This window comes from Chlorocebus sabaeus, chromosome 20 (genome assembly GCF_047675955.1).
Source record: "Chlorocebus sabaeus isolate Y175 chromosome 20, mChlSab1.0.hap1, whole genome shotgun sequence".
In the NCBI taxonomy this organism is placed as follows: Eukaryota; Metazoa; Chordata; class Mammalia; order Primates; family Cercopithecidae; genus Chlorocebus; species Chlorocebus sabaeus.
This window is the reverse complement of record NC_132923.1, coordinates 134,392,326-134,507,191: the sequence shown is the minus strand read 5'-3', so window position 1 is coordinate 134,507,191 and position 114,866 is coordinate 134,392,326. Positions and strand designations below refer to the sequence as shown.

General features: G+C 59.2%; 1 protein-coding gene and 1 long non-coding RNA gene across 3 annotated transcripts; both read left to right on the top strand.

The window, feature by feature from the left end:
• Nucleotides 1-4,959: 4,959 nt before the first annotated feature.
• On the top strand, nucleotides 4,960-87,642 carry SKI (SKI proto-oncogene). 2 transcript variants are annotated; one of them, XM_007980929.3, is made up of 7 exons: nucleotides 4,960-5,979; nucleotides 80,841-80,966; nucleotides 81,151-81,266; nucleotides 82,031-82,299; nucleotides 82,488-82,780; nucleotides 84,210-84,440; nucleotides 84,768-87,642. In XM_007980929.3, exons 1-7 carry the CDS (start codon nucleotides 5,011-5,013, stop codon nucleotides 84,954-84,956), a joined length of 2,193 nt encoding a protein of 730 aa, XP_007979120.1. In that variant the 5' UTR covers nucleotides 4,960-5,010; the 3' UTR covers nucleotides 84,957-87,642. The 2 variants fall into 2 exon arrangements, with proteins under 2 accessions (XP_007979120.1, XP_007979121.1); XM_007980930.3 differs by having other exon boundaries at nucleotides 4,961-5,979; nucleotides 82,031-82,293.
• A 6,405-nt stretch (nucleotides 87,643-94,047) lies between these two features.
• LOC140709405 (uncharacterized) lies at nucleotides 94,048-97,717 on the top strand. Its single transcript, XR_012089900.1, has 3 exons — nucleotides 94,048-94,682; nucleotides 95,859-96,520; nucleotides 97,514-97,717. It is a non-coding gene; the product is annotated as an uncharacterized lncRNA (long non-coding RNA).
• Nucleotides 97,718-114,866: the final 17,149 nt, after the last annotated feature.

Below are 114,866 nucleotides of genomic sequence, written 5' to 3'. Positions count from 1 at the left end.
CCATTGCCCTCCAACCTGGGCAACAAGAGCGAAACTTTATCTCAAACAAAAACAAAAACAAAACAAAATTATACTAAGCTGATGTTACTTGGGCAATTTTTATTTTCAGATTTGAAGGTTTCTTTCCCAGTAACTGAGCATGTTTTTGCCAATGGTAGTCTGTGCCTGGCTGCTACCAGGCCTTCCTTCTGGTTCCTAAGGAGGAGACAGTGGATGGCATTAGGGCAGGGCAGGGCAGGGTGGAGCAGAGCTGGTCTGCAATGCACTTCCCCACCAAGGTTTCTGAGTTCCCTCAAAGCTTGGGGGACCTCTTGCTTTGCCAGTGTCTTCCTCTCTCTGGTCCTGGAGTGCTGTCCAACTTATCTCCACACTGCTGGCTCCTTAAGGTGGGGGTCTCAACTCCAAGGCCAGCCTCCCAGGAGGCCTTCCCTGTCTAAAGCCAGCCCCAGTCACTCCGGGCCTTTTGGGGATTTGAAGGATCTCACTCCTGTACTAGCAGGTTTCTTGATTGACTGTTGTCTCTCACACCAGAATGGAACCACACAGGGCACAACCTGGTCTCCTTACCCCGATCCCAGTGTCCACAGTGGTAGGAGCTCATTGAGTAAGTGGACAAACTGATGACCAGCTGTTAGCATGACCAAGCCTGTCAGCGTGGCAGGGGCCAGGGAGCGAGCTGGGAGGTCCCTGCCTTTGCCTGCATGCCGGGGCTCCCCTGGGCAGGCACCACGTCCGTCCCACCCTATTCTGAGCTATGGCTGTGCCTGTAGCTTTGACCCGCTGCCTGTCAGTATGGTGGCCTGAGTGGGCGACTGGCCTGAGCAGCTGCTGGGCGGGGCTGGAGGGTGGAAGGCCAGCGGGTGGGAGACACCCCCCACCCCCTTCCCTGCCAAGCTCAGGGAGAAAAGAGGACCCAGCTGGCTCCCTCTAGGCTGCTCTGACCCTTGGTGGGGTGGTGTGTGTGCCTTCCTCTGGAAGCTCTGACATCTTGGGGGAAGGAAGTCTCAAGAGTCCACACAGGTGGAGGTAGCTTCAGAGACCAGCTGGAGGCCTTCACCTGTCCCCGCACCTTCACTCTACTGCACGCCTCTGGCTGCTTCCCAGGGGTCCACAGTCTGGAGACAGTGTTGGTCCCTGGCCAGGACCCTGCAAAGCCAGAGGCACAGAGGGAAGCAGGGGCTCTGGGTGGGCACTGCCCATGCTAGGGGCTCTGCACAGAGCCCCTCATCCACCAGAGGAGCTGGAGGAATTCTCTGCTTGATTGGAGACACTTCCCAGCAGGCCTGGCTGCAACCACCTTCTTTGAGTTACAATTTGTATGGAATTCAAATCTACATGGAAGGAAGTGACAACCTCAAGTGCAACACTAGCTGTTTTTTTTTTTTTGTCCAAAATGTGGGCCAACGAAACTATCTCCAGGAAAACAAAGAAGTCCCTTTTCTATTTTTTTTTTTTTTTTGAAACAGTCTCACTCCTTCACCCAGGCTGGAGTGCAGTGGCGCCATCTGGGCTCACTGCAAGCTCCGCCTACCGGGTTCAAGCAATTCTCCTGCCTCAGCCTCCTGAGTAGCTGGGATTACAGGCATGCACCACAACGCCTGGCTCTTTTTTGTATATTTAGTAGAGAGGGGGTTTCACCATGTTGGCCAGGCTGGTCTCCAACTCCTGATCTCAAAAAATCCATCCGCCTCGGCCTCCCAAAGTGCTGGGATTACAGGCGTGAGCCACTGCATCTGGCCTAAATATCTTTTTTTTTTTTTAGACGGAGTCTCGCTCTGTTGCTCAGGCTGGAGTGCAGTGGCGCCATCTCGGCTCACTGCAAGCTCTGCCTACCAGGTTCACACCATTCTCCTGCCTCAGCCTCCTGAGTAGCTGGGACTACAGGCGCCAGCCACCACGCCCAGCTAATTTGTTGTATTTTTAGTAGAGACGGGGTTTCACCGTGTTAGCCAGGATGGTCCCCATCTGCTGACCTCGTGATCCGCCCGCCTCGGCCTCCCAAAGTGTTGTGATTACAGGCGTGAGCCACCACGCCTGACCGACAGAGTGTTTTTGTTGTTTTTTTTTTGAGACGGAGTCTTACTCTGTTGCCCAGGCTGGAGTGCAGTGGCGCCATCTCGGCTCACTGCAAGCTCCGCCTCCCGGGCTTACCCCATTCTCCTGCCACAGCCTCCCGAGTAGCTGGGACTACAGGCGCTGCTACCACGCCCTGCTAATTTTTTGTATTTTTAGTAGGGACGGGGTTTCACCATGTTAGCCAGGATGGTCTCAATCTCCTGACCTCCTGATCTGCCTGCCTCGGCCTCCCAAAGTGCTGGGATTACACGGGTAAGCCACAGTGCCCGGCCTTTTTTTTTTTTTTAGAGACAGGGTCTGTCTCAAAAAAAGGGTGTGTCCCTGTCACCCAGGAGGGAGTGCAGTGGCTCAAGCACGGCTCCCTGCAGCCCCAACCTTCTGGGCTCAAGCAATCTTCCCACCTCAGCTTCCCAAGTAGCTGAGACCACAGGTGCAGGCCACCGTGCCCGGCTAATTAAAAAAAATATATATTTCTTTGGTAGACGGGGTCTCACTATATTTACCCAGGTTAGTCTTGAACCCCTGGGCTCAAGCAATGAGCCTGCCTCATCCTCCCAAAGTGGTGGGATTACAGGCGTGAGCCACCCTGCCGGGTTAAATATCCCTTTCAAGGAAATGATCTTCTTACCCAGCTTTCTGATGTGTGAAAGCACAGAGAAGCCTGGCCTCCAATTGTGGGGGCCAACAGAGTCAATGGGAAGAGTCGGGGGACAGCGTGGAGCGTGATGACAAGGAGACAAACCCCAAGGCAGCGGAGAGAGGGAGTATGGAGCTGCCCCGGGGTCACCTGCTGGTGGGTCCTGGCTCCCTCTCCAGACACCTGCCCTGCTGCAGGTCCGGCCAAGACCTGCACAGGGGCGCTGGGCCGGCTCCCCCAGGGTAGGAACTGCGCCCAGGCGTGCTGGTTTGAGGCTGCTTCCAGCCTCCACTGGGGAAGTGAGGGGCAGGAGGTCCCAGCTGAAGGTCACTCACATTGCAGTACCCAGGCCAGCTTCGGCACCCCCGGCCCGTAGGGAATGTCTCTCCGCCTCAGGTGAGCACAGTCCGAGCCCTCACCCCGGCGACCATTGCGTCCCCGCGCCTGCACGCCTCGCTGGACGCTGCCTCCCCTGGAGACCACCTGGCCGACTGTCCAACTTCGGGGCCCCGGGCTTCCCGCTTCCCGCCCTGCCAGGGCTTGGGTCTCTCCCACTGCGTGGCCAGGCGTGGAGGGCCGACCTGGCCCCGAAAGCCGTCTCAGCGCTCCGAGGCCCTGCGGCGAAGGGCAGGGGTCTCGCCGGCCTGCCCGCCGGGACCCGCGGGACCGAAATTCTGATAAGTCACCTGGCCGGGGTGGCTGGCAAACCGGCCGTGTCAGGGGCACCCGACGCCGCCCCTCTCGGGCCCGAAACCCCTGGCCCGCGCATCAGGGACAGTCCGCCCGGGGCCGGCGGGCGGGGCGGGGCTGGCGCTGGCGGGAGCCGCCGACACTCGGCCACCGGGCCACGGGGCAGTGGGGGTCGCTGGGCTGCGCCGCCAGGGTCACGCGGCGCGGTGCCTGTCTCGGCGCGGGGTCCCTGGGCGTGGCCGCTGTCCCCCTCGTGTGTGGTACCCCAGGTCACCGTGTGGCGTCCCGGTAGTGTGTGGGACCCCAGAGGCGTCCGGGGCCTCCCCGCTGTGTGGCGTCCCACCCTGGGAGAACCCCGGCTGCGTGGCGTGGCCCCCCGGCCTCCCCCAGCTGGTTTGCGGTCGTGGCGGGGGCCTGTGGGTTTCTGGGCCCCGGCGGCGGCGAGACGGGCGCCTTCCCAGCCGCGCAGGAAGCGGCCTCGGCCGGAAGGGGGGCCCCGGGCGCCACCGCCGCCTCCGCCTCCGCCTCCGCCCGCGCCGAGCGGCCTTTGACGGGCGGGGCCGAGCGGGGCCGAGCGGAGTCGAGCATGGCCGAGCGGAGCCGAGTCCTGTCCGAGAGGAGCCGAGTCGTGGCAGGGCGGGTCCGAGCGTGGCCGAGTCCTGGGCGAGCGGAGCCGAGCGCGGCCGAGTCCGGGCGGGGAGCGCGCGTTCCTGGAAGAGCCCGACTGGGGAGCGGGTCACATTCTTGGCCAGCGCTCGGGCTGAGGCGGACGCACGGCAACAAACAGCGCGGGGGGCGGGGCCGGCGCGGGGCGGAGCAGGCGGCGCGGGGCGGGGCGGCGCGGCGGCGGCGTGAGCTCAGCGCCGGGCGCTCAGTCCGAGCCGGAGCGAGCCGCCGGGAGGATGTGCGCCGAGCGCCCCGAGCCCCGCGCCGCCGCCGCGCTCTGAGGGCCGCGGGCGAGAGGCGCCTCCGCCGCCCCGGAAGCCGGGCGGGCGGGCCGCGGAGCCGGCGGGCGGGCGGGCCGGGGGCCGGCGGCGGGCGCGACGCGGCCGGCCAGCGCCGCCGGGACGAGCCGGGCGGGCGCCGCGCGGTGGGAGGAGCGGGGCGGCGGCGGCGCGCCGCGCGAGGACGGCCCGGCGGGCCCCGCGCCCGCGCCCCCGCTCCTCCCGGGCCCCTCGGCCTCGGCCGCCGCGGCGATTCGCGCCTCGCGGCGCCGGCACCTGCCCGCGCGCCCCCCGCGAGCCCCGGGCCCGCGAGCGTTGGCGTTGGCGTTGGCGGCGCGCGCCGGGGCATGCCCCGCGCCTAGAGCCCGGGGGGCGCGCGGGGGACGCGCGGGGGGCCCGGGCGGCGGCGGGCGCGGCGCGGGGCGCGTGGATGTGGCGCCGGGCCCGGGCGGCGGCGGGCTCCAGCGGCGGGACCCCTTCGCCCCGCCCGCCTTCCCCTTCGCGCCCCCGGGCGAGGCCGCGGCCGTGATCGGCCGTGAGCCGGCGGCGGGGGGCGGCCGGGGTCGGGGCCGCGGGCGCCGCCGGGGCGCGCGGGGCGGCGGCGGGGGCCGGGGGGGCCCGGGCGCGCGGGAGCGGGAGCGGCCGGGGGAGCCGGAGCGCACCATGGAGGCGGCGGCAGGCGGCCGCGGCTGCTTCCAGCCGCACCCGGGGCTGCAGAAGACGCTGGAGCAGTTCCACCTGAGCTCTATGAGCTCGCTGGGCGGCCCGGCCGCCTTCTCGGCGCGCTGGGCGCAGGAGGCCTACAAGAAGGAGAGCGCCAAGGAGGCGGGCGCGGCCGCGGTGCCGGCGCCGGTGCCCGCAGCCACCGAGCCGCCTCCCGTGCTGCACCTGCCCGCCATCCAGCCGCCGCCACCCGTGCTGCCCGGTCCCTTCTTCATGCCGTCCGATCGCTCCACTGAGCGCTGCGAGACCGTGCTAGAAGGCGAGACCATCTCGTGCTTCGTAGTGGGAGGCGAGAAGCGTCTGTGTCTGCCGCAGATCCTCAACTCGGTGCTGCGCGACTTCTCGCTGCAGCAGATCAACTCGGTGTGCGACGAGCTCCACATCTACTGCTCGCGCTGCACGGCCGACCAGCTGGAGATCCTCAAAGTCATGGGCATCCTGCCCTTCTCGGCGCCCTCGTGCGGGCTCATCACCAAGACGGACGCCGAGCGCCTGTGCAACGCGCTGCTCTACGGCGGCGCCTACCCGCCGCCCTGCAAGAAGGAGCTGGCCGCCAGCCTGGCGCTGGGCCTGGAGCTCAGCGAGCGCAGCGTCCGCGTGTACCACGAGTGCTTCGGCAAGTGTAAGGGGCTGCTGGTGCCGGAGCTCTACAGCAGCCCGAGCGCCGCCTGCATCCAGTGCCTGGACTGCCGCCTCATGTACCCGCCGCACAAGTTCGTGGTGCACTCGCACAAGGCCCTGGAGAACCGGACCTGCCACTGGGGCTTCGACTCGGCCAACTGGCGGGCCTACATCCTGCTGAGCCAGGACTACACGGGCAAGGAGGAGCAGGCGCGCCTCGGTCGCTGCCTGGACGACGTGAAGGAGAAGTTCGACTACGGCAACAAGTACAAGCGGCGGGTGCCCCGGGTGAGTGGCCCCAGGCCTGGGAGCAGGGGTGGATGTGCTTGGGGTGAGGGATCCTTCTGGGCCACAGGCTCTGGTCTCCAAAGGCTGTGGGACCTGTGTTTCTGCCGTGCCCCCTGTCTCAAGTCTTTGCTTTGTTTTAGGGAAATTCAGAGTGTTCCCCTTGGCAGGGCCAGAGGGTTTAGTAGGAAGGCCCTCCTGCCCTTTCCCCCTGGAGGAGCCTGGAGTCGGGGCTGTGGCGGTGGGGTGGGGGCTAGGCCTGGTGTGTGGGGAAGGCCCACAGGCCCATAGCCTTTGCCCAGATAGGATAGGAAGGCACAGGCCTACTATGCTCCCGGGAAAGCGGCCTGCCCCGAGGTCAGGGAAGTTAGCTCCAGTTGGGCCCCAGCCGGATGCCTCAGGCCCAAGTCTTCCTTGGGGTTGGGGTGGAGGTGACTGCCCTCACCCCGAAGGCACCCAGCCTCGAAGACGGAGGGCTGCCTGCCCTTGGGCCCCAGGAGACAGAGCTTGGGCTAGACGAGGCCTGGTTTTGTTACTGGCTCCCGCTCCATGTTTGTTGCCTTGAAGTTTTGGGACAGAGACACAAAATGAAGCCAGGTGTTCAGGCTGTAGCGACAGGGGCCTGAGACTGGGCGGCTCCAGCACTGTGCTGGTTGGTCTCCCTGGGCCTGCCAGGGACCAAATCCCAGAGTGCCCCGTGTGGGGTGAGGGCCACTTGGCACCCGGCTGAGGGCCTGGTCAGCAGGCCCCTGGGCCCACATGCTGGAGTTACTGGCGGCTTGGGATTTGTTTTGGACTCACCCATTTCCTTCTCTCCTTCTGAAACGCAGAGGGGTGCGCCTGGGAAGGAGGCCGCTGGCCTGGCTTTGCAGTTTGCCAGTTGGAGGATCTACGGGATCCGGCATGGGCAGCTCCCAGGCCACAAGGCGCCGAAATTACTCAGTGGGGTCCTCAGGAACTTTCCGTTGCATACCTCCCCAAGTATTTGTAACTTTTCTTTTAAATATCCAGGCTTATTAAATTGCACACACAGAATGCTGCATTGGCTCAGCTATTCTTGGGAGGCCTAATTAATTCAGCTATTGCATCAAACTTTTTTTTCTAAATCTGTGAATAGATGCTCCAGCCCGGTTTTCTCTGGGCGCCCCTCCAGCAGAGTGTCAGATCGTGGGGAGGAGGGGCTGTGGATGGAAGCGAGGGACTGTCGCCTCTGCGCGGAGGGGGCTGCGGAGGGTGCTTGTGCGTGTGCCTGTGTGTGTGTGTGCGTCTGTGTGTGCAGGGGCGCTTCTGACCCTGCCAGGCCAGGGCTCAGGCGGCAGCTGCCTGCAGACCTGTGGGCTGGGGAAGGATGCTTGTGGCAGAGCTGCAGACAGACCTAGCAGGCTGGGACCCTTCATGTCACACGGGGAGTTGGCTGGGGTGGGTCCGATGGCGCTCCCTGTGGGCTGGGGCCTTTCTTTTTGGGGTGGCCGCACCCTTGTCAGTGCCTATGGCTGGGGGAAGCCACGTGTCGCGGGGATTGTTGGTGGGCTCGGCAGGCTGCATAGTGGGTCACCTGTGGCCAAGGCCTGAGCTGCTGGGACACACTCATCACTGTCTCCAGAGCTGACGGCAGAGGATCTCGGGTGAGCAGGGTGTGTCTGCGTTTGTTTTTGTCCGACTGTGGGTCATGTATGTGCTTGCGGTCTTTCTGTCTTCCTGGGCTTTGCTGGGGGGCCATTGGAGTGGCCAGCAGGGCCTCTTCGTCACAGCTGACACAGAGCAGGGCCCAGGCCACCGGCTTCTCCCTCCCGGCGGTTGTGAGCGCCGGGGTCCCTGGGCCGCCATGCAGACGGGCCAGACAAGCTTTCTCCCTGGTCATCTCAGCTGATGGCTCCAAGTTGCCTTTCCCGTTTGAAGTCCTCCCCAGCACAGCTCTGAAATCTCATCTACTGATCAAAAAGGAATTCCCAAGCCATACTGACGACGTTTACGGTGTGAGTGACTGGGTCCTCCAGGCCTGAGTGGCAGCCACAGCCTGGCCCTGGCAGTGGTGGCCTCCGCCTGGCTCCCTGCGTGTTCACCAGCTCCTGTGGGCTTTCCTCTCCTCATGCTCCTGGGGATGGGGCACCCATCCTGCCCGTGTTGCCTCCTGCTCTGTGTTCTTGACGTGGGGTGGCAGCCAGGGACTCTGCCCTCGCTCAGTGCGTGCCCCCTGGGTTCTGTGACTGTGTGGTTGGGAGTTCTGGGCTGCAGGATCCCCTTAAGTCTCCCTAGGACAGCCATGTGCGTGTCTCTGTGCACAGGGGCAACACATGAGAAGGGAGTGTGGTCTCAGGGTGGGCGTGGACCCGCAGTGCCCAGACCCCACTTCTCCTAGAAGGAGTGGCCTGGGAGGCCCCGCCTCCACCCTCGCTGGCTGCCGTTGGCTCCTCCCACCCGTGTCTTGACAGCTTATTCTCAGGATATGTTTTGATTTCTTCACTTCCTTTGTAGCTTATTTTAATATTTTTGATCTGCTGAAGATGAGGGCTGAGGGAACAAAGAGTGTACTGGAACTCTCTTTGCAGGGCTGCAGTTCCCAGCAGGCCTTCAGGCTCTGTGGAGCGGGAGGGAGCTGAATTGCCTTCCGGGTGTTTGTGACCAGGCTAGGGCCGGGTCTCCTGCCTGAGTGGGCTGGGTCAGCGTCACTCTGCTACCCGTGATGGGAGGTGGGAGAGGGCGGTGGTGTTCCTGTCTCCCAAACCAAGTGGGAGGCGGGGCTGCAGCTTTCGCTTTGGAAGCCTCGTGTGAAGGCGGCTGTGCCGGAGTCCCTGGCCTGTCGGCAGTGCAGTGACAGTGTGAGGGGCAGACAGTCTTCCTCCAGATGCTCCCTCATATCACGGGGTTGCAGAGGAGGCCTCCGCTCCTGTCCAGTGGCTGTCGGGCCCAGCCAGCTTCCTGCTGCTGTATCTTGGAAGACTGTGTGGGCTGTGTGGGTGCTTGGCGAGTCCCCTCTTAGGGACCCTGGGGCTGCTATCCTTGACAGGGACCTTGTCTCACCTCCGTACTCGGTTCCATGCTGGCTTTGTGACCTTGGACAAGTTGCTTAACCTCTCTGTCTCGGTGTAAACTGGGGACTGTTTCTTGATCTCGGGCTTTATGTTTTGAGTGGTACAGGTGGGGCACAGATGGGTCATGGTGCTGCTGGGATCACTTAGCCAAGAGACTGGAGCCTTCCCCACTCCCACTGCTCGCTCTTCTTTCTGGTCGGCTCGCCTCCTTCCTCTTGGGTTCTCTGATAGCCGTAGGACTCCATTGGACTACATCTTTTTGTCAGTGTAGACAGCTGTCAGAGACGGAGACAAAATGTGGCAGTTGGAGCTGCCGCTTGGCCTGCTGCCTGGGACGTGGCCCCTTGTCCCGCAGAACATCTTGCTGGGCAGCCAAGCGCTTTCCTTGCAGGCTGATAACGGTGGTGCGGTGTGGTGCCTCCCTTGGGCCATGGCAGGGTCCTGCTCCAAGGGGGCTGGGGGTCCTGCTTCAAGGGGGCCGGGGTCCTGTTCCGGGCCAGGGATTCTGCTCTGAGGGTCCCGTTCCAAGAGGGCTGGGGGGGGCCTGTTCTGGCTGGGGGTTCTGCTCCGAGGGGGCCGGGGGTCCTGTTCCTGGGGTGGTGGGCTGCCTTTGTGAGAGCTGTTGCTCGCCTGCCACGTGCGTTCTGCGCATTCTGGTGACTGGAGAATTTGGGTTGTGTTAGAGTGTTGTCGCTCTGTCCTGCAGATGCATGAGTTCCCAGGAGTCTTGCAGGTCGGCTTGCCCTTGCTCTGTGTGGGCTGGTGTGGGTCTTAGTGGGCTGCGGGCTGAGGGTCACTTGGTTGGGAAGCGCCGTGTGCCGCAGTGGAGGGTCCGGGTCCGAGACAAGGGTTTTCCGATCCCTCATGCTGGGCTTTTGACCCGTGTCACTGCGTGGCTGGCCCTGGCCCCAGGCAGTGTTTCCTGAGGCAGGTGCCCAGCCAGGTGGTCGGGCTTGAGAGCTTTGAGTCTCGAGGTCTGTTCTGGGGATGCCTGTGCTGGGGGAGGCCAGGAAGGGGCTGCTGGGCTGGGCGGGCCTCGGGAGGAGCTGTGGTTTGCTCTTTTAAGCTGAACTGATCACAGGCAGGGACAGCATCAGGAGTTTCTCTCTGGGACACCCCTCACTCAGCGCAGTCGCCGTGTGTGGGTTTCGGGCTATGCCTTCCCAGACACCCTCAGGTCCGGGGATCACTTTGGGGGCCATCTGGCCCTTTGTCCACCGGCATCCTTTGGAAAAAGAGTCTGCTGTGAGTGTTTTTCTCCAGCTTTTTGTGGGGTTCCATGTGGTCTTGGGCCATGCTCTGAGGTCAGGCTCCTGGGCAGGCCCTGGTCCCTGTGCAGAAGGCCAGGATCTGTAGGTTTGGGCTGGTCTGCCCCCCAGGTGAGGGTTCTGGAAAGACAGCCGGCTCCTGGGTCTTCTCAAGGGGCGGGGGCACAGCAGCTTGAGAGCGGTTCTTGACCTCTGCCCACCCCGGCTGGCTGTGCACGGACTGGGGAGGGCATGGGCGGCTGCCCCTGGTAGCTTCTGCAGGGAACAGAACCTAGTGGTCATTTTCCCCGCACGGTCTGTCATCCAACAGTCTGGGACCCCTCTGGGAGCTGGGCTGGGTCCCTCGCCTTCTGGGACAGCAGGGTCACGGGGGGGGGGGGAGTTCCCTCTGTCAGTGTCTTGTTTCTCAGCCGTCCCTGTGGCTGATTTGTGCAATGTCTGGCTGGCTGGCTGAGTCTCCGGGTGAGGGCAGACAGGATATGGTGCGAGGAAGTCTGGGGTAAGTGTGAGCCGAACCCCGCCCTGGAGTCTCGCGGGGTTGTGGGGCCACAGCCCCAGCTTAGGTTAGGCCTTCGCTGCCAGCAGGGCCTCCAGAGAGAAGGCGGCGGTTCCGGGGCCTGGGCCCTGACTGGCAGGAGGTGTCCATGCCGGCGGCCGGACTCTCTGTGGCAATAATGTGTCTCTTTCGAAGGATTGCGAAAGTTGAGGGAGGATTTCTCCACTGGAAGAATTATGCAAGTTTCAACTGAAATGTTTTTAAAAAGTTTCTTTGTTTTGAGTCAAAATACAGAGGGTGAATTATTTCCCTAATATCTGGGAGAGCTGGAAAAGAAGGCCCCGTCCTTACTCTTAAGGGCTCTTCCCCTCCTGAGCAGTGGTCACCAGGCCAGGGTGTCTTGGAGTCGGGGGCTGCCCGGGGACCAGCTGTTTACACCTGGCCTCCAGAGCGGGCGGTAGGGCGGCTGCTTCCTGTCGTGCCCTGGCTGTCACCCTCATGGTCTGGAGCGGGTTTTTTTTTTTTTTTTTTTGAGACAGTCTGTCTCTGTTACCCAGGCTGGAGTGCAGTGGTGCCATCTTGGCTTGCTGCAGCCTCTGTCTCCTGGGTGTAAGTGATTCTCCTGCCCCAGCCTCCCGTGTAGCTGGGATTACAGATGTATGCCACCATGCCCAATTAACTTTTTTGTAGTTTTAGTAGAGATGGGGTTTCACCATGTTGGCCAGGCTGGTCTTGAACTCCTGACCTCAAGTGATCCACCCACCTTGGCCTCCCAAAGTGCTGGGATTACGGGCATGAGCCACCGTGCCTGGCCCCTGGAGTGGGTTCTGCCACGGAAGGCATCCCTGGGGCCTGCAGGGTGGAGGGGTCGCCCCCGCCATCCCACCTGTTCTCTTGAGGCCTGGTTACCCTCTGCAGACCAGGTGCCATGCCGGGTGACCCTCAGGAAGCTCTGGCTCACCCCGGGGGTTGGGGAGCATGGTAAGTGATAGCTCTATAGGTGCTGCTGCTTTGTGAATATGAGAGAGAGTTCCAGAAGGGTCCCGCTTCCCAGAGCCTGCATGCTGGTTTCGCTGTGCGGTACTTGATATTTTTCCAGGCTGCCTTGCTGGGGTGGCCTCGATGGGGGGCCCAGGCAGCCTCCAGCTCTGGGGACATACCGCCACGTGAGCCTGCTTATTTACGAAGATGAAGAACCAGGACTCGAGTGTGAATTTTAAATGAGATTGTGGGGACAATAGTAAAATCCAGACTAGGACCAGATGGACCCAGCACCTGCGTTGGCCATGGCCCGGAGGTGGCGTGGTGGCGCCTGGTGCCTGTGGCCCTCAACTTGTGTCCTGCCTGCCGCCTAGTAGGCCTTCGCTCGAAGCGCTTGTTCCTTTGAGTACTGCTCCTGTCTCTTGTCTGGGGGGAACGGATAAAGGGAGCTTTGAGAGGCGTTTTGGCTTGAGTCTGGGAAACGGCCGAGATTCTCTTTGGTGCTTGGTGTTCATGTCTTCTCTGATTTTACTTTTTTGACTCATAAAGATGGAAGGAGTGCTCTGCCTTGGTGCCCCTGCAGTCGGGGCGTCTAGGCCTGCCTCTTAGGCCAGCACACCCAGCCCTTGTCAGGCCTTCTTGGGCTGCCTCTGCTGGGGGCCTCTTGTCTCACTGGCCATGGGGGTTGTCGTGTGTGTGGTTGTGTTGCCGGCCTCAGGGGCTAGGGTTGGGGGGGCCTGGTCACGTCTGGGTCCCCAGTTTGGTGGCCAGATTCAATAACTCACTGAATGACTCTGGACCTCGCAGGCATTGGCGGTCAGGGTTTATTGGCAGCTCCGTTCTCTGGCTAGAAGGGGGAATGCTGTTTCTTCTTTCACCGTTTCACCTTTGTTTTTTTTTGAGACGGAGTCTCGCTCTGTCGCCCAGGCTGGAGTGCAGTGGCGTGATCTCGGCTCACTGCAACCTCCACCTCCCGTGTTCAAGCAATTCCCCTGACTCAGCCTGCCGAGTAGCTGGGACTACAGGCGTGGACCACTACGCCTGGTTAATTTTTTGTATTTTAGTAGAGATGGGGTTTCACCATGTTGGCCAGAATGGTCTCCATCTCCTGACCTCATGATTCACCCGCCTCAGCCTCCCAAAGTGTTGGGATTACAGGCGTGAACCACTGCGCCGGCCATTGTTCCACCTTTGGAAGAAATTGGTTCACTGTCTTCTGACCTGGGGGCGCTTCTACCCTGGTTCCATGTTGAGGGCTCGGAAGGTGCTGGAATATTACCTTTGACTGGTGAGGCTGAGTGCTGATGCTCCTCCCAGCTCTCAGCCCTGCCTGGACTGACTGTGGCTTCTGCTGGAATGTCGGTGGCTGACTTAGAAACAGCTCCTGTTCTAGGCTTCCTGCAGGCCCCACGGTGCTGCTCATTTCAGAGAAATGCAGCTCAGGCTGGCGGCCTCAGGGTGGGCATGGGTGGCAGGGGACACCGTCACCCAAATCAGAGGATCTGTCTCTGTCCTGAGGGTTCCACCCCAGGACCCAAGACACTAACTGGGCTCTTGTGTGGCCTTTCCCAACCAGACCTGATCCCTGAGCTGCGTGAGGTGATGGTGACTCCACGACAACTCGTGTCCCGTTATGGGGGCACCTGGGGACTGGCTGACCTCACCAGGAAGTGCGTCAGGAGTGGGTGAGGGGCGGTGGGAGGGCAGGGAGCACCCAGCAGGTGTCCAGTGGTGCTGGCGCTGCCTCTGTCTCTCTGTCCATGCCCTGCCTGTATCTGAAGCAGCTTAGGTGCTCCCTGCGGGGCTCCCTGGCTGCTGTGGTTCCTGAAGACTGTGGCTGTGCCGGTGTTTCCTTTGATGTCAGTTTTCTTCTACAGGGGAAACCATATTGCCAGGAGAGCCAGGTGTCTGCTAATTACATTGTGTTCTTCTGCCCAGGAGTAAATTTGTAAGTGATGAGAATAAGAAGCAGCTGTCAGCCTGCAGACCTGCCCTCACCCTGCCCTGGTTGGTGCTGCCTGCTGGGAACTGCTGGTCCAGCTGTTGAGAGGAGGCCGATTGGGTGCACAGTTGTTGCAGAGTCTGATGTAGGCTCTCTGTCCCGAAAGTAACGTGGAAACATTTTTGCTTTTACTATGGAGTATGTGTCTTTGCCCAGAAACAGAGATGCTCTTGCTTTCTTTTTTTGGAAATAAGGCCCATAGGTTGAGTCCTTCTTGCCCTGTTGAGGGAACGTGTCTGTCCTTAGCATGGAGGCCAGTCTGGCTGGGTGCTGAGCTCGTCCTGCAGAACACGCGTAAACACCTCATCCCTAAGAGCCCCGGGAGGCTGGCACCTTCTGTGGGAGGTCTGAGGTTGGCCCATTTGACCCTATCCAGGATGGGTTACTTACGGAGTCGAATGGGCCTCAATAGGCTGATCACCCTCTCGTGGCGGGCGTCTCTCCCGGTGCCCTCCCGCCTGGTGCTGTCAAAGGCTTCTCTGTGTCAGGCATTGGGCTATGGCACCCCCAGGTCCCCGCCTGGTATGGCTGCCCATGGTCCAGGCAATGCCAGGGCAGGCATCCTTGACTCCCTCCCTCACCCTCACGGCTGGCCCTGGAGGTCTGTCTGAGGGGAGTTAGGCTTCACTGTCCATGCTCAGAGAACCTGAGCCTTTCTTGGGAAGCAGTTTGTCCCCGTGCCTCCCTTCAGGCTCCTGTGGCCTGAGGAGCCTCCACATGGCAGTGGATGGCAGCTCCAGCTGCCCGTGGCCCTCTTTTTTTATAGTTTCCCAGACGACTAGGCCAAGCTGGGCCTCTGCGTCCTAGACTCGATATTCCCTGTGCTGCTCTGGAAGGTTGGCGGCCCTTTGTGGACCTACACAGTACCCAGGACAGGCCTGCCATGGCACCGGTTGGGCCTCTGGGCACAGGGTGCTCTGCCTCCCTGGCCCTGACAGGCTCTGACGCCTAAGGATGGGGACCAGGCACTCCCAGCCTTGAGACTTCCCTCTGCAGAGGTGGCACAAGCCTGGGGCCCCAGAGAGAGGGACTCCTGCCTGCCTGGTGAGGGTGAGCGTGGGGTCTGGACTCTGACTCCTGGTCCAGGCGGGAGGAGGAGCACACTGGACAGGGCAGCTGAACCACCCTCTGCGGAGCTGTGGACACTGCATGTGTGGTGCCGAAGGTGTGCACGTCCACCGAGGCCACCTGCGCCACGGCCCGTGTCCTGTGGACTGGTGCTCACCGAGTGAGAGCTTTATACAGAACCTGGGCTGTCAGTGGGTTGGGCCACCCTGGGGAGGGGGGTATTCTGTGTGCTTGCACTGAAGCCTGCCCCAGGCTGCCTTCTGGGTTAGGGACAGCTAGAACCTCCATAGCTGGTGTGACGTCTGTGAGATCTCAGCTGCTTCCTCCCTGGACACCCGTGTGGACCTGGAGGGAGGTGGGGACCCGGCCTGGCACGGTCCCCGGCCACCTGCCTAGTGCTCCGGCTTGTGCCGTTGGCAGGGCCTTCGCTCTACCTCACCTGCTGCCTCCGCATTTCCTGGCTACAACCCTGTTGCCCAAACCATTAAAAAAATTATACTCCCAAGTTGAATGATATGCAAATGTAGTCAATTAAGCGAGGGGATTTTAATTAGCAGTTTAAGTTCATGTGTGAAGTGCCTTGCCTTAATTACTTGACAGTTTTGTTGTAAATTTGCTAAGTTTTTTTTTGCAGAACTATCAAAACTGTGATTTTTGTTAACATTCTTGGATGCAGTGAGTGTCGCCCAGCTTGCCTGACCCTAGTGGGTTTTGTCTTAATTTATAAAGCTCGTTAAACTGTGAAAACAAGGTAAACCCCCTGGGTTGCCTCTGTGTGGCTCTTTGAGTCAAGTCGGGCTCAGTGTCTTCCTTGTCACTGGCTGGGGTGGGGACCTGCCTCTCTCGTGGTCTTGAGCTCCCCTTGGGGGAACGGGTGAACCCTCTTGGCATGTGGGTGTAGCCGATGGCAGCACCTGTGTCTGGGGACACATCCCGGACCTGAATGAAGTCAGGAAGGGTTTCGACCTGGACAGCCCGCATGCCAGGGACCCGCGGGGTGTGCGGTGGCGAGGGCCTGGTCTAGGTGGCGGGCTCCTTGGTGATGCCAGGGACCCGCGGGGTGTGCGGTGGCGAGGGCCTGGTCTAGGTGGCGGGCTCCTTGGTGATGCCAGGGACCCGCGGGGTGTGCGGTGGCGAGGGCCTGGTCCAGGTGGCGGGCTCCCTGGTGATGCTGGCGGCTGGCTGTGGATGGCTGTGCGTGGGTCTTGGGGTTCACAGTTCAGTTTGGGAGAGGGGAGAACCCCTCACTTTGAAGTCTTTCCTGGCCAATGGGAGGCCTCTCAGAGCAGCTTTCACAGCTCCGGGGCTGGGTGAGGCCTGTGTCTAGGCTCATGCCGCCCTCCGGGGTGTCCCGGTGTGTCTGGGCAGTGGTGCAGCTCCTTGCGCTGGGTGTAGGTTTGCTTCAGTTCCCCACTGCTGCTTCAACTGCCTCCTTTGTGGGTCCGTGGAACTTCGGTGCCCCCATCCCTGTTCAGCTCCCTGACTGAGCTCGATGCCTCTGGTGTAGATGGGCTTTTTATTTTCCCATCTAAACATCGTTATTGAAATTGTGATGTCTTTGGTATTTTAATGGGCTGTAGATAAAGGAGGACCTGTTTTCTCTCAGGAGTGCCTGTGGGGTCCCTTGTTCTGGTTTGCTCGGTGAGGTGTGGCCCCAGGTGCTGAGGAAGGTGGCCAGGACCCCACAGGGCAGCCCCCACCACAGGGGCTGCTGTCCTCTGGGTTCTGCTCCACTTTCTGGGACCTTGGCCCAGGAGGCCTCTGGGAGGGTGAAATGGCCGCAGGCCTGGGGAAGGGGCACTGGCGGGAAGCCACAGGCAGAGAAGTCAGGGAGGAGGGAGGCCTGGGTCTGGAGGAACGTGGGAAGGGCAGGCGCCTCCGAGCAGCCTCAAGAAATGTGGGCCAGGCTGGTCTGGCCGCGGGCAGGACTGTGTCTGGGACTCTGAGTTGCCAGAAGCACCTGGCGACAAGCCACATGTTGTCCACAGTGTCGCCCGGCCCCCATGAGGAGGTCCCGTGGGTGGTGGCTGGTGGGGGGCAAGGCTGCGGGACTGGAACCGCTGAGCAGGGGTTCCTGGGGCCAGCAAGGCCCCCAGAAGAAGAAATCAAGTGGATTTTAAGAAGCAGAGCTCTCTTTAGCCCGAAGTAACCATAGAGCATTAACAAGAAAACCTGGGGTTCTTAGAAATGCAGCTCTCTCTGCTCGTTCGGCGGACGGCGGACAGTTGTAGATCCCGGAGAGTAGTGGCGCGGACACGGACTTCACCCTCGGTGGGGGGGGAGAAGCACAGCGTCCTGTCATTCATGAGTCAGGTGAGAGGCGCGAAAAACCACAGCTCTTAGGAAAATCTGTGCTACCCAGTGTGGGGGCCGTCCACAGCCCCTCCAGCACTGCTAGTAGGTGGCTCCGCATTGGCCCCAAGCCTCCTCGGCTGTGCTCAGACCCTGAGATGTCCTGGGCACCCTGGTTGAACTTTGGTGGATAACTGCAGGGTGCACACAGGAGCTGCAGGTGAGGGGTTTGTAGGAGCTCTGTGGCCGCCCTACATCCCTGACCTCTGCCATTTTCTGCCTAAACGTGGACACGTGGAAGAGGGAGCCCAGGATGTTGTGGACCCGGAAGGCGGGACCCTGCGGGCTCCATCCCTTCACTTCAGGGCATGGAGGGCCCAGGGTCCCCTCACACTTGCCTGCAGGGACCAGCAGGGAACGCTTCTCTTTTTACTGTCATTATGAACTTATGGCTTAAATATGTCTGTGGACTTAAGAGTGCCATCCTGTGTGGAAAATTTCTGGCTTTCACTGAAGTAGAGAGATTAGCTCAATGCACCCCGTGTATCGCGTTCACCAGTTATCCATGGCTCACTCATTTTGTTTCATCCAACTTCCCTCTCCTATTTTGAGGGGGAGGGACTGTAATTTTGTTTTGTTTTGTTTTGTTTTTGAGACGGTGTTCTACTCTGTAGCCCAGGCTGCAGTGCCACCAGTGGCACGATCTTGGCTCACTGCAAGCTCCGTCTCCTGGGCTCACTCCATTCTCCTGCCTCAGCCTCCCGAGTAGCTGGGACTACAGGCGCCCACCACCACGCCCGGCTAATTTTTTTGTATTTTTAGTAGAGACAGGGTTTAACCATGTTAGCCAGGATGATCTTGATCTCCTGACCACGTGATCCGCCTGCCTCAGCCTCCCAAAGTGTTGGGATTATAGGCGTGAGCCACCGCGCTCAGCCGGGAGTGTAATTTTTTAAAGCAAATCCCAGGCATCATCTTATTTCATATTTAAGTGTTTCGGTATCCACATCTAAGGAATATGGCATTGTAAACAATGCTAACTATGACCCATTAACTTGCCTAACAAAGCTAAGGGGGATTTCTGGACACCAGCCTATGTTCAGGTCCCTCCTGTCTCAGAAGGGTCCTCCTGCTGCTTTTTGGGACCAAGGGACAACACTGCGTATGATGAGTGGGTCTTCCACGCGGGCCTCTGTGTGTGCATGTGTGGTGCTGTGATGGGCTGTGGGGACAGTCCGAGGGCTGACCTGAGCCTGGCAGAGGCAACATCTTTTTGGGAGGCAGCAGGCCAGGAGAGAGCGGAGCTGGTTGGAGGAGGGCCAGCCTCCCCACCTGGAGACTGTTGGTGACCTTCCTCATGTGGTGCGCCCCTTGGCACGGCCCCCAGCCGCTAGTGGTGAGCCTTTGTAATGTCTGAACACTTCCCGTGCGTGTCTAGTCAGGAGAGTGATCAGAGAAGTGATTGGTGTGTGCTCACCGAAGAAGCCCAGAACAGCGGAGAAGAGTGCAGAGGGTGACCCCTTCTCTCTCTGTTCTTGGCGGGTTGGGGCAGAAGTACAGTGTCCTGTGGTTCACATGTCAGGGGAGAGGCGGGAACGTGCCACAGCTCTGTTGCTGGAAACATGGGAAGCCGGGATACGGCCGACCGTGGCCCCTTCTGACCCCGCTGGGGAGGGGGTGTCCCTGTCCTCACTGTAGTCTCTGCCACATTGACGGAAAGATTTTTCTTTTTTCTCATTTTTGGAGACAAGGTCTTGTTCTGTCATCTGTGCTGGAGAGTGCAGCGGTGTGATCCCAGCTCACTGCAGCTTTGACCTCTTGGACTCAAGTGATTCTCCTGCCTCAGCTTCCTGAGTAGCCAGGACTACAGGTGGGCATCACCGCACCTGGCTGATGTTTTTGTAATTTTAGCGATATGATCTCCGTATGTTGCCCAGATTGGTCTGGAACTCCTGGGCTCAAGTGATCCTCCTGCCTCAGCCTCCCAAAGTGCTGTGCGCCACCGCTCCTGGACTGAAAGATTTCTTAATTGGATTTTTCCATATGTGCACTAAGGTCTGCCTTTTTCCCTGAATGAGGCGTAACAAGTATATCTGTGACTGTGTTTTCTTTGTTTTTTGAAACGGAGTCTCGCTCTGTCCCCCAGGCTGGAGTGCAGTGGCACGATCTTGGCTCACTGTGAGCTACGCCTCCTGGGTTCACGCCATTCTCGTGCCTCAGCCTCCCAAGTAGCTGGGACTACAGGTAACCGCCACCATGCCCGGCTAATTTTTTGTATTTTTAGTAGAGACGGGTTTCACCGTGTTAGCCAGGATGGTCTCGATCTCCTGACCTTGTGATCCACCCACCTCGGCCTCCCAAAGTGCTGGGATTACAGGCGTGAGCCACCGCGTCCAGCCTGTGTTTTCTGTAGGAATATTACTGTGACATTCTTGTAAGAAGTAAGTGAAAAGCACACCAGCACAGTATTCACATAACACAGAAAGGTGTAAAAGACAAATGCAGACGTGGGTGAGGGCAGAGTTCTTGGTTTATCACAAGGGCACGTGAACGCGGTTCCCCGTCTGCCCTGCTCTGCTCAGCACCTTTGGGATATCAGTGCCTTGGGTGCCTGGTGCCTTTTTGGGCCAGCCCTGTGGTATTTTGGAGTATTAGTTGGTATTGAGGGTCTGGAACTTACTTAGTGTCTAGGGCATGGCCCGTGTTTTGGTATTGCAAGAGATGCTTCAGGGCGTGTGTTAACACAGACACATCACACGAGCTTCGTGACCACATGCTGGCTGCACGAGATGTCAGTGTTCTCCAGCTACCGCCTGCTTTATCCCTGCCTTGCCCTCTCATGCTCCTCAGCGGGGGCCACCGTCATCTTGCCCCGCCCGCTCTTTCTGCAGGCTGGCCATTGTGCTCTGTTGCAGAAGCCCGTCAGGGTGCTGGTCTGCACGTGTGCTTTTCGAGTGCCCGTCACTCTGGCCGGCTCACTGTGTCACTGTCACCGTGCAGCTTTGTTCGTCCTGTTCTTGTGCCTTGGGACGAATGGGCAGAGTGCTTGCTGTTGGTTGTTCTGTGGTGCACATGTGGGCCTGGGAGTGAAACAGCTTGGTTGGAGGGCGTCGGTCAGGCCTGCTTGTCTTCCGAAGCATCCCAACCCTCCCTGTCGTCAGTCTTGTTGGCTGTAAACGCATTCTCTGCTGCGTGGGATGCTAGGTGTGTGGTAAGTTTCTTGTGGATGCGGCAGGTCAGTGGGGAGGCACACTGTCTGCTGGGTACCCTGTTATTTACTGATACACGCACACGCAATACACATCTCTATAGATTGCTTTTGTATGTTAGCTCAGCTGGGATGATTCTGTTTGTGCTTAGATCTTTGTCCACATTTCTGATCATTTCCTTAGTAGGCTCTGAGATTCCCCTAAAAGGTGGAGTTGTTTTACCCAAACTTTTCTTTGAATGGTGTGCAGTTTACATGCCCATGCCCACAGAGTTAAGAAACTGCCCATTTTCCTACCTCCTGATGACTTACCTCCGCTCTGTCACCTAGGCTGGAGTGCGGGGCGCCATCTCAGCTCACTGCAAGCTCCGCCTCCCGGGTTCACGCCATTCTCCTGCCTCAGCCTCCCGAGTAGCTGGAACTACAGGTGCCTGCCACCATGCCCGGCTAATTTTGTGTATTTTTAGTAGAGACGGGGTTTCACCGTGTTAGCCAGTGTGGTCTGGATCTCCTGACCTTGTGATCCGCCCGCCTTGGCCTCCCAAAGTGCTGAGATTACAGGCGTGAGCCACCATGCCCGGCCCCTCCTGATGACTTTTAAGATTCTGTCATTTAGGCTGGGTGTGGTGGCTCATGCCTGTAATCCCAGCATTTTGGGAGGCTGAGGTGGGTGGATCACCTGAGGTCAGGATTTCAAGACCAGCCTGGCCAACATGGTAAAACCATGTTTCTATTTAAAAAAATACAAAAATTAGCCAGGTGTGGTGTTGCACACCTGTAGTCCCAGCTACTTGGGAGGCTGAGGCTGGAGAATCACTTGAACCTGGGAGGTGGAGGTTGCAGTGAGCCGAGATAGTGACATTCTACTGCAGCCTGGGTGATAGAGCGAGACTTTGTCTCATAAAACAAAAAACAGGCCGGGCGCGGTGGCTCACGCCTGTAATCCCAGCACTTTGGGTGGCCAGGGCGGGCGGATCACGAGGTCAGGAGATCGAGAGCATCCTGGCTAACACAGTGAAACCCCGTCTCTACTAAAAATGCAAAAATTAGTTGGATGTGGTGGCGCACGCCTGTAATCCCAGTTACTCGGGAGGCTGAGGCAGGAGAATTGCTTGAACCTGGGAGGCAGAGGTTGCAGTGAGCTGAGATCGTGCCACTGCACTCCAGGATGGGCGACAGAGCGAGACTCTGTCTCAAAAAAAAAAAAAAAAATTCTGTCATTTAGAGTGTCTTTGTTAATTTGAAAGGTGAAATATCTCATCGTTTAATTTGTATTTCTTTGCTTTTTGGTCGGTTGGTGGTTATTTCAGTAATTTTTTCTGTAACTTGTCCCTATTACATTTTTTTATTGTGGCAAAATAGACATAATGTTTACCATTATGTGTACCATTCAGCAGTGTTGAACACATGGGGTGACAGTGAAGGAATGGAAAAAGACGTCCCATGCCACTGGTAACCAAAAGAAAACAGGAGTGGCTCCATTTGTATCACACAAAATAGACTTTTTTTTCAGAAACTATTCCTAGAGACGGAAAAGTAGTTACAGAATGATAAACGGGTCGAATCAACTGGAAGATCTAGCAATAATATATATGCACCCAACATCAGAACAGCTAAAACTATAAAGCAAATTCACACTGCTGTTCACCTACCTTCCCAGGCCCAGCCTCTGTCCCCGTGAAACACTCACTCCCGATTCTGCCACCCCCAGGCCCCGGCACCCACCCACCGCTTTCTGTTTCTGTGAGTTTGGTGACTCTAGGGACCTCCTGTGAGAGGAGTCGCACAGGATCTGTCCTTTTGTGACAGCTTATTTCGTTCAGTGCCGTGTCCTCAAGGTGCAGCCATGAGCAGCCTGTGTCACAGTCTCCTTCTTTCTTTTTTTTTTTTTTTTTGAGACGGAGTCTCGCTCTGTCGCCCAGGCTGGAGTGCAGTGGCTGGATCTCAGCTCACTGCAAGCTCCGCCTCCCAGGTTCCCGCCATTCTCCTGCCTCAGCCTCCGGAGTAGCTGGGACTACAGGCGCCCGCCACCTCGCCCGGGTAGTGTTTTGTGTTTTTTTTTTTAGTAGAGACTGGGTTTCACCGTGTTAGCCAGGATGGTCTCGATCTCCTGACCTCATGATCCTCCTGTCTTAGCCTCCCAAAGTGCTGGGATTACAGGCTTGAGCCACCGTGCCCGGCTCCTTCCCTCTTAAGACTGAACCACAGGCTGTTGCTTGGATGTATTTTGTTTACCCGTTTCTCTCGGTGGACACATGGGTGACTTCCACAGTTTAGCTGTCGTGAATGATGCTGCTGCTGTGAGCACGGGTGCACAGTGACCTCTGGAGACCCTGCCTTCAGTTCTGGGTGTAGATTCAGAAGTGGAATTGCTGGATCATTGATCATTCTAGTTTTATTTATTTTTGAGACAGCATCTTGCTCTGTCACCCAGGCTGGAGTGCAGTGGCATGATCTTGGCTCACTGCAGCCTCCACCTCCTGGACTCAAGTGATTCTCCTGTCTAAGCCTCCCAAGTAGCTGGGACTAAAGGCATGTGCCACCCCTCCCGGCTAATTTTTGTATTTTTTGTAGAGACAGGGTTTCACCATGTTGGCCTGGCTAGTCTTGAACTCTTGACCTTATGTGACCTACCCACCTTGGCCTCCTAAAGTGCTGGGATTACAAGCATCAGCCACTGCACCTGGCCCTTTTTTTCCTTCTTTCTTTCTTTTTTTTTTTTTTTGAGATGGCACCTCTCTCTGTTGCCCAGGCTGGAGTGTAGTGGCGCCATCTCGGCTCACTGCAAGCTCCACCTCCTGGGTTTATGCCATTCTCCTGTCTCAGCCTCCCGAATAGCTGGGACTACAGGCGCCTGCCACCACACCTGGCTAATTTTTTTGTATTTTTAGTAGATATGGGGTTTCACCGTGTTAGCCAGGATGTTCTCCATCTCCTGACCTCATGATCCACCCGCCTCGGTCTCCCAAAGTGCTGTGATTATAGGTGTAAGCCACGGCACTTGGCTTTTTTTTTTTTTTTTTTTTTTTTTTTTTTGAGGCAGAGGAGTCTCACTCTGTTGCCCAGGCCGGAGTGCGGTGGCTCTATCTCGGCTCACTGCAGCCTCCGCCTCCTGGGTTCAAGTGATTCTCCTGCCTTAGCCTCCTGAGTAGCTGGGACTATAGGTGTATGCCACCACACCTGGCTAATTTTTGTGTTTTTAGTGGAGACAGTATTTCGCCATGTTGACCAGGCTGGTCTCTGACTCCTGGCCTCCCAAAGTGCTGGGATTACAGGCGTGAGCCACCACATTCAGCCCGGTTCTCTTTTTGAAGAACCGACTGTTTTTCATAGTGGCTGCAGCATTTTCCACTTCCAGCAACAGCATTCAAGCAACACTGTCTTCACATCCTCTCCAGCACTCGTTCTGTTTTTTGACAGCAGCCATCCTAATGGGTGTGAGGTGGCATCTCATTGTGGTTTTGCTTCTCATTTCCCTGATGACTAGTATGTTGAGCATTTTTTCGTGTGCTTATTGGTCCCTCCTGTATCCTCTTTGAGGAATGTCTGAGTCCCTCTTTTTTTGTTTGTTTGTTTTTGTTTTTTTTGAGACGGAGTCTCGCTCTGTCGCCCAGGCTGGAGCGCAGTGGCCAGATCTCAGCTCACTGCAAGCTCTGCCTCCCGGGTTTACGCCATTCTCCTGCCTCAGCCTCCCGAGTAGCTGGGACTATAGGCGCTCGCCACCTCGCCCAGCTAGTTTTTTGTATTTTTTTTAGTAGAGACGGGGTTTCACCATGTTAGCTAGGATGGTCTGGATCTCCTGCCCTTGTGATCCGCCCGTTTCGGCCTCCCAAAGTGCTGGGATTACAGGCTTGAGCCACCGCGACCGGCCTTAGTCCCTCTTTGAGTTGAGTTGTGTGTGGAGGCTTTTGCTCAGTTGTGCTTCTTTCTCTACTCTGGTTAGTGATCCTGTTCCACTTGTTGTAGATTTCTGTCTCCTGTGTCTACCGCATGCACCGTGGTCTGATCCTCCCTCTGTTGCCGGAGGCTGCCTCCGTCCTCTGCTGTGGTGGTCAGGAAGCTGGAGCGTCTCGGCGCCAGATTCATCTTTGTAAGGGGAGACGCTCTGTGAGCCTCAGTGTGTAGCACCGTCTGCAAGTCAGACTCCCCACCCCTCCTTTGTGCGAGCTGGGCGGGGGCTCTGCCGGAACTGGTGGTGCTCATGGAAAGGGCTTCTGTGTGATGCAGACATGACAGTCACCTGCTGGGGCCAAGGGCTGTGAGTGCCGTTGGGGGAGGCAGTCTCAGAGTGAGATGGGGCAGTCAGGCCTGAACGGGGCTGCTGTTCCATGAAGGAGCACCTACTGTGTGCCTGGCCTGTGGCAGCAGCAAAGAGGAACCTGCCGGGGCCTCAGGGACCTCCACCTTGCCCACTGTGGCCAGGCTGCTTCTACTTTCTGGGAGGCCTGTGCAAGAGCCATGGGCACAGGCTGGGCACAGTGGCTCGCGCCTGTAATCCCAGCACTTTGGGAGGCCGAGGCAGGTGGATCACGAGGTCAGGAGTTCACGACCAGCCTGGCCAATATGGTGAAACCCCATCTCTACTAAAAATACAAAAGTTAGCCAGGTGTGGTGGCAGGCACCTGTAGTCCCAGCTACTTGGGAGGCTGCGGCAGGAGAATCACTTGAACCTGGGAGTCAAGAGTTTGCAGTGAGCTGAGATTGTGCCACTGCACTTCAGCCTGGGCAACAGAGCGAGACTCCATCTTAAAAAGAAAAAAGGAACCATGGGCATGTGTGCGCGCAGGTGTGCGTGGGTGTGTGCGCACAGGGGTGCATGGGTGTGTGCAGCCAGAGAGGGAAGGGCTTGGGTCAAGGGCTGCCCTCAGCCTGGGGCCAGGGAAGGGCAGTGAGAGGACCCCAGATTCCCAAAATGACCAGGGGCCTGTTTGCAGCTTCCTTCTGCCTCCTCTCTTCTCGCTCTGAAGTTATGTCCTGCCAGATCCTGGAGAAAATTCTTTTAGCAAAGTGATGGCTTCCCTGAAAATACTTCCCACCATGCAGAAGCCCATCAGAGTCCTCCCTTTGGAATCCCATTGCCAAATGTGGGTGGTGTGGTGGACCCGGGGCAAGGTGCCGTTTTCTTGGCAACCCCTAGAAATGCCTCCCTGGGGTTGGGGTGTAGCCACCAGGCAGGAAGTGTGTATCCTCCTGCCCTGGCCACTTGGGGTTTCTGGGACAATCTGCTGGCTTGACCTTGACTTTTCCCTGAAAACAGGAGCCCCAGGGCCTGCTCCTGGCATCAGGACTTGCTCTTCCTTTTTCCTGGCCCTCACAGGTGCCCTTGGGGAGCGCACAGCTGCCCCGGCCCGAGTCCAGTCTGGCTTTCGGGAAGGGGCCTCACTGCTGGCTGCACACCTTGGCCTCCTTCCCCTGGACACACCATTGCTGACGCAGCTGGGACCGCCCTTGGACGCCACGTGCCCGCCTCTTTCACCAGGGCATGTGGGCTGGGACCAGTCTCAGCCCCATGTTGACTTGTTTGGCTCTGCTGGTGGTGACGGGTGAGGGGGTGGGCCTGGGTTGTTTCATGTCTGCTCTTGTGCTCCGGTGCCTCACGGAGAGGCTCTAGTACTTTTGGGTACTTTCTGGAGCAGCCCACGTTCCTTTCCCAGAGCCCTAGGGGCCCGGCCAGCTGCCTTTCCAGGCCCTGAGACCACCACGTTCTGGGGGGAGCTCCTGGGCTCTGCTTTGGTCTGGCTGGGTGGTGCCCACGCTGCCGCGTCCCCTCTCCGGGGCTGCCTGGACTCACCCTGGCTGGCAGCCATTTCTGTTACTTGGTTTCCAAAGGCCCCATCTTGGAATCAGGAGCAGGCTGGGACTCAGGGTGGGTTCGGAGCTTGGTGACCTGCTCTGCTCTTTTGTCCGGCTTTGTCCTAACTGTTGAATATTAATGAGGGGCGCTGCAGGGTGGCTCTCCAGTGGAGGGTCCTCACTTTTTGTTTTGCAAATAACGCTGGGGCCCCTGTGCCACTGGGGCAATGCAACTGTGATGCTGCTCGTTGGATTCAAAAGGAAGCCTGGCAGTGGCGGGGCCTGGACGGGCAACCTTTGACCCGAGGTGGGCGGAGCTCTGCGCTGGTTCGAGAAAGGCGTGGGGCAGCCTCTCTGGCAGGCACTGGCTGTGCCTGTTGGTTTTCCTTTGCCCACAGTGAAGTGAAAGTCACTGCAGCTGGGTTTGCTGTTGAACTCGCTGTCTTTCCTTCTCATGTCTTCTCTGTGCAAATAGTGGTCGGTGTACTTTTGGATTATTTCAGTCAAGTGGAAGTTTCTAGGAGCGTAGAGAGAGGCAACGTGGCTTAGGGGTTAGGAGCATGGCTGGGCTACCTTCTTACTTTAAGTGTGGGCCGCGTTCCATTACTTTTCTAGGCCTCAGTTTCCCATTGGCCCCCGTCCTGTTTGGAAGAGGCAGCTGGGTCCCACAAGCCATCTCAGGAGCCGCGTCTGGGCGTTGGCATGGGGCCTGTGCCCACAGCCAGCCAGCCTGGTGGTCAGCTGATGGATTCCCGTAGGTACTTAGCAAAATGCCTGGAGCATGTGAGGCAGCCGGCGAGGCTGTCAGGCCAGTGGCAGATGTGGTTCATTGCTGTTGGTTCTTGGTGCCGCCTGGCACTGCTGCCCTGATAGTCGGCTCTGAGTTGGAGGCCAGCTTCCATAGCAGCATCGTCAGTGGGCGCACAGGGTGCGTCTGACCTGGGCCTGGGCATTGGGTCCCATTGTGTTTGGGTCCACAGGGCCGCTTGCCTCATTTGTGGAGATGTTGGGGGAAGCCCACAGGCTGAGGACGTGTGAGGCTCCAGGGTCCAGCGTGCAGGCCGGGTGTTCCTGCTGTTGCTGGCCACGTGCACAGCTGTGCCACCGGGAGGTGCCCGGCAATGGGAGCCACTTCTCTGCTCAGTGCAGCCTTCGATGCCCCGGGGCTGTTTGAGAGCAAGGCTGAGGGGACCCTTTCAAGTGTCTCTGCCTTTGATGGTCCCAGGTGACCAGCTCCTCACCCATGGTGTGGTCTGAGTGGGCAGAAACTGACCCCAGGTGACTCTTACTGGGAAGAGATGTTTCTGAAAATGAGAGCAAGGTGGTGAGTGGAGAGCCGGCTGAGAGATGCCTGATTCCCCCGCTGCTGTTGTTGGGGCCGAAAGTGTTGGGGAGGGAAGAGCCAGCACAGAGGACTCACGGTGTCCCCAGCTCCAACCAACTCACCGGCCTTGGCCTCATGGGGCCTCCCTGTCCTGCCTCCTGCTCAACAGGCCACAGGTTTTGTTGGATTTGTCAATTACGACCCAGGTTGTTGAATGGGAATTGGAGATGTTTTTATAGTCGGAGAGTTTGTTATAGTCAGAACATTTCAGGTTGTTGGAGTTCGGTGTCTTGCTGCTGTTGCAGCTTGCATCTTTTGGCCACCGGTTTTTTTTTTTTTTTGATACAGAGTTTCACTCTATGCCCCAGGCTGGAGTACAGTCACGCAATCTTGGCTCACTGCAACCTCCGCCTCCCACCTCCCAGGTTCAAGTGATTCTGTTCAAGTGATTCTCCTGCCTCCAGCCTCCCCAGTAACTGGGATTACAGGCACATGCCACCATGCCCGGCTAATTTTTGTATTTTTAGTAGAGATGGGGTTTCACCATGTTGGCCAAGCTGGTCTCTAACTCCTGACCTCAAGTGATCCCCCGCCTCGGCCTGCCAAAGTGCTGGGATTACAGGCATGAGCCACCGTGCCTGGCCATGGCCACCTGTTTTAAGGAAACCACTCAATGTGTCTTAAAAGTTAAGGATGCTCGTTGCCCTGCTCAACAGAGAGCCTGGCATGGTGCTGGGCAGCCCTCGCGCTGCTCTCTGGCCATCCCAGAACCCAATGTCCGTTCCCGGTGCGTCCTTGGCTGTGGTGTGGCCACTGTTGCCCAGGTGTGCCACTGTCCACGGCTGACGGAGGAGCAGGAAGTGGCCCGTTTGCAAGCCAAGCCTGCTGCCTGTCCTTGGTTTGGGTCTTTTTATTTTGAGAAACCTCCAAACCTCCATACAGTGAAGTTGCAGGAAGAACCTGGTGAGTCCCCGTTCACCGAGCCTAGCTGCTGCTGGCACTGGCCTCCTCTCGCCACGATTGTTTTCGCAGCTTTTTGCAGGTTATTTGAGAGAAGGTTTCAGTCAGTGGGGTCCTCCCTGCTCAGCCCTTCAGTCTGAATTTCTAAAAGTAAGGGGATGTGGTGTGTGACCGTGACACAGTGATCAAGTCTGGGAAGCTGGCTCCCCTGGCCACGCCGTGCCTGTGTCTGCCGCGCCCTTTTCGGTGGTTTACTTCTGCCTGGCGGCTCACTGACTCTTCTGTTGGGCCTGCGTCGTTGCCCCGGGTAGCCGGCTGTGCATTGGCAGGGCCCAGACGGGCAGGTGGGTAGGGGCAACCCCGGGGGGGCCGATGCCGTGTCAGAGGCATGGGACGCATCAGGAACAAGCGGCCCCCATGCTTTCCTCAGGAGAGCCTCTCCCTTGGTGATTAATGAGTAATCTGCCGAGGGGACTTTGGACCCCGAAAGTGCCCTGCCCCCATGAACTTTCTCCCGGTGGGCCAGATCCCTGGTGAGTCTGCTTGTCTTAGGGATGGGGACGCCGGGCGCTGACTGCACTCCTGGCCCCTGCTGCTGCTGGAGCCTCACCTTTCTCCTCCCGCCTGCCTTCCTGCCAGTTAGTAGCGCCGCGGACCGCGTTTGGAAAGAGTCACTCTTACTGTCCGTTCTAGTCAGTTTTGACGCCCGAGTTGTCCTTCTGTTGGCTGCCCACAGGTCTTGGTATCTGCTGATGTCCTTTTATTTGTTTATTTTTTGTAGAGATGGGGTCTCGCTCTGTGGCCCAGGCTGCGCCTGAATTCCTGGGCTTAAGCCATCCTCCCGCCTGGCCTCTCACAGTGCTGGGATTACAGGCTGAGCCTGGCGCCCGGCCCCGCCCCTGCTCCCTCCCCCCGCCCCCGCCCCTGCTGACGTCTTATTTCAGAGCCAGCAGGGCTTTCCCAGCTCTCAAGTGCCCTCCCGGCCCGCTGCAGTGACGTATGGCGTGTCCGCTCCTGTCCTGGTCCCCAGGTGGTGTGAGGCCATCGAGGCTCATCCCCAGCTGCAGCCGCCCTCCTTTTCCCGTAGAGCCCTTGCCTGCCTAACGGTGACTGCCTCTGTGTGCGCAGCATCTGGGGGGGCTGGTGCCGGGTGTGGGGGCCTGCTCCGTGTCACTGGTGGAGCCCAGTGTGTGTGATGGGTTCACAGGTCTCCGCTGTGAAGTTGTGTTTGTACACAGTGGCTTTTTCTAGAAAAATGAACTGCAAAGTATTTCTTTCCCTGTGAATGTCGACCATTTTCCCGAGTCCGGTTGTTGTTGGCCAGTGACACAAACCCGCAGCTTCTCCCCTTCTTGCTTCCCTCCCCACCCCTTGGCTCCGGGCACAGTGCGGCTGAGCCGGCTTATCTGGCCTCGTCTCTGGAGGCCTCCCCAGCTGTCATGTCCGTTGACATTTCACTGTTCCTGGCAGTGGCTGTGCCCAGACGCGCTGTGGCATGTGGGAGTGACGCTGGTCTTTGCCAGTGCTCTGCACACCTGTGGGGAGGCCTCTCGGGGTTTCCTGCCAGGTCTCTGCGCACCCCCCGGTGAGAGATCTGAGGAGGAGGAGCAGCCAAGGGCAGGCAGGGCGCTCTTCAGACGTGGAGGGTTAAAAACTGTCCCTTTTTCTCCAGTTTAATAGCAAACTTTATCCTACCTTAAGTTTTCAAAAGTCTTGTAAAGAATGGGTCCATTCATTTTTAGCTGCTCCATGAAAGGTGAGAAAGCTGAATAGGGGGCTGTGTCCCAAGACCAGGGCTTGCTGTGACCTGGCTCGACTGAGAATCCCCTGGGCCCCAGGAGGGCGCTGTGGCTGCTGGGGAGGCTGCCCCACGTTCTGACCCTGGTGCAGGGCCGCACTCAGCCTCCCTGGAAGCAGCTTGGGCCTGGGTCCCACGTGGCACTACCTCTGCAGGCCCCTTTGTGTCGTGGTGTTTTGACCTATGGAGGGCTTTCGTCCGTCTGAGTTGCTGACCGAGGGTCTTTATTTCCACATTCGAGAGAAGCGCGGTGGCCCAGCAGTCAGTGCCCGCGGAGCAGGTACAGCTCGGGAAGGGAGCAGCCCCTTGCTCACGGGCCTTTCTGGCACAGTCTGTGGCCCTCCAGAGGACCTGGCCAGTGTCCTCACAGCTGTCCCCAAGCTCGTGGTATGGGTTCCTCCCTCAGGGCCAGCACCAGGCTAGTGCTCAGCTCTTTTGGAAGAGCCTTCTCATGGTCCCAGCACATTCATGGAGGATTGAACTATTAAACATTAGAAGAAGAACGTGAGGCCGGGCGTGGTATCTCACACCTGTAATCCCAGCACTTTGGGAGTTGGAGATGGGCAGATCACTTGAGGTCAGGAGTTTGAGACCAGGCTGGACCAAAATGGCAAAACCCTGTCACTACTAAAAATACAAAAATTAGCGAGGCATGGTGGCAGATGCCTGTGATCCTAGCTACTCGGGAGGCTGAGGCGTGAGAACACCTTGAACCTGGGAGGCAGAGGTTACAGTGAGCCCAAGTCATGCCACTGCACTCCAGGCTGGGTGATGGAGTGAGACCCTGTCTGAAAAAAAAAAAAAAAATAGTGAGAATTGCTAAATTGGAGGAAATATTTCATAACGCGATTCGGATCAGTTGCTTTAGCTGCTCTGTGAGTCTAGCACCCGCGTGCAGCGCAGCCTCCCCTGGGGAGTCCGGAGTACCCAGGCCAACATCACAGGCTCCAGCACAGCAGGCAAAAGCTGGGAGGCTCTCCAGACTTTGGGTGTCTGGAGTTATCCATAAAGGGGACTTCCTGAGTTTTGGTGTATCCGTTTGTTTACAACCCAGGGAGAAGCCTGGCCACTTATGAGTGCAGGTCGTCCTCGGACACACACTTGGAGGAAGCAGAATGAACAGGACACGCAGCCTTGTGTTCCTGTCAGCCCTTCCTGCACATACGCCCTGTCTCAGGGGGCTGCTGGCCTCTGCCATGGTCTCCTCACTTTTGTTCCTGAGGACATCTTCCCAACATGTGTGCACTTACTGAATGAGCCACATGGCCCCAGTGCTGACAGCCAGGAACGGTGTGAGCAGATGGAGGATGGAGCTGGTGGTGCTACATACAGAGGCCCCGGGAGTGAGGCGCAGATCCCCTGTGCGCTGGTGTGGCCCTGGCTTGAGGCCTTTGGGGGCGTTGTGCCCCCCATACCAGGGGTGAGAGCCCACAGTGACAGCAGTGGGGAGGTGTGTGTGGGGGCTGGGCATCGATGCCAGCCTGGCGGAGGGTTGCTTTCTGGTGGTCTGCGCACCTCTTGGGCCAGAGTGGTATCTCCAGAGCGCCTGCTGCTGAAAGAGAAGGCTCTGGGTCCTTCTGGACGCCCACCCTGACTGTGTGGACCATGGCGGCGAGGGCCGCGCCTGGTCTTCAGACCATGGATGCTTGTCTGGAGCTGCCTCACGTGACTCTTGGATAGAAGGCACCATTCTAGGCGTTCCAGGTGGGCTCCAGTGACCATGGGGGGCTGGGGTTGGCACTGGCGCTGCTTCTCTGAGGTGTTGGACCCACGTGGGAACTGCTTGTTCCCCTCCAGACGCTGATTGTGAAGAATCTGGAAGGTCCACGCTAGAGGAGGCCACAGCCTGCTGGTGCACCTGCGAGAGTGCTGGCCCAACCGGTCCCCGAGCGTGTGCCCATTGGTGGGGGCGGAAGGGCTCGGCTCTGCTCTTCCCCCGTGGGTCTTCGTGTCACAGGGTGCTTGGGGGACTCTGCTGTACTGTGATCTCCAGCGTGACATGTCCCCGTCTCGAACAGCCCTGAAATGGCAGTGCTTCATCCTAGGATTACCATCCCTGCCCGAAGGCTCGAGATTCTACTTAGATGCCTACTGGACTGCTTTTTATTTTAATTTACTTGATATTCAATCTGGGCGCGTTGAGGACGCGGCTTTCAGCTGTCAGCCTGTCCTTGTGTGCAGTGACAAGTCTACCTGTCTGGCCTTGTGCCTAGACTTGTGGCCGTCACCACCATCTCTGGGGAGGGGTGAAGTGGACTGGGAGGTAGAAGCCGAATTGGAGTCTTCTCTTTGTTCCTGAAGTTATCACAGTCTCAGCCAGACTGTGGTCACTCTGTGTGTGTGTGTGTGTGTGTGTGTGTGTGTGTGTGTGATACGCAGGGCATTTGCTGGTGGAATAGCACGGTCCATTGGCACGTGCACCTGAGGCGTGCAACCACCTGCTGCACACCTGTGGGGTCCCTGCGGTCAGGTGAGTTCTGGGGGATTTCTGAGAGTGGAGATAGCCATGACAACCTTCTTTCCTCCAAATGCCTGTGCTGTGCACTTGGGTGCAGGTGGCTTTTAGGGGACACGGCTGGGCACTGCCCCACAATGTCACCTCTGTGTCATGTGGTGCGTGCTGTGGACTGGCGCCACACCCCACATGCCTGTTAGACAAGCTTCTCTCTGGTGTTTGTCACCCCACCATGTGGCCTTTCTTTTGTCTTTTATCTTTAGCTAAGGAGTCCATGGCATACCAAAAGCTGAATGATGGCAGCCAGTGTCCCCATCCTGTCCTGCCCCACTTTCCACAGGCAGGGATGCTCCCCATTCTTGCTGCATAGTCTTCTGTTGACCCCATGTACCTGAGCAACAAGCACTGTGGTGCTTGACCTCGGTCCAGCTGCCTAGACTTGTACCTGCCACAGCCCCACGTGCTGACACCGTGTGTCTTGAGTTTTGATAAATCTATCCTTTGGCTGATTAATATGACTGAGTGGTGTCTTCTGACCCCATTTCTTATCTGGTACACTGTGTCCTGACCTCATTTCCTGCCCGGAGCACACTGTGTCCTGACCATTTCCTGTCTGGAGCATGTTGTGTCCTGACCTCATTTCGTGTCTGGAACACACTGTGTCCTGACCTCATTTCCTGCCTGGAGCTCTGTGTCCTGACCTCATTTCCTGCCTGGAGCTTTCTGTGTCCTGACCTCATTTCCTGCCTGGAGCTCTCTGTCCTGACCTCATTTCCTGCCTGGAGCTCTCTGTCCTGACCTCATTTCCTGTCTGGAACATGCTGTGTCCTGACCTCATTTCCTGTCTGGAACATGCTGTGTCCTGACCTCATTTCCTGTCTGTGCCACATTGTGTCCTGACCTCATTTCCTGTCTGTGCCACCCTGTGCCACAGTGTCCTGATCTCATTTCCTGTCTGTGCCACCCTTTGTCCTGACCTCATTTCATGTCTGGAACATGCTGTGTCCTAACTGCATTTCCTGTCTGGAGCTCTCTCTGTCCTGACCTCATTTCCTGTCTGGAGCTCTCTGTTTCCTGATCTCATTTGCTGTCAGGAACACTCTGTGTCCTGACCTCATTTCCTGTCTGGAACATGCTGTGTCCTGATCTCACTTCCTGTCTGTGCCACTCTGTCCAGACCTCACTTCCTGTCTCGAGCACTCTGTGTCCTGACCTCATTTCCTGTCTGTGCCACTGTGTGTCCTGACCTCATTTCCTGTCTGGACATGCTGTGTCCGGATTGCATTTCCTCTCTGGAGCTCTCTCTGTCCTGACCTCATTTCCTGTCTGGAACTCTCTGTCTCCTGACCTCATTTCCTGTCTGTGCCACTCTGTGTCCTGACTTCATTTCCTGTCTGTGCCACCCTTTATCCTGACTTCATTTCCTGTCTGCGGCACACTGTCCGGACTGCATTTCTTGTCTGGAGCTCTCTCTGTCCTGATCTCATTTCCTGTCAGGAGCATTCTGTGTACTGACCTCATTTCCTGCTTGTGCCACTCTTGTGTCCTGATCTCTTTTCCTGTCTGAGCCATTCTGTGTCCCTGACCTCATTTCCTGTCTGGAGCTCTCTGTCTCCTGACCTCATTTCCTGTCTGATGTTCTCTGTCTCCTGACCTCATTTCCTGTCTGTGCCACCCTTTGTCCTGACTTCATTTCCTGTCTGCAACACACTGTCCAGACTGCATTTTTTGTCTGGAGCTCTCTCTGTCCTGATCTCATTTCCTGTCAGGAGCATTCTGTGTCCTGACCTCATTTCTTGTCTGTGCCACTCTGTGTCCTGACCTCATTTCCTATCTGGAGCTGTGTCCTGACCTCATTTCCTTTCTGGAGCCCTCTGTGTCCTGACCTCATTTCCTGTCTGGAGCTCTCTGTGTCCTTACCTCATTTCCTTTCTGGAGCACTCTGTGTCCTTACCTCATTTCCTGTCTCGTGCCACTGCTTTCTGTCTTGGAGTTGTGTGCCTGACCTCATTTCCTCTCCACTGTGTGTTCCTGGAGTTAGGCAGCGTCTTGTTTTTTACTCCCTTACTTGGTTTTCTCAGGATCTCTGGCTGCTCCGTCCTTGCTCCAGCGTTCTTCCCTGCCCCTCCCTCTGTGGTCCAGAGGCCAATGGCCAGCTGGCCCCACCTGCCTGCCCTGGGTATTTCTGTGCTCTTCCTGCCGTGGGGTTCTAGGGGTTCCCCTCCTGGGTTCGTCCTTATCTGAGTGACCGCAGCACACTGTGCAGTTGGGTGCCTGGGAGGCACGTGCTTTGCGTGTTGCATGGCTGACCGGGTAACTGGGCATCCGTGTGTGCAGGGCTGGAACAGAGCACTTGTCAGCCCTCCTCAGTGTTTTGCCTCTGGTGTCCCCATGGCGAAGTCCCCTACCATCTGCCTTGGGCTCTGACATGTGACCTGACTGTGTCCTTCAGGAGCTTTCAAAACCTCCTCTTGGATCTGGCATTCAAAATGTCGTCTTGTCAGACACCTCGAGGCGGCTTGTGTTTGGCCCTGTGTTGGGCACCTGCTGGGCCCTTGTCAGGTTTTCGTTACCAGGAGGCTCATGCCCCGATCTTTGGGACGGTGCCCGCGGCATCTTCTGCTTAGCGCTCCCTAGGGCTTGACGTTGGTCCTCCTGGCACTGGTGCTCTTGCCGTGGCCTCCCTGCTGTTCCCTTGTGGCTCAGGGTTACTCTCTGGAGGTCTCCACCTTATCATCCAGCACTTTCTTTGTTGGCTACTTTTAGTTTCATGATTTCATTTTCGTTTCTAATATCCTGTTTTTCTCTTTGTAAAAGCTCTTACCTGTTGTGACTTGTGGATGCCGTATCTTTCTCCTATTGCTGCAGACATTAATGTTTTCCTTGACAGTTTGTCCTGCTGGTTTGCTTTGCATTCCTTTGGTTGATTTCAGACCTCGACTTTTTAAAGGGGCATTTCCCCACATTGCCAATTCTTTTCCATCTGGTCATGTCGAGGCTGACGTGCCAATGGCTGCAGGGGGGAGGGCACCTAGGAGCCCCGTGGATAGCTCTTATGCAGACGTGTGGACCAGCCCCTGATCCTGCTTCTGCAAGGCCTCCCCTCCCGTGGCAGCGCTTTGGTGCCAGAGCGCGTCGGCGTGGCTCCCTGGCGTCTGCCTGCGCAGCTGCTTGGCCCCCAGCCGCCTCCTCCCAGCTGCCTCCTGCCCTGTGTGTGCTTGAGCTCGAGACAATGCTTCCTTCATCCCAGAGCCGGGCTCTTGGCGATTTTTGAGAGGAGAATGGTGTTGAAGCGATGTTGCTCTTCCATCTAAAAACTGGATTTCTTTCCTCATTATGTTTTTGAATTATTATATCTTCTTGACATGTTTCTCTGGATTTGCAAAAGATTTTTATATTTTACGTTTTTATTTTTATTGATTTGTTTATTTTGGGGGCGGAACTTTGCTCTTATTGCCCAGGCTGGAGTGCAGTGGTGTGATCTGGGCTCACCGCAACCTCTGCCTCCCGGGTTCAAGCAATTCTCCTGCCTCAGCCTCCTGAGTAGCTGGGATTACAGGCATGCACCACCACGCCTGGCTAGTTTTGTAATTTTAGTAGATTTGGAGTTTCTCCATGTTGGTCAGGTTGGTCTCGAACTCCTGACCTCAGGTGAACTGCCCACCTCAGCCTCCCAAAGTGCTGGGATTACAGGCTTGAGCCACCACGCCCAGCCTGCAAAACATTTTAAGTAAATGTTGACATTTTAAGCATTGAGCAAGGAAGAGTGTGAAGAGGTACTTTACAAAGGGAAATATGGCAATACTGATTATTTGCGACTTTAACCAGCAGTAATCTTTGGACAGCCAGACGTTATTTTCTTGGAATGTGGTGTTTTATCTCGCGACAATGTATGTGCAGGCACACGTGGACACACAGGATTCCTGGTCCTTAAACCCATATGTTTGGTGTCTGCAGCATAGAGTGGTCTCGGCTGGTGTGTGTGGGACCAGCTCAGATGCCCCCATTCTAGATGCCGAGGCTGGATCGCCCCCTCGGGAGGATCAGGCAGTGGCTATGCGGAGCGTGCTGTGGCGTCATGGAAGGGCAGCAGAGGCGTTTGAGAATGGTTTTTTTTTTCTTTTTGAAAGCGCTGAAACTTGTCAGTCAGGAAATGGAGTAACAGGTTTATCAGGAATGTCATTTTCTTTTCTTTTCTTTTTCTCCCCCATGAGTGGCTTGGTCAGGGAACTCATGTTTTTTTTTGTTTTTTTGTTTTTGAGTTGGAGTCTTGGTCTGTCACCCAGGCTGGAGTGCGGTGACACGGTCCAGCTCACTGCAACCTCTGCCTCCCAGGTTCAAGGGATTCTCCTGCCTCAGCCTCCTGAGTAGCTGGGATTATAGGCACCTGCCACCACGCCCGGCTAATTTTTTAATTTTTAGTAGAGGCGGGGTTTCACCATGTTGGTGGGCCATGTTCACCAGGCTGGTCTTGAACTCCTGACCTTGTGATCTACCCGCCTTGGCCTCCCAAAGTGCTGAGATTACAGGCGTGAGCCACTGCGCCTGGCGGGACTCATGTTTTATCTGAGGTGGCCCAGGGCCCCACCTGGGAGCGGGGTCAGCAGTTCCTGGCCCTTGAGTGTTTGCCTTGGGGTGTGTTCCTTTTCAATCAGATCAGCTCATCACTTGGCCGGTTTTCTAGACCAGCATATTCAAACCCAGGCTTTGGAATCATGGACTGGCTTCTGAAATGACATGCTGTGGGCTCCATCCCCAGAACTGTGGGTTCCCAGGTTCGAGGTAGGGTCTGAGAATGTGCATTTCTAGCAAGTTCCCAGATGACATGGTGGCTGCTGCTCCTCCGGCACCCCCCGCCTGCTTTTGTGAGTAAAGTGTTACAGGTGCATGGCCCGCCCTCGCCGGTGCCGTCTATGGCTGTTCTGTGTCACAGCAGAAAGGCTGAGTAGGTGTGAGAGAGACCATGTGGCCTACAAACCCAAAGTATGTGTGATTTGGTCCTTTACAGGAAACGCTTGCAGGTTCCTGATCTAGAGAAAGAATAACTGTAACACAGAGCTCTGTTGTTTTTGTGAAACTCCTAGGATGGAAAAGGGCATTTCTGAGGTCAGCGACAGAAGCTGTGGTGGTTTCGTGCCGCCAGTTTCCCTTTGTCCTGAGCTGTGGAGGTTGTTTAAAGCTATAGAACAAACGAAGCCTGGAATATACGGGTGCGGTTGGGATGATTGCTGTGTAGTTATTTTTTAAAACCTCTTTTTGAGGCGTAATTAACATAATAAGCTGCGTATATTTAAAGCATACAGTTCGATAATTTTTGACGTATGCACACGCGTGTAAAACATGTATTAAACCCTCGCTGCAGTCCAGATGATGAACCTGTCCGTCACCCAGAAGTTCTCTCCTGCCCACACCCCTTTCTCCCCAGGCTGCAGCAGTCTGCTTTTGGGCCTGTAGATGCGTTGCCTTCCTTAGAGCTTTGTCTAAATGAAATCCTACAATATGTTCTTCTTTTGGTCTGGCTTCCTTCCCTCAGCGTAATTATTTTGGGCTCCTTCGACGCCTGGCGTGTGCTGGGCAGTGTTCCCCTGTGTGGATGTCGCGTTTGTTCCTTCGTTTGCCTGTCGGAGCGTGTGGAGTGTTTCCAGTTCTTGACTGTCACAAAGAAAGCGGCTGTGAACATTCGGGTACAAGTTGTTGTCGCGACACACGGTTTTATTTCCTTGGATGGATACCTAGGTGTGGAATGGCTGCATCATATATTTGTGCTTGTGTTTAACTTTTAGAAACTGCCAGACTATCTTCCAAGGTGGCCGCACTGTCCCGCGTCCTGCCAGCGGTGAGAGTCGCTGCTGCTCCACGTCCTCGCCGGTGCGTGTGGTGGGCGGGCTTCGGAGTTCCGTCGTCCCGATGGGTGTGCGGTGTCATCTCCTTGGGGTTTAGGTTGAGCTTCCCTCATCGCTGAGATTGTGGAGTGGCTTCTCTTGTGCTTATTTGCCACCATATGTCTTCTCTGGTGGAATGTCCCTTCTGATTTTTGCCAGTTATTTTAGATTGGGTTCGTTGTTTTACTGTTGACTTGTGAGAGATCTTTATGTATTCTGGATGCAAGTTCCTTTTCACATTGGTGCCTTACGTAGACTTTGTCCCTGTCTGTGGCGTTCTTTTTCTGAAGTGTCTTTTGAAGACTAGAACTGCAAAATTTACGGGGTCCAATTTTTCAGTTTGTTCTTTTTCTTTTTTTTGAGACAGGGTGTGGTTCTGTCCCCCAGGCTGGAGTGCAGTCTCGTGATCTGAGCTCACTGCAGCCTCCACCTCCCAGGCTCAGGTGATCCTCCTGCCTCAGCCTCCTGACTGGCTGAGACTACAGGCACATGCCACCACACCTGGCTAATTTTTGTGTTTTTTGTAGAGACGGAGTTTCGCTATGTTGCCCAGGTTGGTTGCGAACTCAAGCTCAAATGATCTGCCTGCCTCTGCCTCCCAAAGTGCTGGGATCACAGGTGTGAGCCACTACGTCTGGCCTCAGTTTGTTCTTTTGTTTGGACTTCAGTTTCCTAGCTGATAACTTTTTTCCTAACTCAAGGTCACAAAGATTATCTCCTGTTTTCTTCTAGAAATTTTGTAGCTTTAAGTTGCATATTTAGGTCTGTGATCCATTTTGAGTTAATTTTTATGTATGATGCAAAGTGCGAACCTGAGTTCGTTTCTTTGCCCAAGGTGTTCAGTTGTTTTAGTGGAGCTTGTGGTAAAGATTATTTCTCTACTGGATTGTCTTTGTGCCTTAGTCAGAAATCAGCTGTGCGGATGTGTATTCGGTTGATCCACTTGTTTATCTTTTTATATCAACGCCATGCTGTTTTGGATTGTTGTAGCTTTAAAATAATTCTTGAGGTCAGGTGATATTCATGCTCTAACCCTGTGCTTTTTCAGAGCTGTTATGGCTATTTGAGATCTTCCACTTTTCCATATGAATTTTAGAATCAGTTTGTCAATTTCTGGGAACATTTCTGTGAAATTTTGATTGGGATTGAATTGAGTCCGTAGATAAATTGGGAACATCTTAACTGGAGTTTTCCGACCCATGGAAAGCTCTCTGTTTATTTGGGTTGTTTTTAATTTAATATTTGGTTGTTTGTAGCGCATAGGTTTTTACCATGTTTTGATGTTTTGTCAGATGTTTTCATTTATCAAGGTTTTTTTTTTTGGTCTTGTAAATAGTATTTTTTAAAAATCCGTTTACTGAATATAAACGGCCAGTACAATTCTTGTATGTTGATCGTGTAGCCTGCAACTTTGCTCAACTCACTTACTAATCTTACTGGCTTTTGTTGTAGTCGCCATCGGGTTTTCTGTGTAGATGATCATGTCATCCGCAGTAAAAGCAGTTTCACTTCTTCCTTTCCAGTCCGGATGCCCTTTTATTTGTCTTGCCTGATGGTACTGTCTAGAGCCTCCAGGGCAGTTTGGATGGGAGCGGTGGGAGTGGACGCCCTCGCTCCTGATCTGGAAGGTGTGGAGTCAGAGAGTTTGGATGGGAGCGGTGCGAGTGGACGCCCTCCCTCCTGATCTGGAAGGTGTGGAGTGGGAGAGTTTAGTTTGGATGGGAGTGGTGGGAGTGGACACCCTCCCTCCTGATCTATAATTGGCACCATTGAGTGTGATGCTGTGTGTGGGGTTTTTGCCAGTGCCCTTTATGAGTCCGAGGAAGTCGCCAGAATACGGTTCCTAGTTTACTTGATCAGGAAGGCTATTGGGTTTTGTCAGGTGTTTTTTCCTGCATTTTTTGAGATTATTAATATGGTATCTTTCTATTCTGGTAATGTGATGAATTATACTGATTGATTCTTGAATGCTAAACCAGTTGTTCATTCCTGGGATAACCCCTTCTTCAGTCATGATGTTTTATTATTTATTTTAGCATATTGTTGAGTTGTTTATTGTTTTGGTTTTGAGGCCGAGTCTTGCTCTGTCACCCAGGCTGCAGTGCAGTGACGCTGTCTTGGCTCACTGTAACCCCTGCCTCCCAAGTTCAAGTGATTCTCCTGCCTCAGCCTCCTAAGTAACTGGGATTACAGGTGTCCGCCACCATGCCCAGCTAGTTTTTTGTATCTTCAGTAGAGACGGGGTTTCACCATGTTGGCCAGGCTAGTCCCAAACTCCTGACCTCAAGTGATCCGTCTGCCTCAGCCTCCCAAGTGAGGATTACAGGCATGTGCCACTGCGCCGGGCTAATTTTTGTATTTTTAGTAGAGATGGGGTTTCACCCTATTGGCCAGGCAGTCTTGAACTTCTGACCTTAGGTGATCCCCCTGCCTCGGCCTCCCAAAGTGCTGGGATTACAGGCGGGAGCCACTGTGCCCGCCAAGAATTCTTGCATTTATATTCATGAGGGATGTTGGTGTTTTTGTTTTCTTTTTTTTCTTCTTCCCTTGTATCTTTGTCTGGTTTTGATATTAACAGAGTAATATTCTTGTAGAATGATTTGAGAGGTATTTCCTCCTAAGTTTTCTGAAAGGATTTTTTCTTTTAAAAATGTTTGGTGGGGGGCTGGGTGCAGTGGCTCACGCCTGTAATCCCAGCACTTTGGGAGGCCAGGTCAGGAGTTCGAGACCAGATTGGCCCATATGGTGGTGGGATGGTTCACCCATCTCTACTAAAATACAAAAATTAACCTGGTGTGGTGGCGCATGCCTGTAGTCCCAGCTGCGTGGGAGGCTGAGGCAGGAGAATCTCTTGAGCCCGAGAGGCAAAGGTTGCAGTGAGCCGAGATTGTACCACTGCACTTCAGCCTAGGCGACAAAGCAAGACTCCATCTCAAAAAAAAAAAAAAAAAAAAAATAGTTTTGTGGGGGTTGGGTGTGGTGGCTTACGCCTGTAATCCTAGCATTTTGGGAGGCCAAGGCAGGAGGATCCCTTGAGCCCAGGAGTTCGAGACCAGCCTGGGCAACATAGGGAGACTCTGTTTCTATTAAAAAACAAAAGTTTCGTGGAACTTACCATTAAAACCAACTTGGACCCGGAGTTTTTTTTGTGGGAAGATTTTTAGCTGTATAGACTATTCAGTTTATCTGTTCTTGGTTGAGGGTTACTGGTTTGTGTTATACAAGTAATTTTCTCTGTGTATGTATGTCTGTCTGTCTGTCTGTCTGTCTGTATATGAGACAGAGTCTCTGTTGCCCAGGCTGGAGTGCAGTGGCATGATCTTGGCTCACTGCAACCTCCACCTCCCAAGTTCAAGCGATTATCCTGCCTCAGCCTCCCGAGCAGCTGAGACTACAGGTGCGTGCCACCACACCTGACTAATTTTTTGTATTTTTAGTAGAAACGAGGTTTCACCATGTTATCCAGGATGGTCTCGATCTCCTGACCTCATGATCCATCCGCTTCGGGTTTCCAAAGTGCTGGGATTATAGGGGTGAGCCACCGCGTCCGGCCTGTTTAATTTTTTTGTAGAGATGGGATTTTGCTATGTTGCCCAGGCTGGTCTCAAACTTGGACTCAAGCAATCGGCCGTCCCCAGCTTCCCATAGTGCTGAGATTTCGCAGGCATGAGCCACCGTGCCTGGCCCCAATTTTCAATACTTTAAAGATGTTGCTGCACTGTTTTCCTGCTTGTGTGCTTCCAGAAAGAGATCTGTTCATCTTCTCCTTCTCTTCTTGACGGACATGCGTCTTCTTTTTTTCTTCCTTTTCTTTTCTTTTTTCTTTCTTTTTTTTTTTTTTTTGAGACGGAATCTCACTGTCACCCAGGCTGAAGTGCAGTGGCGCAATCTCAGCTCACTGCAACCTCTGCCTCCGGATTCAAGTGATTCTCCTGCCTCAGCCTCCTGAGCAGCTGGGATTACAGGCGCCTCCCACCACGCCCAGCTAATTTTTTGTATTTTTAGTAGAGACGGGATTTCTCCATGTTGGCCAGGCTGGTCTCAAACTCAACCTCAGGTAATCCACCTGCCTTGGCCTCCCCAAAGTGTTGGGATTACAGGCGTGAGCCATGGCGCTTGGCTGGATGTGCCTTTCTTTAGAATTGTCTCTTTGTCACTGTTTTGAGCCACTTTGCTGTGGTTTCCTCATGCTCCGTGTGTTCAGAGTACGTTGTGTAGTTTTTGTTAGGTTTGGAAGGCATTTCTCCTGCCTCCCTCCTCCGGGCTCTTGGCGGCCCGTGTGTCAGTCATGTGACTGTTCTCAGCTCAAGGTGCTCTTCTCACCTTTGGATTCTTTTTCCTCTGTTTCTCTGTGAATAGTTTTCTGTTACTGTGTCCACATCGCAAATGTTTTCTTCCACAGTGTCTCCTCAACACTTAATCCCGTGTAGCAACGGATGTTTCATCTCTAGAAGTTTGATTTGGGACTTTATTATAATCTTTCATGTCTTTATTTTACTCTTTTAAACATGTGGAATACAGTGTCCTAACAGTTCCAGTGTCTTCTATGAATTTCTACGTCTGTGTCAGTTCTGATCTTTTGCAATTGATGGATTTTCCTCATCGTGGTCCACAATTTCTTGCTTTCTGGATTCTAGACGTTTTGAAATTTGCCTGTTTGGGTGCTGAATGTTTTTGTATTCCTATAAATCGGCTGGGCGTGGTGACTCACACCAGTAATACTAGCACTTTGGGAGGCTGAGGCGGGCAGATTGCTTGAGTCCAGGAGATCGAGACCAGCCTGGGCAACATGGAGAAATTGTCTCTACTTAAAAATACAAAAATTAGCCAGGCGTGGTGGTGCACACCTGTAGTCCCAGCTACTTGGGAGGCTGAGGTGGGAGATCACTTGAACCCAGGAGGTGGAGGTTGCAGTGAGCTTCGATCGCACCACTGCACTCTGGCCTGGGTGACAGAGCCAGACCCTGTCTCAGGGAAAAAATACGATAAAATAAAAATTTGAGCTTTGTCCAGACTGCGTTCAGTTACTTGGAGGCAGCTTGATCCGTTTGGGTCTTGCTTTTGTGATTTGTTTTAGGTGGGTCTAGAGCTGGGCTCAGGGCTCATTCTAGGCCGGATAATTCCCCACTCCTGTGGCAGAGTCTTCTGAGGGACACAGGACCCCATGAATTTGGGCGATTTCCTGTCTATCTGGTGGAGACAGGCTCTCTGCCTAGCCTGGTGTGAGCCTCAGGCCTGTCGTCTCTAAATCTCTGTGGGTGAGTCATCCCCGGCTTCGTGGAGTTTCTGCACATACATGCTGTGATCTGGGGTCTGTGGAATTGTCAGGGGCCCCTGCAGACCCCAGGCGCTCTGTGCAGTGTTCCCTTCTCTGCTGTTCCTGTGAATTGCAGCTGCCTTGCTTGCCCTGAATTGTCAGCTCCGTCTCACCTCAGTGTCTGCGGGGCCCTGCCTGGGTGCCGCTTCCTGTACCACGGCTGGGAGCTCTCGGGCGGCAGTGAGCTGGGGCTGCCAGAGGCTTGGATCCACTCTGAATTTTGGGGACCACTGTCCTTTGCTGTCTGACATCCAGGGTCCCCGGGGCCATTGTCTCTTGCCTCATGTCTTGTCTGCGTTTTTGGCCTTTCCGGGGAGGAGGGTGATGGGTCTCTGTGACTTCACCTGGGCTGCAGGCGGGCCCTGGCATCGCAGTCCGAGTGACATCCAGCTTCTCTCATCGGTCACCCCCTTCATCCACTCCATTTGAAAAATGAGATAGAAAATGAATATGGTGCTGTCATCACAGTGGCCGGACCTGTGTAGCTCGTGGGCTCTCCTCCAGGCTGAGGCTCTTGTGGGAGAAAGTTGCTCAGGGCCAAGTTTCAGATAGAAAGAGCCAAAGTAACTGGAAATGTTGAGATGGCCCTGGAGGCCCTCAGGGCGGCCTCTGCTTCAGGGAGGAAGGTGGGCAAATCCCGCTCCATGGCAGCAGGTTTAAAAACATCGCTGGATTGTGCTGACTGGCACATCCATTGTGAGCGGATGTGTTTTCCTTTTGCAATAATTTTGGCTACATTAAATTCGTTTTGTTAACATCTTCATCACCGCCTTTTCAGTTTCAGCGGGAATTGATTATGAACAAAGTGCCATGATTTTGACTATTCAGGCGAGCAACTGCATCAAGCCAGCGCTGAACTGGTTTTGTAACAAGCTTGGTGTCCATGTCGCTCTTAATAACATCTGCAGGCACAGGCGATGGTAGCAGTTGTGGGCCAGCCGTCAGGAAAGGGGGACCAGCACGTGCCACTCCGAATTCAGCCTGCGCAGGGGTACAGTGGGGTCCTGGGGTTTGTTTGCAGACATTTCCAGGCAGTCTGATCTTGTGAGGAGCAAGGAAGGGGTGTGTTGACGGGGCCGTCCGGGCTGGAGCAGGTGCGACAGGAATGTCCCACATCCTCTCGTGTGCTATCTGGGAGACAAACCTCTTCACGCTTCAATATCCCGTTCATTTCAGAGCCTCCTTTCAGGGTGGAAGGCATGGTGGACAGCTTTGGGATTGGGCCAGGCCTGAGGGCACTGAGGGAGTGGGGCGTTAGGGGCCATGCGATCAGTGCTGCACTTTGCTCTCATCAGAAGCTGGGCAGTGGCCAGAGGCCTGGGAAAGGCTTGCTGTGGGGGCACGGAGGGGCGCCACACGTCAGGGATGCAGTCAGCCTTTGGGCGTCAGGAAATGCAGCTGGGGTGTCCTGAGGTGTGTGAGGCTGATGCTTGGGCCTTTCTACTTCCAGACTGTTCCAGGACACAGGTCCAGGGTCACACTGTCTGTACGGTCTCCAGATGAGCAGGAGCACCTTGCATGCCCTGTGAGACGTGTTTGAAAGTTACACTTTGGTTCCAGGTCACAGCTTGAACCTGAGGCCACCTCCAGTGGGAGGCTGGAGGTCCTGCGTGCCACCTGGGGCCTGTGTGCTGTGGTGGCCGTGGCTATGTGGGTGCCAGGCGGAGATCTCGCAGGCTGGGCAGCTGCCACCCCTCCATGGATGCTACTCACCCTTAGAAGCAGGTTCCCACAGGCCAGGGCACTCCCAACAGCACTACGTGGAGCTCGTGCCCACCCCAGTGGTCAGATGCATGGCGCCCGCAGCCCTGGCCCGGGTGCCCCCTGGGTTGTCATGTGGTGGGGCCCTGGCTCTGAGCGGGCAGCTGTGCTGCCACTGATGTCGCCCGTCCTTGGGGGCTGGCATCGCCTCCCTGCTGCTCCCACTGTCCCTCCAGCGCCTCCCAGGAGGCTGTGTAGCCAGGTGTCTCAGAGGACTCGGGGATCCTGCTCTCACTGTGTGCCTCCTGGTCCCTCCAGCACCTCCCAGGAGGCTGTGTAGCCAGGTGTCTCAGAGGACTCGGGGATCCTGGTAGGGTTTTGGTGGGTTGAACCCTGCACCCTGGTCTGGGTGTGGGATCCTGGTGCTGTGTGGCCTGGGACACCTGTGCTTCCTGCAGCTCTGCGTGCCACTGATGGAGGGCCTCTCGTTAAGGGGGCACTGCAGCGAGAGTCAGGTGCCCTGGGGCTCATAAGCCACCTTGGGGTATGTCTGGTTGCAGGGTGACTCTTCTGGCCTTCCCAGTGGTGCCGAGCTGTCACTATAGGGCAGCTGTGGCCACATTCAACTGGTCTTGGGACAAGGTGAATTTTCTTGGCTGGCTTGACAGGTCCCCCTTTCCCTGACCATGGAGTTTCACCCAATTTTCAGCGTTGACGGAGAGATGAGGCTTGGAGTCTTTCTCTGGCCTGTGAGGGCTGCAGAGCAGCATGCCGGGGCCATAGGCGCAGTCGAGGGAGAGGCCGTGACAGGAGTGGATGCGGGGACTGGTGAGGACAGCGACTGTGCCTTCTGGCCCCACCCAGAGAGCCCCAGCTGCTGTGCTGCCGTATTCTGATTCCTTCCTTCCTTCCTTCCTTCCTTCCTCCCTCCCTCCCTCCCTCCCTCTCTTCCCCCCTCCCTTTTCCCTTCCCCCTTTTCCCCCTTCCCTTTCCGTTTCCCTCCTCCTTCCTTCCCTCCCTCCCTCCCTCCCTCCCTCTCTTTTTCCTTCTCTCCTTCTCTCCCTCTTTCCTTCTTTCTTTTGACAGGGTCTGGCTCTGGCTCTGTCACGCAGGCTGGAGCGCAGCAGCACGATCTTGCAGCCTCAATCTGTTGGTTCAAGTGATCCTCCCACCTCAGCCTCATGACTAGCCAAGACCGCAGGCACACACCACTATGTCTGGCTAACATTTTGTATTGTTTGAGTAGAGACGGGGTCTCACCATGTTGTCCAGGCTGGTCTAGAACTCCTGGGCTCAAGCGATCCTCCTGTTTCGGCCTCCCAAAGTGTTGGGATGACAGGCGTGAGCCACCATGCCGGCCTGTGTTTGATTCTTGATGCAGATCCAGCCCTGGGATCCAAGCCTGGGCAGAGCCAGAGGGTGACTAAGGGGCCGTTAGGACAGAGACAGTGGGTTTTGCAGTGATGTGAGCGTTGACGGAAGTGGCCACACTGCAGGCCCCCACAGTGTCACCAGTAGGCCAAGTGGACACTGCCAGATGCGTTCCCCCATTTGGGGTTTCTGTCCCCAGCAGCCTGTGGCCTGTCGTGAAGCAAAGCCATTCCGCAGGCTGGGTTCATCCCTGTTCAGGCCTGCACTAGTGGCGCCTGGTTCTCGGGTGTGATGAGGAGCTTTGCTGCCCTGGAACGTTGCTTTGTGGGCAGAAGCCAGCTTTGGAATCGGCCTCATGGCTGGTCCTGGACACTCTCCTCCTTCCTTCCCTGTTGGTTGCTGTTAAGCCAGCCTTGGGCACCAGGGACAGTGGGGACGTGGCTGTGCACTGGGCCCAGGGCTGGCAGGAGGCTGCTTCAGGACTCTGGACCAGAGCAATGTGTGGCTGGTGGTGCCTGTGGCTGGCGTGGGTCTGGCGGTGCCTGTGATTGGCGTGGGTCTGGCGGTACCTGTGGCTGGATTGGGTCTGGCGAGTCTGGCAGTACCTGTGGCTAGTGTGGGTCTGGTGGGTCTGGCGGCACCTGTGGCTGGCGTGGGTCTGGCGGTACCTGTGGCTGGCATGGGTCTGGCGGTACCTGTGGCTGGATTGGGTCTGGCGAGTCTGGCGGTACCTGTGGCTGGCGTGGGTCTGGCGGTGCCTGTGATTGGCGCAGGTCTGGCGGTACCTGTGGCTGGCGTGGGTCTGGCGGTGCCTGTGATTGGCGCGGGTCTGGCGGTACCTGTGGCTGGCGTGGGTCTGGTGGGTCTGGCATGTTTGGTGGTGTCTGCCACCATGCTGCCAATGGATGAGCCTGGCTGTCCCTGGATGTCCCCCACTGGTTGGAGTTTTGCCCGGGGGTGCTGTGCTGTGCCCTGGTCATCTTGTCCCCTACAGCTGGACAGTGAAGTGTGGCCAGCACCTTGCTGCAAGTGAGGGACAGAGGTGGTCTCTCCAAAAGCTAGAGCAAGGGCAGGTGGGCCCATTGACTGGCGCTGGGTCTGGGTTCGGTCCTGGGCCTGCTGCATGTCATCCTCCCTTCGGGCCTGGCATGGGAGGAGGGGCTGGGAGATGCTTGTGACACCACTCTGACGCCAGCGCCTGAGGCAGCCCCTGGACAGTGCTCATCTTGAATGCAGCCCTGGTGACCCAAAGCCCCTGTCTTGGTCCCTCACAGGCCTGGGGGTGTGGCCACAAGGCCTGGGCTTTGTCCCGTTTACGAGAGGTCAGGCGGTCACAGGGTAATGGGAGGCCTGTGGTTCCTGGGCTGCCATCTGGCGATTGTAAAATGGGCAGTGCGCAGTGTTGAGGGGGCGCTGGGGAAACAAGCTGCTGACTGAGGAGGCCGCACTCCCCGTGCCTCCCAGGCAGACACCTCATGGCCTTTCTCTGGGTGTCTGAGCCCAAGGTGAAAAGTTCAGGCCGTCCCTGCTCTCCAGAGGGGCTGGAGGTGGGGCGGGAGCAGAGACTGGACCTGGCCAGCCCTTCCCGCTTCCCTTCTTCTGGGTCCCTGGACTCTGGGGGCGAGGGCAGGGCTGTTCAGCTGTTGGACATCCTTGCTGTCCCTTTGCCAGACTCTCCAAAGGGCCAGCATGGAGGTGGACAAGTTCACATTTGCCCCTCTCCTGCCCGAGGGCTCCTGGTCCTGTCCCGGGCCACCCCAGGCTAGACCAGCTGCCCATGTCACCAGGCCAGACGGTTTCCCTGTGAATGAGCCTATGGCCCCAAGGCCTGGGCTAACCCCAGGCCTGGGCTATGGGGATGACTGAGGCCTGGTGAGGAGTGTTCTGGGGCCTGGTGCCACCTGCATGGTCTGTGGGGGTTGGAGGGATGTGTGTCCTGGGGCCCACTGCAGAACTTGGGGTGTCCTGATGGGTGCTGGGTTGCACACGAGCCTGGGCTCCTTTGTGGTGGGCAACCCCAGGGTTGTGGGACAGTCTCTGAGAAGTGCAGAGGCCTGGACACCCCACCTCCCAGCCAGGCCCTGCCACATCCTCCCTGATGGCTCCAGGGGCATTTGTTCACTGAGGAACACTGGCTGGCCTCCCCCCAGAAGAGTCTGCTGCGGTGGGGAGCTGCAGGGGCTGTCCCCCGTCCAGGCCAGAGAAACCAGGCAGCCTCTCCCGCTGGGAGAGGTCCCCCACAGGAGCCTGTTATGGGGCCGCGTGGCGCCTGGGCTGGTGTCACCCCTGGGAGCCCCCTTTTAAAGAAGATTCAGTGTCCCATCTCTCAGACGGTCTCCAGTGTGGGGATTAAGCGCTCAGATGCTGGCAGGTTCGGCAGAGCACTGACTGCCCTCGGCAGGGGCTTTGTGTTGGGCTGACCCCAGACGCTCGCCTTTTGTGCTGCGCTGCTCTCGCCCTTCGGGAACCTTTGTCCCATTGAGCCCTGCCATCGCCTGGGGCCCCTCGCCTGTCCCCGCAGGCCCGCCCCGGGGCGGGGATTGTGGCCCCTGTCCCCTGTCCCCTGGTGGGGGGGTGCTTCTGGTGGCCTAAGGGGACCCTGTGAGCAGTCTTGCAGGCCTCCCCTCAACCCCCCGCGTCCGGTCTGTTGCGGAGGGGCCAGGAGATTCTGACATTGATGCAATGGCCCCAGAGGTTGACATCCTGGGGAGGACTGGCTGGCGATGCTTCCAGAAAGTGGTTTTTGAAGATGCATCTGGTCCTGGCCCGTGGGTGGCTGGCGGGACTGGGAGAGGAGCTCCAGGCCACTGGCCGCTTCTTTGTTGCTTTTCTCCTCTGGGAGGACTTGCCCCTGTGGGCAGGTGCAGGGGCACCGAGTGGAGGGGCTTGGGGGCCTCCGCCCGCCCCAGGCCACCTTGCTGTCTCTCCAGGCCTGCGTCCTGCAAAGAGGCTGGTTCAAAAGGTCACTGCCCCGATTTTTATTGCTGTCTCTTATGTTCTCACGACCTCTTGCCCTCTGCACAGATGGGCGGGGCTGGAGCCTCCACGAGGGCCGGCCTTTCCGGGGATTAAAAACCTGAAAGGTCTGAGCCGAGCTACCAAGGTTAAATGTTTTAGTAGCTTAAAAATGGTGTTAAAAATTAAGCAAAAACACACATAGACTTCCAGGTTTAGCATAAATAGAAACCAGAGGTGTTGAGACTGTGCTGCCTCCTCAAAACATGCAGTGGACAGAGGGGACAGAGCCCTCCACAGGATCCCTCCGTTGGGGGGTGGGAGAGACAGCCCTGGCCCAGCGTCTACAGCTCCCAGCGGCACTGAGTGGCAGTGGCCGTCCCTGTGGTCTGGGGGCCTCCTTCCCCAACAGGCTGCACAAGCCCTGTTCCTGCTAAGGTTCGGGGAAGCTCTTTGCGACTTAAAAAAATAATAATAATAATAATGGAGGGTGAACTGGTTCCTATTTTTGCATTGTCATTGATTGCCAAAACCCACTTAAATTAAATACAACCATGTCTTGTAAATGGTGTCCTTAATGCAGTTTATCAAAACCAAAACTCCCCTGTTGAGGCCTTCGTGTTTTGTCAGTAGCGTGTTGGAGTCTGATTCCTGTCTCCCGTGCCCCTGTCTGCGTGTGCTGACCCTGGACCCCGTGAGGGAGTTCTCACCGTGCACCAAGCCTCGCCCTCCCAGGCCCCTCATGCCCCCGAGGCTCACTGGTGCCTCAGCTTCTCCCAGGCGGAGGGGAGGTGGTAGGCGCCTTGGGTCTTAAATCAGAGAAACTGTCCCAGCAGCAGTAAATGTCATCAACTGGCCCCAAAGAGCACCTGAAAACACACGCTGTACCCCCGCCCCCGTGGAGACATTTGGCGCCACCTGCGTTCAGTGCAGATGCCACACGGCTATTCCTGAGATGGCTGCCGAGGCCATTTGGCCCTTCATTTTGGGAACAGACCAAGGCGGTGTGTTCGGCCGGCTGAGACCCACCTGGGGGTGTCCGTGCCTTGGCCATGCTGCCTTCTCCAAGCCCCAAGCTTCCCCCGGCCCCTCCTCCTTCCCACCGGCGCCGGAGGCCCTTGGAAGCGTGTGCGGACAGACAGCAGCCGTGGGGTCCCTCTCCCGGTCAGAGAGTGGCATTCCTCCCGCAGTGCTGGGAGCCACGGGGCTGAGATGGGACTGCCTGGCTTAGCGTGGGGAGGACAGGACGGGGTGGCTGCCATGCCTCTTTCTGTCTGTGATGGAATGGGAGGGTCTGGCACTGCCTCGTTAGTGAGCTTGAGCCAGGGATACCCGTGACCCTGCCGGGGACGGTCCTCCCCAGCCTTGTGAGCCTGGGCAGAGGTGCTGTGGCCCCAGGTTGTGTGGCTGACCTGGTGGGGGGAGGGTAAGAACATCCTTAGAGAAGTGACGAGTGTGCGACCAGAGGGTGGACCCAGCCAGGAGGCCCGACCGTGACTGCAGCCTCCCCCAGCATCGCCCCAAAGTGTGCTGGTGCAGGGCCTCGAAGCTGCTCCATGGGCAGCCTTCGGGCTGAGGCTGTGGGGACCTTGGGAGTGCGGCGGCCCCCCGTCCGTTCTGTGGACCGGGTGCAGATGGGCCGTGCGGGCAGACGTGCTCTTGGGTGGTTGTGGCGGGGATACCTCTCTGCCCACCACCCTCTCACTCGCTGCCCTGGCTGGAAGGTGGGGACATCTCTCTGACCAGCAGCACCAGGATGGCGGCCCTAGAACAGCATCCTGGTCTGCCCAGATGCATGCTGAGCACCCACGCGTGTGCACAGGTCTTATGGGCCATGTCCAGACCCAGCCCTGGGGTCAGGTGACACTTGCAGTTGGGTGGGCGCTCACGCAGGCACCTCCAGGTAAGGGGGCTTCAGGAAGGCAGCGCTTTGTAAGTGGCGCTGGTTTTGCTTTGAGGCCGGACTCCTTTTCCCGTTGAGGAGCTCTGCTCGTGCACTTCGCTTGCTTTCCCATGGCAGGCTTTCTGTTGGTTAAATAAAGACACAAACTTTCCGTCAGTCTTTGCAAATACTTGGTTCCGGGAAGTTCTTGGCCCTTCCCAGGCTTGGGGCTGCCGGCTCACTGTTCCTCTCTCTGCATTTCAGCCAGGCCCCCATATGCTGGGTTTGCAGGTCAAGACTACCCATGACAGCTGTGCTGCGTGGGGTGCGGTTCCCTGTGGGCGCCAAGGGTGGCGTGGGGCTGCCTCTCGCTCGCTCCACCAGTCACCTGAGGGCCCGTGTCCTGGTCGTGGCCGCGTGTGCTCTACTGTGCGGGTGGTCAGCCCTCCCCAGGGGCCACCTGGACGGTGTCCACTCCTGCCTCATGGCAGGAAGTCCCAGCGACACCTGGCCATGTCCCTCTCACATGTTCTGGAAGTGGGATTCCAGGCCGGAGCCTCATGGGGGGTGGACACCGCCACTTGGCCCATGACAGTTGGTTGATGGGACTTGAAGGGGCCTCTGGACTATGTGGCTGCAGCGCTGGACCCTAGGAGAATAGCAGCCGTGATGGGGGGTGGGGGCCCCACTTTCTGGGAGGGAGTGAGGGAGACTGGCTGCCGCCCCTTGCTGCAGTCAGCTTTGGTCACTTTCCTCGCCACCACGGCCCCTCCCAACTCCTTACTCTCAGCAGAGGAGACACGACCCTTGTGAGGGTGGGTGAAGGCACCCCAATTGTTTGGGGCCTTTGCTGTCTGTGCTGGTCTTTCCAGGCAGCCCCAGGCCGTGTGTGTCAGCAGGCGGAGGCTGCGCACCTCTCACCCACCCAAGCTGAAGCAGCCTCACAGGGGGCGGCTCCAGGGGTTTCTCCAGCTGAGCAAGCTTGTCCTGGAACCCCCACCTGAAAGGGCTGCTGCCCCCGTGAGAGGAGCTTCTAGAGATGGTGGCCAGCCTCGGGGGCCCGGTGGAGATCTGTACGTGGGGTCCTGGTCCGATTCTGTCTTGGAAGGAGCATCAGGGCCCTGAGTGGTCCGAGCAGTGGCCGGCCCATGGCTCCGCTCAGGTGCCACCAACGGCTCCTTTCTGTTTCTTGTAGTCACAGAGCTTGAGGTTCCCACAGGGATGAGGCTTCCTGTGGCTCCGCCTTCAGGGAGCAGTGGGGCTGCCTCGCCCTCTGGGGGTTTTTTAGGTGCTCTGAGGTGGTCTGGGTGTGGTCTGGCCGGTGTGGACAACTTTGCCCTTTGTCTGAGACCCTGAGTCCTGGGGAGGGACCAGGGGTGTGGGGAGAGTCTGGTTTTTCCATAAACATTTATCTTTTTTTTTTTTTTGAGATGAAGTCTTGCTCTGTCTCCCAGGCTGGAGTGCAGTGGAGTGATCTCGGCTCACTGCAAGCTCCACCTCCCGGGTTCACGCCATTCTCCTGCCTCAGCCTCCCAAGTAGCTGGGACTACAGGCGCCTGCCACCACACATGGCTAATTCTTTGTATTTTTAGTAGAGACGGGGTTTCACCGTGTTAGCCAGGATGGTCTCAATCTCCTGACCTCGTGATCTGCCTGCCTCAGCCCCCCGAAGTGCTGGGATTACAGGCGTGGGCCACCGCACTGGGCTAATGTTTATCTTTAAATGTTCCTTGGACCTGGTCCCTGGCTCTTTGGGAGGGAGAGTCCTTGGCAGGCCCCGTTGCCTTCATCCCCCAGCGCACCTTGGCTCCTGGTCGTGCGTGCACTCTGCCCACCCTCCCCGCCCAGGCTGGTCCTGGGGCAGCAGCCTCTCAGAGCTGTTGACAATTGAGCAGTCTCCTTGTGCCCTTTCTTTTTTTTTTTGAGACGGAGTCTCGCTCTGTCCCCCAGGCTGGAGTGCAGTGGCCAGATCTCAGCTCACTGCAAGCTCCACCTCCTGGGTTTACGCCATTCTCCTGCCTCAGCCTCCCCAGTAGCTGGGACTACAGGCGCCGCCACCTCACCCGCCTAGTTTTTTGTATTTTTTAGTAGAGACGGGGTTTCACCGTGTTTGCCAGGATGGTCTCGATCTCCTGACCTCGTGATCTGCCTGCCTCGGCCTCCCAAAGTGCTGGGATTACAGGCTTGAGCCGCCACGCCCGGCCTCCTTGTGCCCTTTCAAGCTGTTCTTTTCTTTGGTTCACACTGAGCAGGGGCCGGTTGCTCTGATAGGGAGAAGACGTGAGGAACTGGCATTTACTGTGATTGAGCCCGGGGCGGGTGGACTCTCCCATTCATGCAGCCACATTTCGCAGAAAGAAGTCCTGCTCCCCACCCCCGACCCCCACTGCCGCTCCACCTGCCTTTACCTGCACTTGAAGGGACAGCCCAGCAGGCTGTGGCTGGCTACCCCAGGAGCACCTGGCTCCACCCAGCTCTCAGAAGTTCACCTGCTGCCCTCAAAAGCCATTTACTTGAGGTTTGATATTTATCTCCAAAGGAATGGCTGGCCCAACTGCCCTGGACCCTCCAGGGAGGTCAGCAAGCCGGAAATGCGTGTCTGTTGCTCTCCTGGTCCCTGGGCCCTGGTGGCCTGCTCCTGTGGCCCTGGGGTTGGGGAGCCAGGGCTGAAGGCCTGTAGGGCCCCTGTCTGTGCCTCTAAGGGCCCTGAGCCGCCTCCGCAGTGTTTTAGACCCATAAGCAAGAGACAGCGTTGTGGTTGGATGGTGAGAAAACATGAAGCTTTTTCTTTGTAAGCAGAAGATTGTAGGGCTCAGTGTGTGGAGCTGGGGACAGCGCTAGGCCTGATCTAGACCATGCACCCCAACCTAGGGTGTCCCACCAAGAGGAGGTACAGGGGCCTCCACTGTGAATATGTGGCCATCCTCTGGCTCCTGATTGCTGAGTTCCTGATTGCTGTCTTTGAGTAACTGAGGAACCCCCATGAAAAGCCCCTGCTCACAGCTCCATTCCTGACGTGTTCAGGAACCCCTCCGTTGAGGTTTTTCTCTTTGGTTCTGGAATTCGTGGGTCCCTCTGGCCCCTGATGCGTTTGTAATGGGTGTTGATGAGCACTGGAGCTGCTTCCCCTCAGGGGCGGGACACTGGAGAGATTCCAGCAGGCACCGCAGGGACCTCACCCAGGAGGCTGCTGCCGGTGCTGGGGCGGGTGCGTCCATGGAGCTGTGATTCCTCTTATTTGGGGCTGCAGGAAAGCATCTTTTCTCTCTGTGCTAACAGTTGTTTGTTTAAAAAGAAAGGGTATTTAAACCTTTCAAACTTAAAACTATTTTTCTTTGGAGATGGAGTCTCACTCTGTCTCCTCCCAGGTTCAAGTGATTCTCATGCCTCAGCCTCCTGAATAGCTGAGATTATAGGCACATGCTACCATGCCCAGCTAAGTCTTGTAGTTTTAGTAGAGACGGTGATATGGTTTGGCTGTGTCCCCACCCAAATCTCAACTTGAATTGTATCTCCCAGAATTTGCACGTGTTGTGGGAGGGACCCGGGGAGGTAATTGAACCATCCGGCCAGACTTTCTCTGCTATTCCAGTGATAGCGAATAAGTCTCATGAGATCTGATGGGTTCATTAGGGGTTTCCGCTTTTGCTTCCTCCTCATTTTTTCTCTTGCCGCCGCCATGTAAGAAGTGCCTTTTGCCACCTGCCATGATTCTGAGGCCTCCCCAGCCATGTGGAACTGTAAGTCCAATTAAACCTCTTTTTGTTCCCAGTTTTGGGTATATCTTCATCAGCAGTGTGAAAATGGAGTGCACGCACGCATCAGCACCCACGGGCACACACACCTGCACTCATGCACTCATCAGGACCCACGGGCACACGTGCACACACATCAGCACCCACGGGCACACACCCCTGTCTCACACACTCATCAGGACCCACAGGAACACGTGCACACACATCAGCACCCACGGGCACACACACGGCATCCACGGGCGCACACACCTGTCTCATGCAGTCATCAGGACAGGCATACGTGGACGCACACATCAGTACCATGGACGCACACACACATGCACCACTCCTGATGGCTTCGGCTTGCTGGATGCCTGCTTTGCCCTCAAGTGAGCAAGGTCTGGAGGCAGGTACTTGGGGTGGGGCCACAGTATGATTCTTAGGAGCCCGGTGTCCCCTGTACCCACTTACTCCCAGCCTTGGGTCCCGAAGTGCTGCTCCTGCTGGTCTCTGTGCTCCACCCATTGTGGGCAGGGCTGTCTGAACAGGGCAGAGCCAGGAGTGATGCAAGGGTGGGGCATGGAGGCCTTGCCCAGAGGCAGTAGCTGGCTCTGGCTTGGCTGGGCCTTGCCTTTGCTGTCCTGCTGTGAGACACAGGAGCCCTGGGGAGGACGGCAGTCTGTATCAGGACCAGTGGTGAAATTGCAGATTCCTAAATGTGATCTGGAGACCACTCTTGCTAGAGAAATCTACCCAGGTCCCTTGGGTCTGCCCCTCCCTTCACCTTTCACTGTCAGGCACAGGCTGTGTGTGCCTCCCCATCTGTGCATGGCCTCAGCGGAGCAGGCCTGTCCTGCCCATTCCTAAAGGTAGAGCCCGGCGGATTCATTGTGTGGTGAGGGCTTCCCTGGACCCACCAACTCCTGTGTCTTCCCGTGATTGAGAGGGGTGGGGTCTCTGGGGCCTTTTAGGAAGTCACTGATGCCACTCAGGAGGCTGCCCCAGGCTGGATGCCGTGGCCCGCAGACCTCCCTTCCTGCAGTCCCTGGGCAGGCAGCACCCATGGGCACACATGTACACAGGCCGTGAGCGCTGCCCTGTGAGCCAGGTGGTGGTGGGGGGTGTTAGGGCTAAGATTTGGTTAGGGCCCGAGTGCTTGCACACCCCCCACCCAATTCCCTGTGGTGCTGGGATGCTGCCACCTCCTGGACCCTGGCATTGAAGTGCCACCTTCATCTCCCTTCCCAGACAGTAAGCTCCACAAGGGCAGGGCTGTGGCCATCACTCTGACCAGCTGCTTGGGGGCTTGGTGGCTGCTGGGTGATCGCCTGGACTCTGCCCTCCTGTCTCCTGGTGTCCCGGAGGGGCCTTGCTGGACTGGGCCCTCGACCGCCCCACTGGGCGCCTGTCAGGGCGCAGTCAGCTCTTTGGGGATGGCCGCGTGACCTGGAGTGGTCTGTCCCTGATCTCTGAGCGGGACTGCCTCTGGCCTTTCTTCTGCGTCCCAGACAGAATGGCAGCCCTACTAGATGCCCTGAGGAGGCAGGCGGAGGGGTGGAAGGGGCGTGGCTGTGCCCAGCAGAGACCACCCTCTGATGATGGTGGGCGTCCCAGCCCCTCTCAGGCATCGCTTCATCCCTTCCCCCATTTCCTTCCTGGCCCTACTCTCCAAGTCTTGTGTGCGTGGTGGGGCCTGGCTTCCCTCCCGGCCTCTCGCTCGCTCCCGCCCATCCCTCTCTGGTTCTCTCAGGCCTCCTCTGGGCTTGCCAAGAATGTAGGGGAATTAGGGGGAGGGGGACACAGGAAATGCCTCCCCTCCTCTGACAACAGCTCCAGCTGCAGGGGGAGGGGGGAGGGGAGAGCAGAGTGGGTGAGACAAGGGAGGGCTGATGGGCGGTGCGGGGGTGGGGGAGTTGGGTAGGGGGGGCGAGTATTCTCCTGCCCACCCAGGCACTAGGCGTGGCCCAGCCCTACAGACAGAACAGTTCTTTCTTCCTTATTTTGTTTTTTGTTAGAGACAGGGTCTCACTCTGTCGCCCAGGCTGGAGTGCAGCAGTGTGGGACTCACTGCAGCCTCCATCTCCTGGCTTCAAGCGACTCTCCCACCTCAGTCTTCCAAAGCACTGGGATTACAGCAATGAACCAGTGTGCCCGGCCTCTTCCAGACCAGTGTGGGCATCCAGTGAGGGGAATGGGCCTGTGATACGGTGGTCCTTGTGACATGTCAGGCAGTTTTAGAGTAGGGTTTGTTAAAACACGGGTGAAGTTGGGCCCCACCCCCAGCCCTCCACTCCTCAGCCATCCAGGAGAAGCGCAGGGCACGTGTGGGCGAAACTTCTGAGTCCACCTCCCACCTGAACCCACTCTGGAAAGTCTGACCACAGGCTGGGCGTGGTGGCTCACGCCTGTAATCCAGCACTTTGGGAGGCCGAGGCAGGCGGGTCACGAAGTCAGGAGTTCGAGACTAGCTTGGCCAATATGGTGAAACCCTGTCTCTACTAAAAAAAGAAAAAGCCGGGCGTGGTGGTGGGCGCCTGTAGTCCCAGCTACTCAGGAGGCTGAGGCAGGAGAATCCCTTGAACCCGGGAGGTGGAGGTTGCAGTGAGCCGAGATCGCGCCACTGCACTCCAGCCTGGGCGACAGAGCAAGAGTCTGTCTTAAAAAAAATAAAATAAAATAAAGTCTGATCACAGCCCCTTCTCACAAGGGGGCTGCCCTCTCCACCCTCATTGGGGAAGCCTGGTCTGCTGTAAGTGCACTGACCGGACATTAAAATCCCTTGGAATGGTCTTGGAAGGAGCCACTTCTGGGAGTCTCCCCTGACCAGCCACATACCTTTTAAAGAGAAACCTGGCCGGGCGCGGTGGCTCAAGCCTGTAATCCCAGCACTTTGGGAGGCCGAGATGGGCGGATCACGAGGTCAGTAGATCGAGACCATCCTGGCTAACACGGTGAAACCCCGTCTCTACTAAAAACTACAAAAAACTAGCTGGGCGAGGTGGTGGGCGCCTGTAGTCCCAGCTACTCGGGAGGCTGAGGCAGGAGAATGGCGTGAACCCGGGAGGCGGAGCTTGCAGTGAGCTGAGATCCTGCCACTGCACTCCAGCCTGGGCGACAGAGCGAGACTCCGTATCAAAAAAATAAATAAATAAATAAATAAAAAAAGAGAAACCTGAAGACACCCGAGAAGACAGAGAGCGGTGGAGATCTTCAGAAAGAGCCCAGTCGCGTAGTGGGCGGGTGGGTGGTGTTTGGGCTTGTACAGCACCAGGGCAGGGCCTCCGAACCCATGGAAAGCCTTGCTTTCCCCGAGCCTCCTGGCTCCCAGCCCTCCACCCTCATGATAGGGCCTGGGTAGTGACTGCTGGTCACCCTTTACTCCCACCCAGGAAAAGGACAAGAGGCTGGGCTCCCCGTGAAGGAGCGGTTTCCGGGGACACTGGCTCTCGGCGGTGCCAGTCCTGTCGTTGGCTCCCAGCACGTGTTGCTAGTGGCATTTGCAAGGGTGGGTCTGGTCCTGAGCCCCCGACCTGTCACCCCGGTGTGGGCCCAGTGACCTCAGTGAGCCCCTCCTGTGCCCTAAGCTGAGCCACTGTACACTGAAGAGGAGGCTGGGGTCCTGTGTGCACCTGGCCCACTTCCCTTGCCGGTGCTGGGAGACGGGAGCCAGTCTCGGACCCTCGCCGGCCAGCAGCTCCTGTGGCTCTGGGGGTGCAGGCATCTTGGCTGACTAGGGAGGATCCCGTGGGAATGACCCCATGCCATGACCAGGGAGGCGCCCCCCTTCCCCCAGCTGCCTTTGTCGGGGATCCTGAGAGGTTTTTTGCAGAGGCTGGGTCCCAGGCTGGGGACCGAGGGAGCCGGTGCACCCCTTCTACAGGTGAGGCTGTCCGTTTACAGCTGAATGCTTCTCCCCCATCCTGCACCGGGCCCCACTCAGTCTCCCCAGCATGGAGCTCTTGTTGCTGGCCCAGGGCCTGTCCAGGCCCCTTGACAGGGCAAGGACTGGGACCCTCACCAGGGCTGGGCCTCCTGGGCAGTATGTCTCTGTGAAAATGGGGATGAGGAGGTGGCAGTGTCACCTTTTGAGGAGAGTCTTGGAGAGGTGTTGCCTCTCTGGGGAGGACCCTGTGATTCTCCTGCAACCACGTGGGCCAGGGCCAGGACCAAAGCCATTGTGCTGTTGCTGTGGGTTTGGTGGCTGCTCCCTCTGCTCAGATGTTGCACTGCAGGCCTGGGCCTCTCGGCTTGGGGTTTCTGTGTCTCCATGTTCAGGACAGGCTTGTGGCTTTGGGTACCATGAGGGGCTCTCCAGCCCAGGGTGCTTCAGGGGGCTGCCCCTCAAGTGTATGGGGGGTGCTGGCACGCAGCCCTGCTGCCCATGGCCCGGAAGTCCAGGCAGCACTGCGCTGGCTCCGAGCTGTCCCAAGGGCACGGGAGGCCCATCCACTGGAGCTGAGGCCTGGCATCATGTTGTGTCGGTTTTCATGGCGAGAAAACATCATGGGCGTCCACTGGGCCTGGAGGAGGCTGGAGGCCAAGGCAGCAAAGCCGACCCGCTGGCGGGTGGGGGCCACTGTGGTTTCCCCTTCCTGCAGGAGTCGGGGAGGTGCTTGTTTCCCTCCAGAGCTGCTGTCTGCCCGCAGCCAGAGCCCTGCCAGCAGGTGTGGTGCCTGTGCCACCTTCTCCCCAGACTCAGACCCTCCCCTACTCCTGGAGACCCTCTCCATGAATGCCCGGGGCTTGGGATCCATCTTCTTTCCACATGGGCCTCCCCTCTTGGGTGTAACAGCTGCATCAGGGGCCCAGGCCCCAGCACAGCGTCCTCCCTATTCCACTGGCCAGGCCTCTCGGGTGATGCCAGAGGCTTCCTAAGGTTGCTGCTCTGCCTCTAGATCCCTGACCCCTGAGACATCCTGGTAGGGTTGAGTTCCCTCCTGTCCCACCCTGAGGTGGCCAGAGAAGAGCCTCCTGGAGGTTCAGGTGACCCGGCCTGGGTCAGCACGGTCGAGGCGGAGCTGCCCTCAGACCTCTTTTGTAACAGTTATCTCCTGGAAACCTAAAACCTAATTGGGCAACGGCAGCTCTGAGTCAAGTAGAGATTGTCTGAAAGAGATTTGCCCCGTGCTGTGGAGCAGGGCGGATGCAGCCGAGGTGCCTGGGAGCAGGGACCTTTCCCCGGTGGGCTCGCCCCAGTGGCGTGGGGTGATAGAGTTCAAGCTGACACCGACCGGCCCAGAGGACCTGCTGTCCGTGTGGACCTCCTGTGACCGTGTGGACCTCCTGTGTCCGTGTGGACCTCCTGTGTCCGTGTGGACCTCCTGTGACCGCGTGGACCTCCTGTGACCATGTGGACCTCTTGCGGCAGCTCCCTCCTGCCCTGCACTGGCCTGTGAGCCCTCCCTGGCCCCTGGGTGGCTGAGAGGGCTCCAGGCAGGGAAGAGTCAGGGAGGGGTGGATGGCCGGGCTGGCTGTAAGAATGACAGGTGGACACGGGGGCCCACCTTGGCCGGTGCTGGGGGCCCCGGTGGCTGGAGAGTGGGCGTGGGTGCTCTTGCTCAGGGTCCGACCGTGTTCCGCAGTGCAGCATGGAGGTGGTTTTGGTGCCACACGGAGCACAGGTGCACCAGGCGGGCGTTTCTGATGATAAGAATTCATAAGTGATTTTATTTTGTAAATTAACAGGACAGAAAAGCCTTTTTGTTCTAGCTAAAGTTTTATGATTTTATGTTTGGGCCCACCAGGGTATCTGGAGGCTGGGGGCCGTCGTGGCCGGGGTCAGAGTCTGGGTTGGAGATGGGTGTCATGCAGCAGTTGGTGTGGCTGTGTGGACTTGTCCCCATCTGTCTAGTAAATTTCCATCTGCCCTGACGTCAACTGCCTTTTTGACATGCATTTGGAAGGTGTTAACAAATGGGCTTAAGACTCTTCCAGGCCGGGCGCGGTGGCTCACGCCTGTAATCCCACCACTTTGGGAGGCCGAGGCGGGTGGATCACCTGAGGTCAGGAGTTCAAGACTAGCCTGGCCAACATGGTGAAACCCCATCCCTACTGAAAATACAAAAAAACTAGCTGAGCGTGGCGGCGGGCGCCTGTAGTCCCAGCTACTCGGAAGGCTGAGGCAGGAGAATGGCGTGAACCCGGGAGGTGGAGGTTGCAGTGAGCTGAGATCGTGCCACGGCACTCCAGCCTGGGCAACAAGAGTGAAACTCTGTCTAAAAAACAAACAATAAAACAACTCTTCCTTTGAAAGTTTTGTTTTGCTTTGTTTTTTTTGTTTTTGTTTTGTTTTGAGATGGAGTCTTGCTCTGTCACACAGGTTGAAGTGCGGTGGTGTGATCTTATCTCACTACAACCTCCGCCTCCCGGGTTCAAGAAGTTCTCTGCCTCAGCCTCCCTAGTAGCTGGGATTATAGGTGTCACCACCACGCCTGGCTAATTTTTGTATTTTTAGTAGAGATGGGGTTTCACCATCTTGGCCAGGCTGGTCTTGAACTCCTGACCTCAAGTGATCCACCCGCCTCGGCCTCCCAATGTTCTGGGATTACAGGTATGAGCCACCGCACCCGGGCTTTTTTTAAAAGACTGAGTCTCACTCTGTCCCCCAGGCTGGAGTTCAGTGGCACAATTTCGGCTCACTGCAACCTCCGCCTACTGGGTTCAAATGATTCTTGTGCCTCAGCCTCTCAAGTAGTTGGGATTACAGGCGCCCACCACCATGTCCAGCTAATTTTTGCATTTGTAGCAGAGATGGGGGTTTTTACCGTGTTAGCCAGGATGATCTTGAACGCCTGACCTCACATGATCTGCTCATCTGGACCTCCTAAAGTGCTGGGATTATAGGCGTGAGCCACCGTATTGGCCAGAAGGTTTTTTTTTTTTTTTGGTTGTTTTTTTGAGACAGAGTATTGCTCTGTCGCTGATGCTGGGCTGCAGTGGTGCAATCTCGGCTCACTGCAACGTCCACCTCCTGGATTCACGCCATTCTCCTGCCTCAGCCTCCCGAGTAGCTGGGACTACAGGCGTCCACCACCACGCCCGGCTGGTTTTTTGTATTTTTAGCGGAAACAGGGTTTCACCATGTTAGCCAGGATGGTCTCGATCTCCTGACCTCATGATCCGCCCACCTTGGCCTCCCAAAGTGCTGGGATTACAGGCATGAGCCACTGCGCCCAGCCTTTTTTTTTTTTTTTTTTTTCTCCTTTTAACAGTTAGAAAATCTCCCGGTCGCCTTGCCAGTTTGAGTGTGGTGGGGGATCCTTGCTCACCAAGGTGCCATGTGGCCATGGCTCCCACGAGTCCCGGGTGGTGGTCACCAGTGCACGTGGGCTCTGTTCCGTGTAGCCAGTGTGTTGGGGATGCTTTTTGTCTAAGAAAAGTTCTACCTTATGTTGAAGCCTGGCCTCCCTTTTGCTGAGCCCTTTCCTTTGAGTTATTCAGGGGCTCTGCAGTCAAGGCCGGAAGTGAGCCCAGGCCCCCCGTGAGTGTGAGTCCAGGAGTGCCAGGGCCAAGCCGGGTCCCTTGTCCAGAGAGCTGGGGAAAATGCAGCTGAAGCTGCTGACATAGAAACCCTTTGTCCCTGTTCCACATTCCCGCCCAACTAGTCATAGTGATTTTTAGTTGCTATTCAGCATCATTTTAAGTAGGGAAAAGTTAGACATTTAAGTTATTACCGTAACTGTTACTATTCATCTTTTTTTCTTTTTTTTGTTTTTTTGAGATGGAGTCTTGCTATATCACCCAGGCTGGAGTGCAGTGGCGTGATCTTGGCTCACTGCAACCTCTGCCTCCCAGGTTGAAGTGATTCTTCTGCCTCAGCCTCCTGAGTAGCTGGGACTACAGGCGTGCGCCACCACACCCGGCTAATTTTTGTATTTTTAGTAGAGACAGGGTTTCACCATATTGACCAGGCTAGGCTCGAACTCCTGACCTCGTGATCCGCCCACCTTGGCCTCCGAAAGTGCCGGGATTACAGGCATGAACCCCCATGCCAGGCCTGCTGTTCGCCTTTACCTTGTGTAATGCCAGTTTAAAATGCAAATGCAGGGTTGGGTGCAGTGGCTCACTCCTGTCATTCCAGTGCTTTGGGAGGACAAGGTGGGCTGATCACTTGGGCCCAGAAGACCAGCCTGGGCAACATGGAGAAACCCCATCTCTACAAAAATACAAACATTAGCTGGGTATGGTGGCATGCCTGTGGTCCCAGCTACTCGGAGGCTGAGAGGGGAGGATCAGTTGAGCAGCTTAGGAGGTGGAGGCTGCAGTGAGCTCAGTGAGCTATGATTATGCCACTGCACTCCAGCTTGTGTGACAGAGTGAAACCATGTCTCTTTAAAAAATAATAAAATGCAAATGTAAGAGTGTTTAACTTGTGAAATCATCAAAAGTGCAGTTTGTGATTTGTACCCCAAATATAATAATAAAATGCATGTGCATTTTATTCTCGGCACTTCAGTGAAAATGCTGCATAAAATGAGCTTGGCTGTTGGAGTTCACTTAACTCGTCCATGTGGCCACACAGCCCTCGTTCTGAGTGAGAACAGACTGCGTGTGGGGGCCATGGGCGCCTGTCTCCCTCCCTGCCAAGTCTCCAGTCGTGGGCTAGTGGGAGAAAGTGACTGGGTGGGACAAACACGACCTCCTCACTGGACGCTCTGCACACGGGCTGGGAATGGCAGTGGGCTCGCATGTGGCATGTGCCGCCTCTGCTGATGCGGGCTCCATGGTCATGGAGAACTTTGCTTATAGAAGAACATCTTATCTTTTTTTTCTTTTTGAGACGGAGTCTCACTGTGTCGCCCAGGCTGGAGTGCAGTGGCCGGATCTCAGCTCACTGCAAGCTCCGCCTTCTGGGTTCACGCCATTCTCCTGCCTCAGCCTCCCGAGTAGCTGGGACCACAGGCGCCGCCACCTCGCCCGGCTAGTTTTTTTTTGTATTTTTTAGTAGAGACGGGGTTTCACCGTGTTAGCCAGGATGGTCTCGATCTCCTGACCTTGTGATCCACCTGTCTTGGACTCCCAAAGTGCTGAGATTACAGGCGTGAGCCACTGCGCCCAGCAAGAACATCTTATCAAAGGTGAAATTGTTCAGAATGCCAATGATTGGGACAGAGCGTGGAGCCCAGGGCATGGCTGCATGCCCACGAAGCCAGCTTTGGATGGAAAAGTAACGAGTGGAGGGCGTTTTCTTCCCAGACCTGGTGGTCCAGCCATGAGCGCCCAGCTGCAGGCTCCACAGTGGCCAGCTCTGGGTGAAAATCTAGACGGCCCCTGCGCGCTCTCCCGCTCGGGGTGCCCTGGCCCAGGGTGCACATGTGCTCTGGACCCTGTGCTGTGTGGGGCTCCAGGGCACCTGGAGACTTTGCCATTCTCTATGGGGAGGTGGAGGCGACTGGGGAATGCATTTCTTTAGATTTTAAAGATGAGAGAGTGTTGGCCTTGGACAGGAAAAATTCCAGTTGGGCAAGAAATGAAAATGTCCAGTTGTTTTTTTTTTTTTTGAGATGGAGTCTCGCGCTGTCGCCCAGGCTGGAGTGCAGTGGCGCGATCCCGGCTCACTGCAAGCTCCGCCTCCCGGGTTCACGCCATTCTCCTGCCTCAGCCTCCCAAGTAGCTGGGACTACAGGCACCCGCCACCACGCCCGGCTAATTTTTTGTACTTTTAGTAGAGACGGGGTTTCACCGTGTTAGCCAGGACGGATGATGTCCAAACGTTTTATCCAAGTCCGAGTAGCAGTGTCAGTGGCAGGTGCGCTCTGCCTGTGGGTGGGGTTGGTCTCTGTCTCAAGGTGGGCTACAAGGGTCTGCCCCAGGGAGGGGGTGGACGCGTCTTGCCTGCATCACCTTCCCTGCATGGGACGTGGGGGTGGTCTCCCCAGAAGGACAGGGCTTACGGCAGCCGCGAGATGGATGGATGTCCCAGAATCTGCCCTCACCTTGGGGGATGCACCCAGGCTCCTTTCTGTGGCCTCCAGTGTGTCCCTGATGGACCAGCTTCCTGCACAGCACCGCCTGCACTGCTCCTGGCCCTGGCCTGGCCCTCAAGGGCTGCTCTCAGGGCTATTTCTTGTCTTTCTTTTTTCTTTCTTTTTTTTCTGAGACGGAGTTTCACTCTTGTTGCCCAGGCTGGAGTGCAGTGGCACAATCTCAGCTCACTGCAACCTCCACCTGCTGGGTTCAAGCAGTTCTACCTCAGCCTCCCAAGTCGCTGGGATTACAGGCATGTGCCACCACACCTGGATAATTTTTGTATTTTTAGTAGAGACGGAGTTTCTCCACATGGGCCAGGCTGGTCTCGAACTCCTGACTTCAGGTGATCCACCCGCCTCAGCCTCCCAAAGTGTTGGGATTACAGGCATGAGCGACCGTGCCCAGCAGGGCCGTTTACTTAAAGGCGTGTGTTCCGATCCCTGAATTAGTTTTAGTTTGAGGTTAGGAGTGAGAACACGATTGGCTGTCGTCATTTCCTGTGGGAGTGGCTCTTTTCAGAGGCAGACGGTTGTCCTTGCGCATGTGCGCACATTTGTCTGCGTGCGTGCACGTTTGCATGCACGTTTGTCTGCGTGCACATTTGTCTGCGTGCACATTTGTCTGCGTGCACATTTGTCTGCGTGCACATTTGTCTGCGTGCGCGTGAGACCCCCCGGTGGTTTAGCCCTAGGAGTTGGGGGTGTGTTCTCTGCTCCCTTCCCTTGTCCTGAGTGGCCTTGGTTGGCCAGAGGTAGCTGGCCGTGGCTGTCCGTGGGTCACCTCCATGCATGGATGAACCTAGCCTGAGGTGGGCTGTTGTTGGCCCACCGGGGTTTTGGGGTCATGGCAGTGCCCTCAGGCTGGCGATTGTGGGGGTGGGGACCTTGTCCCGAGCACCAAGTTCCTCTTCATCTTTTGATTCTTTCTTCCAGAAACTACCCCCTCCCCACCGTGTGTGTGAGGCCTGCAGCGGTGTGCACAGAGGCCACCCACCCATGTTGAGTTTCCTTGGGCCTGCTGGCCTGGCTGACCTGGCCTCCCTCTGGGCAGCACCTGGCTGGCTGCAGGTCCCCTCCAGGTGGCTGGAGCTGCCTCGCTCTCCCTGCAGGTCCCCAGCGCCGCCTGGTTTCCCCGAGTCCCACGCGCCTGTCTCTGAGCTGTCGGTGTGGTCAGCTTGCTGCACCCACCCGGGAAGTGGAGCTGGGGGAAGGTCGTGCTCCGCAGGAGGCCTGGCGGCTCAGAAGCAACTGTCCGTCGGTGAGGAGCAGCGGTTGGTGAGAAAGCACACAGAAAGGCAAAGGCTGGAGGCGCAGCTCCTGTGTCAGGTTGAGCCTCCCTGGGCGGGGAGCGCAGAGACCCGAAGGTGGCCCTCCTGCCTCCTCTCTGTCGGGGCTTGACACCCATCTCCGTGGCCATGCCTGTTTGTCTTCATCCTTCTTTGGTGAGGGAGGCCACCTCTCCTGCCAGCCAGTCTTCGAGGGCAGGTCACCACGTGGCCACTTTGTGAGGCCCCTCCTCTAAGATCAAAACGTGGTGCTGCAGAGCTGCACCAACCCCGAGCCCCACACAGGGCAGGGCAGGGCAGGAGAACCAAGACCATGGGGTTGGGGGTGCAGCACAGGTCGCGCTTCCCTTCCTCAAGCCCACCGTGTGCTCCTTGTCCAGCCTTTTGAGATGACCACAGCTCTCGGTGTGGCCCCGCTGCAGCATCTGGGTTGATGTCCCTGATGAGGTTTGGAAACAACAGAGAAGGGTTGTCCTGTTCCACCGAGAGCCTGGCCTGCCTGGCCTCCCTCTGGGCAGCACCTGGCTGGGCTGACTGGGCAGAGGGAAGTGGTGGCCTGGCCAGGGTGGGCATGGGGCTCTCGCCGCTCCATGGAGGGGGTGCAGGAGGTTCCTCCAGGCCATGTTGCACTGGGACATGCCACCTCCACAGCCCCCTCCTTGGAATCTTTCCTCAAGGTCATGGGATGGCTCTTTGTGCCCTATTATGGAGACCCTTGCCCACGTGTGCGGCGCCGGGGGTCCCTGTTGGTCAGGGATGTTCCTGGGGTGCGGATGGAGTGGGTAAGGCAAGGGTGATGTTGGTTGTAAGGGGTGGAGTCCTTAGTCTTGAGAGATCAAGAGATCGGGCAGGGCCCAGCAGAGCCTCTGCCCCAGGCAAGGCCCAGGGCTCCTGGGAGCCGGGGGAGACCTGCTGTGAGCAGAACTTAGGGGTGTGGCCGTGCTGGGTGCTCTTGACTGCAGTGTAGATGTGAGCTGATTGGGGGTAGGCCAGCCTTCTGTGCAGGACACTTGGGAACTGAGGGGACACGGCCACCACCCCGCGCTGCTCAGCCTGACCGCTTTCTCTGGTGTTTGGTACTGCATGTGTTTCTCGGCATCTGAGATGAGGCCCCAGGGCCTTTGCTTGCAGACGCCAGGGGAGAGAGACCAGCCCCAGAACAGCAGGTGTCCCGTGGGCTGGGGTCGTCAGAGCTTCTGACCTCATCAGGGGCTCTCCAGAGTTTCCTGTGCGCAGCCATGTGTCTGGGCCAGCGCTGGGGGCAAGTGATGCCTTCTGTGGTTTGAGATCTTGTAGGCAGGAGGAGGAGGAGGAGGGCACCTTCTGAGATGCCTCGCTGATCTGAGGGCTCCTTCTGCCCCACCTGGGTGAGGGTTGGGCCTCTGGAGCCGTCCTGTCAAGCCGGGGATGGCAGGATGCAGTGTCACTCCTCCTGCCGCTCTTACGAAACACTCTCTTAATTAAGTCCGATTCTTGGTGAATCAGCCTTCCAAGAACCGCGACCGCAGCATCCTGTGCCGCTTCTGTGTTCCGCATTTTTCTCTTTCTGCAGTGTTTCCTCTAATTCTGGATGGAAAGGCCTGTTTGTCTCCCTCAATCTTTAGCGAGGTGGCAGGCGGCCAGGCGGCCATTACGGGCCGCGCCTCCCACCAGCCAGTCGCTGGCAGGAGCATCCCTCACCCCAGAACCGAAGCAGCGAGGGGACCCAGCCGAGCTGTGGATGTAGGTGCTGAGGATACTCGTGCCAGCTTGCTGTTCCTGGGACTCTGTTTATTCTTTTAAGTTATTTCAGCAGTTACCTTCCAGTGGCATCAGAGGAAAAGAACGATCCATTCGCCCCAGTCTGTCCCCTGGGGGACCTCTGGCTAATTTTCTGATTCCCAAAGTGAGGTTTTGCGTGACTGTGTAGCCGCCCCTCTGTGGTCGGCCCCGATGTCATCAGGCTGGTTTCAAATCTGGGGTCTGTGGTTCGAGGCTGAGTGCAGGGCTCAGGCTGGATGGGGAGGGTAAGAAGAGCGGGGCCAGACTTCCCCGGGTCAGCACACACATCTGGGGTCGTTGTGGAGCCCATGGCTGCACTGCTTGGCTGTTGGCCCCTGGTGGACGCCTCAGACCGAGGTCCCAGGAGAACCCCAGCGAGGGTGGGGCTGCAGAGGGAACCCTCCCCTGGGCAGCAGCTGGACCAGGACAGAAGCTGGGCCCCCTGCCACCCCCCCACCCCCAGTCTCTGCGGCCCCACCCTCCTTCCAGCACCTTCCCCCTGGCTGGGTCTTTGTGTTTTGACGCCCCTTGGCTCTGGCATCGTGGGGGGCCCCCGGGGCATGAGGAAGAGGGCCAGTGCCAAGGCCCCGAGGAGCGCTGCTAATTGCTACTTGGTTTCCTTAGAAAGATTTGACTTTTTGTCATCAACAGCGTCGAAGTAACAGCAAAGATGACCTACTTAAACGAAAGAAAGATCCAAGTGAACCTTTAAATCTGGTGTTCTCACTTCATTTTGGGGCTTGGGGTTGTCTTGCAGATTCAATCTGTTTCCTCTGTGCCACAATAATCAGAAAATAGGTTAATTTAAGCCCAATATGAAATGCGAATTATCATGTGTGAAATATTAATGGGACTTACAAAAATAGCTTTATAATTTCTTGAACTGTGAAATCTTCAGAGAAGGCCCATCGCTCACATGTTGAGCCGATTCCTGAGTGAGGGTATTTGGGGGTGCACCTGGAGGAGACAGCGATGGTCTCAGCAGGGCTTGTCTCCATAGTGCCTCAGCGTGAGCTTCTGCCAGTCCCCAGAGAGGGGTCCCCACACCTCCCTGCCCCTCCCCGCCCTGGTCAGAGCTGGGAGTTGCCATGTAGGAGTCGCCATGTAGGAGAGCACAGTCCACCCTGTGCTTTGGGGGTTTGTCCAGGCTTTGGGGTGGGGTTTGCCTGTAGAAGCTCTGAGCTGTGCTGTGTGGTGGGGTGACCACAGTGGGCTGCCCTGGGTGCCCTTTGAAGGACTGAGCAGTGAAGTGACCCTTCATCCAGTAGACGTTCATCAGGGACCTGCTGTGGACCAGGCTGGGGTCACCCTCAGGACTGAGCGGGGCAGGTCGCTGTGCATAGCCGGGCAGGCCGCTGTGGGAGCAGGGCAGGCCGCTGTGTGGAGCGGAGCAGGCCACCGTGTGGAGCAGGGTTTTGGCCCCCACAGGGCTTTTGTTTCTGTTGCTTCTGTTGGCGATTGGGACTCACCACGTTAGACCTGAGGTTCGTGGTGGGATCCCCTGGCATGGCCCTGGGTGGCTGCCCTGCGTGCTCAGGGAGCAGGCACGGACCCTGAGTGGTGTTGCTCTCGGGTCTGGAACGTCCAGCCGAGGGTTGGGGCCTGCTGTTGTCACTCCACTGAAGATGAAAAGCCAGGGCGAGGCCCCCACCAGATCTGGAAGGTTCTCCTGCATCGCCCTCTCCTTCCAGGCACACTTGGCCGCCCTGTTTTCTGCGCATCTGTCCCCACCATCGTGCTCTCTTCTTCTCTGGACTGCATTTGATTTCTTTGAACTGTTTTTATTCTGGAAAGTTCTCGAGCATCTGGTATCTCCCTGGTGTTTGGGATGTCTCCTCATTCCCCTGTGTCTTGCTTTAAGCTGCGTGTCCTCGTGTTCCTGCTGCCCCTGTTCTTGGGCACTGTTCTGTCTGGGATCCCCATGCAAGGCTCCTGGGTCTGGTGGCTGCTGCCCAGCCTGAGACTGTCTTACCTGTCCCAGCCACCATTTCCTGGCTTCTTCAACTGGCACCTTGACACTCGGTGCCGGATGAGCAGACTTGTGGCTGCGGATTCCCGGCATCTGTCCTGGGTTCCGGTTGTTCCTTCCAGCGCAGTCGGTGGTCACTGCGCCACCATGGTGGTCCAGGCAGCAGGGTGGTCATGTGGTGGGCATCACTTTGGGTTTTTCATTCTCCTTTCATTTGTGGCCTCGGAGGCTCCCCGTGTTTTCTGAGGTGCACAGTACATTGAGGGGTGCTCATTTCGTTTCAGATGTTGGAAGGATGTCGTGCAGGAAGGTGCGAGGGTCTCGGGGTGGTCCTGAGAAGCCAATGTGATAGGTGCGGCAGTTTCCTCTTCCCCTGAGCAGGGGCTTCCAGAGCCTCCCTCCCACTGGTGCCCGTGGGGTTTGAGCCTGACTGTGAGTCACACCCAGGATGGAGAGGTCTAAGGAAGGCCTGATGCTGGGCAGGGCGACGTTTCTAGAAAAGGTTTCATCTGGTGACCTGCTAAATGGCATGAAAATCACAAAATTGGCACTCAGTGACCATGAGGCTGCTGTGTGTGGCTGCTCCCCTCAGCAAGGGAATGGCTGCCCCCATCCAGGGCCCCGACTCTCCCTGACCTCCCCCATGCGTGGCAGGCTTTGCCCTTGTCCCTGTTTGCCCCAAACTCCAGCCGAGTCCCAGGTCTGCAGTCACCACACACAACCTGGGGGCATTCTTACCTGCCTTGCCCTGGACCCTGGTTCTCTGTGGGTGAGGGAACCTCAGCGAGGTTGATGTGATAAAAATTGTGTGTTTTTACTATTCTTCACCCAGAACCTGTGGGTGATAGAAATGTTGGTCTTATCTGAGTTCTCAATCTGCAGTTACTTTTTCTAACTTGGAAACACTACTTAGTAGCTGAATTCCGTATTAAAATCTGCTTATTGGCCGGGCGCGGTGGCTCACGCCTGTAATCCCAGCACTTTAGAAGGCTGAGGCGGGTGTATCATGAGGTCAGGAGATCGAGACCATCCTGGCTAACACAGTGGAACCCTGTGTCTGCTAAAAATACAAAAATTAGCCGGGCGCGGTGGCAGGCGCTTGTAATCCCAGCTACTCAGGAGACTGAGGCAGGAGAATGGCATGAACCCGGAAAGCAGAGGTTGCAGTGAGCCGAGATCATGCCTTTGCACTCCAGCTTGGGCGACAGAGCGAGACTCCAACTCAAAAAAAAAAAAACCAAAAACCTGCCTATTGAAAAAGGAACTCTTTTAAAAATTTAATCTCTAAGTTATGGCGTTGTGAGATTCCTGGATGTGGTTTTCAGGTTGCTCTTGTAGCTTTGGTGAAAGGGCTTCATTACCCTTAGGTGTGCTGTTGCCGACTGGTGGGGCGGCTTGGTCCTTCCTGACCTTTCCGAGGAGCTCCTGGCTCCAGCCCCCAAGATCAGGAGTTGTTTCATGGCTGGGGGCTGGAGGCCACCTTCTTTCTTTAATGGCCAGCAAGATAATGACAGGACTCACAGAGGTGTGAGTGTCAACTTGGTGGTGTCTGGGCACGGTGGGGAGCAGGGTTGGGGACAGAGTCGGGTTGGGGGTGCCGTGGAAGGGGTATGACCCTGGGGGACAAGGGGTCACAGGGGGCCCCGGGCACAGCTGCGTTGCCTGTTGCCATGGGCAGCAGCAGCATCTCTGGCTGTGGGGTTTGTCTGAACCTCGTTGACCCAGGTGACCCAGGTGGTGTCTTGCCCTCGTTGACCCAGGTGGGGCTCAAGGCTGTGCCTGCCATGAGCGGGGATGCGGACCCCAGAGACCAACCTGACCTCTCTGGCAGGAAGAAGACCTCGTCGTGCTGTCTCCTCCTCCCCCGAGCCGGTTAGCTGTCTCAGGGAACCTGTAAGCCCAGACCCACCTGCTGCCCCACTGGGCCTTATCCAGGGCCACCTTGTCACGTCCTCCACTGAATGTGGGTCCGTGTAGATGCCAGCCCTTCGGTCTTACCCAGAAGCTGGGAGGTGCTGGCTGCCGCGGGTGGCTATGCATGTCTGTCCCCATGGCAGGGAGGCCTCTGGGGGCCTGGCCCTCCCCCCTCTAGCTGCTTCTCACATTTTTGTCTCCCCGAGAGCCACCTGCTCTCCCAGGGCCCTCAGGCTCCCGTCTGCCAGTCTCCTGGCACCTGGGCTGGGGTCTGCACCAGGCAGCACCGCCAGCAGGGCAGGACCCACCCTCCACAGCATCATGACTGCCACGCCCTGTGCCTGGGGTGGAGGCCACTCCCACCCAGTGGGGCCCCTCTGAAAAGGAGACTTGACCTCAGGGTGGTGACAGGGCTCTGTGGGATGGCCTCGGTGACAGGGACCAGAATGTTCCCTAAACTGGATGTCAGGCCCCTGGCTCAGATGGAGCTTTCTTTTCTTGATGGGCTTTAGAAGGTGAAAAACTAGGTTTCCAGAGGAAAAGCTGCACTGTGGGCTTTGTGGCAAATAAGCGCTGCCTGACCCCAAACAGCTGTGAAAGACTCAAACCTGGAGCCTTCCTGGTGTCCTGTGTGTCCACACAGGTGTGCCAGTGTGGCAGCCCTGTGCCAGGAGCTGCCCCTCCCTGTCCTGGCAGCGACCATGCCAGCCGAGTGCCCCTCTGGTTCCTCCATGCCAGCCAAGCGCCCCTCTGGCTCCTCCATGCCAGCCGAGCGCCCCCCCTGGCTTCTCCATGCCAGCCGAGCGCCCCCCTGGCTCCTCTATGCCAGCCGAGCACCCCCTGGCTCCTCCATGCCAGCCGAGCGCCCCCCTGGCTCCCAGGCATCTCATCCTGTCTTGCTCTGAGGGCTGTGCTGTGGTAAAAACCATTCACCTCGACAGTTTGGCTTTTGACCAATAATTCACTCTCATATTTTTGTTTTTTAAATAGATTTTTTAAATTAAGACTGTATTCACTGGGTGCGGTGGCTCACGCCTGTAATCCTAGCACTTTGGGAGGCCGAGGCGGGTGGATCACGAGGTCAGGAGATCGAGACCATCGTGGCTAACATGGTGAAACCCCGTCTCTACTAAAAATGCAAAAAATTTGCCAGACGTGATGGCGGCGCCTGTAGTCCCAGCTACTCAGAGGCTGAGGCAGGAGAATGGTGTGAACCTGGGAGATGGAGCTTGCAGTGAGCCAAGATCGCGCCACTGCGCTCCAGCCTGGGCGACAAAGTAAGACTCCGTCTCAAAAAAAAAAAAAAAAAAAATTAAGACTATTCAGATATAATTTGCATACCATAAAATTTTTTCCTTCCACAGAATATAGTTTAATGGTTTAACCATCATCATCGAAGTAGAGAACATTTTTGTCACCCCCAACAAGAAGCTCCATACACATGACCCGTCACTCCCCAGGCCCCAAACCCCATCCGACACTGATGTTGGTGATTGGCCTGTCCTGGTTATTCCATAGAGCCACATGTGACTGTGTGTATCTGGGCCACGCGTGGCTGTGTGTATGAGAGCCATGCATGACTGTGTCTCAGCCACGTGTGACTGTATGTGTGTCTGGGCCACATGTGACTATATGAGGGCCACACGTGGCTGTGTGTATGAGAGCCATGCATGACTGTGTCTCAGCCACATGCGACTGTATGTGTGTCTGGGCCACATGTGACTCTATGAGGGCCACAAGTTACTGTGTGTCCGGGCCACATGTGGCCGTGTCTGGGCCACACGTGGCCGCGTGTGTCCAGGCTATGTGTGGCTGTGTCCGGCGTTGGCACGGTATTTTCAAGGCTCCTTCCTTCCTTTTCATGGCTGAGTCATACTCCGTTGTGTGCAGAGACCACAATCTGTCTATCCCGTCATCTGTCCCCAGACACTTGGGCAGCTCCGCTTCGCTGCTGTGAGCACTCGTGCACAAACTGTCGTGTGGACGTGTGTTTTCAGTAACCTGCGTGTACACCCAGGACTGGAATTGCTGGGCGATGTAACTGTGTTAAAGCTTCCGAGGACTGGCCAGGCCGTTTTCCACAGCAGCAAAATAATCGTACATTCTTTCCAGCAGTTCGTAGGGGTCCCTGTGTCTCCATGTGATCATTACCACTTGTCCAAACTAAAAAATTCTAGGCCGGGCGCGGTGGCTCATGCCTGTAGTCCCAGCAGTTTGGGAGGCCGAGGCGGGCAAATTACATACATGAGTCCAGGAGTTCAAGACCAGCCAGGGTAACAAAGGGAAACCTTGTCTCTAGAAAAAAAAAAAAATACAAAAAATTAGCTGGGCATGGTGGCACATGTCTGTAGTCCCAGCTACTCATGAGGCTGAGGCAGGAGGATTGCCTGAGCCCTGGGAGGTTGAGGCTGCAGTGAGCTGAGATCGCGCCACTACACTCCTGCCTGGGTGACAGAGCAAGACTCCGTCTCAAAAACAAACAAACCCAATTCAAGCCATCGTTGTGGGCCTGAGTCGGTGTCTCCCTGCGGTGTGGTTGCGTTTCCACAGCGAATGGTGTCAGGCAGCTTTGCGTGTGGTTACTGGATGTTGGCATCCTGTTTGGAGAAGTGGCTACTCGAGTTCTTTCCCATTTGGAAATGGGGTTGTGTATTCTGTTTTCCTTGCTGACTTGTAGAGTTCTTCACGTGTTCTGAATCTGGTCCCTTGTCAGATACCAGGTTTGCACGTTTTCCCTTCCATCCTGTGGGCTGTCTTTTTGCTTTCTCGATGGTGCCCTTTGAAGCACAAAAATGTCATGATTGTTTTCTGGGAGGCCTTGTTGTTCTGTTTTCTGTCTGTTCCTTGTGCTTTGGTGTCATCGAAGCACTTCTGTGGGGGCGGGAATCTGGACTGAGGCCGCTGCGTTCCTGCTGTGAAAACCTTCACGTGCACTCGCAGCCTCGGCTCCACGGACGGTTCAGTCCGGGAAATGGTTTCTGGGAAACGTTTAAGGAGGTCGTGCACAAAAACCGTCTTTGCAGTGAGGGGCATGAGAGCACACGGTGCTGTTCCCACAGGGCCCGTGGCCTCTGCGGGTGAGAATTGGTGGCCTCCCTTGGAAATACTGACTTGAGGTGCCAGGCACCCGCCCAGGCTCTTGGTGTGGGCATAGGCTGTCTTCCACTTGAAAAATGTGGCAAGATGGTCTGAAAACCACAGAGTTTGTGTGGAGACACGGTCTTGCTGTGTTGCTCAGGCTGGAGTGCAGTGGTGGGATCACAGCTCACTGCAGCCTCCACCTTTCGAGGTCCAGAGATGCTCCCACCTCAGCCTCCCAAGTAGCTGGCATGACAGGCATGAGCCACCACGCTGGGCCCACGGCTGAAGTTTGGGTTGTATCCTTTTAAGGCATAGCAGACGGGTTTTCAGCCGCACTGAAAAGAAGCTCACCACAGCAGAGTGCCGCTGGGCCATGTACGTCGGGAGCAGGGCCGCAGGCAGGACCTTGGGCACCCAGCCCGCTTACCACGCTGCAGGCAGCCTCTTGGGAACGTCAGAACGCCAGCACAGGCGATCGCCACAGAACCTGGATTGGGGTGATCCTGCCGTTCCACCTGCTGTGGCCCCAGGGCTGCACCGCCTGTGGACTGTGGCTGGCAGCTTCTGGAGACTTGTTGGTACCTACAGCATCTGCGCCACTCCATAGCATTGCCTGTTGGTGGCACCCATCCCCTCCACAGGCCAGTGGCCCCTGCACAGAGATGAACTGGCGCTCACAGACTCACCCTGTGAGGCAGCATCTGCATCTACAGGACTTCCCGGCCCTTGGCCGCACGTTTCCCCCCGTTCCCGTCGTGGCAGCTGTGCCTGGGTGCGGACGCTGCGTGCTGACGAGAGGAGGCTTGGGCCTGCCTGGTGTGCGTGAGTGGGTCAGAGACTGGCCTCCATGTGGCGTGTGCATTCCCCTGGAGGGTCCCCTGACCCCATGGCTGCAGCCTGGCAGGAGAAGACACTGAGTGGGACGCATGGGAGGGGTTGCAGGGCGGGCTGTGCTGTGCAGCAGGCCTTGGGGCGTCGAGTGGCCCATCCCCGCACCAGGGTGCAGTTTTGACACCAGGTGGTTGTGGGCCGAGTGTCTGTGCAGGTGTGGAGACAGAAGCCTGACCCACAGAGCCTGGCGGTGGCCCCTGGACTGACCTGTGGGATGCACAACCGCTCTGCCACTGTGCGTCGTTCACATGTGAAGCTGACGCCACCAAGGCCTCAATGTCTGTTTCAGCTGGATACGTGCTGTGCCCCTCATGGGGGCACATCTGGCCACTGGACATCAGGGTCCTGGGGTGACTGAGGCTGGTGCCCTCGTGACAGGTCGCTGGGCTGCAGGTTGAACAGGAAACTGGTTTTCTCCACTCTGCGAAGTCCCCTGTGGTTCTCCCTGTGGTTGGAGGAAGTTGTGTTGACGTGATCATGAGTGCTGCTGTGCGCCCCTCCCTGCCCACCACTCACTACCGCCTCCCCGGAGTCTTGCCCTGGGGGGTCCTGGTGTGGGATCTGTCTTCTGTCGTCCGGTGGAGCCTTGCCCGCTGGTGCCTGTGAGCCCAGGGTGGGTAGACGCTGGGTGGTCGTGGAGGTTCACAGCAGGCTCTACGTGTGGTTGTTTTGATTTTGGGTGTGAATCCTCTCAGCAAAGGTTGACTCAAACCCCAGTGTCCCCAGAAGGTTCGAGGCAACAACCGTCAGCACCGAGTGGCCAGCAGGGCGGGGATGTGGCCTTGAGCCCTGTCATTCAGCTTCAGTGTGGGGAGAAGCAGCCCGGAGCTCTGGGCAGCAGCTCAGGGACTCGAGTGACCGTCCCTGCCTTGGGACCACACGGGCGGGCGGGGCACAGCTGGTGCCCATGTCCTCCTCACGGGCTCTGGAAATGAGAGGCACTGAGGCCACAGTGGGGGAGGTGGCTGAGCTGACCGCCCGGCCTCTCGGTGCCCTGGGAGGAGCTGTCATGAGGACATGTGCAGACTGGGTTCAGCCTGTCTGGGGTGGCTCAGGTGCCTGGGGACGGAGGCCAGCTGTAACCGCTGCTGTATTCAGTCTCGGGTTAGTGCTCTCCGCCTCTGCGGCGTCTCCCTCGGCAGCTGTCCAGGACTCCAGCCTCCCTGCCAGGGTAGGGGACGTGGAGCCTCTCCTTGGTCTCGGGGGTTGAGCTCTTGTGTGTTTGGACCCTGTGGGATCTGGTAGGAGAAGCAGCCCCCACTCTTGTTGAGCCAGGGGCCTGGGGAAGGGAGATGGCAGTTCTGTGACCTCCAGACTCCCTTTCCTCATTGCAGGGAATGGGTCAGTATTTCGCTCTGAGCCCTGAGCATCTGCACATACCAGGCAGGAAAGGGTCCCGAGGCCTTCTTGATGGCTCTTCTCTGTTCTTGGCACCTTGCAGGCCTGATACGCAGGGCCCCCGAGGGTGGGGTGTGCATTTTTGGAGAGCGTCTTTTCTGGGACACCCCCCATGGGGAGCTGCTGGCTTGCCTGTAGCAGTATACTGTGGCTGCCCCGTTCTGGGCAGGTGGCCACGGCCAGCTCCTCACCTGTTTGGGCCACTGCCTCTGCATAGGTCCTGTGGGCTTTGGGCAGGAACTGTTCCGTCAGAGGGCCTAGGGTGTCCACAACCTTGGGCCCACTGTTCCTCAGCCCTGCCCTGGCAGGGGGGCACCTGCACGTGGGTTCTCCGGGTGCCTGCTGGCCAGGTAGCTTACCTGGTCATTGTCGGGGTGTGGGAAAGGACCCAAGGAGGAGAAGTGGCCGCGGGGCAGTGCGGTGTGTCGGCTGGCCTCCGCTGTGCAAGCTGACAGTGGCCTGAAGGGCTTTGGGATGGCCCAGCCCCATTGCTTTGGTGTGTCAAGTCCAGAGCCGTGCTCCTGCCTCGTGGCCTGTGGGCTCCAAGGGCCGGTTTTGAAGCCCCAAGAAGGGTCACACCAGAGGCCAGCGGTTGTAGCTGCTCATCCCAGAGGAAGACTCAGCTGTCTGTCACTGGGTGTGGTTTTGTCCCTGACCGACAGCTGACACTGGGGCCCCCGGGGGCCTTGGTAGGGCGGGTGGCATCCCAGGCCTGAAGACGGCTGCCTGCTTCCTGGGGCTTTGAGAAACCAATACTGCTCAGGTGACAGTCCCTCTGAGACTGTCACTTCCTCCGGCCGGCCCACAAGGGCGCAGACACCTTCTGTTTACGCATTCCCCTCGTGATGCTGCAGAGAGCCCGCTCCGAGAGCTGGGGAGCGCCCGATGAGGAGCCAGGGTCTTAATGGAGTCATGTCTCCGAAGGCTCGTCCTGGCCCCCTGAAGACCAGGAGCCTCCCTGGCCCCAAGGCTGGCCCCGAGCCCATCTGCCTCAACCCTCCAGATCCGCAGGGTCCTCGGCCATCCCCACTGAGCGGGTGGGGATCGGGGTCCTGGGCCTGTGGTCTTCCCGCCACCTCCACAGGGCAGCTGCTGGGGCCCCGCCAGACAGAGCCATGTTCTCAGACGTTGGCTGTCATGGAGGTGGCCTGAGGCGTCTGACTCTTTCCCCTCAAGGAGTCTCTGAGTCTCCCGGAGTCAGCGCCGGCTGTTGTGGCTTTTCCCCGGGTGAGAACTGAGCCGAATTTCCGCGCCCGCTTCAGTGGCTGCTTAGACAGGAAGCTCCACCCAGCTGGGCGTCCTCGGTCTTCTGTGCCTCTTGGGAGGGTCCACATGATTCCGGAAGGGGCTCTGCTGCAGCTAGGATGGCACCCGCCCCTGCTGGGCACAGGCACGGCACCCTGCGGTCAGGGCCTCCGCCAGACGTCACCAACACTCACTTCCCTTCGAAAGCTACCACATAGAGGGGGTATTTTCAGTGTCTTTTTTCCTGAACAGCTATTTTAGTGTCTCTGAAAAAAACCGTCCACAGCCAGGGCTGCGTGAGCCTTCAGGGGGTGCCTGCCGTGCGTCCACGGCCCTGTGTTCCTGAACACTTACCTTTCTCCCTTGGTTCCAGGTCAGAGCCAGGCACCCGCCCCTCCCCTGGCCCCACCCTGCTTGTTCCCTGAGGGCTGCAGGGTAGGTGCACGTTCTCCAGGGGAGGCCACAGGCTTTGGCCAGATCTTCCCCCAGGGCCCTCCATCCCCGTAATTGGGGCGCCTTGATGGACAGCCTGCCCTGTGCCCCACCTTCCCCCTAGGGAAGCAGGGTCCCTGCTGCCTCCAGGAGGCTGGCTCCTGATGCTGCGTCTCCTCCTGGAGTCCTGGAGGTGGGAAGAGCCCCCGGCCCTGAGGGTGCTCTGTCCACCAAGGCTTCCTGGCTGAGGGCAAGGGCAGTGCCCCCACCGCCCCACTGTGCTGCCCCCGCTTGAGGTTGGCCTCAGCAGAGTGAGTGGGACCTTACCCCGTGAAGGGCCCCTTGCCCTGTGTGGCCTCTTCTGCACTGGCCCGTGGTGTAGACCGGCACCAGCTGCCCTGGGAACTCTGTGCTGTGCGTGGGGTCTTTGGCAGTAGGGGAGTGGCCGGTCGTACAGAGACTGCCCTGTGATTTTGCTTGGGAAGAGACCTTGGGTCTCATTTGTGCCTTGTGGGCAGCGTGTCTCAGGGATCTCCAGCCACAGGGCTGGGGGAGTTCATGTTTGCCTGAGGCTGGATGTACCGGCTCAGGCCCCCAGCACACAGCCCGTATCATTCACTGATTCTTGGGGGATGTGCCTGGGTACCTGACACACAACACCTGGTTCTGGGTGGGCTGGGTCCGGGCACCTTCGCTCAGCTTCCTCCAGCAGCGGGGCTGGCAGGGAACGAGGAAGAGGTGTGTGTGGTGCCATCCTGTAGACCAAGGCTCCTTCGGGGATGGTGTCCTTCGTTTTGAAAATGTTTCCTTCCTGTGGGGAAGCCAGAATGCCCACTCTTCAATGCACCGGTGCCAGTGGCCCACAGGGATACGGTGTCCCCTTCTCGCGAACCACCCCTGTGCCACAGCTGCCCTTCCCAGACGCATCTGTCGTGACTGGCTCTCGCCGCGCTGTGGCTGTTTGAGCTGAGTGCCCAGCATGGGCACCCTCTGAGAACACACTCGGGTTCTTGGAAAGGGGTTTGGCAGGAGAAGGACGAGGGACTCCAGGCCAGGCTGAGTGGCTGTGGAAGGGGAGAGTGGGTCTTGGTTCTCCATCCGAAACCCGCTGCAGCCGTGGGTGAGGTCACCCGGAACGGCAGGACAGGGTCCGCTCTGTTCTCTCGGAGATGACCTGTTCCTCAGCACAGCCTCCATGCACCTGTTGCACGTGACCCAAGGGCCTTTATGCAAAGTGGACTCGGCCTCCTGGGGGGTGCCCTGGAATCTGCCTTCTGCACCACTCAGGGTCCTTCATGGTCAGAGTGCCTGGGACTGTGACTGCCACGCTGGCCATGGGGTGGTGGAGGGACCATGCCCTGGGAACCAGATGTGCCAACAAGTCCTTTCATTGATCGCAGGTTTCCTCTGAGCCCCCGGCCTCCATAAGACCCAAAACAGATGACACCTCTTCCCAGTCCCCTGCACCTTCCGAAAAGGACAAGCCGTCCAGCTGGCTGCGGACCTTGGCCGGCTCTTCCAATAAGGTGCTGTGGGGCCTGTCAGGGTCCTTGGGGTGGTGGGTGGTGGGTACTGGGCCCTTCTCCTTGGGCAGACCCAGCGGCTGGCGGCTCTGTCTGCCCCCTACTGAGAGGGCTGGCACCCGGCACAGCCTCGGGGACGTGAAGTGGCTTTTCTCCTGGTCACTCACACAGACGACTCTCTCGACAGAGCCTGGGCTGTGTTCACCCTCGCCAGCGCCTCTCTGCTTTCCGACCCTGGTCCCCCGCGGTGTCAGCGAGTGAGAAGGAGCTCTCCCCACACCTCCCAGCCCTCATCCGAGACAGGTGAGTGGGCGCCCTTCACAGGTGTTTCTGGCCACGGGGGAGGCCCCAGGAGGGCTGTGCACGCGGACGCGCCCATGTTTCTGCAGGCTGGGTGCCCAGACCTGCCGCCTTTTGGTCAGGGCAGTCTCAGTGTTGGTTCCTTTGGCTGGCGTCAGGGTGAGCACACCTAGAGCGTTCCCTGTGTTCTGGGTGGAGTCGTGGGTGGAGCCCTGTCTGCTGGGCGCAGCCTCTTGATGTGATGGTCGGCCTGTGTCTGGCCTGTGCGAAGATACCCAGCAAGTAGAAAATACTTACGGGTTCTTAGGAACTGAAGGCTTGACTGATTCTTAAGAATCAGAGCTGGGAGAGAAAGTCTTTCCTCTTTTTTTTTTTTTTTTTGAGACGGAGTCTCACTCTGTCGCCCAGGCTGGAGTTCAGTGGCCGGATCTCAGCTCAGTGCAAGCTCCGCCTCCCGGGTTCTCGCCATTCTCCTGCCTCAGCCTCCAGAGTAGCTGGGACTACAGGCGCCGCCACCACACCCGGCTAGTTTTTTTATTTTTCTTTAGTAGACACGGGGTTTCACCGTGTTAGCCAGGATGGTCTCGATCTCCTGACCTCGTGATCCGCCCGTCTCGGCCTCCCAAAGTGCTGGAATTACAGGCTTGAGCCACTGCGCCCGGCCAAGTCTTTACGCTGTAACACCTTCAGAGCGGGTGTGCGCCACGATGGGTCTGGGTGGCGCTTGGGGACAGAGGCACCTTCCTGACACCCGCCTGCCTCTCCAGCTTCTACTCCTATAAGAGCTTTGAGACAGCCGTGGCCCCCAACGTGGCCCTCGCACCGCCGGCCCAGCAGAAGGTTGTGAGCAGCCCTCCATGTACCGCCGCTGTCTCCCGGGCCCCCGAGCCTCTCGCCACTTGCACCCAGCCTCGGAAGCGGAAGCTGACTGTGGACACCCCAGGAGCCCCAGAGACGTTGGCACCCGTGGCTGCCCCAGAGGAGGACAAGGACTCGGAGGCCGAGGTGGAAGTTGAAAGCAGGGAGGAATGTACGTGTGAGTCGCTTTCTGTGCCTACCTGTGGGCCGTGGGCTGTGGGGGTGGCACCGGCTGAGGGGGTTGGTCGCCTGGGGGTGCTTCGGCGGCCCCGTGTTTCACAGGTTCCTCCGGGAGCGGCGCGTCTCCCTGATGTGGAGCTGCCGGGCACTTCCGTGACTTCGTTTCTGTCTCTGCTTCCTCCTCAGTCACCTCCTCCTTGTCCTCGCTCTCTTCCCCGTCCTTTACCTCATCCAGCTCCGCCAAGGACCTGGGCTCCCCGGGCGCGCGTGCCCTGCCCTCGGCTGTCCCTGATGCCGCGGCCCCTGCCGACACCCCCAGTGGGCTGGAGGCGGAGCTGGAGCACCTGCGGCAGGCGCTGGAGGGCGGCCTGGACACCAAGGAAGCCAAAGAGAAGTTCCTGCATGAGGTGGTCAAGATGCGCGTGAAGCAGGAGGAGAAGCTCAGCGCAGCCCTGCAGGCCAAGCGCAGCCTCCACCAGGTGAGCAGGGCGGGTGGCGCTAGGAGGTCCAGGGTGCAGGTGGTGAGCACAGCCTCCACTAGGTGAACCGGCACAGGTGATGCCTCCTCCCTTCCTGGCTGCCCCATGTGCTCCTCTCCGTCTCCACCTCAGTGGGCCTGCCTGGGACCTTGGGGGTCCGTCTCCCGAAAGCTGCAGCTCTGGGTATGGTGAGCCCCTCAGTGTCCCCAGGCCGATGGACATCCCAGCAGGCCCCTGCATTTGGCTTGACCACAGCTTTCCCCATCAGGATCACACACCCTGCGTGGTGGCCCCACGAAGGAAGTAGCCGTGTTCCTCTGGTATAAAGAAGGCCGAGCTATTTTTAGTGGCAGAAAGAGTCGGGAGCAGCTGCACGGAGAGTTCCTTGCTCTGTGTGCTCCGGGAGTGGGTGTTCACGCGCTCCGCCAGCAAGACCTGCCTTCTGCAAAACACAGGCGTGAGGGGTGTGCTTCCTAAAGCCTGGTGTTCCAGGAGGCGGCTCCTGCCAGGCCTCCCGAGTAGGAAGGAGAGGGCTCGGCCGCGCACACACCCCCACCTGCACACGCTGCTTCTCTGGGCTCTGCCTCACGGTTCTCATGCTGCAGCTCTGGTCTCGCGCCTCCTTTTACGTTGTTTAGGTTTCTTTCTGACTTGACTGAGGGAGGCGCAGTTCACAGGCAGGGCTGCCTCGGGGGAGAGGTGTGCGGGTGGCCCGGCCTTCACCCGGCCCCAGCCTCGCTAAATTCACACCTCGGCGGTGTCTGGCAGCTTCCGCGGCGTGGGCTTTAGCACAACACAACCCCGTCGGCCCTCAGAGCTGCAGGGTTGTCGACGTGCCCCCCTGCGCGTGCCAGTCCCTCGCCCCAGCGCGTCCTCCGCCACTGTTGTCCTTGATTCTGGTTGGAGATGTGATTTCCCACATGCATATTCATGTGGTGTGTTTGCACCGTGGGGTGTGAGTCACACGGATATTTTCATGGGGAGGCGGGGGGCTTGTGGAGGCGCCCGGTGGATGGATGTCTCCATCTGGCCGCGTGGGGAGACCCAGGGCCCTCAGATGGTGCGATGTCTGAGGCTGCCCTCCTCACATTGGTGGGAGCCAGAGCCTACTTGGCTGGCTGCCCCCAAGGGGAACATGGTCCTGGATGTCAGGGGAGGGCCTGCTGCAGCCCCAAGTGTGACTGACTCAGGCCCCCAGGTGTAGCACAGCTGCCGCAGGCCTGGCAGAAACTCAGGATGGGGGTCTGAAAAGCCTTTGTGGGGTGGGGGCACCACACGAGTTGGGCACAGATGGGGCACTGGGGGCGGGGCTCAAGGGCACATTGCTAGATGGATGACCCCACGGGGCGGGCTGGGGGCTGCTGGCCATGGTTGGGGGGCAGTGCTGGGACCAGTTGGGCAGTGACCCTGAGCCATCCCTGGCCCCCAGGAGCTGGAGTTCCTGCGTGTGGCCAAGAAGGAGAAGCTGCGGGAGGCCACGGAGGCCAAGCGTAACCTGCGGAAGGAGATCGAGCGTCTCCGCGCCGAGAACGAGAAGAAGATGAAAGAGGCCAACGAGTCCCGGCTGCGCCTGAAGCGGGAGCTGGAGCAGGCGCGGCAGGCCCGGGTGTGCGACAAGGGCTGTGAGGCGGGCCGCCTGCGCGCCAAGTACTCGGCCCAGGTATGCGGGTGGGGAGACTGAGGCACGTGGCACGGCGGGCGTGGAGCCCAGACCACATGGGGCTACCGCGGGCCCTGGTGGCCAGCCCTGCCCAGCCGGAAAGGAGCAGAATCCAGGGCCGGGACCGTGTTCAGTGCGCGCCCTGACGGGCACAGAGTGGGTGGTTGCTGGGTCCTGTCTCGTGAGCCTGTGTCCCGGCAGGTGGAGGAGGGACCGGCACGTGGCATGGGGGAGGCACAGGAGCGGTGCAAGAGCCTCCGGTGGGGGCAGCAGCGTCGGGCCTGGGCAGGGCAGCGAGCAGACGCTAACCACGCAGCTCCCTTTCAGATCGAAGACCTGCAGGTGAAGCTGCAGCACGCGGAGGCCGACCGGGAGCAGCTGCGGGCGGACCTGCTGCGGGAGCGCGAGGCCAGGGAGCACCTGGAGAAGGTGGTGAAGGAGCTGCAGGAGCAGCTGTGGCCGCGGGCCCGCCCCGAGGCTGCGGGCAGCGAGGGCGCTGCGGAATTGGAGCCCTAGATTCCGTGCCTGCCGCCGCGGCGCCGCCGACAACGCGGGTGCAGGGGGGCGCGGCTGGGCGGTGCAGCTCTGCCCGGCCGCACCCCTGCAGCCCGCCCATACAGCACAACGTCTTACTGTGCCTATTACCAAGCGAGTGTTTGTAACCATGTAGTTTTGGAATCCACTGCAAAATTTTCTACTGGCCAAGTTCAAGTGAGCAAGCCGTGTCCCCCAACTGCAGCTGGAGACGGGGCCAGCTCGGCGGCATGCTGGTCCTCTGCTTGCTAGAACATTCTAACATTTACACTTTTGTTATAAGCTATTTAAAACCAGTAAGGAGACTTGAAATTCAGAAAATCAACACATTTTTAAATGACTAACTTTTAAAAGCCCCCAACACATAACGCCATCTGAAGACCCGCAACGGAGTGGGGGTGGCGGCCGCCCCACCCTCCCCACCCGGGGAAGCCATCACAGCTCATCTGCCCGCGGCTGCGTGAGGACAGCAGGGGTTTTTCTTCAGAGTCTATTTTTTCAGCGACAAGGACCCAGGTCTTCCTGCTGCTGCCAGGGAGAGCAGGGACAGTGCCGCGTGCGAGATGAGCTCGAACACTGCCCGCCTTACGCCCACCCCGCCTGCCATGTCGCCATCGATGCCAGCGCTGCCCCCACGGGTACCAGGAGGTGCAGAGCCGCACAGGAGCTGCCCCAGAGCTGAGGGGACGGTCTTCGGCTCCTCTGCACCCCGTGATTCTGCCCAGGCTCCTCCACCACGAGGCACTGACCTGCGTCAGGTGGTGACCGTGGCTGGCGGTCACACCCTCAGCCCCTCCGGGCACACGTGCCGCCTGACCGGGCGATCCTTTCAGTTCGGCAAACATCGCTCCCTTCATTTTGGGACTGAGGCTGCAGCATTGGAACAAAACAGCATTATTTGAATTTTTCTTTTTTTTTTTTTTTGTTGGTTCATTTAAACGTATATTTAGAACTGCACTTTGTCAACAACCTTCCCTTTCTATTCCCCAGTGAACTGAGGTTTTTACCGATTTATAGAGCAGTCAAATCCTAAGTGCTCGAGTGCTTAGAAACCCCCTCTGGTGCTTGGTTGAACAAGGGAATCACAAGAAAACGAAAATGCAAAAACTGAACTTCGGGGGTCGTTCTGTGCCTTCCAGCATCTTGTACAGCAAATCCTGACTCGTGTCTTTTTACCCCCAAAATATCTGTCTTCAGTAGCGACTGAATCTGCCACTCTCAGAATAAGTTCCTTGCATTTATTCCAAATAATCTCGTTTACTCTCACCTGTTTATGCAAATTGTATAAGGTTTCTTATGCCCAAGCTTGAAAAATGATTTCCCAGTAGACAAGAGGCGGCTACCCATCCTACAGTTACGGTATTTATTTACATAAGAAGATCTTACCGGAGTTCTTTGCTTGAATCCGTTCTAACACCCACGGCAGCTGCACGCGCTCACGGAAGGTGGAGATTACTCGCCCAGGTACAGACGACCTCGGGGCAGTGACGAGCAAAGACCAGAGACTGCTGAGCCCTCGCGTCTGGGTGGCGGAATTGCCTGCAGGGTTTTGCCCTTGGTTTACTGAGGGGGGGTCTTGGTTGCTGCTGAAGCCCCCCACCCCTTCTAAAGTGCAATGCAAAAGGGACATCATGTATATGCAGCGTTTGTTTGGATTTTTCTTTGCTTTTGTTTTCTTTGCGGTTGTTCTATCTGTGTGCATGGATTCCACACCTCTGCCGTAGGTAGATCCGTCAGCGGGCATTATTACCGTGTCTTGTAAAGGGTCGGTTTTGTTATGCAACACGCAGAATGCTGTTTTTAGCCTTGTTTTACCAGAGTTGTGTTTTTTCAGTCATTTCTTCAAGGGAAACTAAACGATTTAGTTGGAGCAAAGCTTTAAGTGTGTTGGCGTGCTTCTGTGTGGCTGTCCTGTCGCCAGGTCGAAGATCACCGTGAGGTAGAGGCCCTGCCCCATCCCCGGGGCCACCAGGTTTGCTCCGTTTGCTTTGAGTTTTTACACCCCAGAGGGAGATGAACTTTTCCAAGCTCTGTCTGGGCCAGAGCCTCTCCTTGCCCTTGCTCCATCCTGATGGTCACCGTTGGGTCCACGCCTCCACCGCCCCGTCTTGCCCCAAACGGAAAGCGCTGTGTCTGCAGTGGCAGCCCTTCCCCACTTCGGCTCTGGGAGGGTCCAGCCAGTGTCACCTGGGCCCACCCCTTCCCGCAGCTGCCAGGCCCGTGCGGTCAGTGGGACCCGCACGTGGGCAGGCCCTCCCTGCACCAGCCACTGGAGCTGGGGACCCTCCCAGGCAGTTCTCGCAGCTCTTGGCTTGGCCCACCAGGGTCGCTTCCACCCTCAGGGGCCTGAGGCTGAGGAGACAGCTGTGGCTGCAGGGCCGCTCTGGACTGGGGTCCCAGGCCCTGAGGGGTGCGTGCCTGGCTTCCCTTGGCACAGGTGCAAGTCAGTTTCCTTTCAGCAGAAGGGGGAAGAGGTGCCCGCGGCGTGGGCTGCTGACTCCTCTGTGTGTGAGGCCCTTCATCTAAGTGATTTTGTATTCAGTTTAATTCTCATTATATTTCTATACTGAAAGAAGATTTTTAACGAAGGGAAAAACAACAGCAATAACATTCATATCTCTGGAGCAGCTAACTCGTACCCGTAACGTCTGCTTTTCGTACAGAACTAGCCAGTGTAAAAACAGTTCACCTGTAAATACTTGTTCCTTTTTCACCGTTGTATTATACATGTATATGCTGGGTCCTTTTTCAGAAACTCTTTTCTTACCTGAGAGTCGTCTTGTTTTCTGGGCTGTTTTTAACTGAGGAAAAAAAAAAATGCTTTCCTGCTGGGGGGCGGGGGAGACAGAGAAACCCATGTGCGTTTCCCATGTGACACCCCCCTCCCTGTGGGTCTGAGCCCCGGCCCCCCACCCCCTTCCTCCCTCCTCCCTGTGGGTCCGAGCCCCAGCCCCCCCCCCCGCCCCCCTCCTCCCTGTGGGTCCGAGCCCCGGCCCCCCCCGCCCCCATCCTCCCTGTGGGTCCGAGCCCCGGCCCCCCCCTCGCCCCCCTCCCCTGTGGGTCTGAGCCCCGGCCCCCCCCTCGCCCCCCTCCTCCCTGTGGGTCTGAGCCCCGGCCCCCCCCCCCCGCCCCCGTCCTCCCTGTGGGTCTGAGCCCTGGCCCCCCCTCGTCCCCCTCCTCCCTGTGGGTCTGAGCCCCGGCCCCCCCCCCCCGCCCCCGTCCTCCCTGTGGGTCTGAGCCCTGGCCCCCCCTCGTCCCCCTCCTCCCTGTGGGTCCGAGCCCCGGCTCCCCCACCCCCTCCTCCCTGTGGGTCCGAGCCCCGGCCCCCCGCCCCCCTCCTCCCTGTGGGTCTGAGCCCCGGCCCCCCCACCCCCTCCTCCCTGTGGGTCCGAGCTCCGGCCCCCCCGCCCCCCTCCTCCCTGTGGGTCCGAGCCCCGGCCCCCCCACCCCCTCCTCCCTGTGGGTCCGAGCTCCGGCCCCCCCACCCCCTCCTCCCTATGGGTCTGAGCTCCGGCCCCCCACCCCGCCCTCAGCCCGCCAGGGTCCAGGGAGACATTTGTTCTTGCTTTAAGTCAGGAGTCACAAATGACTTTTTTTTCAATTAAGGAAAAAGCTCCATCTCTACCTTTAACATCACCCAGACCCCTGCCCCTGCCCGTGCCCCACGCTGCTGCTAACGACAGTATGATGCTTACTCTGCTACTCGGAAACTATTTTTATGTAATTAATGTATGCTTTCTTGTTTATAAATGCCTGATTTAAAAAGAAAAGAAAAAGAGCTTGGCATATTTATCTATTTCGCTGTGTACCTGTTAGTCCTTCCCCGACCCCGAAACAGATGACATTGTACAATAAAGGACTTTGAGAGGACCGCAGGACAGCCGTGCATGTGCCCACCGCAGCCCCTCCCCGGACCGGCCACACACGGGCGGCTGGGATCCCCTCGCGTTCAGGCCACTGGGGGTGGCCGCACTGTCATGTGTCAGATCGTGGGCCTTGGGGTTTCCATCGACCCCGAGGGCACGTGGGGTCCAGGCGACCACCCTGGCACAACTGCCCTCTCACCTCGTCCCCATCTCCTCCGAGCTGGACAAGGCCACGGAGGTTTCAAACCCCTGTGATTTAGGGAGCTTGCAGTCCCTCCTTGTAACGCTGGATGTGGCTGGAGCCCCGGCTTGAGGCCACCGTGGCCTTGGCCAGGCTGGGAGAAAACCCCACAGAGGGCAATGCCAGGACAGAAGATGGGATGGGGCCTTCCCGACTGGGCCTCCACAGGGGCCTCTGAGGCCACACCTGGGGTTGGCCAAGGTCCAGCTCCCACATGGACGGACCTGTCCCCAACGGGTGGGTCGCCAGCTCCCTGAGGAGCTCCTGGGTCACTTGCAGGAGGAGAGGAGGTGTGGCATCAGAACCCTGGACCCCAGCAAGCTGCCCTGAGGGAGACAGAAAGAGGAGGTGTGGCATCAGAACCCTGGACCCCAGCAAGCTGCCCTGAGGGAGACAGAAAGAGGAGGTGTGGCATCAGAACCCTGGACCCCAGCAAACTGCCCTGAGGGAGACAGAGGTCCCTTTCCCCACCTGACCTCACGGTGGGCCCTTCCCAGACCCCTGTTCTGGGGAGTGGAGGTGCAGTGCCACACGCCCGTTTCGTGGAGGCACAGCCCCAGGCTGGGGTCCTGGGGTCCCAGGCCACCACCTCTCTAGGCTTTCTTAGGCCACCACATCCAGCATCTCCAGCCCATCCAGGCCCTGACAGGTGCATCTGGCCTGTGGTCTGAGAAATACTTGGGCTGGAAAGCCCCTCTCCCCAGCCTCTCGGCACAATTCCCGGGTCCCCATGGCTTCTCTCCGCCCCTCGGGAATCGCCCCCAAGCCTGGGGCTGGAACAGACCTGGCCTTCCCCTCACTGCCACATAGGGACTTCCTCCTTCCCTGCCCAACTGCAGGGCCCCAAAGGCCTCACAGAGCCCCCCCAGGGAGGGGGTACAGGGCGGCCTCTAGACCACACAGGCCCACCCCAGCAGGCCTGGAAACACCCACTCCACGTGGGCCTGGCTTCCCCATCCAGGCTAGGCCCTTGGGTGTTGGGGGCAGTGGGCCGTGGTGTGGGCCGAGGGGAACATGGGCCACAGCAGGAGTGGGCGTGGACTGGTCCTGGGCACTTGCATGTTCTGGGGGACAGAGGATGGACGGCTCCAGAGTGCCGCTGGCTGGACCCTGAGACAGTTGTGAGCACGGAGCCCCAGCCTGCGGTCAGGTGCGGTGGGGCCCACGGGGAGGAGTGGGGGAGGGCTGGGCAGAGGTGTTGGGTGGGCCTCGCGGGCTGTCCCTGTGGCCACGTGGGCACTGTCTCGGAGCTGAGTGCCACAGGACTTGATGTCGGCCCTCCCGGAGGCTCGGAGGCACTGCGTCCAGCAGCCACGCCGCGGCGGGGGGGGTGGCGGGGGGCGGGGGCTGCTCTGGGCTCCGTTGTTCCCCAAGCTGCCCCAGGCTTCTCTTTGGTGTTTACCTTTGGGTATAAACTCCGAGCTTTAAAGGGCTCTGGCCACCTGCTGAGCCAGGCCAGCCATCACCCAGGGCCAGAACCCTCTTCCCAAAGCTGTTCGAAGGGGTCCAGGGGTCTCCTGAGGGCTGGGGGAGGAGAGGCCAGGGTGGGAGAAGCTCCCTGCCTCTGTGCCAGGGAGAGATGGCTCTCCCCACCCTACCTCTGCATCCTCAGGCTCAGGACTTCCAACATTCACACCTGCCTGGGCCTCTGCGGGGACCACGGGTTGGCCGTCCAGCCTCAGCTCCTTGGAAGGGCAGCTCCCAGTACCCCTGTTCCTGGCAGTCCGTTTCCCAGTCCCCTAAGAGCTGGGGTCTGGGGAAGATGAGCTCCATCCCCAGTTTCTGCCCCACCCGTTTCATTTCTGCCTCAGTCACCAACAGCTGTCCTCGGGCCACCCTTGGGTCTCAGCTGTGCTGGTCTCCCCTCCTCCTGGAGCCACAGTCCTGCTGGCCTTCCCCCACCACTCTGTTGTCAAGGGGGCTGGCAGCGGCCAAGCAGCCTGGCCTTGTCTGGGGAGGCAGCGGCCGGCACGTCCTCAGTGAGGAGTGGGGACTGCTGACCAGTCACTGCAGCCACTGGTTCAGCCCAGCATGTCCCTGGCCCCTAAGCCTGGGCGGGGACCTGGCTCCACCCTCACCTCATCCCCAACGCACCCTCCTGCCCCAGCGCAATGCTCCGAGGGCATGGCCAGGGGCCCCCAAGCTGGACGCCCCCTCGTGGCTGCATGAGGGGCTCTGCCCATTGCCCCAGCCCACAGGCCTGGACCCCGACCCCATCCTGGTCCAGGCCTGGCCACCCCCATGCCCCAACACCTGCTCCGACTCCCCAACTTCCTTCTGGCCAGGAAGAGGCAGCCCCCACCCACTCTGTTCTCGTAGCCTCTGCACAGCTGCTGGTCCTGCTCCAGGCAACCCAGCCTCGGACCCCACGGAGCCTCCCCTGCAAGGAGATGTGGAGCCCACAGGGACACCCCCAGGCCAGGGCCGTCTGCCCTCAGGAAAGGATGGGGTCGTGACCCTGATGTGTTGGCCCTTGGGGGGTCCTGACCCTCCCCACAGAAACTGCCCTATCCACCCCACCCCCAGGGGACCCTGGGGAGGGGGTGAGGACAGAACATTTGGGGACTGGATGCCCGCCCAGCCCTGCCACCCCCTGGTCTCAGTGACGCAGATGGCCATCTGTGCCTGGCCTGTGCCAGGTGGGCGGGGGCTTCAATGGCTGGGGCACCCAGCCCTGGAGCAGGTGGCCCCACTGCGGGTGGGGACCAGCAGGGGCAGCCTGGCCAGCCTGGCTTGTCTTTGCAGTGTCCTGTGCTGGGCCAGGTGTCCGGCTGGGCTGGGAACGGACCTTTCTCTCCCATGGCCGGGCCTGGCAGCTCTCACTGGCAAGAAGTACAGCCCAGGCTTGGCCTGCATGGCTCCTGCTGCAAAGGAGGCCTGTTCCAGAAACTTCCAGGGACAAGGAACCGTGGGGAAGTGGGGAGGTGGAGGCTGGAGGCAGGGGCTCCCTGGGTCAGCCCAGGCAGAAGTGTCTCCCAGCCTCCTGCCCCTCCGGCAGCTGTCCCAGGGATACTCTCAGGTATAGGGGCGCCAAGTGCTCAGGCCCCGTGGGGATACAACTGGCTGGCTTGGAAGGGTGGGCTCCTGGCTGCCCAGCTCAGCCCAGAAACCAGGGTGGGTTGCCCTCCAGACCTAGAACCAGAGCCCAGGGGTGTGGAGGGTCGAAGGCCGCCTAGAGGCCTTGGTGGGGGCCGGGCAGGCCAGCAGCCCTGGACGCTGAAGGGTCCTGTATACCCTGGCCAGTGCCGGCTGCTGCCCCCTGGCCTGGCCCTGCTAGGTTCTCCCTGACAGCCCTGTCCCCCTCTCTGCTGTTGGAACCTTCTGGCCCTTCCTGCAAGGTGGGCCTGGCCAGGCTGGGGTCTGGGTGGCAGGCAAGCAAAAACCAGAGCCACTGCTTGCCAGGCACACACGATGGAGCTGTGTGTCCCTCCCTCATGGAGATGCCCCCGGCTGGGTGAAATGACCCTGGTCGGTGCTATGCCCGGGTTAGGCCAGGCCACCAGTCCCAGATGGACACTGTCCTGTGCCCTGCTGTGCCCACCCTGGGGCAGAAGCTGGGCAAGGAGCTGTGTGCCCTGTGGTCCAGCCCCACTCTGCCCTGCCCCTGGTGGGGCCTGGACCCGAGGGACATGAGGCCCACGCCCCAGCTTCCTGTTTCTAAGGAAAAACAGTCCTAGGAAAAAGGCTGTAGCGGGTCGGAGGAGCTACCCTCGCCAGGGCCTGGGGGGTTGGAGGGAGGAGACTGCCCCATTCTGTGATCCCAGGGGCGCGCAGAGACGTGCGGTTGGTGTGGCCGGCCCTGGGTCAGGCTTAGGCCGGGGTCTTTCAGGTCTCGGTGTTGGCCCCTTCATGTTTAGAATCCCCCTCAGGCCAGCCTAAGGCGGCCTCCAGGGTCACTCCTGCACAGGACAGTGGCCGGAACTCTGAAATGACCACCGACCTGCACTGGCCGCTGGGGGTCTGACAGACCAAGGCTCTGGGACCCCCAACCCATCCTGCGCCCCGTGCGCGGAGTCTGCGGGGTCAGTGGTGCGCAGGACAGAAAACCCCGCGGTGGGGCCCGGGCCTGCCCCCGGCCCTGGCGCTGTCCTGGCATCCGGGGAAATCCTGTTTCTGGCTTCAGGCCAGGGCCTGCCCCTCACCCTGGAGAGGCCCCGTCGGAGGCCGGCCTCGCGGGGGAAGGGCGGTGGCGAAGGAACCACCCAGAAATTTCAGCGCGGGCTCCGAAACCTTCCCAATCCCGCTCCTTCGCCCGGGCCGGAAGCCGCGTTGTGGGGGTGGGGAGGGGTGCACGTCCCGGTCCCCGCGTCGTGTCCTCAGGACCGGGGCGGCCTCCCCGACTCCCGTTCCGTTCCCGGTCGGGGGCACTGGGGGCCCCGAGTCAGGCGGAGCGCGCCGGGCCCCACTTCCCCACGTGGAGGGGCAGCCCCGCAGCCTCAGTTTCCCCCCACTGTCCCCGCCGCCGCTTCCGCTCCCCCCACCCTCCCTGCCGTCCGGGGCGGCGCCCCCCAGATTCGCGGCCGCCGCCTCGGATTCCGGCGGGGCGGGGCGGGGGCTTCCGGCCTGGGGGCGGCGGGTCCGAGCCGCAGACCCGGGCTGGGGGGCGGGACGGAGGCCCTGGGAGCTTCCTGCAGCGTCGGGGGCGGCTCCCGAGGCGGGAATTCCCCCCAACCCGAGGCGGGCGAAGTGCGGGGGTCTCAGAGTTTGTGGCTCCTCCCGTCGGTGGGCGCGGCCGCCCCCAGAGGCCGCTGCGGGAGGCAGGGCGGCGGCAGGAAGCGTTCCCACCCCCGTTCCCCCGTCCCCGCCGTCCCCGCCGCCCCCTCCTCCCCGGCTCGTCCCCCCTTCCCCACCCCGGGCCCTGCGGAGGCGGCGCGCGTTTCACCGGTTTCACCGCCCGCGGGGAGGTGGGGGGCGGGGGGGCGGCGCGACCCCCGGCGGCGGAGGCGGGAATTGCCGCGCGGCCGAGCTCGGGTTGGGGGGTCTCTGCCAACCCTGCCCTCCCAGAAGGTCCCAGCCTGGCGGGTTGGGGTGCTTTTCGCTCTGGGGAGCAGCCTCCCTGTTCTGCTCGGCTGGGGGTCCGTTCCCGGGAAGAACCACCTCCCCCCATCCCGACTCGCAGGCCCCAGCCGCCGAGTCGCTGCTGGGGGAAGTGGGCGCCGGCTGCCCGCTCTTCCTGAGCCCACTGGCCACAACCCGCAGGGGCCTGGGGGAACTTGGTGGATCCAACCACAGGAGACCATGAGACACAGGCGGCCTCCCCGAGACCTGTCCCTTAGAGCTGTTTTTCCTTCTCACCTGCCCCCTGGCTCCCTGCAGGCCTGGCCTCCTATCCCCCTCAGGCCATCAGCCCAGGGACCCCTAGCCCAGGCACCCCCACCCATGCTCTAAACTGTGGGCTTGAAACCCGCCCTCCCAGCAGGGAGCCTGGCTGCATCCCAGGCCACTTCTGCTTGGAGCTCGGTGGAAGGCCCCCAGGCACTGAGCCCCGCTCCCGCTAGCCCCCATCAGGAGTACAGCAGCCTCATGGCGCTCAGCCTGCTTCTCCCTGCCTGGGCAGGACCGTGGAGCTGTGTCCTCCTGTCCCCAGGTGGAAGCCGGCAGGTGGGGCCCTAGCAGGGGACATGCGTGGTGTGTGGGTGGATGAAGACCCAGTGGGGTCAGATCTGGGACAGCAGGACAGGGTCTCCAGGTGTGGGCCTGGCTAGGGATAGGCGGGAGAATGACTGGTGGTGCCCTGAGGCCACTGGGGAGCCAACATGCAGTCCCCGAGGGGTTTCCAGGGAGCAGCCACTGGGCTGGGCAGCTGGGAGCAGGAGCTGAGAGAGCTGAGTCCTGGCCTGCCCCCTGGGGACTCCTGGGCCATGAGGCAGGGGTGGGCAGGGCCTCGACCCTTGATGGGGGCCCCTCCCTGGCTGTGGTCGACCTCAGGAGCCAAGGAGGCCAGGGGGCTGGCGTGGGCCGCTACCTCTATTCCCCACGGGTCCTCAGGAAGGAGGCCCCACAGACTGAGGAGGCCCCACTGGCCCTCTAGCTGTGTTCGGAAGCCCCCAGCCTGGCTCCTGGCTCTGGTTGCCGTGGGTGGGAGGTGGAAGTACTAGGAGGAGTGTCCAGCATTTTCACAAGTGCTACTGCCAGAGGCCAAGTTGGGGGCAGAGAGGGCAGCCAGGCACCACCCTGGCCCCAGGCGGTCTCCCCAAGGCTCGCTGAAGAGCCGGCAGCTCCCCTTGCAAGCCCCAACTGGGGGCTCTGTCATCAGGGAGGCCCTGGCTGCCTCTGGGCCTGGAGGCAGGACAGACAGGGGCTGATGGGTGTGGTGTTTGCTGAGCTGTGGTCTTGCTGAGCCAGCCCACAGGCCCAGTGACTCCTGGCTTACTCGGCCCAGGCCTGAGGCTCCCAGGGAAGGCCAGGCCAGGCTGTGCAGGAACCTGCCTATGGGGCTGGGCACCTGGCCCTCCAGGAAGGCCTACCTGGGAGGGGCTGCCCTGCACAGCGGGTCTTGACATCCCGCAGGCACCAGAAGTGAAAAGGGAGAGGCTCTGGGAGGGGGCACCGGTCAGGCGGGTCCCCTCTGGTTCATGGCTGTGGCCTAGCTGTGCTGTCCACTGGTAACACCAAAGGGGCCTGGGCATGGTCTGGAGGGTGTCCTGGCTGAGCCGCTGCTGAAGGGGTGAGGCGGGCATCCCCTCCACACCCCCACCCCATCTCTCTACCTCTCTGTGTCTTCGCCTGTGTCTGCCTCTGACTCTCTGTGTCTCTCTGTCTCTCTCTGGCTCACAGACTCCGTCTTCCATGGCAGCAGCTGGCTTGATGGCTTTCAGTGTCATCTTTGCTTGGTAACCCGTGGGTGGGAGGAAAGGAGGAACGGCCACTGCTCCCTTGTCTGGAGGTTGAAGGAACAGGAAGGGCACGGGGAGGCGGGCGGGGCTTGGACCTGGAGCTCTCCCCAAGACTCCTCCTGGGGCAGGAGAGGGGGCTGGCTAGGGTTGGGGGGGCTCCACCTCCGAGACACTGTGCTTCTGAGCTTGCCAGAGAGCTGCCACCTGGCCTCGGGTTCCCAGGGGTGGCACCAGTAAGCCGTGGTCTGCAGGCCAGAGGCAGACACAACCCCTACCATGCCACCAGGTCAGGAGGAGCCCAACAGAGCCCCTGCCCAGCCTGGGAGGAGGCCTTAGCCCAGCTCATATCTGGCTGTGTTGACAGACGGTCACATGGCATGGCCACCCTGGCCCCAAAGCCGGTGTGTTGCCACCTCCACACCACGAGCTGCCCGCTCTCCCCCCGACACGCAGAGGAGAGCCTGCCCAAGAGGACTGGGAAGCCTGGGAGACCGTGACCGCCATGGGCAGGGCCGGTGGCCACTGCCACATGCTGCCAAGGCCTTTGGGAGTGTGTCTGTCCCCAGCCCGCGCCCTCCGCTCAGAGACGCTGCTCAGCCTGCAGTAAGTCTGTCCACTCACGCTGTCACTGAGGCCCCAGTGCTGGGTGTGAGGCCAGTGCCCAGGAATCAGTGCCCAGTCTCAGACGCAGACCCAGTGAGCAGGGGCAGGCAAGCTGAGGTCAGCCCATGAGCCTCTATCCTTCCACTTGACCCCGCCCCGGGCTCAGCACTCAGCAACTGGTTCCTGCCTGCGTGGGGCAGGCAATGGGGGAGAACTTTCACGGGGGCGGGGCACACCCCAGAGCAGGGGAGCGTGCTGATGGGAGACGCATGTCGGGGGCTCTGGGTCCTCCTTCCAGGGTCTTCCCACCCCAAGACAGCAAAGGGTCCTGGAACTCTGCCCAAGAGGTGGGCTGGACCAGACAGATGGGCCAGCCTCTGTGGCCTCCCCAGGGCCATGGGGACTGGCAGACTCAGAAGCCAGGGTGAAGGGACTCGGGAGGCCTTGTGTTCTGTGGCCCGTTCTGAGGACTCTGTCCCTACCATGGGCTGTCCAAGCAGAGTTCGAGGGGACGGTCACTGTCCCTGGGTGAGGCCTGGCCTGTGGCCACCTCGCCACTCCTGGTCTCTGGACGCTGCTCCCCGCAGTCCCTCCCTCTCCCACCTGGTTCCTCACCACACATCCAGAGCAGTGTCTGTGGCCACAAGGCTGTCTCCGAAGAACCTCTCCCCAGCTGTTTTTGCTTTTTGTTTTTAAAAATTCAAATTTCGTGTGTATTTTAACTTTGGGATGTGGTGTGAGGAGTAGGGTGAGTGGGGCTGGGGCGGGAGTCCAGCAGCCCTAGGGAGCCACGGCTCTCTGCTCCCTCCCAGGGTCCCCAGGGCCTGTCCTGGTGGGTTGGGCATGGGCAGAGGAGCACGGCCAGGTAGCCACCTGGCCACCTTCTCGGGCCCTCAGTGGCCCCAGCAGCAAGCCCAGGGGACACCGACGCCTGCCCTGGGTTTTGCTGTGATAACCAAGGAAGTGGATGGCTCTGGGCTTCTGTGTTTGCAGAGAGCTTGCCGAAAAGTCAGCCTCAATGGACGGCAAGACGCATCTGTCAGCCACAAAGGAGCCCCCCAAGTTGCAGACCCCCACGCCCGCCGCACCTGTGGGGAGAAAACAGTCCTGGATTTCCTGTCGTGGGTTTTGTGACTCTGAAAGCTGAGGCTGCTGATTGGGAATTAAATCCCAGAGGACACCGCTCCGCACACTGGAAACCCAGCAGCTGCTGCTGTTCCCAGCAATTTTTTTCTCTCTAAATTGAAACATCATTTTCTATTTTTCTTCTGACACAAATGTGGTTTCATCCTGAAGTGAAAAAAAGCTACAAAGCAATTTGCCAAATGTAAGGGGCAGACCCAGGTGAGCGTCGCTCACTTGCAGTTGATCAAGGCCAGCGTGGCGCGGTGGCATCTGCCCTTCACGGGGGCTCTGTGGGCCCGGCCTGGCCGATGTCTGCCTGTCCTCCTGGGAGGCAGGTGACCCAGGTCGGGGCAGGTCAGGCACGCCAGGAGCCTCCCCTCTGACAGACGTAGCCAACCCCAAGGGCAAGGGACAGTGTCAGAACCGCAGGACACTCACAGGGCCCCCAGGGACCAGAGGCTGGAGCCATGGCTGTGACGAAGCCGCCCTGGGCTCTGGGAGCCTCGAGGATGGCCACAGCTGGGAGATGCAGCCTTGCCCCTGGGTCTGGGCTTCTAGAAGGTACAGGAGGGTGGTTGCCTGCCTTGCTGTCTGGAATGGAAGCCTGGGCGTCTGGGGAAACTTCAGGGATGCCAGAGCCCCCCACATGTGCTCAACCGCCAAGTGGCAGAGTTCAGAACCAGGGGGCCTTGGGGCCACTCTGCACTGGTAGAGGAAGGGTCCCCTCGCTGCAGCTCCAGTGGCCTCCAGCTTGTCACTTGCAAGGATGGGGGGCCCAGCATCCCATGATCTGGTCTGCTTCCTCCCCGCAATGCCCCCGGAGCTCGCTCCTTTGCCCCCGGGCAGCCAGCCTTCTTCGGTGCATCCACCATGCTACGCCCGACCTGGCCCCAACCAGGCTCTCCCTGAGAGCTTCCCAGGGCCCCCCCATTGTGCAGCACCCCAGCTTCTGGGTGGGTCTTCACCCCTGTGTGCCCAGGGGCTGCCCTGGGTTCCTGCACTGCTGTGAACCCAGCTCCTCTGTCCACAGTCTCCCTCTGCCGAGCAGAAGCAGCTGCCTGTGCAGGTCTGGAGAGACGCCCCGGCCGCAGCTGGCCCGGGACATGGTGTGTTCCCGGGGAAGTGTGCCTGGACGGTGGGAGGGTGGGTCTGGCCGCAGCGCAAGGAAGTCGGTGCCAGTCGTGGGAGGGTCAGGGACAGCAGCATGAGGGAAACATCGGGGGCACGGGCCTGGTGTGGGGCTGGGGCTGGGTCCTGGACGCTTCCTCCCCAGGGCTCCCAACGGTGGTCTTCTGAGAGGGTGGGCTGCAAGAACAGGGGTGGGTCTGAGGGGCCGCCAGGAGAGCAAGGGCCTGAGGAGGCTGGCTCCCCGCCCAGCGCTGAGAGGGCAGAGGGTGAGACCAGCCAGGCTGTGCAGGCCCCAGGTGGGCAGGGTGAAGCCAGGGGCCAGAGTAGGCGCGGCAGGGCCAGGAGGCAGGGTCTGTGCAGTCGCCACCTTCTGTGCTGACTGAGTGGCTGGCTGCCCATGGGCCACCTCAGTGCCCCCTCCCCAGCGACCTTCTGGCCCCTCTCAGTGGCTGAGGGACCCTCCAGAGGCAGCCGTAGAATGTCCCTGACCGTCCTCCCTGTTCAGTGCGGGGCGGGGACGTCAGGCAGGCAGGATACCGGTCAGGAGAGCTGATCGCATGCCTCCTGCCTGTCGCCGTGGGAGTCCGTCCTGCGGGCAGGATTGCCTGGAGTAAGTAGTGCCAGGCGGAGGGCAGGGGGTTGCCTGGTTGGGCTTCACTGCAGAGCTCTGTGGCAGGGAGACAGGGACCCTCCTTCCCAGCCCCAGCCTGGCAGGGAATTCCGGCACCGACTGTGGCTGGGCCTGGGAATGGTGTGGGTGGGACGGACATGCTGGCCTCGAAGGGTGCCTGGGCGGCTGCCACAGCCTGGCCTTGAGACGAGTCACCCTATGTGTCCCTCCTGAGCCCCCAGGCTTCCCAGGGCTCTGCGCAGAGTGGAGGCCACAGCCGTGAGTGAGGACGCGGGCTCCAGTCCTGCGGCCTTGCCCGTGAGCGTGCGGGTGCAAGGGGAGGGCCTCGCTGCAGGCGTCGGGCCCAGGGAGCGGTGCCCTCCACAGCTGCCACTGAGCATTTTATTCAAACAGTCGCAGGGCTCTGGGGAATCGGGGACAGGGTCCCGCAAGCAGAGGCAGAGTTTCTTGCCGTTCACACCGAGGTGGCCTCCTGTGGACACGGGGCCTCACCGAGGCGCTGGAGGCTCTGGGGTGCAGCCATGGGCCTGCCAGCCGCTTGAGGCTTCAGGGCCTTCTTCCAGGACGTGGGGTGGCCGGTCAGCCCTCTTCGCTACGACCCGCAGGTGTTTGAAGGCGGGGGGCAGCGTGCGTCCCAGGAATGGTGGAGTGGTCACGTCATGGATCATGAGCACGTACTCCCCTGCAAGGGGCGGGCTGGGCTGGTCCTCAGCAGGCTCCTGTCCCCTCCCCTCCCTGGCCTCAGCCCACTGCCCACTCTTGTGTGCCCACTGGCCCGTGTCCCTGATCCTGGTCATCTCTGCCTGGGTTCTGGGATTCTTGGCACTGTAACCACAGCACCGGCCACCGGACCAGTCCTGGGGTGCTGGACACACAGTCAGCGTAGGTGGATGAACTAATTTTGGGTAAAGGAAACCACCTCTGGCCTCAGGCCACCGCCCAGCTACAGCCTCCGACTCAGAGGCTGGCAAGGACGGACACGACCCTTGCATGGCGGCCGCTCTCCAGCCCCTGCAGCTGACCTGGCTGTGGGTCCCTGGAGGATTCTTTTGCAAATACTTTCCTACTTTTTAGGAGAAAAATAATTCATTTCCTCTATAAACTGTTTTTAAAAATAATGAGCACTCTGAAGGCAGGTGTGTGTGACTTGCTTTCGGAGCCCCCGCCCCAGCCCCTTCCCCACACCCGCGCTGGGGCTCTCTGGGTGGGGCTGGAGGGCGGCCCTGCTGGGGGGACTCGGCAGAGAAGGAAAAGTACTTTTCCTTTCACAGTCTGTAAACTGTCTGGAGAGCTTCAAAGTTGGAGAAACCATAAAAAAGAAAATAAGAAATAACAAAAAGTGAGGTTGCCATAGAAACCGTCCTCTCCCCTCCCCTGAGCCTGCCGGGGCTGGCACCAGAGACTGGAAAAGGCGCCTCGGCTGGCCCGGGCTCACACCAGGAATGCGGCCGCAGCTGAAATGGGGGCAGGAGTCGGCTCACACCGCAAGGCAGAGCAGCATTCCAGACGCCGGCCTGGAAAACAGCGCTCGCTTCGCGGAGCGGTGGCCTCCTCCGGCCCGGCCAAGGGCTCGGCCGCCTGTGCGTTCCCAGGGCTGGACAAGAGCGAGCCTCTGGGGCTGGGAGGAATGTACTTGGCCCTGAGTCAGTTCCTCTAGAAAAAAACATGGTTCTGGGGGGCCTCGCAGGGGGACACACGTTCTGCAACCTGGCGGGTGTGGGCCACAGCGCTGGGCACCAGGGCCAGCCTCCCTGGCGGGCGGAGGAAGGGCCCCACATGGCAACGCCACGGTGTTTCCAAGCAGCCGGGTTTCTAGGTGTTCCCAGGAATCCAGCTGTACCAGCGGCGGCCAAGGCGCTGGCCGGGGGGCCGAGAGCTCAGTGGGCAGTGGCTGAGGAGCCGGCCACAGGCCCCATCTGACCCCACTCCTGAGGCCGGCATCCCGGCAGATGGGAAGGGCGGGAAGGGCTCTGGCTGGTGGCCACTATACGGCAGGCCGGGCCTCGATGGCCACGTGATCTAGCCCTGGGCCAGCTCTCACCCGGGGCCTCGGCCATACATACATGGCTTAGCCCCAAATGGCCCCCACATCAGATCTCCCTTCGCTCCTCACCCCCGAGCTGTCTCCACTGAGCACATAAACCCCGGCCGGGCGGCTGTGCAGAGATGCCAGGACCAGCCGACGTCGATGCGGTGATGTCCCCGCCCCCACCCTCGCCCACCTACTCCTCCTGGGATGGCCAGGACGGGGTGGCCTGGTCGACGGTGTGAGGGCTGCTGTGGGACCCCGGGGGACACCGCCCAGGACTCCGGCCCCACCCCTCACCAAGGCCTTGCTGGCTATAGCCCTGGCCGCACTGGTGCCATCCCCACGACCAGAGTGGCTCCGCTTGCTCCCGCTGTGCCAGAGGCAGCTCCGTGGTGGCATCCAGACCCCAGTGAGCGGTGGGCCCAGACCTTCCAGCCTTTGGCTCTCCAGCCAGAACCCCAGAGACACCAGAGGAAGGGTCATTCACATTGGCCCAGCGGACAGAGAGGCTCCACTCTCCATCAGGCGCCCAGTCAGCTGCGGTGCCCAGGGCCTGCTAGGGCTCCAAGCCGTTGTGTAGCTGAGGTGCCTGGCGTTTGGCCCCTCTGGCTTGGAGGGGCATGCCAGGCCTAGGCTGTGGGGCTGAGCCCCAGGACTGGGGCGACTGGAGGAGGCCCCACGGCTGAGGGTCTGCACCTAAGCCTCCTCCAGGCCCTCGCTGCACCTCTCCTCACTGTCCCCACAGCAGCCCCCACGCCGGGAGGAACCTCCCGCCCAGCCCAGCCCACCAGGCCCCAGCAGCCGGCCTTGCGGGGAGCAGCTCCTCATGGTTCAGCCACTGTGGGCCTCGACAGCTGCCCCTCAGCTCCCCTTGGCAACCCTTGGACCCCAAGGCTTCTGCGCCTCCGCGCTCCCTGTCCCCATGGCTTCCTCCTTTCTAGGACATTCCCCACATCAAGGGCTGTGTCGGCCCAGCTTCAAATCTTTCTGGACCGTCCCCAGCCCCCAAACCACCAGCCCCCTTCCCATTCAGGCCCTTGGGAGGGCTCGGCTGCTCCCAAATCCCCCACCCACTGCCACCTGCCTCTGGGGACCCCGGGCCGAGTTCCCCCAACCCCACCCCCAGCCCTGGGCTGTGGCCTCTCGCCTCTCCAGACAGTGGCACAACCGGCGATGGACTTGGGCCCCGTCCACCTACCTGGGTATGCGGCCGCAGCCTGCTCCTCCATGACGCTCCCCTCAGGCCTGTGGAGACGACACAGGGAGGCCCCTGAATGCCCTGTCTGGGCCCCCAGGACGTGGCATCCCTGACCCGAACCAGGGCTAGTTGCTTCAGGGTGGATTTGGGGCCCCAGGACAGCAGAGGCCTGCAAACTCCACCTCGGGGCCACGGGCAGGATAGGGAGCGTCCTCTGGCAGCCTGCACCCAGCTGTCTGCCCCTCGGGCCCGTAGGCTGCCCTGTGCAAATCCTCGTTGTCTAAATTATTGACGTGCTTATGGCCTTGGAGCAGGAGTGGGACTGACAACCCCATTCCCACAGGCTTCTGACAAGGCGGAGGCCTCCCCGGTGCAGCCGAGAAGACCCTGAAGGGCGGGGAAAGACCCGAAGCCCCTGAGAGGCGGCGACGCCGGAGCCTGCAGGGAGCAACTGAGGAGCAGCGGGAGTCTCAGCAAGAGGGACCAGGAGGCCCGGCGGGGGCACGGTGTCCCCTCAGAGGGACAGAGGTCCAGGGTCACCTGGGAGCGCCATGGCTGGGAAAGGAGAGGTAGCAGTGAGGATGGGAGGGGCCCGGGGTCCTGCCAAGGCCTCCCCGTGGAGACACTCGCTGCCCTGGCTCCCTGGGGGGTGCAGCTCCTGCCCTGAGGCAGTCTTTGGGGGACCCACCACCCACCTTGGTTTCTGACCTGCAACAAGTAGAGGGGCCCGTTCCTCCTGCCAGACAGGGTCTCGGGACACCCACGGGCCAGGGCAGGGCCATGGCCAGGCAGGATCTGGGTCAGGGGAGCAGGTGGGCCCTGAGGACGTGGTCATGGCACCTGAGCCTCCTCCAGGCCCTTGCTGCACCCCTCCTCACTGTCCCCACAGCAGCTCCCACGCCGGGAGGAACCTCTGGCCCAGCCCAGGCCCACTAGGTCCTGGCAGCCGGCCTTGCTGGGGAGCAGCTCCTCATGGTTCAGCCACTGGGGAGGAGGCAGTCCCTGCACATGGGGAAGCTGGGCCACCCAGCAGGTGCCTCGGATGCTCCTGCTGCAGAGACAAGGGGCTGGCTCCGTGTGGACACTCACCCTCCTACCCGGACAGGGAGATGCACTTCAGAAGTGCATCTTACTTTCCCTCCCTCCCTTCCTTCCCTTCCTCCTTCCCTCTCTCCCTCCTTTCCTTCCTTCCCTTCCTCCCTCCCTCCTTCCTTTTTTCTTTTTTTCTTTCTCTCTTCTTCTTTCTTCCTCTCTCTCTGTCTGTCTCTCCTTTCTTTCTCTAGATAGAGTCTTGCTCTGTGACTCAGGCTAGAGTGAACGGCACAATCACGGCTCACTGCAGCTTCCAACTGCTGGGCTCGAGTAAGTAACCCCCTCGCCTTAGCCTTCCAAGGAGCTTGGAGCACAGGAGTGTGGAGTGTGCCACCATGCCCATGGGACCACAGGAGTGTGCCACCATGCCCACGGGGCCACAGGAATGTGCCACCATGCCCACGGGGCCACAGGAGTGTGCCACCATGCCCACAGGGCCACCACAGGAGTGTGCCACCATGCCCACGGGACCACAGGAGTGTGCCACCATGCTCAGCTAATTGAAAAAGTTTTTAGAGATGAGGTCTCACTACGTTGCCCAGGCTGGTCTCAAAGTCCTGGGCTCAAGAGAATCCTTCCACCTCCACCTCCTGAAGTGCTGGGATCACTGCACCTGGCCTTTGTTGAATTTTTTTTTTTTTTAGCAATAGAGACAGGGTCTCACTCTGTTGCCCAGGCTGGAGTGCTGTGGCCTGATCATGGCTCACTGCAGCCTCAACCTCCAAGTAGCTAAGACTATAGACACGTGCCATCATGCCCAGCTAATTTTTATTTTTTTGTGTGTGGGGATGGGGTCTCACTATGTTGCCCAGGCTGGTCTTAAACTCCTGGGCTCAAATGATCCTCCCACCTTGGCCTCCTAAAGTGTTGGGGTTACTGGCACGAGCCACTGCACCCAGCTGAGACGTTCTTTCTGTGTGAAGCCCCAGGTGTGCTGGGCTGTGTCCGGAATCACCCATCCAATGGACCTGGGGAAGCCTGCTGGCACCATCCCACAGCCACCTCCTGGTGCCCTGTCCTCTGTGGCTGGCCAGTTCCTGTCATTCGTGGCTCAAGGGGGTCAACAGCCCACCCAGAGCTGGGAGAGAGCCAAGGGCTCCTTGACTGGCCAGGTTCCTACCCATCGATAAACCTAAATCCTACAGGCAGCAACTGGGTGAAAAAGAATGAAGGACAGAAGACTTTGAAGTGACTTCATTTCGAGTGGGGAGAATGGGTTTTGCTGGGCCCCAGGATCCATGTAAGACACAGGAGTGCGGGCAAGGAGGGGAAGCGGGGTACGTAATTCAGCACCAAGAGTAACTAGTCGGCCAGGCTGCCAGCCTTAGAGAAAGAAGCAGGATTACAGGAATCCTGCGAGTTTTTACAGAACCCCCAGGGCTTTGAGGAAAACACAGGCAGAGCCAGGAAGGAGCTCGGGAGTCTCGGCCTAGGGAGGAGGCAGTGCAGATTCACAGGCATGGGTGCCCCACGGACGGCGAGCAGGCCCGAGGCCAGTGTCCACGCAGGCATCGGTGCCCCACGGACGGCGAGCAGGCCCGAGGCCAGTGTCCACGCAGGCATCGGTGCCCCACGGACGGCGAGCAGGCCCGAGGCCAGCGTCCGCAGAGACCGCACATGGGGAGGCGGTGCAGGCAGTGGCCTGGAGGGCGTCTGGGCGCCCACTGCGTGCCTGGGACTGCACCTTCAGGTGGGCGCCAGCCCCTCACTGCTGTCCCTCAGTCACTGGCCATGACGGCCCTGACACTGGAGGCCCCAGTGAGTCCGCACCACCCCGCTGCCGTTTCCTGACAGTTCTGTCCGAGGCAGCAGCTGCCACCACCACACAGACACATCCTGCTCCCTCCTGACCTTCGGAGGTCTGGCCCAGCATCAGCCTGGCAGTCTCGGCCTCCCCGTCGGGGTCAGTGTCTGGGGACCCGGGTGAAGACACAGCAGTCCGGGCCTCACCCAGGGTCTATGTGTGGCCGTTCTGCAGCGCTGAATGTCTGAGCCCTGTGTTGCTCCCACAGACGCGTGCTCTGGACACACCAGCGCTCACACAGAAACACAGAAACACAGTGGGCGGTGTCCAGGCTGCAAAGGCTCCATTGCCGACCCCAGGCCCAGAGGCTGTGGCCGGTTGCGAGTGGCCTCTGTGGCTTTTAGAAGCACAGACAGGAGATGAGGTGGACGAGGCGGCGCAGGTGGAGGGCCGTGAGGAGGGACAGGCATGGTGGGCAGGCAACCACCTCTGCAAGGCCAACAGGTGCTGCGCCCGGCTCCCTCCTCTTGCCTGTGCCTCTGGCAGTGACCAGAGTGGACTGTCGGCCAAACTGGCCACCCTGATGGGTAAGGGCTGCTTTTCCCAAGGCCCTGCATTGCATCTTGGCGTCGCCAAGTGAGCTCCTGGCCTTGGCAGCCCCCCTCACTGCACCTTCCCAGGCCAGATGCTCCGAGAAGCCAAGAGGTCCCCCGAGGAGCTCCTCACAGGCTTCTGTGCAGACAGCAGTGAGCCCCGAGCAGAGCTCCAGGGAACCGCGTCAGAGAGGCCTTGGCCGAGTGCAGGCCCAGCAAGGGACCTCTGGCAGCCTGTAGCCCTTGACCCTGTCTACCCGGACCCACTCCTTCGGGCCAAGGCCCTTGACCCTGTCTACCCGGACCTGCTCCTTCGGGCCTGGGCTCGGCCTTTGCTGTCCTCAGTCTTCCAGTCTATGACGTGGACATGTTCCTCATGCATGGCTTTGGCGTGCCCTGACCTGGGCATGAAGTTAGAGCTGGGCCTGAGGCCAGTCTGCTGCCAGGCCAGGGAGGGCAGTTCATGGCCAGGGTGTGAGGCCCAGGGGACCCCTTCCTGCAGCCTGGCCTGGTGTCCCAGCTCCTGGAGAAGGGCGCCCACTGGAGCCATCAGGGGTCATGCCTGGGAGTCAGAGAATCCAGGCAGATCCTGGTGACAAGGGGCAGGAGCCTTTGCCCAGCTCTGGGGTTCCACGTGGCCTCTAGGGCCACCAGGATGTGCCGGGAGCTGGTGAGGCAAGAGCCAAGCAAGACACAATCAGGAGGAATCTGTCACCTGGAGGTGGGGGGGTGTGACTCTCAGAGAAGGGCCCAGGCTTTCCCACCTGCTGCGCAGGAGCCACACCCTAGGGTTTTCTGCAGACCTGGGAGCCCCTGTGAAAGTCTGAAAATCAGGACCCTTGGCCGCAGATCTGGGGCCAGCTTGGAAGCCGCCGTCACCTCCTTAGTATCCCCAAGAAATGAGAGCCAGGAGCCAGTGCTTTCTGTAACAGCCCCAGGCACAGACACAGATGGGTGCAGACGCCAGCCCCAGCTCCTCTCCCAGAGCACAGTCTGTGTGTCCTGCCCCGTGGAGCCCCCGGAGAACATGTCGGCACCACAGAGGCCTCGTGCCCCTGGCCTGGGCCGAGGAACTGGGGGCCACGTTGCCAGGGGAGGCCTCCCAGGGAGGCCCCTCTGCACCTGCAGGCCTCTGTACCCGGGGAGATGACCGCTTTCCCAGGTTGAAGGTCAGAGTTTGGATTCTTGGCCCCAGGCCTTGGGGAGGCAACCGCCGCGGACCCCTGGGTGCCCTGTCCCCCGTGGGCAGTCAGCTTCAGGCCTTGGAAAGCCTGAGGGGTGTTCTCTGTTTGGGGGCGCCTGTTCACCTGTGGGCACTTGCCGGTGCAGGCGTGCGAAGAGTTAACAGCTGCCCTGCCCCAGCCCCGCCGTCTGCTGTGGGGTTATCATTGCACATCCCCCTGAGCGCTGGGCACATCCGCGGGCCCAGCTGTTCCTGCCTAGCCCTCACACCTGCTTTGGTTTAGTATCCCTGCTTGGACAAGACAGGGCTCGTTTTTCAACCTTTAAAAGTTTCTAGGCCGGGTGCGGTGGCTCTTGCCTGTAATACCAGCACTTTGGGAGGCCGTGGCGGGCAGATCACGAGGTCAGGAGATCGAGACCATCCTGGCTAACATGGTGAAATACAAAAAAATTAGCTGAGCGCAGTGGCAGGCACCTGTAGTCCCAGCTGCTTGGGAGGCTGAGGCAGGAGAATGGCGTGAACCCAGGAGATGGAGCTTGCAGTGAGCTGAGATGCGGCCACTGCACTCCAGCCTGGGCGACAGAGCGAGACTCCGTCTCAGAAAAAAAAAAAAAAAGTTTCTAAAGAAGAACCCAGTCAATCCCTTTCTCTTGTGGCTCAACTCCCACTTGGAGGTGCTTCCAGCAGTGGGGCCAGGGCGCCTGGTGCTGCCTACTGAGGACCCTGGTGCCCCCAGCTGCCCAGTGCTCTCCCTGCAGCCCACCCCATTGTCCTGGGAGCTCTCTTCCCTATGGGCCCAGCCCCCAGCCTGCTGGACACCAATCCCCCACCCGGGGGCCAGATCCCATGAGGACCACAGCCAGGTGCAGGCTGAGACTCACTGGCCAGGGCATCCCTTGGGCGCCTTCCCTGGGGATGGAGGGGCTGGGCTGAGTGGGACCTCCTGGCCACCTCGGGGTCAGCAGGTGGCAAGGCCCAGAGAGGAGGCAGAGCCCTTGGGGAGGGTGGGCAGGTGAGCCGAGGAGACTAGAGTCGCCACCGCATCATGCGGGCCCCTTTGGGTCTGTTGAGAGTCTATTCCAGATCGTGTTCTCCAGGGCCCCACTGGGCTGGGCCCCGTGCAGGTGCAGTGTGGAGGAGGCACTGGCAAGAATGCTCAGAGATGGCACCAGCAGTGAGCAGGCCAGACTCAGGCCAAGGGGCAAGCTGGGCTGCTGGGCTGTGTCCGTGTGTTTATGGCGGAGACCAGCGTGCCCAGGAGAGGACTGGGGGAGCTGCGGGTGAAGTGGGACCCCTGGCTTGTGCCCGTGGGAATTTTCTATTTGTCCATCTTGGTGCCGGAGTGGTAGTGGTTGCTGGGCTTCTCTGTGCTTTCTCCATCCGCACCCCTCGGCTGGGCAAGCTGGTGGCATGGGCCTCCCTGCCTGGGCTGCGAATCACAGGCTGCTTTGCTGGCCAGGCCTGTACCTAACTGGCCACAGGGTGCTGGCCAGGACTCACGCTCAGAGAAAGGACACGTTGCCACCCCAAGTCCTGTCCCTATTCAGACCCAGCCAACCCTGACAGGCCCGGTGTGTGCTCAGGCTCTTGCCTCAGGTGTCTCTGGGCACCAGTGGTGGCTGCTGGCTCCAAGGCCATTCTCCTGGCTCCTGTCACCTCTTCGCGGCAGATGACGGAGGAATGGGTCGGTGTCCTGCGTCCTCTGGGCCTGGGACAGGTGAGGAGCCCAGGTGCCTGTCCCCACCAGTGGCCTTTCAAAGGGGATGAAGGCCTGTGTGGGATACTCCACAGTCACTGGCGATGGTGCCAGGAAGGGGCTCTGTGGGCTGTGGAGCTTCCACGATCTTTTCAAGTAAAAAAAAATTAATTGACTCCATCTGTGTTGGCCTAATGACTGATTAAATGACTAATCACAGAAGTCTTAATTAAGCCCATTTTTCTTGGAGCCGAGGAGGGAGGAGGGGCTTGGATGCTGACAGCCACCAGCGAGCAATGACACACAAGGTCTCCGCGCACGCCCGTGTCTGTGGTCGGGCGATGGACCCCGTCCCGGGCCGATGGGGCTCGGGTGGCCGCATTTTCCTATCATGAAGCATGGAATTAGGATTTCTGGGGCCAGCACCACCCCCACCATTCCTGTGGAATTCTCCTGTGTGGCTGGGCAAAATCACGGCCACGTCGATCAAACCGAGTCCCTCTTCTGCAGCTGACATAATTTCACATCTTTTAGGAACTGACAGGGCTTTGTCCTTTTGTGGAATTCCGTAACACGCCTGGAATGTCTCTGCAGGAATGCAGCCAGAGGCCCTCTCAGAAACGCGTCCCCTCCCAGGGCAGCAGGCGGTGGGCACGTGCGGGGCCCTCATGTCTGGTCTGCGTCTACCGCCCACTACAGGGAGGGCCATCCCATCCACGCTGTCTCCCCTCTCACAAGCTGGGGTTCGGCCCCAGGTGGACATGGGGCACGTGGTGAGGCAGCGAGTTGGGAGCCAGGTTCAGCGGATGGCGCAGGAGCCCCTTGTGCAGCCTCTCCCGGTCAGCACCTCGGGACCCCTCTCCCGGTCAGCACCTCTCCCTGTCAGCCTGCCAGAGCAGCATGAGTCAGGGCAGCCGTGGCCCTCCAGGCCTGGACTCTGCCCCATGTGGCCGCAGGGGTGGGTGGGGCTCCTCCCCGGGGCTCCCTGACATCCTTGGACGTGCTGGGCAGTTGAGGGTGCCCTGGCAGGCGGGTGCCGGGCCTCGGCCTCTGGCTATGTCTGCAGGGCCCTTGCAGCAGGACCCTCCTTTCTGGCCACCCTGCACAAAGGGTGACCAGGCCCTGGAGGGCTTCGGAGGGTCAGAGCATGCCTGCAGGGGTCCTGGTGGCCCTGGCTGGGCTCTGGGAGGGCAGACATGGCTTCTGTGCCCACAAAAACCAGGCTTCCCTTGGGGCACAGCTTGTGAAGGAACGTTGGCCCCTCTTTCCTCTGTCTATTTTAGGGAGCAAAGAAGACTTTGCAGGATCCTGCCTGAGAGTCGTAACAAACGCACATGCTTCTCCCGCGTGGGCCGTGCTTCTTATGTAAATTGAAACCCGCTGCTGCGCCTCATCCGCTGCTGCGCCTCTCCCGCTCCCGCTGCTGCGCCTCTCCCGCTCCGGCTGCTGCGCCTCTCCCGCACCCGCTGCTGCGCCGCTCCGGCTGCTGCGCCTCTCCCGCTCCCGCTGCTGCGCCTCTCTCGCACCCGCTGCTGCGCCGCTCCCACTCCCGCTGCTGCGCCTCATCCGCTGCTGCGCCGCTCCCGCTCCCGCTGCTGCGCCTCTCCGGCTGCTGCGCCTCTCCCGCACCCGCTGCTGCGCCTCATCCGCTGCTGCGCCGCTCCCGCTCCGGCTGCTGCGCCTCTCCCGCTCCCGCTGCTGCGCCTCTCCCGCTCCCGCTGCTGCGCCTCTCCCGCTCCCGCTGCTGCGCCTCTCCGGCTGCTGCGCCTCTCCCGCTCCCGCTGCTGCGCCTCTCCCGCACCCGCTGCTGCGCCTCTCCCGCACCCGCTGCTGCGCCTCTCCCGCTCCCGCTGCTGCGCCTCTCCGGCTGCTGCGCCTCTCCCGCTCCCGCTGCTGCGCCTCTCCCGCACCCGCTGCTGCGCCTCTCCCGCTCCCGCTGCTGCGCCTCTCCGGCTGCTGCGCCTCTCCCGCTCCCGCTGCTGCGCCTCTCCCGCACCCGCTGCTGCGCCTCTCCGGCTGCTGCGCCTCTCCCGCTCCCGCTGCTGCGCCTCTCCCGCACCCGCTGCTGCGCCTCTCCGGCTGCTGCGCCTCTCCCACTCCCGCTGCTGCGCCTCTCCCGCTCCGGCTGCTGCGCCTCTCCCACTCCCGCTGCTGCGCCTCTCCCGCTCCGGCTGCTGCGCCTCTCCCACTCCCGCTGCTGCGCCTCTCCCGCTCCGGCTGCTGCGCCGCTCCCACTCCCGCTGCTGCGCCTCTCCGGCTGCTGCGCCTCTCCCACTCCCGCTGCTGCGCCTCTCCGGCTGCTGCGCCTCTCCCACTCCCGCTGCTGCGCCTCTCCCGCTCCGGCTGCTGCGCCGCTCCCACTCCCGCTGCTGCGCCTCTCCGGCTGCTGCGCCTCTCCCACTCCCGCTGCTGCGCCTCTCCGGCTGCTGCGCCTCCCCGGCTGCTGCGCCTCTCCCACTCCCGCTGCTGTGCCTCTCCCGCTCCGGCTGCTGCGCCTCTCCCACTCCCGCTGCTGCGCCTCTCCCGCTCCGGCTGCTGCGCCGCTCCCACTCCCGCTGCTGCGCCTCTCCGGCTGCTGCGCCTCTCCCACTCCCGCTGCTGTGCCTCTCCCGCTCCGGCTGCTGCGCCTCTCCCGCTCCCGCTGCTGCGCCTCTCCCGCTCCCGCTGCTGCGCCGCTCCCACTCCCGCTGCTGCGCCTCTCCCGCACCCGCTGCTGCACCTCTCCCGCTCCCGCTGCTGCGCCTCTCCGGCTGCTGCGCCTCTCCCGCTCCCGCTGCTGCGCCTCTCCCGCACCCGCTGCTGCGCCTCTCCCGCTCCCGCTGCTGCGCCTCTCCGGCTGCTGCGCCTCTCTGGCTGCTGCGCCTCTCCCACTCCCGCTGCTGTGCCTCTCCCGCTCCGGCTGCTGCGCCTCTCCCGCACCCGCTGCTGCGCCTCCCCGGCTGCTGCGCCTCTCCCACTCCCGCTGCTGCGCCTCCCCGGCTGCTGCGCCTCTCCCGCACCCGCTGCTGTGCCTCTCCCACTCCCGCTGCTGCGCCTCTCCCGCACCCGCTGCTGCGCCTCCCTGGCTGCTGCGCCTCTCCCGCACCCGCTGCTGCGCCTCTCCGGCTGCTGCGCCTCCCCGGCTGCTGCGCCTCTCCCGCACACGCTTCTCCCGAAATTACAGGCTGGTGTGTCACTCTTCATCTTTGTCCTTTTTTTTTCAGTCGTTTCTATTGTTTGGAGCCTCCTGGATGACGGTGACAGGCTCTGATATGGGCTTTGAGGGGCCACCTGGTGGGGAGTGCACCAGGTGCCCCGGCGCTCACCAGGTGCCCAGCGGGGCTGCCTGTCCTCCTGAGGGCACCGGCGTCACCCAGTGGATGCTGAGAGGAGCTCCTGTTGTGCAGATGCACGAAGGGGACACAGATGTGGCTGTTTTGAGGGACAGATGGCTCCCCCAGAGCCCCAGTCTCAGCACACCCTGGTGAGCACAGCCCGACCACCCTGACCATGGCTCACAGACTCCAGCGCCGGAGGGAATGCTGCCTGCCCTTGGTCCACACTCAGATCCTTCCAGTGGGATGGGGGACCCCTGGCCCAGACTCACTGCTTCTCTCATTCACCAGCCCCATGCAGGCCGCTAGGACCTGGGCTTCTATGATGGGGGAATAGGTGGCGCTGTCAGGGGCACAGCAGGCCTCTGGCACAGGCCCAGGTTGGGGGCCAGGAGGGCGCGACCTGGCGTCCAGACATGGAAGGGGTCACACTCCCGTCTCAGTCTCCTGTTGTCCACACTGCAGAATCCCGTCTGTGGCTCCAGATTTGGAACAGCCGGGAGACCCCTTTGTTAGCTCCTGCCGGGATTCTGGGAGGGGGTGAAAACCTCCATGAGGGAGTGAGGTTTTGGGGCTTTGTGGGGAGACGAGGGGAGGAGCCAAAGCCAGGACCCCGGGGTCTCAGAGGGGCCCCCAGATTGCGCCTCATGTGCCTCGAGGGGCCAAGCTCTATCGGGGGCTGGGACTGGGTTCCGTGACCTCCATGGGGTGCAGCCCACCAGGCTGCCTATGAGGGTGCCTCCAAGACTTCACCCAACTGACCTCTGGCCAACCCCCACGGGTCCCCCAGGGGACTTGCTCTGGAACTGGAGAGTGGGACTATAAAGAAACGGAACCCAGGAATCTGGCATTGTTGGGGTCCTTAGGAAGGATAAAAAGGTGGCCACATGTTGAGTGGGGCAGGGGGGTGACTGGGGGTGGCCAGAAAGGATCCAGGCAGGAAGTGCAGTGAGCGTCGGTCTCCGGCCTAGAGTTGCTCCTGGTGCGTAATTATGCTGGCCGGTGGGCATGCCGAGCAGGACCTGGGCTGGCCCCACGTCCTCTGTGCCCAGCAGTGGGGACCCAGCAGCCAGGTCAGCCCCAGGCCCAGCTCCCGAAGCAGCCTCCCCATTACAGAAAGGGGGTCCCCGGCGATGGCAACTGGGGACAGCTGGTGAGTGCAGGGAGTGGCCTCGGGCCTGGAGACGCTAGAACAATACAGGACCGTGCCAGGGCAGGGGCCACGGCTCGTGCAGAACAAAGTTGTCAGTCACAGGGCCACACTGTGGGGGGACCCGAGGGAGGTCTCGGACCTGAGGGGTCTCCTGGGACTCCAGGGTGCTAGCGGCAGGATCCCTGCTCAAGGCGCTGCTGCTGAGGCTGGAGCCCAAGGATGCGTTGAGAGCCGGCCGCAGCCCCTGCCCTTCTCCACCCCATTCACAAGTGCGTCAGTCAGAAGCGGCAGACCCAAAAGTGCCAGGAGCTTCCACTCCTCCAGCTCTGCCCCGCCCTGCCCGGCCCTGCCTGCTGACAGCCCTCCCCTGTGCCTGGCACGGGCTGGGGACCCTGCCTGGAACCACTCGGCCACGACACAGTGAGGGTTCCTTAAATGCAAACCAGACGCAGCTGACTGAGTGTTCGAGGGCTTTTGGATTTGCCAGAGCCAGGTTGGCTGCTGGAAAGAATGGCTTTCTTAGAATTCTGAAAAATGGGCTCTTTGGGCCCAGAGACAGGTCTGGACGCTGGTTCAGGAAGCTGGGACCCACACCAGAGGGACAGGTGCTTCTTCCTCACCGCACAGCAGGCAGAAGGCACGGGGGCAACAGCGCGGGGAGCCTCAGGCAGGGTCCCCCACTCTTTCCTAAGAGGGGGCCGTCGCACAAACACCCAGATGGGTTGTGGGGGGCTTCAGCAGGGACAGAGCTGGGGAGGCCCTGGAAGAGGTCGTGAGGTCGACGCCCTGGTCAGCCACAGTTGAAGGCCTCTGGGTGGTGGGGGGCAGCAGGTGCGAGGGCGGCAAGGGATCACGTGGCTGCAATGACCCGCTGGTGGGGGCAGGGGTGCCAGGCTCTGGCAAGGACGAGAGGCACAGGCCCAGGTTTGTCTCTAAGCCACTGCCACCCCAGGATCCATGGTGGAGAGGCCTGCAAATGTGCGGCCCTTCACCTCCATGCTGGGTACTCCCTCCAGGAGCGGGCAGAGCTTACGGGGAGTTCGCCATTGGTAAGACTCCCCAGGGTTTCCGTACCCAGGAGAGTAAGCCCAGCTGCACAGAGAGGCGGGGCTCCCTGCAGGGAGCAGGCCTCGTTTTGGGACGCCTGCCCCAACACAATGGGAGGGCCCTAGCTGTGTGGCTGTGGAGCCGGCAGGAGGCAGGGGAAGCGCTGGGGATGCCTGGAGCCCTCCTCTGCCCCTGAAGCCCTTCTGTGGCCACTGCAGGGGTCTGGTTCTCCACCCACCTGCCTTGCCCAAGGCCCCCGGTGCCAACCCTGTCCCAGGAGGACCCATGTCTCTCAAGAGCAGGTGATTTTTCCTGCACGGTCTGTGCACCGCGTCACCAAAGCGGGGTCTGTGCACCGCGTCACCAAAGCCGGGTCTGTGCACTGCGTCACCAGAATGTTTTGCCCCAGTCAG

What these genes read in the sequence shown, in the direction of transcription:
- SKI (XM_007980929.3), top strand. Translation starts at nt 5,011, where the DNA reads ATGGAGGCGGCGGCAGGCGGCCGCGGCTGCTTCCAGCCGCACCCGGGG. An exon ending in CCAGCCCTCATCCGAGACAG is followed by an intron (nt 81,267 to 82,030) that starts GTGAGTGGGCGC and finishes CTGCCTCTCCAG; the next exon opens with CTTCTACTCCTATAAGAGCT. An exon ending in CCAAGCGCAGCCTCCACCAG is followed by an intron (nt 82,781 to 84,209) that starts GTGAGCAGGGCG and finishes CCTGGCCCCCAG; the next exon opens with GAGCTGGAGTTCCTGCGTGT.